At 45.4% G+C, this 121896-nt stretch overlaps 1 protein-coding gene and 1 non-coding gene across 3 annotated transcripts; both read right to left on the bottom strand.

Moving 5' to 3' along the window:
* Window positions 1-2608: 2608 nt before the first annotated feature.
* Window positions 2609-71095, bottom strand: SMOX (spermine oxidase). 2 transcript variants are annotated; one of them, XM_054990325.1, is made up of 7 exons: window positions 70952-71095; window positions 32407-32641; window positions 23435-23661; window positions 16774-16947; window positions 12099-12798; window positions 5406-5566; window positions 2609-3118 (listed from the first exon to the last, which is right to left on the bottom strand). In XM_054990325.1, the coding sequence occupies exons 2-7, from the start codon at window positions 32612-32614 to the stop codon at window positions 2981-2983; spliced, it is 1608 nt and encodes a 535-aa protein (XP_054846300.1). In that variant the 5' UTR covers window positions 32615-32641; window positions 70952-71095; the 3' UTR covers window positions 2609-2980. The 2 variants fall into 2 exon arrangements, with proteins under 2 accessions (XP_054846300.1, XP_054846301.1); XM_054990326.1 differs by lacking the exon at window positions 70952-71095 and adding an exon at window positions 48099-48118.
* TRNAA-UGC (transfer RNA alanine (anticodon UGC)) lies at window positions 47437-47508 on the bottom strand. The gene has a single exon. It is a non-coding gene; the product is annotated as a tRNA-Ala (tRNA).
* Window positions 71096-121896: the final 50801 nt, after the last annotated feature.

The raw sequence follows: 121896 nt of genomic DNA, 5'->3' as shown, positions 1-121896 counted from the left end.
AAGCAATGGCAAACTACCTCTGTTAGTCTCTTCCCATGAAAACCCCAGCAGGGGTCGGCACAAATCAGCTATGGCTTGAGGGCGCTCTTCACCACCACAGTCTCATAAAAACATGGACAAAAATCCTCTGGAAGTTATCCTAAACCCTAACTGAAATGCACATATTTCAACAGGTCTTATGCAGGGAAATTTCCTGATGGATAGAGCCCCATAGGTCAAACTGGTTTGCCTGTTCTAGAGCCCCTGAATGGGTGCTTAAAATCTACCACCTCAGCTTTCTTCACAGCAGAGCTGCCACTGGCTGGACATGGCATAAGAACACAAATATTTATATAAATGCAAGCTGATGATTCCCAAGCTTCTGTTTCATAAATCAGGAAGCAAAGGAAGGGCACAAGACATCACAAACCTTGGCTGAGATCTCCTAACTGGTGTTTAGTCTCTTTGCAGAACAGGAGCTGGGCAGACAAAGAAAGCTGCCAAGCAGACTCTGAAAGGGGAGTCGTGCTTCCCCGTCAGCAGGGGCCAAGCGAGTCAAAACAAGACCAGGTCAACAAAAGGTGTTACCCAGCTTTGTTGGAGGCAGCTGTTCGCTCACGCTCATCCGAGCCCAGCAGCGATAACTAAGATTTAAAGACCTCTTCGAAGTATAATTTATATAAAATACAAACACAAAAGAGCAGAGTTCTCAACCTTCTTTAGGGTGAAAGTATATTGGAATGTTGGCCAAGTTTTCTCTTTGATTCAGGTAAGGGAGATGAAGGGCCAGTTCAAACGTTTCATCTCCCAGCGTTCTCATTTCAGGTCTTTCATCAGCTTATGGAAAAGCTAATGCTCGTCTTCAAATGTAACCTATCAAAATACACACCGGCTTCTGGCTTATTGCTTGGGGAGATGCAGAAAGCAGCAAGTTCTTTTAAAAACAGGCGCACAAACAAATTAGCTCAAGCTGAAGAACAAGATTCCAGTCCAGTAGCCCCTTAAAGACCAACAAGATGTCCAGGATACTGTCTTTCAAGAATCAACGCTTCCTTCGTATCTGATGATGGGAGCTTTGACTCTCAAAAGCTTATACCCCAGAAATCTGGTTGGTCTTTAAGGTGCTACTGGACTCGAATCTTCCTCTTCTACAGCAGACCAATATGAAATTAACTCAGGCTCACTTTTCACAGGAACTGTAGTTCAATGCTTTTTGTGAAGCACGTGCGATTAACAAAAGGGCAAGCGCATGTGGTTTAGCAACATCGGAGAATTTATTTGCCGAGCCAGACTAGCCCAAAGAAATGGTTTATTAGGCCAGCGACATTGCTTTCCATTTCCATATGTAGGAGAAGAGTTATGATTGATATTGGACTCACCTGTTTGGTAAACAGCCCCTCAGGGTATTTTTTTTCTTTCTTTGTTGTTTCAGTCTTATAATGTTGGTTCTTTTGTTGGGTAAACGCTTTCGCTGCATTATCCTTTCCTTTAATCTGATTATTAAATAATCTGTTGATGTATTATGTACTGATGTGTGTTGCTTTAAAACTACGATGATGTGTGGGGAAAACAGAGGTTTTGGGATACATAGACTGCATCACCCCTGTACTAAAAGATGTCTACTCGCTTTCGAGCCCAATTCAAAGCGCTGGTTCTTATCTTTAAAGTATAAAGTAATTTACGGCCAGGGTACTTGAAGGATGGCCTCTTCCCACATTGTCCAGTTAAGATCTGCCTCACAGAGCCCTGCCCCCCAGACATGAAGTGAGCGGTGACCAGAAACCAGGTTTTTTCAATGGTGCTACCTCACCTGTAGAATGTCGTTCTTCTAGAGGCCCAACTGGCACCTACTCTACAGTTGTTTAGGTTCCAGGCCAAAACATTTCTATTTACACAGATTTTTAAATAAGGGACTTTTTAAAAAACATCATTTCATGTTCCGTTCTCAGAACAGTTCAACCTGCATCATGTTTTATGTTGCTTTATGCTCTGGATGCTTTTTTGAATGCTGGGTTTGAATGACAAATAAGTGAGTTCTAGATCAAATCATGCCTGAATTTCCCCTAGAAACTAAGGTGACAAGACTGAGGCTATTGTATTTTGGTCACATCATGAGAAGACAAGATTCTCTGCAAAAAGACAATAATTCTAGGGAAAGTTAAAGGCAGTAGGAAAAGAGGAAGACCTAAATTGAGATGACTTGACTCAATGAAAGAAGCCATGGCTTCCACTTTGCAAGATTAAGCAAGTCTATTAATGTATATTGTCGAAGGCTTTCACGGCCGGAGAACGATGGTTGTTGTGGATTTTCCGGGCTGTATAGCCGTGGTCTTGGCATTGTAGTTCCTGGCAACAGCTGCAGGTGAAACGTCAGGAACTACAATGCCAAGACCACGGCTATACAGCCCTGAAAATCCACAACAACCCAGTCTATTAACGATAGGATGTTTTGGAGGTCTTTCATTCATAGGGTCACCCTAACTCAGAAGTGATTTGATGGCACAGAACTCACACAAGCCACCGCAGGCCAGTTTCCTGGAGAAGAGGCATAGAAATTTTCTAAACAAACAAATAATTGGTTCTCATGGCCAGGCGCTCCATTCAAAATCACCACCAGTATGTTCTGAAGTACATGCTCAAACTCTGCGGTTATTACAACATTTATTGAAGTATAGAAGGCACTTACAATACAGGGGTCGGGGACAGAATACCTCCAAAAGAAGAACCAGAAGTGCAGTCAGAAATCAAATTACACCAAAAAGAAAAATAACAGTTTTCACCTGGAACAGGAAGAGCACCTTTCCCTGTTAACCATACAGTACATGAAAATAAGCTACAATCAGTCAACTATGGGTTAAAATAGATAAGACTTTTTTAATATAAAAAGATAAAAAAAATTCTATTCTTAGCAGTTAGAAAAAGGGGGAAAAAACAGAATTATTTTAACACACAACCGTAAAAGGAATCACGAGTTAGTGGTTCTTCTGAAACTTCTGGCCTCTCAGTTCCTGCACTGTAAGAGGTCTTGGTACATTTCGGCAAGGCGAATTGCCTCTCTCTGGCCAGAAAGCAAAGCACCATGGGTAGTGGAATAATACTTCCTGTGGGTGGCCTCACCCGAAAACATCACCTGCATAGGCTGAAGATCCAGGCAGAGGGAGAAAAGAGCAGGGGAACAAGGGAGGTGAGAATGTATTTTTAAAAATTCAGGAAGAAAATTTTTTAATTAATCGCACACCAGGGAAAGGTAGGACCAGAACAACAGTTAAACACACACACAAAGATCACTGTAAGTAGGGGTGCCACAATTCTCCTCTAGGCCAATCACGTAGCCAACGGGGCCACGTCAAAGAAAAGTTGCTTGCAGAAAGGTGAGCCGCGGTTAGTTTCAACTTTGGTTTTCCAAGATTCCAGCGTACATTTATTTATTACATTCTGCTTCTCTCCCAAGTTAGGGACTCAAAGTGGCTCAGAACATCAATCTTCCCTCCACTATTTTCTCACAACGATCCTGTGAGCTAGGCCAGGGTGAGAGTTTGCAAGGATCCCAATGTCACGCAGCGAGCTTCCACGGCAGAAGTAAGGATTCGAACCCAGGTCTCCCCAGATTCTAGATCGCTACTCAACCCATTACACTACATCGACTCTCATGAGTTATATCAAAGGGGTATCTCAAAACACGCCAAAATTCATGAAAAAAATTACATATGCTTTACACCATTTCTCTTCAGGGATATTTTCAAAATTGTAAATGCATCGGCTTGCATCTTAAGAATTCATTCTTGAGTATAAGGGGTCAGTAGCTGCCAAGAACTGAATTTCAGGGAGTTGCGGCAGGAAGGCAGTCATTGGAAAGATCCGTTTCATGAGCGGAATTTTATTAGGCTGGCCTTTGTCATTTCAAGTGCAACGCTATGCAAGAGCTATTGTTCCAAAACGAATTATGTGTGACTGTTGTAAAAATTATATGTAGCACAGAACAAAGTAGTTTCAAATTTATTTAGGGTTTTGCATGAGAAAGAACCTGTCCTAAGTAATTTTTTAAACAAACAAACAAACAAACAACAGTTTATTTAAAAAGTTTGGGACTCCCTTAAATAGATAATGGTCTGAGTCAATTTAAGGCATCTTTGTTCGTTTATTGGGGAGGAAAGGGGCCGTGGCTCAGTGATAAGAGCATTGCTGGGCAAGTAGAAGGTCCCAGGTTCAATCCCCAGAAGAAACAGCTGAAAGGATCAGGGGTAAGTTGATGTAAAAGATCTCCATCTGTATATATTGTATGTATATATATATCTATTATATATTGTATTGTATTGTATTGTATTGTATTGTATTGTATTGTATTGTATTGTATTGTATTGTATTGTATTGTATTGTATTGTATTGTATTGTATTGTATTGTATTGTATTGTATTGTGTGTGTGTGTGTGTGTGTGTACATACAGCATGTGTGTCTTGTCGAAGCCTGGAAGATGGCTTCTTACCTCAACATGGCCAACCTGGCTACCTGGATCTATGCTATGGTACATGGTCCCGGGCTTTCTCTGTGGTGGCCCCTATCCTGTGGAATGACCTGCCTGAGGAAGTCAGAAGAGCCCCCACTCTCCTGGCTTTCCACAAATGATGCAAAACTGAATGATTCAAAAAGGCTTTTTACTCAGGTAGGAGGGAAGTATTGTAGGGAGGGGGGTCTCAGATGTTTTGCTAATGAATTAGGGACTATAGACTTCACCACTATGTTGCCTTACATACTATCTGTTGCTTTAAGTATATGCTCCTATGTGCTACCATTGTTTATGGAAATGTCCTTGATATTGACTGTACTAATCTCACTGTGTAATCCACCTTGAGTCTCAGTGAGAAAGACAGACTATAAATGACATAAATAAATTAAATAAATAAATAAGTTGTAGCAATCAACCTGCAATTCTTAAGGAAACTTGAGAAACTGGCAAACTGGGGCCAGTCACCCTCCCTCAGCCTACTCTACATCACAGAGTTGCTTTGAGAACAAAACCGGGGCGGGGGGGGGGCAGGAGTCTTTGAAGGAAGGGTGAGATAAAAGTGGATAGAAATGTTTGTTTTCAGGACTGCCAAGAGGTGTACTAAGGGCCCCCTGGTCACCGTGGGAGGCTCATGGAGCTAAGAAAGTTACGTGATTAGTTATAATACAATCTGTGGGTTGGCTCTTGGGCTGATTCTGCACACGTTGGATAATGCACTTTCAATGCACTTTATTGTTTGAGGTGGATTTTTTGTTCCGCACACAAAAAAAATCCGTTCCAAATGATCTATAAAGAGGATTGGAAGTGCATTATCCAACGTGTGCGGAATCACTCTTGGTGGGCCCAGCAAAAATCACCGTCTGGGGACCCACGGCATGTCTCGGCAGTCCCGGTTCGGGTTCTTTTCCACAGCGTACTTACAACTGTCTTGGAGCTCTCGGTATAAGGCAGTGGCTTTGCCAGTTTCTCCACATCCACTCCACTCGACCCAACTTGGGTATAGGAATATGAGCCACGGAAATAAGGATTGCTGCCCCACGAGGATCGGAGGATCCGCCGAGGTTTTGGAATGTCGGGATTCCCTAAACCAAAAGCAATGAAGAGAAAGGAAGTGACTGAGAAGCCCCAAACCATGCCAAAGCAGGAGCCTAGAAATCCAGCTGTCAAAATAGGCATCTTATCATGGGGAACACTGACTGCCTTTGCTTTCGAAAGAGATGTTCTTATGAGTCCGGCCAAATGTTCCTTGCTAACCCTTTTGTTTCTTTGTTGGGCTGGCCTTCCACAGCAGTTGTCTTCTGGTGGTGCCCACAGCTCACAGTATTGCCTTTCAAGGATGCTGAGGCCAGAGCAGACAAGATCCTATCATCTGGGTAATCAATATTTATTGTGGCCATTTTCACGCAACTATTAACGCCTCCAGGAAATCGCACAAAACTCACGATAGCGTCTTCATAGCACAATTTCCCATTTAATGGCATGATGATGTCAGAAATCGCACCATTAAACGGGAAATCGCTGAGTTTTGTGCAATTTCCTGGAGGTTTTAGCCATGTGAAAACGGCGTCTATCTTGGGTCACCACTTGCTAAAGGGAGGTTATGCTACCTGATCTTTCAGAAGCTATTGTGAGAAGCAACCCCAAGCTAACCCAAGGTCTGTTTGCATAAGGACAAGGTGAAACTGGACTCTTCCCCATAAGCCAGGTTTTCTGTTACTCTTTTAAACAGAGGGGCACTGAAATACCTTCGAAGTATTTACCCTGGACAAGAGGAAAAGAAAGCAACATTGATAAATGTTATACTAAGGTCAGTTGTCAATAAGGTGAAGGTGACACTAAATGTCCTAAAGGTTCCTTTATGTCAGATGAGCAGGAGAATTTGGAATTACAGGTAAGGACACCTTCACCTGAGAAGTTTAAAACATTTCAGAGACGACATTGGGATATTTTCAATTGAATTTGAAGGGGAAAAAACGGTCAGAAAATTTCTCCCTGTTAAGTGAATGGGCACAACAGACATTAATTAGAAGAAGGTCAAGAGTCAAGATGGCGTACTGGTTGAGGGTCGGATGAGGACCGGGGAGATCTAGGCTCCAATCAAAACCCACAAAACTCACCAGGTGATCTAGGGCCAATCACCCCCTCACAGCTTATCCCCCAATCTCCCAAGATTGTTGTGAAGGTAGAACGAAGGAGGGGAGAACGACGTATGCCTCCCCTCAGTTGCTAAACAGAAAGGTGGGACTTTTGTGAGAAACATTTATTTCAATGGCCTCTCACTTCCCCATTGTTTACCCAAGGTAGTTTAACAATGTTATTAAGATCCAAGGAGAGTAAACCCTTTCACTCGATCCTTGGTATAAAAGGCAAAGAGCCTATCCAAGAGAAAATTTCCGGAACACGTTTCCCATCTGTTATCTGTCAGTTATTGCTGTCTCAGTTGATTGCCAAGCCAGGACAGTTAAACTGTGGAACTCACTGCCACAGGATGTGGTGATGGTCACTAAGGGCCAAGCTAGAAGTGACGAATTACACTTGAATGGCAAGTGAACAGACTCACGTGTATTCCTCCCTGTTCACTTGTGCTCCACTTGCATTCCAAAAATCACAGCGGACAGGACTATCAATGGCTACTAGTCACACAATGGATATCTACTCCCACCAATACAAGGGAGTATGACTCTTTAGATCCGTTGCTGGGGAACACTGGGGCGGGGGGGTGCTTGTGGGCTTCCTACAGGCAGTGCTGGAATGGATAGATCTTGGGTCTATCATGGCGTTTCTTACATTCAAGATAAAAGCTCATGCTGGAAATGCAAAAACCTATACACTGCCTTTCTCCAAGAAAAGCTGACAACAATTGCAGCTGGGGGAGAAACACAATTTAGAAGAGGGGTTAAACACCCCTCTGCGCACCACCTCTCCAATCAATCCCAGAGTTGCCTGCAGCTGTTTTCAAGTGCCACTTCCCCCCTCGCCCCTTGTAATTGGGAGATCCAACCTCTTGCATCCCGTGTGGCTACACACACAACATCCACCCACACAGTCTAGTGGTAAGTTAAGATTCTCCACTCTCGCTTCAGAATGAGCTAATTGGGGGCGTGATTTGAATTGGACCCAAACTACTTCATTTTGAACCAGCTCGTCCTGAGCCGTTTTCACACGTCTTTAAAATAGCACAAGACTTACTGAGCACGGGCGGCTTCGCCATGAGATTTCTGATGTCACCTGGATGCTGGCAGTTACAAGGACGCCACAAAAACGGCATCATGATGGGGGCGACATCAGAAATTGCGCAATAATTCTGCCAGCGTTTGGTGAGTCTTGCGCTATTTTAAAGACGTGTGAAAACAGCCCTGGTTCCAAGCAGTGCAAATGAGGTCATCTGGAACATGGGAAGCCACTACCTACTTTATTGTCCATTATATAGTGTACCCAGAGCTAAATTCTTGGCCAGAATCCTATCAGTCATAAACACATATTCTGAAATCGAGAAGATTGTGTTTTTGTTATTTGACACTGATAATCATGTGTCCTATAGTCTCTCTCAAGTTTGCACTCACAGCCAAAAAGATAAGATCTAAGGTGGTACCAAATGAGGCTGGTTCGTGATTCCTGGGATAGTTTGGCATACTGTGCTGTTTTAATTAATTTTAATTAACCTTTACAAACTGTGATAATGGATTGAACTGCTTATTAGTCGATGTTTGGTAAATTGTGACGGCCTATGACTATAGATAATAAACTCTCTCTCTTACTGACTAGTGATTTAAATCAATTTGATTTAAACAGGGGTCATTTCATAGAAAAAGAGCTGGAGGAACTCATTAGCATAACTCATTAGCATAACTCATTAGTATGTGGCACGGCCCTTGCCATCACTGGAAGTGTGTCATTAGTATGACTGATTTGCATATGCTACACCCCCTGACATCACTTGTTCTGGCTGTTTTGGACCCAATCCTGGCCATTCAGGGCCAAAATTGGGCCCAAAATGGCAAAAAGGGGCTGAAAATGGCTGAAAAGGGGCCCAAAATGGTCAGGATCTGGCCGCTGATGAGCAGAAGAGTGATCCACCACCCATCAGAGGTCCAATCTGGGCCGTTTTGGCCCCAATCCAGGCCAAAACGGGCCCCAAATGGCTGAAAGTTAGGTGGGCAGGGCCGCCTGACACGTGACCTCTTTGGGGAACTGCTGGAACTGCGTTCCTGTGCGTTCCCCCGCAAAATGAGCCCTGGATTTAAATCAAATCCATGCTGCCTGCTTGCAAACTCTCCACCCCTCTCTTTCCCCCAGACGTATATTCCAGCAGTACGGACGGGAGGAGACAAAACGAGGCAGGCTGCCTAATGAAAGCAGAGGAGCCTCCCCCCTTTACACACACCCCAAAGATCCTGCCCCCAAAGTCCTTTAGCACCCAGGGAGGATTCTGGGAGCACAGTCTGGTATCCTACGTGATGTCAAAAAGATTTTGAGTCCAACTAGCCCCTTCAAGGCCAACAAGATTTGCAGGCTATGAGCTTTTGAGAGTCAAGCTCCCTTCATCAGATACAAGTAGGAATGGAGATCCTTGAGCCCTCCTATTCCGGTCAGAAAGCTGCAAAGAAGGGAGTCAGGATGCCAAGGTACAGTGCAAAACATAATCAGCTTGATTAGAGCAGCGGAGGAAATGCAGAAAATTAGTATCATTTCTGCCCTGCCTCTAATCAAGCTGATTACATTTTGCATTGTAGCTTAACCCTTGGAAATCTTTTGATCTTTAAGTGGCTAGAATCTTGCTGTTCTACTGCACAGCAACATGGTTACCCACCTGAAACTGAAAGTCTTACTAAGTTCAAGTGCCTTTGAAGTTCAGTGTCTTGTCAAAGAGGAGACCCCCCCCCCTCCCCTCCAGTCTTCAAACGAAGACATCTTGCCCCTCATTTCAGCCAGTTCTCAATGGTCCTTGGAGCAATGAGCTTTCCTGGCTGCTTCCAAATGGCAGCAAAGCCCAAGTCAGAGTTGAAACCCCCTACCATCTCTCAACTCGTACCATAATAGGCAGTTTCCAGACTCAGATGCACAGTTCTCACAAGCACGTTGCCCACTGACAATACTATAATTTGGCAATGATCCCACCTCGAAAGCTTCCCCCACCTCGTTGACCTAAATGCTGAAGCCTTTGAGCAATATCATCAAGCACCAGTAACCAGAAGATCAAAGGACGGCTGGGACTTTTGGAGCAGCCAAAAATCACTCCCAGAGAAAGCAAAGTTGCATCGGTCAGATCCTGAGCTGCTATCTCACCCCTGTGAACTTGAAAGCCTCCGGTTCCCCCCAAAGCCCAGGCATCTAAAAACAGAGAACTTAAATCAACAAAGGCCTGTATACAAGACGTGGGATTGTTTGAACGAGGGCACCACTTTAATCAGCTTTACAGAGAGCCACGATTGTCAGTGGTCCATGGACTGGCTCCGACCTAGAGGGTTTTGACACACACACACACACACAAAATCCAAGTAAATCCACTATGCTAATCTGCGTGTGAAACTGAAGTCCCAGAAACAGACCGCTGCTGGATAGAAGTGGAGCGTGGAGGGAAAACCATCACAAGGATAAAAATCCAGAACACAGATCAGACTCAAAGTACATGTGAAGCTGATGGGTAATTTTCCAAAGAGCGGCACAGCAGGGGGTGATTTCCACCCTCCTTAGACAACCTTATAGAGAATCATTTTCAGAAGGCTGTTATTTTTGGTGGACACCTCTCCCAGGATGGCAGCCCCTCCAGGACGCACAGATCGCGCAAGGCATCGGTGAGGTTGAACACAGGGGGCCAGCATTCTGAGAGAATCTCTGTTTTGCAAACGACATGGGATCTGTAGCAGGCAAATGCATATGAGAAGTTTGAAAGCCACTGTTCTAGGAGAGTCCTTGAAAAGGAGTGCAACTCACAATAATGCCTCACATCCTAGCCAGGGCTACTAGTATTCTCTGAGTGCACCACAAAAGAGTAGAAACTGGCATTTCGTATTTCGAAAGAAAACACATTTTCCCGTTTACTGCTACGTCCTCCGGGAGAAGGGACTGGAGGGGAGCATCCTTTGTGCCCCTTGAAATGTACATCAACATAGTCTGATTGTAACTGAAGTGCCTGTTTCCACTTTTCCCCCTCCACATGAACCTGCGAATGTTTTTCCTATTTGTTTTTTAAACATAATGCCGGATCAGAGCAGCGGAGGGTCTGAGGGGATTCAGAAATCCTACCTCAAGCGGCTATATCTCAGCAGAACAGCGTCTGTTTTGCATGTAAAAGGCAGCAGGTTCAAACTCTGACACCTCCAGTCCAACAACCGCTAGACATGAGAAAGACTTCTCTCTGCCTGGCATCTCACAGAGCTGCTTCCAGTCAGTGCAGGCAATACTGATCGAAGGGGGTAACAGTTTGACTCAGTACGAAGCAGCTTCCTAAATTCAACCGGGTTGAGAAAATGTTTGGAGAGGGCGCCGAGGCAGACCCCCGTGCTTGACATGCAGGTAGCATGCAATAAGACAGACCCTCCTTGGACAGCTGCTGCCATGCCGAGCTAGATAGACCAACGATCTTTGAACACACGAACCTGCCTTTTACGGAACCAGACAACGGGTTCATCCGGGTCAGGACTGCCTACCCAGATGGGCAGCAGCTCTCCAGGGTCTCATTTGGAGGTCTTTCATATAATCTACCACCTAACCTTTTTAACGAGAGATGCTGGGGATTGAACCCGGGGACTTCTGCATGCAAAGCAGAGGCTCTCCCATTCAGCCGGAGCGCCTCCCCATGGCCTTGTACGGTCAACCCGCATTTCAAATATCCCTCGGTACAAAGTATTATTTCAAGCCCTGTATTGCCTATGAACGTACTGATGGCGACACCAATTTAAGGAAAGTTTCCTCTGCAAAGACTTTGCTGCGTTTAATAAGCGGCCTTTTTTACCGGGTCACGTGCATCACCACGGTTATCTTTTCAACAGATCTGTTAAGACTGGTTTGCGTGGAGAGAGGCTGTAGCCAAGTGGGAGACAGTCAGTCTCGAGCAGTCAACGAGCAGAACCAAGAAAGGACTCGCCTAAGAGCCCAAAGATCTGCTGCCGTGTCAGAAGGGGGGAAATTAGGCATGAGGGATTAAGTGTGTGAGGAGGCTTCAGATAGCCATTATCATCCTGCGTTTTTGACGGGAGGCTGAAAGCCAGGGGCTTGCTTGAAACCACCCACCGCGTTCACAGCAGAGACTTCCTGGCGCACCGCTGCTACGTTACCCTGGCTGTAGCCTTCCCGATTACAACAGACCCTTGTCATTTGCAGGGGATCCACTCTTGGGGTCACCTGAACGGAGATATTTGCAAATGCTGGGAAGCAGGAAGAAAGGAAACACATTTCTTGCAAAATTTTAATGATGTAACGGGTTAAGATGATGGTGCGGTAGGAGTAAAAATGGGGTGGAGATCACGACATGTGGCCAAATCGTGGACCGGACACAAGTGAAACCACGAGTTATGAATCTGCGAATGGCAGAGGGTCTACTGTATTTTACCACCGTCCCTTCTTCCTCCTCCTCTTCCCTGTCCAGAAAGGGAAGGTGGGAGCATCACACACCTGTAAATTTACGCAGCATCTCAGTGCAGGTCTCTGCCACAGTTTCGTCGTCGTACTTCTCCATGATCAAGGCCTCTTCCCCACAAATCCAGCCACTGAGGACGTAGCCATAGCGCTCTGGTGGGTAGAGGACGTCAAAGCTGCAGATCTTCTTGTACCACAGCTCCTCGGGGTAGGTCAGGCTCTCGCTCTCAGCTTCGTCTTCCCAGACAAACTGGATGCTGTTGCATTCTGGGCTCCAGAAGGGTTCCTCGAATTCCAGGAAGATCTTGTCTGTGGTGCTGATTCCCAGTTTCTGAATAGCCATCACCTTCTCTTCAGGCAGGCGTGGCTGGAACATGCTCTCGTGGCGCTTCTTCAGGACCCCCAGGGACACCGTCACGATGATGTGGTCGGCCGGGATGAACTCACAGTCCTCGCACTCCACGAAGACGTGGTAGTCCGCCTCCTCTTCCATGTGGTCACTGTTGTGGTCGGCCACGCACTCAATCTCCTTGCTGATGGACTGGTTCCAGTGGATGCACTTGACCGGCTTGTTCAACTGGATGACCGAGTCTGGGATGGAACTGGACAGGATCTCCACGATTTTCATAAAGCCGCAAGGGATGATGTGATGAGCCCCTGGGATTTCGGTCCACTCCCCAAATTCACTGAGCGAGACCTCGTCCATGCTGTGGGAGCTGCTCTCACAACTTTCCACCTACAGGAAAGCAAAGAATAACATTAACAAGGGGTGGCGGGGGGAGGTCTCCTTTGCCTGATAATGACCTAAACCACTTGGGGAAATCAGCACCAAAAGACATGATAGATAAATTCACAGAGGACATAGCGGCTAACAATAACTAAACAGAACTTCTATGTGCAGAGGAAGCAAAAAAGAGATATTGGGGACCAAACAAGAACAGGTGAAGGGCTGCACCCCCAGAGGCTCTTTGGAGCTGCCAAACGTAACTGGCCAGCTGCCATTCGGAACAGAACATTTCTAGATTAGGTTATCCTTGATGTGACTCAGCGTGGCAATCTTTGTTTTTGTAAAAAAGCATAAACCTGGAAACCTTGCTGGTCTTTACAGAGCCACTGGAACCAAATCTTGCTCGTCCAGATGGCTTATAGAATCAGACAAACATTTGGGAAACAAGCAGCAAGCAAATCAGATGAGAGGCAGTTTGGTGTAGTGGTTAAGAGCACGGGACTCTAATCTGGAGAACCAGGTTTGATTCCCAACTCCTCTGCTTGAAGCCAGCTAGGTGACCTTGGGTCGGTCACAGCTCTCTCGGAGCTCTCTCAGCCCACGGAGCTCTGAGAGCTCTCTCAGCTCTCGGAGCGCTCTCAGCCCACAGGGTGTTTTTGTTGTGGGGATAATAACAACATACTTTGTAAACTGCTCTGAGCGGGCATTAAGTTGTCCTGAAGGGCGGTATATAAATAGAATGTTGTTGTTGTTGTTGTTTCTAGTGGAAGCCATCCCAGTTATGTTTCTTCCCTTGGGCTCATCTACAGTCAGGACCCACCTTGGTGTTTGTTATGAGCATTCAGTGTCCTGGAAGGGGAGAGGATAGGCTGGAAGGTGAGGGTTTGAAATGAGTCTGCTTTTATTGGCAGACTCTGAATTGTTCTTACTCCGTTAGAAGGGCTGAATTGTACGGAAGTAGTCTCAAAGAGATGCATTTACTAGGATGTACTGTCTGTTGATCCTATTGGGTAGTTTCTCTGTTGATTAATATGTCAGTCTTAGAATTGCTTATACCCCGTTTCAACATTTCTTCAGCTGGCTTGGATTTCTGCAAACCTTTGCCAGTTTGCATTTACAGACCCTATTGCCTTGTTTCTTGAAATGTCTTTGAGATTGACTGAACCAGCTCACACTGTGTAATCCGCCTCGAGTCTCAATGAGAAAGGCAAACTGTAAACGATGTAAATAAAATAAATAAATGCATTTCTCTCTGCGGCCCTTGCAGTGGAGGAAGGGAAGGGATAAATTTGGGGAGCGAGAAGGCTAGATCGGGAAGGAAGGACAAGCAGGTGAAAGAAGCAAAGCAGGGTTCAGAAGAGGCAACGGGGTTTAAGCAGTTCCTTAGAGCGAAGGGGAAGGGTCCGGGCCAAAGGAGAGGGTCTCTGTCCAGTGATTTCAGCAGTAGAAGAGTAATCTTGGGGATCAAAATGAACCTTTACCCCACTAATCCTTGTCCTGTACTGATGGAGGAACAGTCTGGGATAGAGAACTGAAGCCAATTTGCCCTATGTTAAGATTCCACCTTTCGACTGTCTTACTTGGCCATTTGCAATTGGAGCCAAATTCTACGGGTGGCATTTTTGAATCCTCTCTGTCCCTGGGCCCAATCTTCTTAAATCTGCCCTTGACTGGGGAGAATTTGGGATGCTCTGTGAGTGGAGGAGGTCTGGGAACTGTGATCTCATTAGGGAAGAATTAATTATTGTTTTTACTGGCAGACTCTGAATTGTCCAAAAAAAAAAGATAAAGGGCAAAGAGTGCAGAATGGGGACCACGTGAGGCAATGGGAAAGTTGGGGGGACTGGATCTCCTGGGTAACACTCCTGATTAATGGCCATTAACAAAGGCCAACAGGCAGAAGGTGACGGCCCTAGATTTGCTTAGCATTAGGTTTCCAGAGAAGTCTGCATTGGAAGAAAGATTCGTGGATGGTCCCAGAAGGCTGATTATTGTACTACCACTCCGCTAAGTATTACAGCGAAGAGGACATTGATGGAAAGAAAACAGTCCAAATTCCTAAGAGCAGTACTTCAAACGCCTAAGAATGTGTCAAATGCAGCTGTAAGACTAGAAGTTGGCATGGTAACAGTGGAAGCTCGATTATGGATAGCAGTTATATTATACTGGCTAAAATTGGCTTCTACCGTAAATGGCCTGGCCTATTGAGTTTTGAGGGATAACTTTGTTCCTCCCTGGTTGAGCTTGCTGAGGAGCAAATTAGGTCAGTATGGTTTCTCCCAACAATATATATTGTCTATGAATATGGCACAGGCCGGGGTCCTGATTAAACAGAGAATCCTAGATGTGGAAAGGCAACATGATCTGATCAGAGTTGAGAACTATTTATTGGAAAGAAGTATTATGTATAGGGTTTCACCAATGCCCTATATAAATAGCTTGGAGAATCCTGATTATAGAAGAGCTCTTACCCTATTAAGATATGATGTGTTACCCTCTGCTGTCCTAGAAGGCAAATATAAGAAGACACCTTATGAAAAATGTTTGTGCCCATGTGGAGATGGGAGTGTCGAGTCCCTATTACATGTTTTCTTTGAGTGTAAAATATATGATCATATTAGGGAAAAATATATCAAACCTATAATTGATGGTCTTCTGGGTAAAGAGAGAAAAAATTATATTGCAATCATGTTAGCAGACAGGAATAGGGAAATGACGCTCCAAGTGGCAAAATATGGCTGGATGGTCATTAACAGGAGGAAATCCTGGCTTAGTGTGCAGAATCCTAGATAAGTATTGTTATAATTTGATAATATAAGGTAATTTGAATTTTAGGCATTTATATTATGTAAATTATAGTATGCTACAATTTTAATGATTGCCTGGATATTTTAAGTTTATATTGTTGCCAAATAATTATGCTTTTAGGACTGATCAATTGTATAAGTAAATTTTTAAAGGTGGTAATTTGTTGAAATGTGTACCTTTTAAGTATTTATTTTAAAATGGCGCGCGTCTCGCTGATGTGCAATCATGTAATTTTGAATTGATTTCAAGAATGTGATGGCCTCTGGCTAATAAACTTTGTTGTTGTTGTTGTTGTTGTTGTTGTTGTTGTTGTTGTATTGTACTACCAACTTCCATCATTAATCATGGTCAGAACTTTGAAGAATCTTCAGGAAGCCAAACACTGGAGCCATTGTCAAGGTATGCACAAGATCCCAGGCAAATCTGGCTACTCCCTCAAAGTCAGCTTCTTCTTGACTTATTTTTCAACTTTAATATCAAACATGGAATCTTTCCTGCAATCTGCAGACATGGCAAGGTCCGAGAAGTCACTGGAGGACAGGTGTCTCAAAATCTTGCTTCCTGACTCAGGGCTAAATAGTAGAGATTCCAGTAGCACCTTTAAGACTGACCAACTTTATTGTAGCATAAGCTTTTGAGAGCCACAGCTCTCTTCATCAGATGCATCTCATGAAGAAAGCTGTGGCTCTCGAAAGCTTATGCTACAATAAAGTTGGTCAGTCTTAAAGGCGTTACTGGACTCTTTACTATTTTGCTACTACAGACTAACACGGCTAATTCTTCTGGATCTATGACACAGGACTGTGTTTCAAGGTAAAAGATCCACTTCCACACTTTTTTGAGACTCACTTGCCAAGCATCTCCACGCTACTTTCCTCCACTTGCCAACATAAAATACAAGAATCTCCCATCAGTTGAACAAATTTTATTTTTATTTTTTAGTATTTAGAAATATATAGCATTACAGAGCAACAGAATGTATTTCATAGCCGTTTTGCACATGAGACAGAGGCAAACCCAAATCAGCTATCAAGCCTCCTCTGCCAGCGCCCTCAGAGTTGCAGGCCTCTTCTGGGTCATGAACCACACTTTGGCAACCACATACATTGTAAAAATACCTTCGTAACGCAACTTGTGCTCGGGAATTCAATCCAAAACTCCGCATCACTATCTTACCTTAAGGTATTGTTGGATCATGGCTAGCTTGAGCCTCTTGATCGCCTCCGAGTCGTCCGGATCGGCTTTGATGCGCTTGCGCACGACATCTCGCGTGAACACACCCACGCTGTTCTTGCTCTCGGCATTGACTGGTTTACCACTTTGGAAGAACTCCTGAGTCAGGTTATAGACCTGTCACAATACAAAACCGAAAAAGGCAGTTCCTACAGGAGCCACAGAACGGATGATAAATCTCCACGAAAGTCACGGGCTCATCCGTTTGCCCCTCCTCGCCGTGTTTTCTTTCCTCCCATTTCCCCCAAACCGTTCTATAGCTGAATTCTGATAGAGGGTGTTGAGATGGAACCCAGCAGGGAATGTAGACAGCTGGAAGCCCCTCAGACTGCAGCTCAGCCACCTTCACCTTAGGGAAAAACAAAAACGGGAATCTGATTCTTCCGGGGAACTCCGACAACGAGCTGGCTGAGCAAGGAGTTGGAAAGTATATGGTTCAAACCTCACCTTGACCACGCTAAAGGACCTTTAGCAAGCTTCTACATCTCAGAGAGTCCATCTGGGGATAATACGACAGACCCAATTTGCAAGAATTAAAAAAACGAACATTCGTGAAGGGCTCTAAACACTCAAAATAAACATGTTAAATGTTGCTTCCGGACATAAGATCAGCCAACTCAAATGTAACATTTCCTTTTCCATAGAGGCACTGGTAAGAGGGCAACACCCCCTCCAAAACAGCCCATCAGGTCCTTTCACCCAGCAGCTGTTGGCAGAGGATAGAAGCTAATTTATTTCTGCCAGCATCTTTGTTCTTGTGAATATCACTCTCTGCTTTCCGCAGTGGCTTCATCCTAACTACTCTGTTGTTCTTTTGATAGCGATGCCTTGACATTCATGTATTTCGTACTTTGCAATGGAATTTTTTAATGCTGTTTTTTTTGTGCCATTTTAGTTTGTGAGCTGCCTCTAGCAGGTCTTTGGAGAGGCAGCAAACACATTTTCCAAATAAACTTCCTAACAGAGCAGTGGTTTAAAAATTCCACACAGAAAACTTAACAAGCACGGGATGAAAACTCCTGCTAGAGGATATGCACTGGGAATCTACGATCATATTCTTTAATGTGGACTTTAACTGTAAAATGCAGCTGCCCCAAGGGTTCTGTATGTGTGTGATGGATATGGATCTGGGGAGTTTAAACCACTTTATCCCGTGCCACTGCTCTGAAAGAAAACCCACCGTTCCCCCACTTGAGTATCTGTTAGCTCCAAGATGGGGAGGGAAAACAATTCCTAGGCGCCTGTAATGCACTCTTCTTTCTTTCATGCTGGGGTTAACTTAAGATTTCTAGTGGGGTGATGGAGCAAGAGTTTAAATCCCCCCCACACACACACACACACAACTCCAGCACTGCAGCCCTGCAGAAAATTTGCTTTCTGGGGCTAAACTGCACGTCAGGAGATCCAAAGACCCCCCGCATAAAACTGACTCCTGAGCTGAGCTCTCATTAAGAACTCTGTGCCTGGGAGTCAGTTAAGGTTGCCAGCTCCAGGTTGGGGCAATTTCTAGAGATTAGGGAGTGAAACCTGGAGAGGGAACGTTTGGGGAGGGAGCTCAGTAAGGTAGAATTGTTATTTTTATTTTTATTATTATTATTATTAAAAACATGTGCATGCTGTCTTTCTACCCAAGCAGCATCCCCCAAGGAGGCAAACATTGAAAAATTTAAAACAACAATTTAAACCATTTAAATTTAAACCATTTAAATTTAAACCATTTAAAATAGCATAAAAATAATTCAATAAAAACCACATGCACGAACGCAGACACAACATCAGAACCAGGGCACCCAAAGCAGGGCCTCCGAAGATGACCGGAATGGACAGGTTGGTACATATGGGATTATGTTGTAACGCCAAAGACTCCCCCCTGCAAAGCAGCCTTTTTCTCCAGGGGGCTGATCTCTGCCATCTGGAGATCAGCTGCTATTCTGGGAGATCTCCAGGCCCCGTGTGGAAGTTGGCAACTCTAGGCTCAGATGGTGGTGGTGGAGAGTGCCTTCAAGTCATAGCTGACTTGTGGCGACCCCTGGTGGGGTTTTCATGGCAACAGACTAACAGAGGTGATTTGCCATTGCCTGCCTCCGCAACAAATCCACATTAGACACACAAATGAGGCATTCTCCTCCTTGGAGGTCTCCCATCCAATTACTAACCAAGGCCAACCCTGCTTAGCTTCTGAGATCTGATGAGATCGTGCTCTAAATCGTATCAATCAGTTGTCAATAAATGCTGTGTTTCAATAAAATTCTACCCTTTGGTGTTTATCTAATCCAGGGCTGACCCTGCTTAGCTTCTGAGATCTGACGAGATCAGGCTCATCGAGGTTATCCAGGTCAGGGTAGGCTCAGATGGTAGAATTTATTTATTTATTTATTTATTATATTATTTAAAACAGTTCTATGCCTCCTTTCCACCCAGATTGGGTCCCTCAACATCAAAACTTTCAAACACTTCAACATTTTAGAGCATTTAAAATCAAGTATATATAAAATAAACAATTCGATAAAAACCTATGAGCACACATAACAACATAAGGAATGAGGGCCAATAACAGTTATTGGAGATATACCAAACCAAACAAAAAGAAGTCTTCCTTTGTTGGCAGAAGACAGCAATTGAGAGGGACTCCCAAAATTGTGATCATCCATACAAAAAAAAAATCCTAAACCATCAGTGAGATCAAGAGTTCTAGGCTGGGCTTCTTCTGGCCATGCTAATTTTCTACAGGGGGGGTGGGGGAGATATGATGCGAAAGAGCATTCATGCATGTCAGTCCCACCATGATTATGAAGAAGTACAGCCAGAGAGTTTGCCTCCACAAGGAGACCTAAGCCCCAAATTCACAATTAAACATTTGTATAATCCAGGAAGGCAGTTTGGCATAGCTTGATATTGTCAGATTTTGGAAGCTAAGCAGGGTCAGTACTTGGATGGGCGACCACCAAGGAAGACTGCAGAGGAAGGCACTGGCAAACCACCTCTGCTTCTCATTTCCTCAACAGCCCCTTGCTGGGGTAGCTGTAAGACAAATGCAACTTGATGGCACATAACACACACACACATAATTCAAAAGAGTTTCCCTGCTTGTTTCGGGGCCGTTGTCTATGAACTATTTGCCTGAGATTCACCAAGATGGGGGGGGGGGATCTCTGACTAATCTAATCATACTACTAACATCGCTTAACGTTTGCACACAAGTGTTTTCTCGAACCTTCGAAGGACTTCATGTATGGGGATCTCATGTTGCCCTTGTGATATCAGAGAAGCTCATTCACCCAGTGTTGCAATCTATCAAGATGCCCACTGAGATTACACACTTGGGGTGCAAAAGGAACCTGAAAAAAAGCAGGCCCCAGTTCTGCACACCAGATTGGAGGCAGGCACATTTTAGTCTCAACTGGAGTTTTGATCCTCTTGAATCTTGATAAGATTTTCCATGGATCCATTTGTCCTCCTTAGAAGTCATACTGCATTAGCAACACTCTGTGCCCTCTGGCTTGTGAATTTCTAGTTTTTAAAACTCAAAGCCCTCGCCTGAACCTGCTGTTGAAGAATCCCAACCAGCAGGGAGGTGAACATTTTTTGCCTGGGAGTTTCTGATATCTTATCTGCAAGGTTGCATGATCCTATTTTGATCCTGCACTCAGACAAACATAGCAAGGGACAGCATTTCCCAACAAGACATCTCTCTCAAATCTTTCAAGAGCCTAGTCTCTTTCTGCTCCCGCTGCATTACAAAGCCACTGTGAGATTTCAACAGGTGGCATGCGCCACGCCTCCCAAACCTCTGGGGTCAGGAACTTCTAGCAAACACAGCTAAAATCTACCGTAAACCTAGCCCCAGCATAATGCTGCTCAGTTTTCATAAGCTGCTTGGACATTCTAAGCGGATCACGCATTCACAAGACAAGCAACGTTGCATTAACATCCCGTTAGTGGCTGGGTAGTGGGTCAATTATCCAGGGCTGTGTTTAGCACCCATTGTTTTCTCTTTGTGCCTAGCTGAGAAAAGGTCCTAATTCAAATCCCGTGTGAACCTGCTGTTGGAGAATCCCCTTGCGAAAGAAAGAGTGGGGCTGCGTGAACCTAAGTCTGCTGCGTGACCCCAATTCCCAGCATTTTAAGTGGCGTTAGGAATGTTCTAAGAGGATCCAACTAATACATCTCCAAAGCACTACCCCATATATGGCCCTTCACAGACAGGCACAATTGGAAAGATGATGTGGGGGGGAAATCTCTAAAACAGCCAACCCTAAGCATTCTAAGCCCCACTGAACTCAGTTTGGCTTCATTCTGAGTAAAGATACGTAAAAACCCTGAGTTCACATACCTGGTCCATCTCACAGTTCAGGGTGGATTCACAACTAAGACAACAGTACACCAATACGCTGCCACTGAGTCACACTACATCCGATCGGAAGACATCCAGTGTAAAGGAGAGCGCAACAGATCAGTACTGGCAAGGCACATCTGAATCTTGTTCTCTGTTGCAAAATAGTCAGGAGTCCAGTGGCACCTTTAAGACCAACTTTATTGTAGCATAAGCTTTCGAAAACCACAGCTCTCTTCGTCAGATGCATCTGAGCTGTGGTTCTCGAAAGCTTATACCTCAATAAAGTTGGTTAGTCTTAAAGATGCTACTGGACTCTTTTCTATTTTGCAACTTTAGACTAACACAGCTAACTCATCTGGATCTTGTTCTCTGTGCAGTTTGTCTCCTGTTCAAACTGCACACGAATAAGCAGCACACACCACCACTACAAAGCTTGTGGCTGAGCGAAGCATCTCTCCATATGTAACCTTAGACTAATCTCATTCTCTCTCTTGCTCTGCCTCCATACTTTCCTAGGATAAAAGGAGTTCAGGCACCACAACCAAGCCCACAATGAGTTGTAAAGGGCCCAGAGAGATGCCGGGTGTATGTTCCACCACAAGGGAAACCCACCAAACTGCAACCTCTTAAAAGGAATAGGGGAGGGGATGTGGCTCAGTGGCTGAGCATCTGATTGGCATGCAGAAGGCCACGGGTTCAGTCCCCAGCATCGCCGGCTAAGAAAAAAGATTGGGTAGTAAGTGATGTGAAAGACCTTATCTGAGACCCTGGAGAGCAGCTGCCAGTCTGAGCAGACAACAGTGACCTTGATGGACCAAGGCTCTAACTAGTATAAGGTGGAGTCATTGAATCATAGGGTTGGAAGGGACCTCCAGAGTCATCTAGTCCAACTCCCTGCACAATGCAGGAACTTCACAACTAACCCCCAACTGCCCAAGTGTCCCCTGCTCCATGCCCAGAAGATGAAAAACCGCTGCCAGGATCCCTAGCCAAAAAGTGGAGAGGAGGTCTTTTGGAACTGCCCGACCCCCTTGAAAGCTTCCAGGTCTGTGTGACTGCCAGGTCTAAGCAAAAAGGGAGACGCTGTGGCTGTCATGTCCTACATTAAACTTCTTTGCCTCCATATATTGACCCTACTCCACACACACACACACACACACACACACACACACACCAATCCTACTTGCAACCTGCCAGAAAATGGGGCTGACAACATGTTACTACATGACTACATGTTACATTCTTTTCCCCATTTTATTTAATTTTATTTGCAAACGCAACTGGCGAGCCCAGTTGTCAAGGTGAATGGAATCTACCTGTTCCTTCCCTGCCATTTTCTCACTGTGGCTCAGTGGTAGAGAAGGTCCCAGGTTGAATTCCCAGCATCTCCAGCTGAAAGGACCAGGTAGTACGCAAAGACCTCTACCAGAGACCTTGGAGAGCCACTGCCAGGGGGAATGGACGATCAAGGGACTGATTCAGTATAAGGCGGCTTCACGTGTGTGTTCGTGTGTGAAGTGGCCTTGAGCCAAGAAAAGATGATTTTAATTAATAAACTACACATACAACTTGCTTGCTCCTGTGCTGCAATATACAGAGATGTATACAAACCCACACATATATACACTTTGAGTAAGCCATATAAATATATACACACACACGTACACTTGTAAGTTTTTTTCCCCACTGGGGTGAAATCAGCTACGGGGTGGTGATAGAAGAGTGAAAGAAGACGCTGTTCTCCCAATCTGTTCCCCTCCTTGAAGAAGCAGCCCGTGAGCTGCATTTCCAAAAGGAAAACAAGTCTTTCATGTTTTTTTCCCCAGTCGTTTTAACATGTTGATTGACCCTGAGAAGAGCTATAAAAAAGGAATGCCCCTGGCAAAATGCAAAGAGCACAAAGGGCCATTATTCAGACCAATAAATAAATGAGCAACTACTACTTTCTACCAGCTGCAATGCAACTGAATAAATAAGAAGCATAAAGAGTCCCCTACTGCAGCAGCCCAGTGACTGTGTCGCATGCAGAAAATCCTAGGTACAATTCCCCTGCCCCAGCTGAACAAGCTCGGACAGCAGCGCCAGGGAAACCCTCAGCCTGTCTTGGCTTGGGAGAGCTGCTGCTAGCCGGAGTAAACAGGGCTAATTAGGACAATAATCCGACTTGGTATGAGGCGGCTTTGTACGTTCAAAGCCAGCAGGTTTTAAAAGATTAGAAAAAGTAAAGCTGGTGCTTCTAAACCACCTTCGGCGCCCGTAAACACAAACCTCGTTGTATAAATCACTGAATTCTTCAACCACATCTTTCGGGATCCTTTGACCATTATTGGTGAGGTGATAAGCCACCCCGTTCTTGGAGTAGAGGCTGATACGGCCAATGCTCCTCTCGCCATCTGTCGTCTCTTCGAGTAAACCATTATCTTCTGCTAGATGATAGACTGGATTCCCATTTGAACCATGAATCCACGTCGCTCCCAGTTCAAACGTCGCGTTTTCTGTCGGAGGAGGGAAGCCCAAGTATTAAACAGACAATCTTTAAAAAGTAGGAGGGGGTCTTGCTTTTCAGGGATGTGTTACTTTGGGGAATGAAACAGGAAACCGCTACAGGTCATGCTGTTTTATCTCTGCGTAAAACAACCTTTCCCCTAGAGCGGCATTCATTCACAAGGGAACAGCTGAGAGATGGAGCTATGCACAAGCAAAGCCCAGATTTAATTCTTTCCACCTCCCAAAAATGCTCTAAGCACCGTTAAGCAAGACAGCATCCTTCAATTCCCCGCCACCAATGGCCATATGAGAATGCTACTGGCCTACCTTACAGGAGTATGGCAAGAATTATAGAGACCATGTATATGAAGGGCTTGGGACATTATGTACAGTGTATAAATGAAACTGGGATGCCATCTTGCCCTAGTGGGGTGGGTGGCTGAGTTATTCTATTTTGGTAAAACAAAACAGAAGGCCAGTGGAACCGTGAAGACTGACATTTATTCCAGTACAAGCTTTTGCGAAACAGAGCTCACTTCTTCAGATACAAAGGGAAGAAAGAAAACCCTCTACCTCATTTGTGCAGAAAATTACAGAAGGAGGAGGGGGAAGTCCTAGAACTTTCCCAACAGACGGCTTAAAGATCTCCAGTGAGGGAGAGGGTTCCTTGATCCAGGTAACTGGTTCTATAGTTAACTTACTCTTACCTAGGAGTTTTTCCTAATGGTCAACCAAAATCTACCCTCCTGTAATTTAAACCCATTTGATCTTGTCTTGCGCTCTGGAGCAGTGGGGAACAAGTCTGCCCTGCGCTAATTGTGCAGAAACACTAAGGAAGTCAGTATGGCATAATGGTTATTAGTAATAATAATACTAATAACCATGTGCTTATATACCACCCTTCTGGACAGATTAGTGTCCCACTCAGAGCAGCGATCAAAGTCAATATTAATATCCCCCCAATACAGCTGGGGAGCTGAGGCTGAGAGGAGAGGCTGACCCAAGGCCACCGGCTGAGCTCTTGGCAGCAGTGGGATTTGAACCAGCAGAGTGCTGCTAACTGCCCAGCCACTTAACCACTATGCCACTGCAGTGTCAGGCTAGGACAAGGGAGATTTGGGTTTAAATATGCACTCTGCCATTCATGTCACCGAGCGTTCTTTGGCCAGTTCCACTCTCTCCAGTCTCACCTACCTCACAGGGTTGTTGTGAGAATGAGGAAGAACTGTATACATGGAAGGAAAGAAGTGCAGCATAAAAACACTCTACACAGCATGTAAGCCCTGTCTCCTGAGTAGGGGTGTGCAAGCCAAAAATTTTCGGCTATAGCCGAAAGTAGAAAGCCGAAAGAAAATTCTCTATCGTTAAAGCTGAAAGCCGAAACAAGAATCTCTTTCGGGATTCGGGATTCGGGATTCTTTCGGCATTATTTCGGCATTCTTTCGGCTTTTTTCTATGGGAAAATGCCTCCGTCTTCCAGGACGCCTGGAGGAGGCATTTTCCCACCGAATAAGCCCAAAATTGGTGGGGACCTTCCTCTAACCCTTCCCTAACAACCACCCAAGTTTCAGACAGATTGGACTTTGGGGGGCCATGTTATGGCCCCCCAAAGCAGGTCCCCCCATCCTCCCATAAAGGAGCATCTTCTTCATTATTTCCTATGGGGAAAAAATGAAGAAGCAGGCTTCCTTTGCCAGGGGTGGCATTTTGCATGCAAAATGCCCCCTTACCCTCAGGGGCCCTTCTCCCACCCCTCCTCCCACCCCCCACCAAGGCTCAGCCTGCTCCCACTTGGGGGGGCCATTTCATGGCCTCCCCAAGTAGGTGCTCTAATCTCTACCACTGACAGCTGGGGGAGGCTTGTGTTGCCAGGGGTGGCATTTTGCATGCAAAATGCCCCCCAACCCTCTGGGGCCCTTCTCCCACCCCTCCTCCCACCCCCCACCAAGGCTCAGCCTGCTCCCACTTGGGGGGGCCATTTCATGGCCTCCCCAAGTAGGTGCTCTAATCTCTACCACTGACAGCTGGGGGAGGCTTGTGTTGCCAGGGGTGGCATTTTGCATGCAAAATGCCCCCCAGCCCTCTGGGGCCCTTCTCCCACCCTTCCTCCCACCCCACACCAAGGCTCAGACTGCTCCCACTTGGGGGGGCCATTTCATGGCCTCCCCAAGTAGGTCCTCTCAGCCCCTAAAGTCCACCCCTTACAGCCCCACACAAACCCAATTCCCCCCCAGCTGCCGCACACAGACCCAAATCCCCACATTAGCCCCTCACAGACCCAAATCCACCCCCACCTGCCCCACACCCATAACCCCAGGAACAGGCTGGCAAAGGCCAGCCCTCTCCCTTTGTTCCCTATGCTGGGAACTTCTAAACTCTCTTTCCCTGGGCAATTCTGCACAGCCCAGGGGTGCCACAATGGTGGGCACACTTCTGAGTGCCAGCTGGTCCCTGTGAAAGAACACCTGAACCACAGACACCCTCCCTCAAATTCCCCCACCACCTACAGAGATAGCTGGCCAGCCAGCCCCATTGTTCCCTATGATGGGAACCAACTGCACAACAAAGAATAAAACAAGAACAACACAAAATAAAGTTTTTAAAAAATTATTTTCTCCCTTCCAAAGTACAAGTAGGCAAAGCATTATGACACATTACACCAGCAGTCCCCCACACAGAAAAATAACACAACTCACTTAACATCAGAGAATCACAAAGCACGATTCCTGTCAAAAACACTTTATTTCTTGAACAGCTTTAGGTTACACAGCAGGGGGGAACACCAAAGGGCTTGGCAGCAGTATCTTACACAAAAATAACACAACTCACTTAACATCAGAGAATCACAAAAGCACAATTCCTGTCAAAAACACTTTATTTCTTGAACAGCTTTAGGCTACACAGCAGGGGGGGGGGACACCAAAGGGCATGGAAGCAGTATCTTACACAAAAATAACACAACTCACTTCACATTAAAGAATCACCCCAAAAAATTGCTGTCAAAAGCACTTTATTTCTGTAACTGCTTTAGGTTACACAGTAGGAAGGCACCACAGAGCAGGAAAGCAGTGTACTACACAAAAATAACACAACTCACTTCACATCAGAGAATCACACAAACACAATTGCTGTCAAAAACGGTGAAGTGGGTTGTATTATTTTTTGTAGTACATTGCTATCATGCCCTTTTGTGCCCTCCTACTGTGTAACCTAAAGCTGTTCAAGAAATAAAGTGTTTTTGCCAGGAATTGTGTTTTTGTGATTCTCTGATGTTAAGTGAGTTGTGTTATTTTTGTGTAAGATACTGCTTCCATGCCCTTTGGTGTTCCCCCCCTGCTGTGTAGCCTAAAGCTGTTCAAGAAATAAAGTGTTTTTGCCAGGAATTGTGTTTTTGTGATTCTCTGATGTTAAGTGAGTTGTGTTATTTTTCTGTGTGGGGGACTGCTGGTGTTATGTGTCATAATGCTTTGCCTACTTGTACTTTGGAAGGGAGAAAATAATTTTTAAAAAACTTTATTTTGTGTTGTTCTTGTTTTATTCTTTGTTGTGCAGTTGGTTCCCATCATAGGGAACAATGGGGCTGGCTGGCCAGCCATCTCTGTAGGTGGTGGGGGAATTTGAGGGAGGGTGTCTGTGGTTCAGGTGCTCTTTCACAGGGACCAGCTGGCACTCAGAAGTGTGCCCACCATTGTGGCACCCCTGGGCTGTGCAGAATTGCCCAGGGAAAGAGAGTTTAGAAGTTCCCAGCATAGGGAACAAAGGGAGAGGGCTGGCCTTTGCCAGCCTGTTCCTGGGGTTATGGGTGTGGGGCAGGTGGGGGTGGATTTGGGTCTGTGAGGGGCTAATGTGGGGATTTGGGTCTGTGTGTGGCAGCTGGGGGGAATTGGGTTTGTGTGGAGCTGTAAGGGGTGGAATTTAGGGGCTGAGAGGACCTACTTGGGGAGGCCATGAAATGGCCCCCCCAAGTGGGAGCAGGCTGAGCCTTGGTGGGGGGTGGGAGGAGGGGTGGGAGAAGGGCCCCAGAGGGTTGGGGGGCATTTTGCATGCAAAATGCCACCCCTGGCAACACAAGCCTCCCCCAGCTGTCAGTGGTAGAGATTAGAGCACCTACTTGGGGAGGCCATGAAATGGCCCCCCCAAGTGGGAGCAGGCTGAGCCTTGGTGGGGGGTGGGAGGAGGGGTGGGAGAAGGGCCCCTGAGGGTAAGGGGGCATTTTGCATGCAAAATGCCACCCCTGGCAAAGGAAGCCTGCTTCTTCATTTTTTCCCCATAGGAAATAATGAAGAAGATGCTCCTTTATGGGAGGATGGGGGGACCTGCTTTGGGGGGCCATAACATGGCCCCCCAAAGTCCAATCTGTCTGAAACTTGGGTGGTTGTTAGAGAAGGGTTAGAGGAAGGTCCCCACCAATTTTGGGCTTATTCGGTGGGAAGATGCCTCCCCCAGACGTCCGGGAAGACGGAGGCATTTTCCCATTGAAAAGCCGAATGAAAGACGAAAGAATCCCGAAACGTTTCGGCTTTTTTCTTTCGGCTACCCGAAACGTTTCGGGATTCCCCGAAACGTTTCGGCATTCCCTGAAAGAAGCCGAAACACTTTTGTTTCGGCATTCTTTCGGCATTCTGAATGCCGAAACGCACATCCCTACTCCTGAGCGTCTGAATTCTTATACACACTCCCACAGGTCTTGAGCTTTTACCAGGCATAATCTCACCATCAAAGCCCTAAAACTAGAAACTTGGACTTCTTGTTTATTTCATGTAAAGCTCTCTAGCAGTTTCCTGCTTAGCTTCCCAGCTTCTCCTGCTACACAGTATCTCCAAAGATTTTTATTTATTTCTGTTTATATATGTCATTTATAGTCCACCTTTCTCAATGAGACACAAGGCGGATTACATGGTGTGAGTCAGTACAATCAATATCATGACAGTTCAATATACATGTAATGGATATATCCATGCAATTTGGATGGATGGATGGATGGAAGGAAGGTTTAACGATTTAACAGTGTTGAAACAGAGCATAGGCAAAATCCATGACTGATATATTAAACATAGGAACTATCCAATAGGATCATCTTTACAGCAATAGTAGTGAAGTCTGTGGTCCCTAACTGTTTTCAGCAATAGTAGTGAAGTCTGTGGTCCCTCCTTATCTCTTTAGGGATGTGTCCCCTGTCCTTTTACTGATGGATATCTTGAGGCCACTTTCTCAAGAGTACAGCCCTCCCATCTGAGCAAGAAAGCCCTCCTGAACAATTTGGTTTAGCATCGTTTACAGAACACCAGGAGAGTGGGAGCTTTCCTAACCTCCTTCGGTAGGCCATTCCATAAAGTGGAGGCCACCACAGAGATCAGGTGCCTGTCAATAAGGGGAAACTGAGGTGGCCTCCACAGGCCGAGTGGAAGAACAGGGGAAATGCACTGGCACAGCTCCCATTCTTTGCAATGAGGCTTGTGTGTGCCGTACCCCATGGGAATGGAAATGCCAGTTGGCCGCTGTGGGGATGCTGAATCCTGCCCACAATATTAACACAAGCTGGAATCACAGGACGCCATGGATCCCCAGCAGTTCTGCCTCCCAGTCCACGAAAAGGGTGCAGTCTCCGTGAGACATGCCGAGAACCGTACCCTTTGCAAGACTCCAAGTCCCTTGTGCATGCTCAGAGGTTCTATATATAGGACAGTAAAGAGGAAACCGTTTGCAGGTGTGTTGATCGCAACAAGGGCCCCCTAAGGGTTTAGATTATTAAGTGCTTCCTTTCTCTCCAATGGCGCACGCGGCCCAGGAGCTATTTTTGACACAGCCTACCGGCAGTGCACAGCCTGCTTCCCATTCGAAGACCGGTGCCAAGCCTCGACAATGTTTGCAATTCCCAGCTGAAAGACCGGATGCTGGACTTGTCGAGCAGCCTCTCTCATTGACTTCCCTCCCGAGGGAGCTCGAGACATTCAGGTTTAATTTACTGCTGTGTGTTTATCGACTGAGCGGCAGGGTCTGACGTCAGGGCTGGGCTAGTGAGGAGGAAAGGGCAATGGATCGAGACCCCCCCCCCATTAATAAGCCAGAATATAGCCAAAAATAAAAGCCGGCTAATTGCAACGAGGAAGGTTATTCAGTGCGGCAAAGGAAGTTGTTGACAGCGCAGTCAAGGGCAGGTTCTCCCCAAAGTTCAGCCAGAGCAAGCTCATTGTTACCGTTTTTTATGTCCGCCTAATACACACGGCTTGATGCAGAGTTCTGGAGAACTCACACGAAGCCGCCTTACAATGAATCAGACCATTGGTCCATGGTCTACTCCAGGGCAGTAGCTCTCCGGGGTTTCAGGCCGAGATCTTTCCCGTCACCTCCTATCTGATACTTTTAACTGGAGATGCCAGGAATGGAACCTTCTACGTGCCAAGCAGATGCTCCACCGCTGAGCTGCAGCCCAACCCCACACTGTCATTTTGCCTTTCCTCCAAGGAGTGCAGGCAGCTTACATGCTTCTTTCCTCCTCCATGTTATTCTCACAACAACCCTGCGAGGCTGACAGCATCCTGATCCGGGGAGCTTCATGGCCGAGTGGGGATTAATCCCAGCCCCCCTAGTTCTAGCCCATTCTGGTTCCCATGTGCCTTACGATTGCTTCTGATATATGCTGTTTTCATTTGACGCGGACTTTCCGTGAGCCATCTTCCAAGCTCTGTGTGGTACAAATTGTAAGCAAATAAATCCGTACAGTGCTTACTGGACAGCAAGAAATGGTGTGGCATGATTTTGCATTTGAAAACTCATGCCCTTCTCGTGGGTTAGCAGAGAAACTGTGGGGCACAGTTGTGTCAGAGGCATCCCTACAACGACAAAGTTCTTAAGAGAAAGCAAGTGGTTCTGCACCTAAGTGGGTCTGGCCATGCAGGCTGCCTGAAAACTACACATAAACCACCCAGGGATAATTAAGCTATATGTGACGGATGACTCAGCTAGCTTTAATAGCACTTTGTGGGCTTGCAAATGTGAATGGAGCACTGATGGAGGGGGAGCTTGCAGGGAGGGGGAGTATTTTCTGATCAAAATACACACACGCTCCCCAACGTGTTTTTTCACCTGCATAAAGAAGAAAATGAGAGATCCATGTATCTTTTCCTCTTTTTTTGCAGAAAAGCAAAGGGCAGAGGAGGTCGGTGTGCAGGCATTTGGGCACCCCATGTTTCTGTGCTGGTTTCTTCCTGGACACACCATTTTCAGCTGGGTGCCTCTGGTGCAGGGGAATGTTTGTCATTTCAAATCCTCGCTCGAGTCCTGAAGCTCACCAGAGGATCTTGAGCAATTCTGGCCGTGTTCAAAGTGAGGCTTATAAACCAAAGATCCAGAGGAGTTAGCCGTGTTAGTCTGTAGTAGCAAAATCAAAAAGTGTCCAGTAGCACCTTTAAGACTAACCAATTTTATTGTAGCATAAGCTTTCGAGAATCACAGTTCTCTTCGTCAGATGCATGGAGGGTTTCTTTCTGCCCTCCGTGCATCTGACGAAGAGAACTGTGATTCTCGAAAGCTTACGCTACAATAAAATTGGTTAGTCTTAAAGGTGCTACTGGACTCTTTTTGATAAACCAAAGAATTGCCCTGCAGGGATGGAGCAAGAGTCCAGCTCCTCCCACATTTTGAATCTGCAGCAGCCAAGCTCCAGAGAATGTAACACAGGCCTTCTTAATCTGAACTCAGCATTAGATACGGAGGGTATACTGCCTTGGTACATAGGGATCCCAAGTTGCTATAACTGTTGGTCCAGGAATTTGCCTAATCCTGAATAGCTCAGACTAGCCCAAGCTCATCAGAGCTCAGAGGATAAGCAGAGGAGGTAGTTGGACAGGAGACCATCAATGAAGTCCAGAGGCAGGGAATGGTAAACCACCTCTGCTTGTCTCTTGCCTTGAAAGCCCCATTAGGGGTCGCCATAAGTCAGTAGTGACTTGACAGCACTTAATTATTTTTAAAAATCCACCTACACAATCCTACATGTATAGATAGGCTGAAATCCCATTCAAGTCTCTTCTGTGTTAGACAGGAAACAACCAACTACAGTAAAAGCAAGAGAGGCGCGAGTAATGCGAACAAGCGTTATGGACAATGGAAATTTCTGATACGCATCACAAACCGGTTCAAGCAAGAACTGCTTTAAGCCTCACCCTTGGAAGCATAAACAAACCATCTCCCATCCGGTTTTGTAAAAGATAACAACGGTAAAGACCTCTGCATATTCAGGAGCGCTACATAATTTTTTAAAATATAAATTAAAAATACATAAGACCAAGGTAACTCTTAGGAGACTCTGTGGGGTAGGGGAAATGACTGAACGGACAGAACTGTGGATGGCACTGCAATCCTAAAGAGGGGTGCACCCTTCTAATTCCGCTGAAGTCAGTGAAGTTAGAAGGATGTAAACTCTGCTTAGGACTGCGCTCTACACAACTCCAATTAATTCTTCTAAAGGTGAGGGGTAGCCATTTTTGAAAAAGAAAGATAGGCCAACCAGCATCTATTACAAATGACAGTTAAATAGAGCTTCCATGTTCATATGCAGTGTTAACTCTGAATCCCTGATGCTGGGAACAAACAGCAAAGGGGGGCCTTCTTGTCCTGCTCATGTACTTGGTCTCATTTGGCTCCCCACTGACATCAACTGCATACAGGTCTGCATGGACGGGAGATCAAATCCGGCAACGTTTTTCTGCAAAGCTAGCTCAATACAGCTGAAGAACAGGCCACAAGCTTACCGAGCTTCACGCTTTGTACTCTGCCTCCGATTCGGTCAGACGCTTCGAGGACAGTCACATCCGTGAAACCCTTTTCCAGGAGAGTTTTGGTCACCGAGAGGCCCGCAAGCCCAGCACCGATAACTACTATTCGCGGCTGTCGTTTTTTCCGTAGGCCACTACTAAGAGGATCATCAGTGCTGTCTGCAGATATTTCACAACTTTGCATGCCGTCCAAGCTCTCTTTCTAAGGAACCTGCCGAAAAAGGAGAAAGAAATGGGCTCAAAGCATAAGGGGCTGGTAATTCTCTGCTTTCTTCCCCTCCTGTCACTCTCTAAATCCTTTTTCTTCCCCTGCTCCAACACAGCAATAAATTCTGGGTAAACGCCGAAGCTTTAGGACTGGCAGGACTGGCAAGAGCCAAACCATCTAAATGGGACACACTGGGAAAGACTGCAAGATTGGACTGGAATATAAATGTTTTTGACCCTGACAGATGAAAGGCTTTAAGGGTACCATGTCTCCACCCGGTGATCAGAGATGATATTTTCAGAAAAGTCACAGATTTTCTGATCTTTTTATAGATACGCCTACCCTTCCGAGGTGGCAATTTGGTGGAAAAGAAAAACCCAGACACCACACATGGGCACACACAGACATGCCACGCTCTGTGAAGACCTGCCGAATAAAAGAATGATTCAGCTACGCTTCTGCTTCTCTGGCAACCACAAAATACAGGCTTCGGGATCGGAAGATACGGGACGAGGCGACTAAGTCTGGTTTTCCAAAGCAGAGCATGAAAGGGCAACTTCACACGTCATGTTATTTTAAGTATCCTCTTTAAAATATTGGGTAAATGCAACAGACTCATTAATTGTACACTTGGCTAAGCTGGGATGCAGCAACCTGGAGATTCTTTGCTAATTGCACTGGTATTATCTTCCCTTTCTTTCCTGTTGGAACTTAAGGAGGCTTGTGTGGGGATCTTAGGAAGTCCCAGATCCAGACCCCAACCAGACCCAAGTCTGCTTAGCTTCAGAAAAACACTGTATCAAGCGCTCTCTGGAGCATACCACAGCCTCCATGCGGTACCTGGAGATCTCCTGGAATTACAACCAATCTCCTGACAACAGAGATCAGTTTCCCTGGAGAAAATAACTGCTTCGGAAGGTGGACATTATACCCTACTGAGGCCCCCCTCCCCTCTGGAAACCCCATCCCCTCCAGCTCCACCCCCAAATCTCCAAGAACTTCCCAACCCGAAGTTGGCAATCCTACCCAGGACTCAGGAGTACACCTGCTTTTCCTCCGTGCAATGTGTGAAATATCCCATAAGAGATGCAATCAAAGAGGAAGGGAAACAGAGATTAATGTCAATATTTACATACTCAATGCCTTAATTCTAGAATATGCGAAGGAAAATGTCGAGGTCGCTCGGAAACGGATCTGTGGTCCATTTCATAAATAGGCAAGAAGTTGTTAAAAATCCGGAGTTGCTGAAAAGGAGAACATTTTGCCCAGATTCAGTTCTGTGCTGGGTGTAGATCTAGACGATCAGGGTACAACGGCAGAGAGGAAAGCCCAGCACAGAACTGGCTCTCTGGGTGCAAATAGAGGAGGAAGACAGCAGCTCAACTGAGAAGCCCTCGCTTTACGTACAGAAGGACCCTGGCTCCATCTCTGAGCAGCATCTCCAGAGAAATGGTGTCTCAGCTACCAGGAGTTGAGGAAAGACCCTTCCATGACAGATACCCGAAAAGCTGCTGGCAGTCAGAGGAGAGGCAATTCAGAGCGAGTTGGCAAAAATAGTCTGATTTGGTATTGGCGATTTCATACATTCAGCTTTTCCAATTTTTCAAGAAATTTTGGGCAGCACTGGGGGAAAAAAAAAACTTCCAGTGAAATATTTTCTCTTTGGGAATGAAATGCTTTTTAAGACATTGTTTATTCACTCAAAAGGTTTATTAGGAAAATGGTCATGTTAGACAATCTACACCTTTAGAGAGTAACCCCGTATTCACGTGCAATGTATTTTCAAGTATATATTTTTAATTATGATCAATTTTGTCCACGATTAATATGCTTTTTCCTCCAAACATTTCTGGAAATTTTACTTCTATACCCCACAAAATATTCTGCCATTTTCTTGCCTGCTATAATCATGTAAAGTCAATTTTTATGTGTTACACTTTGGAAGATTTCTTAACCTTTTTCCCTGTCTTTCACTTAGGAAGACTCTTAAAAGGATTAGGAACCTGGGCAGACGTGAGGAAAATGTTATTTTACCATCAGTTCTTTGGGTTAGTTGCTACTCTTTTAGATCTAAACTCATGATGCAAATCTACAAAGGGCAGACAATTAAACACACGACACCAAAAAAAGAAAGGTTTAGACTTCTAAAACGAGATAAATGGTATGTAAGGAAGATGATGACAGTGCCCAATAGCCAGGAGTGTTTTAGGAGCAAATTATACAGCGGACCAAGCTTATAAAGAGTGCCGAAAGGCCTATTTTGTAATGGAGAATTCTCAGTTCCTCTGCTAGAGCCTGGAATAGAAAGCCAGTCTCAAACCTTCGCTAGCTCAGTTGGCTTCACCCTTTCTAGACCTGGCCACCACCTTTAACACACAGGCAGCAGCAGTACAGAACACACTTAGGTGAAAACAAAAGACAGGAAGTCAACTGACATTCAAGTCACATGGCAGGAAGAGGAGGGGTGGGGTTATGACCTCACCAGTGGGGAGACGACTGGTAGGCATGGGGAGTTATCAGGCCAAGCGAAGAGAGAGAAAGGAAGGGAGAATTGTGTGTGAAGTGGGCTCTCTCTGAAATAACCTGTGCGAAAAACGGATCTTTTCCACTAAGTGACCTTTCTTTGTCAGATGCACAGCAGGAGTTTTTCATCCGGCTCACAGGCAGCTCAACCAATTTGTAGTGAGCCCACTGGGCCAAGAGTCTCCAAAAACTGTTCCACAGCTGGAGGGCCAAGTGCAACTAAAAACAGCAAGAGTAGGGGTCAGGGCCAATCTCTGCATACTTTGGAGGGCCCCAAGTTAGACAGCATACCTTCCTATCTCCAGGATGGTCCGAGCTAGCCAGATCTCATCAGATCTCGGAAGCTAAGCAAGGTTGCCACTGGTTAATAGTTGGACCGTCGGGAGACCACCACGAAACCCCAGGGTCGCTACACATTGGCAGGCAATGACAAATCACCTCTGAACAGCTCTTTCCTTGAAAACCTTATGGGGTTGCCATAAGTTGGCTGTTATGTGACTGCACTTTCCATCATCCATCTTCCTATTTCCAGTTCGGATGTGCTGTCCCAGCAAGCAGGAAGAACTGGTGTCCAACTCGGAACCTCCAGAAGCAGTTAAAAGACCCACATGGTTGAAAACTTTCAGGTTGAAAACTTTGTCTACCCCTGTTCCAAGTTAAAGGGTGATGCAGAAAGGGAAGGAGCCAAGAATCTGGGGAGCTTTCTTTCCTCCTTTTTTCCCTGGTGCCCCCCACCATGTGTTTATGAAAACTGTATAATGGAAGGAAAACATGCAATGGTTGGCAGACATTTCTGTGCTGCCGCTCATGTTGTTTCCCCTATCAGCCAAATGCAACAGATTTGGGTTGTTTTGAAGACATTAATTCTAACGTGCTGCTTTGTTGGATCCGGCTTTCGCCAACAGCATCCAAAAGAATCAGAATGAGGCAATCGACGCAAAGATGTAATCAAACTACCGTGCGCCAGTTCTGTTTGCTAGACATACTCTGTTTGCCCAGAACACCCTACACGCGCCTCGGATCACAAAATGTTCTGACTTCACAGCTAAAAGAAAGGACTGTCAACGTATCAAAAGCAAATGAAGAATGCAAGCGAGCGAGTTTGGAAAGGCAAACTCTTCCAATCTCCGGTCACTCTGCAGAAGGAGCTACTCTGAAATGCTGCCATCGCAAATGCAGGGTTTTCATTAAAACCTCTTCATTCATTTTACAGCCTCAGAGTTTGAGAGAAATTCTGGGCTGTTCACCCAGTCAGTAAAAATGTATGGGGGTGTTTCCGTAAAGCAAACACATCTGCACAGGTGAGTCCCACATGCAGCCAGCTTTGAGCGTTAGAGTTAGATGGGATGGAAGAGGCAGGATAAGATCTTTTTAAAAATGGATGTGCAAATGGCTAGTAAACAGGTGGTGGCCTGGGGGAAGTAGGGATTGGCTCCAGATGATAAGACAGGGAGTCATCTGTAAACCAGAATAGAGTTCATTCTCCACAGGTGCTCCAGAACACCAGCTGCTAGAGAGGTAAGAGCCGAATGCTACTAAGGATGCAATAAAAGAGTGGGTAAAACAGGGCATTCAGCTGAGTGTGACTTAGCTATTGCATGGATTATGGCTGTGTTTTATCCCCTTTCTGGAACACCATGACTCTGGACTTGTTTGTTTGTGTGTGTGCACTTGTATTAGAATTTAAATTGTGCTTCTTTATATTGTGCACCTTGCCTTTGACCCACTTCTGTGGGCAAAGGCAATACAGAAATATTTAATGAATAAATGCAATTTTTGCTGTGCCACAAATGACACACTCAGGTCTGTGTAGGCAGGTGAGCTATTTAAAAAAAATCGTATGCACAACGTACAATCCAGCAAGCTAGCATTCCACTCCAATGGGTCAGAAAGAAAGCACCGTCAGCCACGTTGATGGCTTTTCGTGCCAAACAGATGTGCATAAGACTGCCACATAGAGGTGTGTTCAACCATGCAGACCTTTGGAAAATATGACCTAACAGCAGCTGACCCACAAGTCCCTCCTCTATCGGTTGCATGTGAAAGAATAAATCAGATTCATCCTATTCTCAATCATTGAGAAGAATTTGTCAGCCCTGCTACCCTCCCTTAAAGGGGTCTATCAGTCAGTCATCCAACGTAATGGGTTTGCTGTATGCACGCATTTTGAGGGAGGGAGCACGTGACAACGATTCAAAAGCTATCATCTTTTAATCCAACTAAAAATATATATATATATATAAAAGACCAGCAGGGGTTGAAGAGGCACTCAGGCCAGCCCTAGCAACTCCCTGGCACCTGACTCTAAATGCCTTGAAAATCACCAGGGCTCATTTCGAGGGGGAACGCTCCGGAACGCTCCGGACAGGTGGTGGATCATGCTCCTGTTCAGCACCGGCCCAATCCTGACCATTTTGGGCCCCTTTTTGCCATTTTGGGCCCAATTTCAGCCCTGAATGGCCAGGATTGGGTCCAAAGCAGCCAGGATAGGTGATGTCAGGGGGTGTGGCATATGCAAATCAGTTATGCTAATGACACCTCTCCAATGATGTCAAGAGGCATGACATATGCTAATGAGTTGTGCTAATATGTTATGCTAATGAGTTCCTCCAGCTCTTTTTCTACGAAATGACCCCTGAAAATCACATTGTCTATAAATGCACTGACACTCTAAATGCTTTCCTGAAATAAGAATGCTTCATACAACTTGTGCAATGATGGAATTCCAATTGATTTCCAGACTACAGAGCTCATTTCCCCTGGAAAAAAATGGCTGCTTCCAAGGCAATCTCTATGGTATATCATGCGTTCTAGGTGAATTCCCTCTCCCAAATTCTCCCCTCCACAGGCACCGCCCCCCAAAGTCCAAGAATCTCCCCAGCTGGAATTGGCAACCCTACTTGAGACCCATTCTAACAACGACACATCACACGGTGGCAGAATCCTAGACTCTCTCAATTCACATTGCGATTGGCAAGCAATACCGTTAATGTACTCCCTTGTGTTAAAAATGTATGGTTTCATGTAGCCCACTCCCTAATTTGCCACTTGATAATACTGAGGGCTTTTTTTTTAATGTGACAGCATTCAAAAAGCAGTTCCCCCTGGCATACTCGTTCTGATGTGGAACAGTCTTAATTCAACAACTTTAATCTACCATCTGATTCGGTAAAGTACACAGAATGGCTTTAACGCATCACTGAAAAGTGGATAGACTACAGAGCTGACGTTTGTACCCATTTCTTCAACTGGAGTGGGATCGGTAGATAGATTTTGGAAGGAAAGAACAACGAAGTAGAATAAATACATCTACAAAAAGAAACAAGTGGAGTTTTTAATCTGCAAAAAAAAAATTAAAGAAGGGTGGGAGAAAAATGTTATGATTCTACCCTCTGAGCTAGCTGACTTCACTTCCGGACAGGTTACAGCTGTCCAAACATAAAATTTGCTCACCCAAACCATGCAATGGCACACACATCCGGCTTTTGCTGGCATAACCTCATAACCTGGGAGCAGCAAACTTTACCCTGAAGGGAGTTCTCTTTGAAAACGCTATGAAAATGGTCCTGTTATGAACAAATCCCAACCCCATTGTACTGAAAAGTCAGGTTGCCTCTTTATGCAAACAGCGCTGCCCAGGACAGAACACAACGTGCTCTCGTGAATGACACAGAATGGCTGGAGCAGCGGGCAAACTGATGTTAAGCTGCCCACTCTTGGGAACAACAAACATACATCTTGCAAGCTCGGTTCCTGCCTGCCCCCACACTGGCTAATCAGCACTCCAAGCTGCAAGTCCACCGGTGGGCTTCCAGTTCTTTGAAACTACAGACTACAGCTGTCCCTGAATTGAACATGCCAAATAAAACAAATATAAGTCGATGATATGGCAAGCAAAATGTGAATTTGAGATGCATATTGCTAAAAACATTGGGACAAACAAAGAGGATTTCTTCAGAAACCAGCTACAGGGGCTGTTGAGCTACTGGAATGATGAAGCCATAAAAAGATTGCTGAAGGAAGACAGGGAGATTGCAAAGAAGCTGAATTAATTGTTTGAGTCTATGGAAGACATGGGGCTTTTCCTCACCCCAGAATTGCTGTTTTCTGAGAGGAAGACTGAAGGAGTCAAACAGAGATGATGAAGTTCTAGGGCTAGCAAATTACAAACTGACAAATCACCCAGTCCAGACTGCATAAACTTGAGGTTTCTTAAGAAATGCCAAACTGCTGTTTTCCTAACAATAATATACTACATGCTACTAAAAATCAGCCTTCCTACCAGAGAATTGAAAAGTAGCAAGTTAACACCAATTGTTAAAATAAGAAATCAAGGGAACAGCATGACATCTTCTCTGGGTAATTTAGCAAAAAACTTTTATTAAAGATGGAATTATTAAACATGCAGAGGAACAAGCCCCACTTTGGAAGAATAAGCACGGCTTTTGCAAAGAGACATACTCACTCAATGAACTTTAGGAAGATCTTCAAGAGTTATTAACTGACATGTAGATAAGGGTGGTCCAGTATACATTATACACTGTTCAGTGTATAATTATACATTATACACTGAACTTCCAGAAAGATATTGACAGAGTCCCTCACCAACAGCTTCTGAGTAAACATAACAGTAACAGAACATAACAGAAACGGATGAAACAACAAAAAGCATAGGACAGGATGAAATACACAGTTCTCACAATGGAGGAAAGAAAGCAGTGGGGTTCACCAGGGTTCAGGAGGACGAGTGCAGTTCAATTTGTTCATAACGAAGCTGGGTACGAGCAGCGAAGTGGTCAAACCTGTGATACATGCTAAATTATTCCGGATGGTGAAGTGAAAAAAGCAGATTATCATTAGAATGTCAGACTGGAAGCTTACCGGGTCAGTCCCACACTCTCCACCTAAACTATTTTACAGTGTTGCTGCTGTAAAGATAAAATGAAGGGGGGATGTTGTAAGCCACTCTTTCCCCACCAGTGAGAAAAGTGGGGTATAAATGAGGTAAGTAAATGAAAATTAAATTCTCTCCAAACTGGGTGCATGGTCTACAGCATAGCAAATAGTTTCAGGTGGGTAGCCGTGTTGGTCTGTAGTAGAATAAAGAGCAAGGTTCAGGTTCAGTAGCACCACAGAGACCAACTAGATTTCCAGGATAAACTGGCCAGTCCCTTCGACAAAGAATAAATGGACATAAGTCTGACATCAGGAACCAAAACATTCAAAAACTAGTGGAGGGACATTTTAACCTTCCAGGACATTCAGTTGCTGACCTAAAAGAAGCAGCTATCCTGCAGCGGAATTTCAAATGGAGATTAGAACGAGAGACTGCTGAATTGCAACTGATAATGAAGCTCAGGACAATGCATCCACCTGGACTGAATCGAGACCTTGGCTTCCTGTCTCATTACCAATGCTGATTTCTCCACACCCACCACCCCTCTGCATACCCCGCCCTATCCAATCACAGCTGCTATTGTCATTCACTAGCTAATATCATTCGGCTTCTGCAGTCACTCCACTCTCTAAGACATAAAGACAAATGGACTCACATTCTAGCTGTATCTGAAGAAGCTCCTACCCTACCACTAATTTTGTTAGTCTTATAGGTGCTACTGGACTCTTGCTAGATTTCCAAGGTGTGAGCTTTCAAAGGTCAAAGCTCCCCTTCATGCATGTGCTATTTAATGTTTATTGTTATTGTTACTTTTATATAACTAATAAAATCTTATTAAAAAAAAGTCAAAGCTCCCTTTGTCGGACAGCATAGCAAACGGAGTCCAATATAAGTAATGTTAAGTTGACGAACACTGGGGCAAAACATATTTTATTTATTTCACTTACATACTGATGCTACCACCAAACCCATATAGTGGGCCCATACTACTGTGGTTATGAAATATCTGATTTGCCCATGATTTCACCTTGAGTTGTATTGCCAGAGGGATCTGAAACCAGAGTCTCTCAGACCCACTTCGAGTATTAACTTAGCAACCCTGGAAAAAAGGACATGCTGACAACGGCAGAAACTCAAGAACAAAAGAAAGCTAAGCTTGAACATTTGCGCATATGGTCACATTGCGAAGGCATTCCCCAAGTGGGCTGTAAAATGCAAAGAACGTTACAGCAGCTTAGCTAGCAGGCTGGGCAGGTTAAAGCCACTGGGAACAAAGTGCCAAAAGGCACAAGGGGGAGGCTTCTGTGAACTAAAACCTTTCGCTCTCCGGAGCCAGAGACTTGCTCTTTTCCAACAGCCGGCCGATAGACTCAAAACAGGCCATTAACACAAAAATCCATCTGTAACCACCCACCCACACAAATCCTCATCTCTCTCCAGACTTAGAACCCATTCACTCACATCATGCCTTCTTCATTGTAAGTTATACAGATAAAGTGCAAGAAATTGGCTGAAAATGAAAGATACTGGGGAGGGGCTGTGCTGCCGGCATACTGGTACTGCTGGAAGAGGGGAAGGGGCTATGGCTCAGCAGTCCAGCAGCTGCTTGGCGTGCAAAATATCCCAGGTTCAACCCCAGCTGAAAAGACCAGGTAGTTTGTGATGGCAAAGACCTCGGCCTGAGACCCTAGAGAACTGCTGCCAATCTGAGTAGACAACACCGACCTTGATGGACCAATGATCTGACAGCAACTTCATGTCCATAAGAAACTTCTCAACAGTTTTGTGAAGAAGGCAAGACAAGGAACAAAGGACAATAGCCCCAAACAGCATTTCATTTCTCGGAGCACAGATCTTTCAACTACAGAGTAGGGTAACAGTCTCCACTCCCAAGTTAAATAGAAATCTGAAGGTGCAACGCATTTAAAAACTTCTTGTCCATACTCACAAAAACCCCGTGAGTAAAATTCTACCAAGCGACTACCTAACTAGAAGATTTTTGCCTTAGCCTTCCTCCACATCAACCAACGTGGTCTGCATGGGCCTCCCTTCCCCATCTTCACAACAATCTTGTAAGGTAGATTAGGTCAAGAGATCGGGATTGGCTTAAGGTTGCAGGAGCTTCGGGACTTTGTGAGGATTTGAAAGTGGGTCTCCCAGACCTTAGTCTCACACTCTCACAGGCAGGTCACAAAACCAGGAGAAAGGAAACGAAACAGGAGCGGGGAAGGGAAGCTCAACGGCAAATTGCTTAAAGTTGATCAATAATTCTCAGAACTGACCGTGGGGATTTGTGTTCCCCTCTGTCATTGCCTTCCACCAGCGGGTGAAGACTTTGTGTTTCGTTTGGTGTAACCCCCAGTAAACTCTTATTGGTCCTCCTTCCAGGTTGGGCTGTGTTTGTGTGTCTAAATTTTTAAGACATGCTTTAGATGCTTTTCTAATGTTTTAAATGTTTTAAGGCCTTGATGTTCACCACCTTTTGGACCCTATTTGAGTGGAAAGGCAGCAAAGACATGTTTCAAACAAGTAATGTTTAAAAATCTGTGTATTTACAAATAGAGGCTTAAAAAATAAAACAGAAGCTTATTCAGTGTTAAGTGATATGAGATTCCTACGGTTTATGTTGGGGAGGGGAAAAGTAGAGTGGAGTTAAATTCCTGTTCTATGACGTAATATGAAGGTACGCAGATCGGGAGAGGGAGGGGCAGGAAAGGATGAGACTGTACTAGGCTCTTGTGGCTCTTCCTTACATGCCCAGGGTAATGCCGATTGGTACTTTGGGATCAGGAAGGAATTTTTCTCCAGGCCAGATTGCCCTAAAGTTTTTTTTGCCTTCCTGTGGGCATAGAGCAGAGGTCACTGGGTGAGTGTGTGTGTGGGGGGGGGGGTAGCTGTGAATTCCCAGCATTGCGCAGGGGGTTCGACTAGACTCTTCCATTACGTCCCCTGCAGGGTGTTGCACTCTGCAGACAAGCAACTCCTGGGGTCCCCGGCCCGAAGGACATCCGTCTGGCCTCAACCAGGCCCAGGGTCTTTTCTGCCCTGGCCCCAGCCTGGTGGAACACTCTCCCGCTGGAGATCCGGGCCCTGCAGGACCTGTTACAGTTTCGCAGGGCCTGTAAAACGAAGATGTTCTGCCAGGCCTTTGGCTGAGTGCTAGTGGGTGTCCTCCTCCTTCCATCTAAGACTGCCACTTTTTCTGGGGCTGCTCTCGGCCATCTGTTACGGACTCCCAAATATTTGTTTAAATAGCCTGCGCCTGGACTATTTTAATGACTTTTTAAAGAAAAGATTATTACTGATTTTATGTTTTTGTGATTTTTAATGTATTTTATGAATGTTGTTAGCCGCCCTGAGCCCATTTGTGGGGAGGGCGGGGTATAAATCAAATCAAATAAATAATAATACATAAATAACCCTTGGGTTCTTCCAGCTCTATGTTTCTAAGTGGGTACCGAAAAATATTTAAAAGTTTAGAATGGTCACCTCGAGGTCCTCAGCATAGACCTTATTCAGTCGAGACTTTTCAGTGGATGGCATACATAGGTCAGATCTCTCTCCACGTGAACACATGAAGTTCCCTTATACTGAATCCTTCGAAGTCACTATTGTCTACTCAGACCGGCAGAACTCTCCAGGATCTCGGGTTAAGGTCTCAGCTGGGGGTTGAATCTGACAGTTCTGCATGCAAAGCAGAGGCTCTGACCCTGAGCCGTGGCCCCTCCCCTGCTGCCTAAAACAGTGCCCAAAATCGGCTGCCCAAGTCAGCCGCGTCATATTGCATCAGGGGAGCACCTGTGGCCACGAGGAATACAAACCACAACTCCACCAGAACAAGGCAAAGCGACCTGTAGTTGGAAGCATGTCAAGAGAAATCCGGCAAGCTACACCCAGTTATCACAAGCCATGCTTTCTTGCACAACGCTTTCCTAGCAGTCGCAGACAAATAAGCGAACAAACATGAGTAAGTGGCCGATAAGCAGCTGTCTGCTACCCAACAAAAAGAACAAGCAGCTGACAAAACCTTTCACAAAACAACCTGGGGCTACAAATGCTTTCAGACTGCAGTCAAGTTGCGTGGCCAAAAGCCTGACAGCCACAAAAACAAGTTGGGCCAAACGTGCTCGTGGAAATTCTGCCTGAGGTTCTCATCTGGGAATCCTGAAGTCAAATATGCTCGAGATGGACTGCGGATAATCAAACGGCTGCTGAATTTGACTTCCCGGATTTGATTTCAACCAGGGACATAGGAAGTAACTGAAACATGATGGTGTTACTGTTTGACGGCTGGCAGTGTCAGTTTTTTACTACCTGATGCCTAACAAAGGATCAAGAAGTGCTTTGCAAGTGTAGTGCTTGCAATGAGAAATGTAGAGTTGAAAATGTTCTGATGCTGTATTTTTTCCATGGAAAATTTTCTGCCCCGCATATGTAAATACCGTCTGTTTATCGACCGTGGTCGGAGCTGTTGTGCTACAAATCAATCAGGTTGTGTGTGTAAAGTGCTGCCAAGTCACAGCAGACTTATGGAGACCCCATTAGGTTTTCAAGGCAAAGAGACAAAAACATAGGTATTTTGCCGTTGCCTGCCTTGACATAACATAGCAATCTGAGACTTCCTTGGTGGTCTCCCAACCAAGAACTAACCAGGGCTGACCCAGCTTTGCTTCCGGGATCTGACAAGACTGGGTTCGCCTGGGCCATCCAGGAAGCCAGACTCAAATTGAGGGGTCTTGGGTTCAAATCCCCGCGTGGCCAAGAAGCTCACTGGGTGACCTTTATCCAGTCGCTTCGTAAACCTAACTGACCTCACAGGATCCTTGTGAGGATACACAGAGGACAGAAGAGAGGAAACGTATGCCACGCTGAGTGCCCTGGAAGAAGTATTTATTTTTATTTACGTCATTTATTCCCTACCTTTCTCCCCAATGGGCACTCAAAGAAGCTTACAACATTCTTCTCTATTTTATCCTTGCAACAACTCCAGGAGGTAAATTAGGCAGGGTGTGTGTGACAGGCCCAAGGTCATCCAGCGAGATACGTGGCACGGTAGGGATTCCAACATGGCTCTCCCAGATTCTGGTCCGACACTTTAAATATAAGATTAAAATGTAATAATCTAATACATAGGTAAGGGGTAGATCTGCTGCTACTTTGCATGGAGCTTGGCAAGATCAGAAACCAGATACCTGCAGTAGCACAGTGGTTAAGTGGTTCGGCTGCAAATCAGCACTCTACTGGTTCAAATCCCACTACTGCCATGAGCTTAGTAGGTGGCCTTGGGTAAACCGTTCCTCTCAGCCCCAGCTCCCCAGCTGTATTGTGGGGATAATAATAATACTTATTCACCGCTGTGGGTGAGGCACTAATCTGTCTAGAAGAGCGGTATATAAGCACAGTTATTATTATATTATTACCTTCGACTAAGCCAGGCCTAACAGTAGGAAACAAAGATGGTGGCACTTGCTCTTGGACTGACGCCCTTAACTGCTTCAGGTCCGTTCTGATCTTCTGAAGCACATGAGCTCATGAAGCTTCCTCATTCTGAATTAGTCCCTTAGTCCATCAAGGTCAGTACTGTCTACTCGACTAGCAGGGGCTCTCCAACATCTCAGGTGGAGGTCTTTCACATCATCTGTTGTCTCATTTTTTAACTGGAGATGCCGGGGACTGAACCTGGGTCCTTCTGCATGCCAAGCAGATGCTCTTCCACTGAGCTACAGTCACTCCCTGAGCCAGGCAACCAGCTGTCCCCATCAGCCCTTTACTATTTTTTGAAAGCAGTCTGGACTATAAAGCCTAAAGCGTTTGATGAAAGATCCACAAATCGACCACTGTTTTGTATCTGGTTTTTACTGTAAGTCATGCCCCTGGGATGCAATGAACTTGTTTTTATCTGATTCACAACAGTTTAATTTTTTTAAAAAAAAAATAAACTCAATAAACTTGTTGACAAGCAGAAGATTATTTAACAAGCCACCAAGTGAGTTGGCATACAGTCTGAACACTTCCTCCTACAAGGGCAAGATTTATTGCAACCATATGGGCAGAGTGTATTAACCTGCCAAGGGGCACTTCCGACGCACCAATTCGAACAAGCACAGGCAGCCAAATGCTCAAACCAAAGCATGTTCTGCCAGGTGAGATGCATGAATCACGTCCTTAGACAACTCAGATAAACACCATGTCATTAAGTTTACTGTGCAAGGCTCTCTGATCTCAGAAAATAACAACTAAGCAGCACGGAAAGGCCCCTCCAGCAATGGAGTACTTGCAAACACATATGAAGCTGCCTTATACTGAGTCAAACAACTGGTCGATCCAGGAAAGTATTGCCTGCTCTGACTGGCAGCTGCTCTCCAGGGTCACATCACCTACTATCAGAATAAATTCTAATAACAACAACAACAACAACAACATTCGATTTATATACCGCCCTCAGGACAACTTAATATTCACTCAGAGCAGTTTACAAAGTATGTTACTATTATCCCAACAACAATCACCCTGTGAGGTGAGTAAGAACCTTTCTAGTGGTAGACGAAACAGCAACAGCTTCAAAATGGAAATCACATGCACCATCGGCATTAGCAAATTGGTACACAATTTGCACAGAGTGGCAAGCTGCAGTACTGCAGCCCAAGCTCTGCTCACGACCTGAGTTCGATCCCGGCAGAAGCCGGGTTCAGGTAGCCGGCTCAAGGTTGACTCAGCCTTCCATCCTTCCAGGGTCGGTAAAGTGAGTACCCAGTTTCCTGGGGCTAAAGTGTAGATGACACCTAACAAAAGTCTGCCAAGAAAATGTCGTGATGCTACATCCCCCCATGGGTCAGTAATGACTCTGTGCTTGCACAGGGGACTACCTTTACCTTTACCTACACAAAGGTATGGGACCACTACATCATAGAAAAAAATCTCAGAAGGCCTTCTCCAAGCTGATATCTACCCCAGATCAACTGACTTCACTGAAAAATGGATCCCCTTCTTTGAACATATAAACAAGAACGACATTCAAGCACAAAACCAATCATACCAGATGCTTGTCCTATACTTACAAAACTTTGTTCAATGAGATATCTATACAGTAATGGAAGTGCACATTATCCATTTGGAGAATACATGATATTGATCATGAAAATAGGGGCATAATTTAGCTTTTCAACTTCTTGAAAACTTATCAGATACCCCAAAGCTCCCTGACTTAAGAGAGTTATCACCAAACCTGCACAACCCTCGGAACACAATGAACATCAAAAGATCCATATAAAGTTACTAAAACTATTAATGTCTTTTGAAACAGCTGATTTTACTCCTATATTTATATACGACAAAAGCTGAAAAGAATAAGTTTTTTTTAAAAAAAGAATACATTAAGTGGAGATGCCAGGGATTGAACCTGGGACCTTCTACATGCAAAAAAGACGCTCTACCACTGAGCCACAGCCCCTCCCCGTATCATGATTAGGCCTATCATCTTTCATTCATAGGGTCACCATAGGTCAGAGGTGACTTGATGGCACATAACACACGCACACATCATCAGGTAATCCTTCAGATGGAGAGCACGTGTCCTGGCTGCCCAGCAGTTAAAGTACTATCGAGATTGCTTGGTTCTGGTGAAGTGCAAGCCACATCACCAGCCACAAGCTGCAGTCGGAAGAATCAGCCCTCATTACGAAAAGGAGACTCCCTGAAGAAAAAAGAGAGCCAAGGAGTTTTTCAATCAAGAACAGCAAAGTATTTTCCTTGCTGCCTGTGATTTGCCAATAAAACACACAGTATCTAGACCTGCCCTGACCCAGAAAGAGCAAAACTCTTCAGCCACTGGGAAGCCAAACTCCAAATGAAGACCTGGAATGTCTCGCAAGGGCTCTTCCAGGTTGCCCAACTGCCCATGGCCTCCAGAGCTAGAGAACCTGGTTTCATTACCACCATAAGAAGGTGCCTTATATTGAGTCAGATCCATGCCAGATCATGTGGGCTTACGGAAAGAAGGAAAACAGTTATCAAATCTTCGCCTGCACCTTTTTCACTTACCCTCCAGCAGAGAGAATGGAAGCCAAAGAAACTACTGTGCAGTGGAGAGGCGAGACAGTTAATGGGAAGCACAAAAAGAAGAGTGGACCGCAAGACGGCTCTCTGCATGAAAGCAGCCCATGTTACTGATCTGCGATGAAAGATACTGCCACATTCCTCCTCCGGCCAAACCAAACATACAGCTGAAATTCTACCTTCAGGCTCCAGTAACAGCAGCAGACTACAAGTGTGATACTTTTTGTGTGAGGTCATGTGATGGGTGGAGGGAAAACACACCAGCCACATGCACAGTGAGACGGACAAAGTGAAGCAGACACAGTGGGGATGGATGGAAATAGGGCTGCCAACTTCAGGTTAAGAAACTTTTGGAGATTGGGAGGGGGGAGCTTGAGGAAGATGGACTCCGGGAGGGGGGGAGTCCTCAACAGCACATAAAGCCATAGGGTCTACCCTCCAAAGCAGCCATTTCCTCCAGGGGAACTGATCTCTTCAGTCTGTACATTAGTTGTAATTCTGGGAGCTCTCCAGGCACCACCTGGAGGCTGGCTTTTCTACTCAGGCAATAGAGCTGTGCTGTAAGGAAATGGTTCAAAGATGCTTCGGTAAAGGGACAGGGGCTGTAGACAATACTACTGGATATCATCTGTTGCTGCAAGTATGCTCCTACCGGGCAGTTTCTGCATCATTTAACATGTCATGTTGAATTGCTTTATGTTTTGTTCCAGTATTGCTTCAGCCCTGCTGCGCCATATTTCTGCTTGTTTCTAAATTTATGCACTCCATACCCCATTGTACTGTTTGTTGAATGTTCCAGCTTTTGATCATATTGACATACACTGTGTAATCTGCCTTGAGTCTCAGTGAGGAAAGGCAGACTATAACTACATAAATAAATAATAAATGTTGGGATTGCACGTCTTTGTGTGCAAAGCCACTTCATCCCCCTGGCCACGGCTAAATTAGAACAATGGGCCTCCCTGCCAATTTCTATCTGAAATGGAGGGAACTTTTATTTCTACTCAAGCGTCTTGAATAAACTGTACCCCAATCTAATTTTTAGAATTGAACAATAAGATATATTGATGGAGGGGGGGGGGAGAAAAGAAATGACAAGGCATAAAGCAAAAGAGATTGTTTGCAGTCAAAGTGTAGTCAGAGATGCGATCTTACTCACCAATGAAACTTATTGCATATGGAGCAGTGGACACAGTTGACACAATACAGAATACGCAGGACGGGCCTGGAGTTGTAAGCCACTCTGAGTGGGCATTGTCGCCCTGAAGGGTGGTATATAAATTGAATGTTATCATCATCATCACACTGTCAATTGCCACTTTGGGGGTAGGAAGGAATTTTCCTCCAGGCCAGATTGGCCATGGATCTTGGAGATTTTTTGCCTTCCTCTAGGCATAAAGCAGGGGTCACTGGGAGAGTAGCAAGGGGCAGGTGTGAATCTCCTGCATTTTGGACTAAATGACACTCTGGGTACCTTCGAGCTCTATGTGTATATTAGTTACACGTAAGTTGCAGGTCCTCAGTTCCTGCACACCTGGTGCCCGACACAGATTGTGACTGTGGGGCATGCGGAGAAACAGCTTCAGCCTCTCCCTCCCTCTCCTTTACCAGCATCACTTTCCCAACCTGAAACGGTCCTGGGTGGAGCTCTGTTTGGCCAGCTGGGGAAACCCACAAACATGAATTGCAAGTTCCTGGTTCAAATGTCACCTCTGCCATGAACTTGGTAAGTGATAACAGACAAGCCATTCTGTCTCACCGTTAGTTTTCTCCTCACTGGCTTCCCATACAGGGGCATTGCAAGTATTACTAAGATAACAAAATATTTCAAATCTTCGTATGCCAAGCAATTATTCGGACGAGAATCAAAATTACTTGGCTTCATGTTTTTAACCTGGTTCGGCTTCCACTTTCCTCTTCAGTCGGAAAGAAAAATCAGCTGCCGAGTTCTTTAACACTGCTGCTGTCAATGACATAGCAATGTTTCACATGTGCCAAATATTCTGAATTCTTTTCATTGTGCTGGCTCTCACAACCAACCTGTGAGGTAGGTCATTATTTTTTCGCATTCTGCAGTCAAGGACTGAAGCAAGTAGTAATTGCATCACTCGCCAAATAGAAAACTACCCCGGTGAAAGATGGCTACGCACACATTCCCAGAATGAACCAGTGCCACGGGGCCTACTTGGGAAAAGGGGGGGGTTGCACCCATAAGCAGAGTAGCAGGTGAGCAACTGCCATCCCAATCGTCATTTGCAAGACTGCTTTATTGAAGTTTACATTTTGATTTTTGCTGGAATCTTCTATATGGAAGAGCAAGGCCTGAGTCCAGAAGCACCCTGAAGACCAACAAGATTTCCAGGGTATAAGCTTTCGAGAGTCAAAGCTCCCTTCAGATACAAAGCCCTTCTATCCCAGTCAAAAGGTGGGAGGGGTGATGCAAATGAGAGACTTGGGGTGCAGCATTCAGTAGGGCGGGCAGACAAAAACCTCTCACTGTCTCGACTCAAGAGCAGCTCCCCTTTTTGCCAGCTATCCGAGAATTTATATGCGCAAACCTACACATAAGAACCCCGATTCCTCACCACCTGATCAACGTGTTTACTTAGAGGCCGACACAAAAAACACCACCTACAACCGGATCTTTTTAAACTGGAGAAGCCAAGGACTGAACCTGAAACCTTTTGCCTGCCAAGCAGAAGCCCTGCCACTGAACCACAGCCCCTGCCCCAAAGCTTTATCTATTCCCGCCTTCTACCATTTGGAGAGTTTAAAAAATCTTTTGTAAGGCTTTAAGAAATCTTTAGAGGCTGGGATCTTCCAAGCTATACCGCTCCAGCAAGCAATCCACCCACCCCCTCCCACCCCCTTTTCTTTGCAGTTCTTGCTGCTACTGCTGCTGCTTTGAGGTCCCTTGGCCCTGGATTATGAATCAGATGCTTGAATACAAGTTCAGCTACGTGTCAAGGCGTGTGTATCCATCTATTAAACAGGGGATGGGAATCAGGATATGGCTCTGCTGGCAGTAGATCAAACCTGGCTCACATGTGCACTAAGGAAGACGACCAGGAATTTTTAATCATCTGGAAAAGCCCTATAAAAAGAGGGGGGGGGGGGGGAGGAATCAAAAAGACACCACCAAAATGCCACGTCGATGGGAGAGGCTTTTTGGTTACTGCATGACAGCTCTCAAAGATCAAGAGGAAACAAATGTGATGCTTTTATGGGCCTCAAACGAAATTAAACCATTACACAAATCCGATCTTCAAAGCCGCCTTTGAACAGAGATCCAGATGCTCTCTCTGCCAAGGAGGGGAGGGGACGGGAGGGGGAGAAGGAACCGGTCTTCTGATCGGGATGCAAATCCTGGGGCTACGTGCCGTTGCCCACAACTCGCCCTCTCTGAGTAACTCAGAGGTGGCTAGCCTGTGACCCACATGGTGAAAGTGACACACCATCGCGGGAGAAGCAGGAAGATCCGCAGGCACGGCTGTGTGACATCGAACCGGGGCTTCACCCTTCCTTATCTCTCCTGTGCAGCCACATCCTCACCCCAGGGGCACTGACTCCATGGGAGAAGCAAAATCACTCCGAGCCAAACGGGAAGATCCCTTCCATAGTGTGCATGAGGGTAGCTCTCTCTCATACGCTGCAAACTAGCTAAAAAGGCTGGCCGTTACAGGTCTAAAACTCCATGAACACATTACATTCAAAGATGCAACTGCCAGCCCGGGTGGCTAAGTGGGACCTCCCGATGCAAAAGTCATCTCCTTGAATCTGTGAAAATCATGCCACTGTATGGTCTTTTCTCATGGGCATCTTTGCCATGCCTTGCTCGGCACCTGCTAACTCAGACGATTTTAATGGGAGATAACAGGGGTTGGACTGGGGGCCTCTGGCATGCAAAACAGGTCGTGTTCTCCCATGCAGTCAGTGCCCCTTCCTAGGTGCCCTGCCTGTGAGCTTCTCAGAGGCATCTGGATCTTAGGTTCAACCTATAGCAATAAAAATGCCACAAAACACAGTTCTGCTGTCCATGCGTCCTTTCTTCTGCCACAGGCACTTCCAAGCAGGATGTATGCATGTACACAGCACGGTGCTGAATCAGCAGAAGGCTGGATCAAAGAGTACGTACCTTGGCTTTCAATTAAGCACTCAGCTATAAAACTTCCGACAGCCAGAAGCGTGCGTAATACCCTCGGCCACATCATTACAATACAACCGGTCTCAATGGCCCACAATCCCCCCAGTCTTTTAACACTTCCAGGTCCAAACTGCTTGTTATACAGTAGGGAGGTGGAGGTGTTGAAAGGCTCTTGTGGTTTCGCGTTAAGATGCATTGCACAGGAAACCCTGAGAAAGTCTCTCAGCCACACAGTTCCTTGCGCTGGATCACGGGCATTAATTTCAAAATCGGAGGCTTTTTTACAAGCCTGGTTTTCCTACTCCACTTCCAAGAAATATGTTCAGCATCAGAGAGGGATATGTGTGTGTGTTAATCCCAAAAGATATCAAAGATATTCCTGTTGCAAGAAAGCACATAACTATTCAGGTTTTTCCTTCTATCATCCTGTAGGTCGGTGGTTTGAAAACTGTGGGTTGAGTTGAGTAGTCGGGCCAAAAGGGAGGAGATAAAACAGAGTGGACAACTTTGGGAGACTTGAGGACAAATTTAGGTTTGTCTCTGCCTTAGATTCTCTGGAAAAGTCAGTAATGCTAGGAAAAGTGGAAGGCAGCAGGAAAAGAGGAAGACCTAAAACGAGACGGCTTGACTCAATCAAAGAAGCTACGTCCTCCAGTTTGCAGGATCTGAGAAAGTCTGTTAATGATTGGATGTTTTGGAGGTCTTTCATTCATAGGGTCACCATAGGTCAGAGGCGACTTGACAGCACGTAACACACACGTGTGTGTGTGAAATGGCTGTGAAATATCCTGTTGCTCAGTAATTCTATATATTTACGAATACTAAAAACAAATTTAAAAAATAAACGTGATTCTTGCATTTTATACTGGAAGGGGCAGAGTAGCACAGAGATACTTTGCAAGCTTAGAAGTAGATCCCACTTCAAAATGTTGGAGAATCACGACTCTAAAAGATACGTGTGACGCAGGGCTGATGTAAAAGCCAAGCCCTGCGCCTAAAATGCTGTATTTTAATATTTATATCCGCCAACTGAGAAATTTTTATTGTATATGGAATAGTGTTTTAATGTTTATTTATAATGTTTTTATTGTTTTTAAACTGTATGTTATTAATTGTATGTTGTCACACCGCCCTGAGCCCGTCTGATGGGGAGAGCGGTCTAGAAATAATAATAATAAGCTATACGTACATACCACACACAAATCTGCCTTGTGGACGTGAGATGCTAAGATCGTGCACTGATAAATCAATCTGAATAGCTATTACCAGCTTTTTAGTGGGAGCAGCCACATCTTTCCTTGCAGAGATGTTCTAAAAAGATTCCAAAATGCTACACTTTGAGCAAGGTTTGCAGGTGTGAAGGAAGCTGTCTTCTCCCCACGCTGTTCTCCCCAGAAAAATACTGATTGTTATGAAGACACCTAGTTTATATGCTGGATCTCAGCATCCTTTATACCTTCCAAAGCAGTTCCTCAGGTAAAATGTACTGGAGATGTGTCACAGGATTATGCAATTGTGTCATATCAAAATCCTGCTAACTGCCTGGCTGCTACAACCACCTTCTTTGGCAATGAATTTTCTAAATGATAATTATGTTATTTCCTTTTGACAGTACTACGCTCACCAGACTATTGTGTTTTAAAGCCAAATTTCATTGTGCTCAGAAGAACTCAAATATTTTTTGGCTGGGTTGTCTCTTATTTCCTTCTTTCTAAACAAACCAGGTTCACCACCTCTTCCTTTATCTACCTTCTGTATTCTTTGAAAGATAAGTTCAAAGTTTATGCAGCATTTCCAAAAAGCAGTTGTTTCTAGAATAATCCTGTATTTTCAAGCTGTTTCCTTTATGCCGCCACCACTGCTTTTAGATACCTTTCCCGAACCCATCTCAAGAAGTGACACTAAAGACTTATCAGTCATGGAAAGTGTACGCCACAATAGCATGAGTTCGTCTTTAAGGTGCCACAAAACCCTTTGTTGCCTTGGGTGCAACTGACTTACACAGCCACCTCTCTGGCATTTGGCCCCAATGGGCACAAACAAGTTTACAGCTTGGCATGTCTTCTAAGTAATTTAAAACTGCCCTTTCCTATATTTGCAAATACAGAATTTGAACTACTTGACCAACTAGTTTATCATATTAACTATTTCTGCATTATGCAGAAGCACCACCATGCCCTTCCCTTTTACCATGGACTCTACCAAGAACAGAAAAATATGACATCTGCCTTACACTTCTAGACCAGAGTTTCATGCCACCTCATCTACCACGCCGACATCAGCGCATGAAGTGTGCTTTGGGGTGCATGTGTCTTCATACGGAACTAGGGCCCAGGCCCACTGTACATCACCGGTGCCTGCAAAGGCTGAGAGCAGGCGCCAAAAAGCACCTGAAGCTCTTACTGCCGCTGCTCACTGGAGGGAGAAATCGCTCTAGAGAGGGTGGGGCCATGACACTTAATTTTTGTAGGGTGCCAGTTATAACTTTAGAGTGGTTAGGGCATGGGGCTAGGACTGATAAATTATGGGTCCAAATCTTCATTCTGCCATGAAGCTTATTGGACAATCTTGGGCCAGCTGTTCTCTCTCAGCCTAATTTCCATCTCTGGGTTGCTATGAGGATTAAAAGGGGAGGGGAACCCTATGCACCTTACAGTAAAGGAAGGATAGCAATGTTAAAAATTAAAAATATCCCTTGGTTGCCAGCTCAGGATTGAGAAATTCCTGAAGATTCTGGGGGTGAAGCATTAAAAAGGCAGTGTTTGAGGGTGAGAGATCTCAGCGGTGTATAATGCCACGGAGTCCGCTTACCAAAACAGCCATTTTCTCCAGGGGAATTGACCTCTGTGGCCTGGAGATCAGTTGTAATCCCAGGAGATCTCTGGACACCACTTGATGGTTGGCAACCCTACCTGGTAACCAGTCAAACATCATGTTCATCAATGACGCTTCCCCAAACTGGAGACAAACAGGGCCTAGCATCAAATGCCATGCTGAGAGGTACTTGACAGAGTTGCCGGGCAGCAGATTTCAGGACGGACAAAAGGAAGTACGTTTTCACTCAACAAGTAATTAAATTCACTGCCAGCAGATTCCCTGTAGCCACTTCCAATGCTGTGAACATTAAGAGGGACGGGGGTTATCAGGGGTTTTATTATATTCTGCATGCTTTCACTTGTGACTTGTAAGCCACCTTGAGCCGCAACAAGCTGAGATGTAAAAATTTTAATAAATAAATAACTTGAGGAGAAGGGGTGGAGGAAGCAGAGGTGAACTATGTTGCCTGTCCTTTCCAAACTTCTCTGGATTGTCTGAAGATGAACTCATCATCTGTCACATGCTCTGTGAAGAGATGCACGTTGTGCAGTTGTGAACCACCACGTGATCTCTCCTCCAGGAAAAGACGTCTGGACTCGGCACTGGATGTTCTCATCAAGTATAAGAAGAGGAAGTGAAACCTCACTTGGACTTCCTCTCCTGCTGTTATGTCACATTCTACATTTAGGGGTCATTTTGATTCACTCCTTTAACTTTCTAGCCCTGCTTTATTTTCTGGTTTGGGGCAACTCTGTGAGAGCTAAACTATACGAGACAAATTACACGAGGACACTCAAGTGAAGGAAGATGCAACGTTAGTCGAGAAGCATAGTTTGAATTTCACCTCTCTCTACAGAGCCAGCACAGATCGCTCCTCAGAGGGTTGGTTAATAATAGACAGAGCCTTTGGGGAGGCAAAGAGGAAATTAACAAACCCTCTGAGGAGAGATCTTTGCTGGCTCTGTAGAGGGAGGTAAAATTCAAACTGCGTTTCCCGGCTAACATTGCATCTCCCTTCACTTGAGCATCCTCGTGTAATTCATCTCGTATAGTTTAGCTCTGAGCCTCCATTTTGCCCACAGGTCTCATTCAAAAAGAGTAATTCCACTCCCTGTTCTCAGTAAATGCTTGACTTTCTTACAGGAAACGTTTCTATTTATTAGCAGAATTGTTTAATTTACTACTTCCGCGCATTCTTCTCACCATGCTCTGCAGTAGCTGTCTTGTTCAAAAGAATCCGGGGTCCTTAAAAGAGTCACAGAAGGCTACACTCATTTATGTTTAACCTGGTTTATAAGATGCTCTGCTAAATAAACTACATTATGTACAAAACTGACCTTATGGTTTGGAGGGAAATGACCTATCATTGTGGTTGGTATCAAGGACAGACAGTCAACAGGGTCAGCGCTTTGAAAAACGTAAGCATTCCCGAGATCTGTTAGCAATCTCCTGTACAGCAGACAAGTTTCCACAACTTCTAGAATATAAATAGCTCCAGTTGTAACAAAACCATGAATCAGTAACCAGGCATTGCTACTGTGGGGAATGCCCATTCAAACCTGAGCTTCGGCCTTCATACCCAATAAACAGATGTTCTTTTAAGGATTAACAGAGAAAAAACCCTTTCCAAAGCAATTTTTGTCAAGTGTTCACAGCATCCTCTCTCTGAAACCTGGGGAAAAGGATAAAGGGACAGACTACAAAGCACTGTATACAACTACAACAGCAAACATATCAACTAGTCCGTCTTGATTGATTAAGATATTAATTGCATTTAAAGCCAACTCTCTGAGCCAGGCCAGGGCTGTGGACTATATACAAGTCAGACCTCCAAAATAGGGTCAGATGCAGACGCTGAAGTTCAGCAGGCAGAAATTCCTACCCTGAAAGACAAAAAGGCCAGGCTACTGGTATTTATATTGAGCCTAGCCAACCCAGAAGTTTCATACTGCCTCCCAATAGCAAGGATTAATGTTTCACATCTGTTTCCTGGTTTGTTTAACTGACTGCACCCCAAATGCATAAAATGCCCTGACCTGGCTAGTCCAGGTGAGCCTGATTTCATCCGATCTCAGAAGCTCAGCCGGGTCGGCCTTGGTTAGTAATTGGATGGTAGACCTCCAACAGAGACCAGGGTTGCAGAGGCAGGCAATGGCAAACCACCACTGTTAGTCTCTTGCCATGAAAACCACCACTGTTAGTCTCTTGCCATGAAAACCCCACCAGGGGTCACCATAAATCAGCTATGACTTGAGGGCACTCTCCACTACCACCAAATGCACAAAATATCAGGTCACTCACAAACCAAGGCCCTCCTGATTCCCACCCCAAAGTCCCGGATGCCAGCCTAATGATAAAAGTAGACTTCCTCCTTTCATCAAGTATCAGCATCACATCGCCTTTGAACAGCTAAATTACTAACATGTTGCTAACACACTGTGTGAGTAAGGTTAGCTAATTATAGAAGCACATCTTCAAAATCAAAATGCTGCCACTCAGCAAAGCAAACTAAGGAAATATGAGGAACAGAAAAGCAACATTCAGCTCTCGGATAGATAAATATCACTGGAGGAAGGGAGATAAAAACTGGATGTTCCCCAGGCCCTGAGGAGTACTGGTTTCTACCGGTTCCTCTCTTTTCATGTTACTTTAATGCAGAAGAGATTTAAATGACATTTAGAACTTTGATACAGGAGGCCAATTTTTAATCTGAAACTGCATACATCTTTTGGTTGAAAGAGCATCATGTGACAGTATGCTCACAGAAAAACTCATCGCTCTATCTATAATGATTATCTCATTTTAAGACATATGTTGGAAAGCAACCAGAAAACGGTAGGAAATAGCCCTTATCAAGCAAAAAGTCTGACACAAGTTTGAAAGATGCATTTGCCAAACCGCCTGAAAGTTAGTCCACAAGTCTCACAGCCATAGCTCTTTGTAGACTGCAAGCTGCTATGATGAGAAGGAATAAAATCCTTTCAAAGAAGATTTCATTCCCTGTTCACAGAATATTAGCGCTCTAAGCTAGTCTAAAGCTTCTCCTCCAGACATGCTAATTTTATATGCACTAGGAATTTGGGGGGGGGGGGGCTCACACAGGCAATCTTTCATGAGCAGTCTGCAATCATCACACAAGACCAAGGGATTCTACGACATGAGTAGACTGATTACCAGATTCACACTTGACTGATACATGCTACAGCGATGTGACTCTAGACATGCTGCATTTCTACACCTGTGGCAACGGTCTCTAAAAGAGTTCTCAGGATTTGCGGATTAGCAGCAGTCACCAGACTGACAATATGTCAGAGCTTTAGCTGCGGAGCCAATGAGCGCACAGACTTAGTACCACTACTCTACACACTCTCAACGAAGGTCGCCAGTACTGCATGAGATAAGGTTAGATCAACACTGAATTACGTACAGCAGACACATGAAGCCTGCAGGTGACTGTGGCAGCTGCTACAGCTTACCCAGGGACCATCCTTCTTACCCTCTCAATAGCACTACTGCCTGCCCCCTCCCTACCCCTACAGCAGCTGCTAGCAGCAGAAATCAACCAGGAAGAAGTCACAAGGGACTAGTTCCTTATTTTCTTGAGAGACAAACAAAAGACAGGCAGTCTTGACCTACCAGAGAGTGAGAGCAGGCAGGTGGCAGTGCTGCTGCTGAAAAGAGAGGAAAGGCGCTGCCCACAGGTGCTTGTGGCTACTACAGGCCCTTGGAGGCTTCTGACCAAGAGGAAGTTTGTTCATCAGGCCCTGACTGCAGATCACACAGGGCATACCCTGATGCCAAACACGGGCTGTGTAACAGAAGCAAATTAAGCAAGGGCGGGCTTTGTAGAAGAGATGGACTTTGCAGAGGGATGAATGTCACACACACAAAACAGGGCACTGTTTACGGCTGACCGCTTGCCTTGTGCAGCACACCACTAAAGCTATGCCAGTAGAAGGCCAGGGCTGCTTCCACCCAGCAATGATTCGCTGCTTAGTTGCTATTGCCACAGTAGCACAGAAGCATACACACTCAAGTACTCTCCGCGATTTCCTCGTCTCCCTCCCTCCCATGGCCACCCCCCTCCCCCCCGCCCACATACACACACGACCTGAGGTCGAAGGGGGATTTTTTGGGTAGAAATTGCTATAACGTTACGACGATTCATCTACTAGCTCCTAAGAATTCTCAGAATTTTTTTTAACATAAGTCTTTTTGTTGCAGAGATATGGCATTCCCTCTATATAGTACCTAACTGTTTTGAAAAAACTGAAAGTTGCCAAATTCCGAGGAGCTAGTAGACAGGACAGTATAATGCTGTAACAATATACCAATTGTCCTTTTTTTTAAAAAAAAAAGCTGTCATGTGGTGACAGAGGGAAAATGGCAACTGCAGGAGGGCCGAGGCAAGGGAAATGGTGCCGATGTGGGCAGGACCTGCGAAAATGCACACCCTCCCATCCACATGGCACATAAACACCCCTTGACTGTGATCTTTCCCAAAAGACCACTCCAAGCCAGGTTTGAGAAAGACCACAGCAACATGGCGGACAACGAAGAAAGTGGACAAGAGTGGACAATAAAACAAGTCTACTGGCCCCTTGAACACACATGAAGCTGTCTTATACTGAATCAGACCATGGGTCCATCAAGGTCCGTACTGTCTACTCAGAGCCAAGCTACAAGTGACGTCTGACACAAGCTGGACACGTGTCAGTTTCCCTCAAGTTTTGATGGGAAGTGTAGCATCACTTGTAGCTGCTCGCCCGGCATCTGCCTTGCCCCCTGCCCTCTCCTAGAGCCGTGCAGTGACGGGCCGTGGTCCAGTCAGCAGGGTGAGCTCACCCGGTGTTTGCCTCACCCTGCTGAGCCGAGAGGAGCCGGGAGTGGCCACCTTGGCTCTGTCCATGACACCGCATGGCTCTGGGAGAAGATGGGGGAGGCGAGGCAGATGCCAGGCAACACGTGTCCAACTCATATCAGGCGTCCCTTGTAGCTTGGCTTTCAGACTGGTAACAGCCCTCCGGGGTTTCAAACACAGGTCTTTCACATCACCTACTGCCTGGAGACGCCACTGACTGGACTTTGATCTTTCTGAATGCTGAGCAGATGCTCTATAGCAGAGCCACGGCCCCTCCCCTGATATCACTTCAGATATCTGAAGAAGTGAGCACTGACACACACAGAAATCCATATTGAAACCACTGTTGTTAGTTGTTAAGCTGCCCCTGGACTTTTGTTTTATTTTGCTATATCAGACTCTGCAAGTGGAGAACAACATTGTACGTTTGCTCGAAAAATACCAAACCAGAACAAAATCTCTGTGGAAGCAGTCCTTTGCTACCACGATGCATGCTGCAGCAGTTGTCTAAGGCAACAGATGTGTGGCTCTATTAAAGGGCAGCAAAATATATTCTCTATTGCTGGGTAGTGGCACCACTTGGATTTTCAGCCGAAGGCAAGTCTTGCGTCAGCCGTTCTCTACAGCTGCATGCTGAGCAGCAGGTTCAGATGCCTGAACACATTTGAGTCCGATTAATTAGAAGGAAGTTTTGCTGATATTAGTTGGACTTTTTCCCAATTAGGCGGCTTTAACTTTTTTCTTCAAAGTGGCCTGCAAATGCTTGAAATACGCATACGAAAATCCAGTTCGGGCTCCAAGACACTAAACCGTTTTCAATCTGTTATATATGATTTTTATTTGTAAGCCGCTAGCTGTGCTATGGAAATTATATGCCACTCATTCTCAGTGGCATTTGTCACAAGGTCACGGAAACACAATTTAAATGGCTTTAAAATGCAGGCTTTCTGTAGAGCATTAGAGAAATTCAAAATGCTAAAACTCCTGGCTAACTATACACAGAGATAATCTTGAGAACATTTCACATCGTACAAGGTACAGAAGCAAGGTGCATCTCCCTCATGAGTAACTCTTTTTTTTAATGCGTAAGCAGAACCTGGAGAGTAGAGCTCTCTACTAATTGTCTTGCTTCTTTCTAGCAACATATACCTGAGCAAAGGAAATTAATTTAAAACCCGGAAACCTCTTCGCCTGGGGCCAAAACGAGCAAAGGTAATGTTATTAAGATCCTCCGAACAGGTCTTAAGTTAAAATACATCCACCTTAAATACCCATAAAAGATGTTAATCTTTTAAAGTTAAGAGAAACTTCACAGCAGGAATCTAAAAAGGCTCAATTAAATTCTACTTTTAAAAAAAAAATCTCGTTTTTGAAACTAGGATTTTATCACTCGACATTATAACACACTACCCAGATCAGAAAATGTAATCAATATTGGGCTGGAAACAGGGCTGAAAAAAAGCTTTCGAATCCTAGGCACTGGTATAAATATCTTTAGCAGCCTGCAGTACCTTGCAATTTCTCATTTATTTACAAGCAGGGAACCTGCAAGGACTTGCAGGGGGAACATTTTCTTCCTTCCGTTATTGTCTCTTTCCCTCCTAAGCCAGTTTGGTGTAGTGGTTAAGAGCGTGGGACTCTAATCTGGAGAGCCGGGTTTGATTCCCCACTCCTCCACTTGAAGCCAGCTGGGCGACCTTGGATCAGTCACTTAAGAGCGGCAAGACTCTAATCTGGAGAGCCAGGTTTGATTCCCCACTCTTCTGCTTGAAGCCAGCTGGGCGACCTTGGGTCAGTCACTTAAGAGCGGCAGGACTCTAATCTGAAGAGCCGGGTTTGATTCCCCACTCCTCCACTTGAAGCCAGCTGGGCGACCTTGGATCAGTCACTTAAGAGCGGCAGGACTCTAATCTGAAGAGCCGGGTTTGATTCCCCACTCCTCCACTTGAAGCCAGCTGGGCGACCTTGGGCTAGTCACAGTTCTCTGGAGCTCTCTCAGCCCCACCCCACCTCACAGGGTGTTTTGTTGTGGGGATAATAATAGCATACTTTGTAAACCGCTCTGGGTGGGTGTTAAGTCATCCTGAAGGGCGGTATATAAAATGGTGGTGGTGGTTGTGACAGCCCCCATATCCTGTTCCATTTCCTTGCTTCCTCCTTGCCACCCACCTCCCTTTTATCTGACCTCTCCAGCTTTATTGCAATTTATTTACTTCCTTTATACCCCACCTTTCTTCCAACAGGAGTCCCTCACAGCAACCTGATGAGGTAGATTAGTGCGAGAGAGTGTGACTGGCCCAACGTCACCCAACAAGATTTCATGGTAGAGTGCGAGTTCGAAATCTGGCTCTCCCAGTTCCTACTGTGACACTCTAACCACTACATCATGCTCGGCTCAGCTTCTCCTCCTTCCCTTCCCCAGACAGACTCTTCCTGGGAAAAGGCTTGCAAAGTTATAAAAATTATGCAACAGCAAGATGTTCAGATGAGTTGTGTGGCCGCCACCACCGGGCCCGGTCAAGTCATACGAGTTGTGCAGTGGCTGCCGCTGGGTCACAGCGAGTTGTATGGCATGAAGCTGTCCTGTAACCAACACCGGACGAGTGAGAGTTGTGCAAATCATACAGCAGGAAGTCACTCAGGTGAGTTGTGAGGTGGCTGTTGCCGCATAGTAATGAGTTGCCAGGTGGTCACCCAGAGGCCCTGGGTGAGTCACATGGTAGTGAGTTGCCTGGTGCTTGCTGCCAGTCCTAGCCCTGATGAGCCCTCACTCCACAGCAGCGGGGAAGGGGAACAATTGTAAACTGGGGAACTGAAACAGCACTGGAAAAAGTCCTGCCCCTCCCCCTGCTTTTTACTAACAGAAGGCAAGTCTTGAAGAGTGGCAATATTGTTGTGGTTGCCTAGCAACCTCCAAAATGACCTCTGAGATCTCGGAAGGCATCTATTTCTTAAAGGTACAGGCATCGTTTTTTTTTTTAATCTGGGGGATTTTTAACTCCCTTCCCTTAATGTATTTGTTATTAAAGATTTCAGATTTTTCTGCAAACCCAGGACTTTTCTCAGAGTTGCAGAAAAATCTATCTTGTCTATTCATGGCTCCAGTCTCTGGATTTAAATATCCACAGATGGGGCCATGTTTTGCATTAGATAAATAGATGTAGTGCGTTTTTCATCCCACCCTTCCTCTAAGAAACACAGGGCAGCATACATGGCTCTCCCTCTATTTTATCCTCACTAAAACCCTGTGATGTATATTAGACTAATAGAGAATGACTGGCCCACGGGCAAGGTGAGCAGGGATCTGAACGTGGATCTTCAAGAACTTATGGTCAAACTAAACATTACAATGAGCTTGTGGTTACCACGGGTTCAGCATTGCCACTTTAAAGAGATTTTAAAATGCCGTGAGGGTCTAACTGTGGTTGGGCCTGCAACATGAAGCTTTCCCCCAACCCCAACCCATGTCTTGTCACACGCTGAAACATCAACAGGAGACCTACAAACACACATCCCACCATTTTTTTGGCACTTGAAAAGACATAAAGTGGGGTGGGGAGAGCTCTGTGCCGTTATAACTTAAATGGCGATGGCGAAACCTTGAAGGCCACGAGTTTGCCGTCACAATTAGTTTGATTCTTGATCCAATGTTCTAACCGTAATACAACCCTGGCTTTCACTTCTACCTAAAGTCTAAACCGGCAGTTGCCGAACTAATCTATGCACCTCTAAAGCATTTGGGATAATTCAAAAATAACGTATTTATGTGAAGCGGTTTACTGAAATTAACCGGTACAGATTTTACAATATTTTAAATAGCTAATTTGAACAAACAAGGTAATCGTTGGGCCGCAATACAAGATAAAAAAGTGATTCTTTAAAAAAGCTGCACGTACACCCCTGGGCAGAGGGGGGATCTACAAGACTTGGAAGGGGGACAAATAGGGGGACAGTCTAGGTTTTAGGCAGCTCCTTTCCCCTACTTACAATGCTTTTGTCAGCTAGGGGAAGCAAATTGTTTTATACTGCTCATCCCATGAGGATTAAATCCCAGAGGCTAGATTTCTCCTTCTGGACCTTAAAAAAGCAACAAACTGCAAATGGGAATCAAATGGGCGAAAAAACCCACGAACAAAAATATTGCTTTATCCGTCAGTCTAAGTACGTGTGACGGAAACAAAAGAAAACAAAACGGAGGGGCTGTAATGACAACAAACACAAGGTTGAAGTCAGTTACTCAAAAAATAATAACTAGGCTAAAAGGAAAATTGTTACACTTCAGACAACGCAATTCTCTCGTCTACATATATTAACAATATGCCGGTACCAATAGTTGTATTGTTTGGAATACTGCTTTTCTGTCTTAGTTTTCTATTGGGCACAGGCGTGTACAGGAGTAGTGGATTCAATTAAGGGTTTTATCTTACCAGTTTTGAATGCTCTGCTTCTATTTTACGGATATTTAAGATTTCTGTCCAATGGCTTGTTGTTATATTGTGACATTGTTTTAACTGTAAGTCTACTTAGAATCATAGAGCTGGAAGGGATCTCCAGGGTCATCTAGTCCAACCCCCTGCACAATACAGAAAATTCACAACTACCTCCCCCCGCCACACACCCCGTGACCCCTGCTCCATGCCCAGAAGATGGCAAAACATTGTTAGGATCCCTAGCCAAACTGGCCTGGGGAAAATTGCTACCTGACTCCAAGGTGGCGATCGGCATTACCCTGGGTATGTAAGAAGGAGCCACAAGAACTAAGCACTGATGTGATTCTTCCTGCCCTCCTTCTCATGATCTGCCTCGGTTCACAGAATCAGCATTGCTGTCAGATGGCCACCTAGCCCCTGCTTAAAAACCTCCAAAGAAGGAGAGCCCACCACCTCCTGAGGAAGCCTCAGTAGGACTTTGAAGAGGTGGCACAGATATATCCCTGTAAATAAATAAATAAAATAAGATTAAGAACCACTGAGGTAAAGTTCCACAATTCTAATTTAGCCATGGAGCTAGCCGGCCAAGCATCGGACCTTCAGTCCCAGTTTCCCACCTGTAAACTACATCAAAGGCAAAGAAAAATAAAGGAAAGTAAGTGGACCACAGGAGAAAAACAAGTGCGAGAAAGAAACATTGGCATCCATTTGAGACAGGGACCAGTGGCCTCATGGCAGAGCATCTGCTTAGTGTACAAAAGGTACCAGGTTCAATCCTCGGCATCTCCAATTAAATTGGTCAAGTAGTCGGTGATGTGAAATACCTCCACCTGAGACCCTGGAGAGAGACCCTGAGTAGACAAGATTGATCTTGATGGACTGATGGCGCGATTCAGTTCAAGGCAGTTACATGTGTTCACCTCTGACAGTTAGGAATATAGCTAAAAACGCTCTGTACCTTTTCCATTTACGCTGCCAGCGAACTGTATGTTTAAACAGCTTGATAATGAAAAGGTTCAAGAACTGTCAATACATCAAGGCAGTAAAAGGTTTAAGATAAGCATTGTTCCTACAACATATGAGAGTCACTAGGTCCCACCATGACCGTAACTTGCCCTCATCTGCACGTTAGATATAATATTACTTTATTGGCAAACTCTAAGAAAATGTGAGATTAACAAGGTGAGAAAAGGACACCAGTTTCAGCTAAATGTTGACCTTAACAGCAGATCAAAAGGTCAAAACAGTGTACGCAGAGAACAGTGCCCTTAGGTGCACCTTACAAACAAACATATATAACACAGCCCCGGCGCCAGTTTTTAAGAAGAAACTTGGAAGGATGGCGATTGAGCTTGGAGAAATGGGATGGGTGGATAAACCTTCTCTTACCTGCTGCTTCTTTGATCCAAAACACACACGCCAGTTACTTTCCTTTCCGCGAGACCTCAAATGTGCATGCACCTGATACTAATGGTGCTTGTGTGTTAAAAGACTAAGGCTGAAATCCTGAACTCACTGACTTACTTCCAGGTAAACACACCTAGGTTCGCAGTTTATATCCTATTTGCTTGTTTTACAGAGATACGCTTTACATTTTCTCATTGGCAAACAGCTCTAGCGTCCACAACTGCAACAGAAAGACAGTTTACAAAATTCCTGTGCATTTATTTACTTATTCTAGGAAATCAAAGGTTATCAAAACCTTTCCCTGGAAGTTTGCCGGGTGACTTTGGGCCAGTCACACGTTCAGCCTAACCTACCGCACGGGGTTGTTGTGGAGATAAAATGGAGGTGGATGTAAGCCACTTTGGGTCCCTATCGGAAAGAAAGGCAAAACTTACTTCACTGATTAGAGAAAAGACATCAGTTACATTTTTGACTGAATGGAAACCGTTTATAGACATTTTACATGAAATAGATTTTAAGGACTTGACGACATCTAGATTTATAGATTAAGAATTATGAGCAATAGAAAAAAGAGGGCTCTTATGTTTGACTCAGAATAAGCGAGACTTTGAAAATGATGTATATTTATTGCAGAGAAAATCAGAACTCAATTTAGTTTTAGGGTTTTTTTCCCTTTTCTTCCTTCCTTGTTTATGTATTGTTAGTGCGTCCTTTTTTTCTTTTAAAATGTTGTGGGTTTTTATTTTCTATGTTTATCGTCTATAGCTTTTATAGTTTAAATAAAGAAAAAATCTTCTTGGAAAGAAAGGCAGAGTATCAAAGAAGTAAATAAATTAATTTAATGAAACTGCTGGTATTCTGTATCTATCAACAGCACGCCAACCTCTCACAGGAAAAGCAACCGAATCTTTTGCTACGGTGCAAGGAGAAGGGAGGTGTGATACATCCCGAAAACATCGCAGCCGACAACATGCACTCATCTTGTTTCTTCTATAGAAATCCCCTGCCTGCTCTTCAGCTTTGGACACTTTTGCTCTTATTTTCATTTCATTTTTTGTCAGCAATATTAGCTGATTTATTGTCATGAACTAGACACTGAGATTACTAAATAAATATGTGAATTGCTTTGAACATACAGAACAAGGCAACAAGATGTGGAGACGTCTATTCAGTTAGTGCTTTACCTCCCAGGCAGATACGTGAATGAGAACCACCAAGCCTTTTTTCACTGATAACACACAGCTGAACAACCATGTAACAACATTACTGAGATGGGTTTTCCTCATTCCTTCGCTTACTTATGCAAATGCTGTTGGGGAAGACAAAGAAACACAGGAAGGTCCAACCTTTGGCATTCAAAAATAATGGGCTCCATCAAAGGCTGTTAGCTCTGATATCTAAACTGAACTTCAAACATTCGATATGCATTGTTTTAAAGAATTCAGTCTGAGTCTGGACAAAAGAGAATACTTTTCTAGCAGTGCATAGGGGTTTTTTTATCGGTGATCTCAATGTAATTTATACTTACTGTTTTAAAGTTTAATTGCTTTTAGCTTCATTGTAGCATACAGTTTTATCATATCAAAAAGAGTCCAGTAGCACCTTTAAGACTAACCAATTTTATTGTAGCATAAGCTTTCGAGAATCACAGTTCTCTTCGTCATCTGACAAAGAGAACTGTGATTCTCGAAAGCTTATGCTACAATAAAATTGGTTAGTCTTAAAGGTGCTACTGGACTCTTTGATTTTTGCTACTACAGACTAACACAGCTAACTCCTCTAGATCTATGACCATGGAAAGCAGTTTTATCATATATTACTGTTTTTAACCAACTTGGGTCCCGTGTTGGCCAGGAAGAAGACAAACATGAACAACAATGTGATATGGTGGTTGGAATGCTAGACTCGAACCCGAGAATACCAAATTAAATTCTCACAAAGCTTGCTATTAGCCTTGGGGCAATCACTCACTCTCAGCCTAGCCTACCTCACAGGGCTGTTGTGAAAACAAAATGGGGAAGCCAGAACTTCCATGAGGTTTAAAAATGTAATTGATAGACAGATATATATATGGAGTCAGTTTAACACGGAATACTAGCAAGATTCAAGATCAGTAGCACCCCTAAAGACCAAAAAATCTCCAGGGTATAAGCTTTCGAGAGACAAGCGCCCTTCTGACGAACGGACGTGTGAACCTTATTATCATCACACAACTAAACATTTATTCCAAGAGCATGAACCCATCTTGACACTATTCCTTTAAGCTGCTTACCCCCACTGCTGTTTTGATGCACAGCAGCGATCTGAGCTGGCGCAACTCTCTCGTATATGAAGCATTCGTTGGAATGTTTCCATCTGAGCATGAGACGGTACATATTCCAGGCTAGCACATTATCTCTGTACAAAGCACGCCAGCCCAATGCAGCTGAAACCAGTGACAAAACCCCCACTTCGCAGCGCTATTGGGGGAAGGGAGAGAGGCTTTGTTTGTAGCTTTCGCCCTTCCTCCTTCCATTCACTCACACACCCACCCAGAGCAAACTGCAGAAAGCAAAGCCCTTCTACGAAGATTTCTCATTTGTTCTTCCTGATCTTCAGATAATGAGTAAATAGGATGCATATTACTATTTAGGGTGTAAAAGAGCATGATGCAGATCGATAGCACCTTCAAGACCAGATTTCCGGGGTACGAGCTCTGACTCTCAAAAGCTCATACCATGAAAATCTAGTTGCTCTTTAAGGTGCCACTCATCTAGAATCTTGCTTTTCTACTGCAGACCACATGGTTGCCCACCCGAAACTATCATCATGGCTTTAAAGGAGAGATCAAAAGATTGCAAGGGCAATTTTACATCCCCCTCCCAATAAAGCAATGCGCCTTACTCTGAAAGCGTTTTCAGCCTTGACAAAGACAACATAATTGCTAGAGAGCAACACAAAACGTAATTTTTGTTTGCTTCACCTTAGTTGCCAACCGGTTTTAAAATTGCTTCTTGTCATTTTGATGCTTTCATGGCTACCTCTTTCAGCACACCCAGCTGACCCAGAAATTTTATTTAAAAGAGAAACAAATGTTTCCGCCTTGACGGTTTTATTTCTCTCATATTTCAGTCTTAATTTCAGAGGAACAATTGCGTACATTTTAGGACGGGAGGGGGGGATCTAACGAGAGAGCAATTCACACAGCAACACTGGCAAGGATAAAGCATGCTTTATTCTCTGGGATAAATGTGTGTTTGTTGTCATTCCTGTTACTAGAAATCTCACACACTCTCTCACAGACACACACAGAGAGGAAATAATCCTGCAATGTGATGAGCTGTTATGGCAGGGAGAGTGCATTGCTATGGATAAGGGTGAAAATCTTGGTCATCTGGGGACGCGACAGTCCAGTAAGCAAAGCACACACACCAATATGTTCTCAGCAGCTGCACCCCTAAGGTTTCTGCTTCCCCACCCCTCATCTGAAGGAAGCAGGGAAGGTACTTTGTGGGTCTGCATTACCTACAACAGCCAATACAAGCTCTACCCCCCCACCCACCCCACACACACCAATGCACCTCCATTTAAAAGCCTGGAGTAATTTGGGAGGGGGAGGTCTAAGTCCAAGAATAAGAGGAGCACACTGCACTATACGAAGGGGGGGGGCAGACAACAAGGACTTTAACCCCAAAATGATCACAGGAACACGATTCCCCCAAAATTAAAGTGGGGCAGGGGAGGGGGGGGACACACCTTCAGGTTCCAATGATGACATCTCCTGTCATTACAAATGAGACTGAGAAAATGCTGGGTGGGGGGGCTTAATAAGCTTAAATGATAGCGGGAAGACATTATTTCCATCATCCTTAATTGCTATGAGCCTGAGGAGATACTGAGTGTGTCACCCCCTCCCTTTAAAAATCTCAAACACTCCCCCAGCAACCCTTAATATTAATAAGTGAAATAAGGGAATGGTGGGAGAGCTTTTATAATCATTCTAATTCTAATAATAATAATAATAACAACAAAAATCAGCGCTACTTGGAACATGCCATTAACTCAGGTGATGCTTAAGTGGCTCCTAGATTCCTGGGTCAAATTTGAGTCGGGGAGGGACCAAAAATCCCAGCCCAAACATTTGGTTGGCTGTGGAAAGTACAGTAATAATAACAATAACAATAATAACAACAATGAGGGAACATGCTAAGGCAATACGTCACTAACTCCTAGATTCTTGGATCAAATCCGAGTTGGTGAGGGTACCAAAAATCTCAGCCCAAACGTCTGGTGGTCTATGGAAAGTTCAGGCAATAACGACAAAAATAACAACAATAACAATAGAACCTGCCACATACTGAGGTCATATGTCACTAAGGTGATATCTGAGTGGCTCCTAGATTCCTGGACCAAATTTGAGTTGGTGAGGGATGAAAAATTCCAGCCCCAATATCTGGTGGGCAATGGAAAGTACTGGTAGTAGCGGTAGTAGTAATAGTAGTAGTAGTAGTAATAGTAATAGCAACAAAATGAGGGAACACGCCACATACTAAGACGATACCTCACTAACTCCTAGATCCTCGGATCAAATCTGAATCAGCGAGGGAAGAAAAATTCTGGTCCCAGCATCTGGTGGGCTATGGAAAGTACAGGTAATAATAATAACAATAATAACAATAAGGGAACATGCCACATCTAATGCAGTCCCTCACTAACTCCTCGATTCCTGGATCAAATCTGAGTTGGTGAGGGTACCAACAATCCCAGTCCCAACCCCTGGCAAGCTACGGAGACTCCAGGTAACAACAACAGTAACAATAACCGCGGAGCAAGCCCCATACTGAGGCGGCACCTCAGGGGCTTTCAGATTCCCGGATCAAAGCGGAGTCGGCGAGGGAGGAAAGCCCCCAGCCCCAACCTCTGGCGGGCTGCGGAGGGTCGAGCGCGCCGGACTCGTAGTAGCGCCCGGAGTAGCGGGAGAGTAGGCGAGAAGAACCGCCTCGTCGTGAGGGGGGCGCCGGAGCGGGGCAGAGGGGCGCCGCCGAGGGCAGGGGGCGGCTCAGCGGAGGGGGGCGGGGGCGGCTCTCGCCGTCCAGGGCCAAGCGGCGCCCCCTCCCCTCCCCTCCCCTCCCCTCCCGCCGAAGGGCCCGGGGGCTCCTGTCCGCGCCCCCGAAAAGGGCGGGCCGGCCGGCGGGCCTACCTCTCTCCCTCCCTCCTCTCCTTCCTCCGGGGCGGCGGCGGCGCGGGCGGGAGCGACCTGGGGGCCTCGGAGCCGGCGGCGGCGGTGCTGGCTCTGCGGCGAAGCGGCCTGCTCCTCGGCAGCCCGTCCTTCCTCCGCCCTCCGCCGCCGCCCGCCGGCTCCTCCTCGCGGGCCCGCCTCGCCCGCCACGCCTCGCCCGCCGGCCGGGCGGAGGGGAGGCGCCGGCAGGGCCGCGCGGCCGCGGTGCCAACTCCAGGCGGGAGGTCTCCCGGAAGGGCGGCCGCTCTCTAAGCCACGGGGGTCGGCTGCTTCGAGGGGAAGGGAGTCGGAGGCGTTATTATTAGGTCCCCAGGAGCCACCCCTTCACGTCTGCACGAATTTCCCTGGCCGGAGCTGGCAAGGGTGCCTCTGGGCATGGGCAAAGGGCTTCTCCTATGGCAGAAAATAAAGAAAAGGTACGTGAAGGCCAGACCGTGAGGGCCCAATGTAATCTCCCCTCAAGAAATAGGGGGAGAAGAGAACGAAGGGGGGGGCTCCATGGCATCATTCCCTGCTGAGGCCCCTCCCCAGGTTCCACCCCCAAATCTCCAGGAATTTCCCTTACCAGAGCTGGCAACCCTACGAAACGAGTACCTCTGGGCACGTGCAAAGGGCTTCTCCTGGAATAAGCTTGCCAACTCCAGATTGGGAAATTCCTGGAGATTTGGGGGGTGGAGCCTGAAGAGGGGGGTTGGGGGGCAGTGACCTCAGTGGGGTAAAAATGCCTTAGAGTCCACTTAAAGCAACAGACATTATGCAATCAGATCAACAGATACAAGAGGGTGTGGTAGGAGATAATTTGAAAACTAGGATAAAATCAAACACGGGGATGAATCCTTTCTTTAAAAAACATGGTTAATTTGCATGACTTCTTTAGCAACATCAAACAACCCAGTAGGAACATATCTACAACAGCAGACAGTATCCGATAGGCTAGTCCCCATCCCTTACCTCATTGAGCTAAGTTTTCAGAAAGGAAATTCAAACAGCCTGAATGACATTACCTTGGCTGTCTTAGGGTTGACAGGCCTGGGTTGGGAAATTCCTGGAAATTTTTGGGGTAGAGCTTGGAGAGGGTGGGGTTTGAGGAAGGCAGGAACCTCAGTGGGGTGAAAATGCCTTAGAGTCCACCCTCCAAAGCACCTGTTTTTTCTCCAGGAAGATCAGTTGCAATTTGGGGAGATCTCCAGGTGCCACCTGGAGGTTGGCAAGCCTAGGGAGAGAGGTGCTGCTCCCCAGAGAAAGGACACGGTGCCTCTGAGCATGTGCAAAAAAGGCCTTTTTGCTGAATGAGGGTGGGATTTTCCCCTCCTAGGGTTGCCAACTTCCAGAGATCAGAGCAGAGAAAATGGCTGCTTTGGAGGTTGGGCTTTGTGGTATTTTAGCCTGAGGTCCTCCCTTCCCCAAACACCACCTCCCCCAGGCTCCACCCTTAAATCTCCATGAATTTCCCAACCTGGAGTTGGCAGCCCTATCCCCTCCTCTTGACAAAGGATCTCTGTACACACCTCTGGGTACATGCAGAGTATCTTTTCTCTAAAGAGGAGGACAAGGAGGATGAGTGGGGGTCCCTCCTTCAATAAAGGTTGGACGAGGAAGAGAAAGGATTTTCCCCATTCAGAAAATGACCTTAAGAAAACATGCCAAATCTTTACCTGAATGTTGTTTTCCAACAGAACAAGGCTAAGGGTACAGTGTACATAGTTTCATTTCCCCAAAACTAATCTTTCTAAAAGGTGACTGTCCCCTTAAAAAAGTCACCCAGTGAGTTTCATGGCAGAGCAGGGATTTGAACCTGGCTCTCCCAGATCCTAGTTGAACACTCTAACGACAACACCACGTTTAAACACTGCACCAAGGTTAAGAACACACCTAACCGTTTCCCCAGAGAAGAGTAAAATAATAATAATAATATTCAATTTATATACCACCCTTCAGGACAACTTAATGCCCACTCAGAGCAGTTTACCAAGTATGTCATTATTATCCCCACAACAATAATCACCCTGTGAGGTGGGTGGGGCTGAGAGAGCTCTGAGAGAGCTGTGACTGACCCAAGGTCACCCAGCTGGCTTCCAGTGGAGGAGCGGGGAATCAAACTGCCTCTCCAAATTAGAGTCCTGCTGCTCTTAAGTGACTGACCCAAGGCCACCCAGCTGGCTTCAGGCAGAGGAGTGGAGAATCAAACCCGGTTCTCCAGATTAGAGAGTGGCTCTTAACCACTACACCAAAAACAAGTTGCAGGCTACAATTCTCAGCAGGAAAGTGGTGCAAAAGTCACACAGCATCCTACCACTGCTGATTTTCTTCTTTAACTGAAGACTCCATTGGCTGCATTGCATAATGTCTAAGTTTTTTTAAGGATCACAATTACACACAACATGTATTTTCATGCTTAAAATGGCACTGTAACTCGGCACAAGCATTCAAGGAAAGTTAGGTCGAAATGGTGATTCATCCAAGGGCCCCCGGTGAGTTTCATAGCCAAACGGAGACCCAATTAACATTGCCACATCCAAACACACCACAGTCTAGTTAGTGGCTACATTGCACAAAATATGCATTCCCCCCCCCCCAAAAAAAAACAAATCTCACAACCGTCCCCATAGCATGTCCTGAGTGTTTTTTCCTTGCAGGGCACAGGCTGCATTCAGATACAATTGCAAAAATGAAATTAAACTGCAGTTGGGCATGAATGCAACCGTGTGCCATGCTTGCATGCTCTCCAAGCTTCTCCTCTCCCTTTACATGTGGAATCTTGACTGTAAACTTCCCAGTTTGCTCAAACTCCAGTGGATAGTGGAAAGTTCAGGGTGACCATGCATGATTCTCCCTTCTCCATGCTACAACAATCCTGTGAGGTAGGTTAGAATGAGAGAATGTGACTAGTTTGAACTTGATAGGAGTTTGAACTGGATCCTGGCCCAACGCTCTAACCATTTTACCACGTAAGTTCTTGTTAAGGATGGGGGGGAATAAGCTCCACTTTGCAGGGGCACGTGTCTTCAGACATCACAGCGAACACTGGGAAACGTTCTGCCATGCTCCGTGCATGGGAGGAAAAATGAAAAGAGTGTAAGTGCAGCCTGCAATTTATGCCTGTTCGCTTAACAACTTGTGACATCTGAATGCACCCACTATTTCCTTAGGTCAGTCTGTGAAAATGCCGTTTTCCTTCAATGTGCAGTACATTCTAAACAAAGCCACACTAAACAGGTCAGTGTACATGAGTGCTGTATGTGTTTGCAATTATAATAATAACTGTGCTTATATACTGCTCTTCTAGACAGATTAGTGCCCCACTCAGAACAGTGAACAAAGTCAGTGTTGTTGTTATCCCCACAATTTAGCTGGGGAGCTGGGCTGAGAGGTGTGGCTGACCCAAGGCCATCTGCTGAGCTCATAGCAGGATTCGAACCAGCAGAGTGCAGATTCACAGCCCAACTACTTAATCACTATGCTAACAAATCATAATTGTTATAAGCAGTGATAACAAAAACACATGTTTGAGACGCCTGGAATAATATTTTCAAAGGGGACAGAATGGTTATATCAAGTCGTTTTACATAAACATGATACAAGGGAGTTTTGCTAGGAAAAATCAGGATGGGGTGATACACATCTTCATAGTCCACTATTCAGCCTTCCCTGTGCCTACAGCACCACAGTTCTACCAAAACCCAACTTCATCACACTCCACAGCATAATTTAATTAGCAGGATTTGGGTCCAGTGGCACCTTAGAGACCAACAACATTTTCAGTGTAAGCTTCTGAAAGACAGAGGTCCTATCTTCAGAGCTCTGAGAGTCTATACGAGATGCCTTGGCGCATATTCATCAAGTGTAGGGAGAAGCCATGTTAGCCAGGAAGTGTAGTTTTAAAAGATAGAGGCCACAGAGATCGCTCCTTAGAGGGTTTGTCAATTTCATCTTCACCTCCCCAAAGGCTCTGTCAATTTCATCTCTCCAGTCTAAAACAGTGTGGGATCGCAACCAGAGGGCAGCCAGGAATGTAAATGGGCTGGAGCTGCCTTCCAAAGCTGGGCTTGGACCTGGAGAGGTTATAATGGGCTGGTTTCCCTTCTGGCATTTCACAGCCCCTTCACACAGCTCCAGTGTATAGCAAAGCCTTTGCCCTGCCACCGGCTCTGTTTTTAAAAACTACCCTTCCTAGCTAACATTGCATCTCGCAACACGTGTTCTTCACATGTCACATGTCTCGTGTAGAGAGACACTGACTTTCAAAAACTTGCACTCTGAAAATCTTGTTGGTCTCTAAAGTGCCACTTGACCCAAATCCACCTGTTCTACTGCAGACCAACACAGCTACCCATCTAATATAATTAGAGTACCTTTCAGATTTTTATCTAACTCAACAACATACATGAGTACCCGAATTGTAAATGGCATATGTTTGGCTTTATGTTCATTGTTTTAAAAAGAGTTTAGCGCAAAACCCCTTTAACACAGCATGGAAACATGCCAGAACTGGCTCCTTTCTCTTAACAACTGCACTAATTATAGAAGATCTTTCCACGAGAAACAGATTTCCAAGGTTTTTGAAAATGGAGCATTTCACAGCTTGGAAAGTATGGGGAACTTGGAAGAGACAGACAAGGTTCTTGCATCTCTCCTTGTTCAAAGCCATCAGATTAACGTTTGGCATGTTTCAAACATTCAAAACACTTTGCACACAGATCCAGAGGGGTTAGCTGTGTTAGTCTGCAGTAGCAAAATAGCAAAGAGTCCAGTCGCACCTTTAAGTCTAACCAACTTTATTGTAGCATAAGTTTTCGAGAGCCACGGCTCTCTTTGTCAGATGCATCGTCAGCTTTCAAGAGCCACAGCTCTCTTTGTCAGATGCACCTTGCACACAGTAATCCTTGTAAAATAAAGCTCTTTTTATGATCTGCATGTTACAAAGAGGCTTAAAACAACAATCGCCTGCCTAAGTGATTCGCTTGCTGGGACAGTGAACCAAACTCACAGTTCATCATCCGCTCTTACTGCACAACTCATTCCTACTTGCTTGAAATTAAGTCCCCCTGAGGTTCGTAGACAGAACTGCAGCCGCAGCCACTACTATACACTCATTCTCAATGTATATCGACCAAGGTTAGGTTTGCACCTCCCTATTAAAAGGCAGCAGTGGTTAACTTCAGCCATAACTTCAGCAGTAAAGTTTTGAACTTCTGTACGGTCTTTGCTTTAGGAGAAATGCTGTGCTAGGCTGAGAAGAAGATGTAATGCTAAACTCCAGCATTACAGATCTCCAGCTGCTAGCATTATACCCTAAAAAAAATCCCGCAGGATCCAAGAATCCTCGCCCGATCCTCGCTAAGTAGGTCCAATGCACTGCAGAGAAAGATGAGTGATACGAACACTGCAGAGATCGTCTCTTCTGTACTGTAATCTTATACAGAGTTTTACAAATGGTATGTTACCTCCTCTTCACTGATCCGGCCAGAATTTTAAACAGGCACCGATTCCCCTTTGGAAAAGCAGGTGATGTTTTTAAAGAAGTATTTTTCCTTCCCTGTCTGGAACCTTAATACAAGAAGCGCTGCTGTATCTTAGCACTTGCTGTGTCTAAAGGAAACCTCCGACAGCCTCTGATGCTTTCTTCCTTATTACCCATCTGTTTGATTCACAATTATCTCTAGCCCTGCCAAGAATGATGTCACAAACAGCTGAGACAGGAGAGAGAGAATTAGGCAGATGTAATATTTCAAGAGAGGCAGTGTACGGCTATCGTGCCACATGTACACTTAAATATTTGTGTTCACATCTTTAAAATATGATTATATGAACCCCAGAGGACTCTTCGCTCGAGCGATAAACATCTATTAAAGATCCCTGGCCCTAGGGAGGCCCGCCTGGCATCGACCAGAGCCAGGGCTTTCTTGGTCCTGGCCCCAGCCTGGTGGAACACTCTGTCTTATGAGACTAGGGCACGGCGAGACTTGTTAGCGTTTCGCTAGGCCTGTAAGACGGAGCTGTTCCGCCAGGCATACGGTTGATGCTAGGCAGTGCCCCCCCACCCCTAGCCGGGGGGAATAAAGTATATGCCCTCCCTTCCAGTGGCACCTTCCATCCCCCATATATCTTCCTGGTAAAAACGCTTTGGAGATGGCGAAAAAGGTAGTCGTCCAGATTATGTGCTGCTATGTTTTTTGTTTTTATATTTATATAGGTATGATATTTTAAACTACGGCATGTTAAGTATTTTATGCTTTTAATGGTCTTAATGGCCTAAACTGTGACATGTGTTTTTAAGTTTTAAAGAGCCCCTGGGGATGGGCGGTATATAAATTGAAATATAAATAAATATAAAATAAAAGTTCTGTTGTGAACCACCCTGAGCCTGCAGGGCCATTTTCACAACGCTTACCTTCCCTTACAATGACCTGGAACATCGCGCAAAAACCGTGGAAGATCGCGTTTTCTCGTGCGAGATTTGCTCGACGTCACGCAAATCTCGCGCGAGAAAACGCGATCTTCCACGTTTTTTGCGCGATGTTCCGAGTCGTTGCGAGGGAAGGTAAGCGGTGTGAAAACGGCCCTGGTATGGGGAGGGCGGAGTATAAATTGAATATAAATAAATACAAATAAATATAAATAAAATGGCTGCAAAACTGATTCAGGGGCTCGAGCGAGGTGTCAGGGTGTCGTTACAGGTGTCAGCCAAACGGTGCTTACCTGTGGCCAGATTTTGCTGCAAACATTTCCAAAAAACAAGATTGCCCCACACACCTGTGCCGCTGCACGGTGAATCTGTCTTCACTCATATCAACAAGAGCAGAGGTCTGCTAAAAGGAACCAGTCCTGCGTCTGGTTACTATTAAGCTGTGTCCGGAGCAACCTTCAGGTAATATGTACTTTTTTGTTGCACGTGGGAAGCCATGTTCGTCTGCAGTAAAACAACAAGATTCGAGTCTAGTAGCACGTTAAAGACCAACAAAGATTTCCCAGGGTATAAGCTTTCGAGAGTCACTCAAAGCTCCCTCAGAATCTGACAAAGACAGCTTTGATTATCAGAAGTTTATACCCTGAAAATTGTTTTGGTTTTTAAAGGACCGTCTCTCCCCATATATTCCCCAGAGGACACTCCAATCAGGGAACAAACAGCTGTTGGAGGTCGCTGGCCCCAAGGAGGCCCACCTTGCCTCGACTAGAGACAGGGCCTTTTCGGTCCTGGCTCCCTCCTGGTGGAACACTCTGGCTGCTGAAACCAGAGCCTGGCAGGACCTATTATCCTTTCGTCGGGCCTGCAAGACAGAGTTGCTCTGCCAGGCATATGGCTGAGGCTGGGCCTCCGCCGGCCTGGAAAAAGGGGTGTATAAATCTTAACCCTCCCTGTGAAGGCTGTCCACCATCCTGTTTTAAATGTGTTGTTTTTAGTGTTCATGAATTTTTTAACTGTATTTTTAATATGTTGTTATCCGCCCTGAGCCCGCTCGCGGGGAGGGCGGAATACAAATCTGAAATAAATAAATAAAATAAATAAATAAGGTGTTACCGGATTCAAATCTTGGTCTTTTACTTTTGGCTTCTCAGTCTTCAGTCATATATCCTTCCCTCTGGAAATTGTTGGCTCTTTTCCTACCCTACTTCCTTTTTCACACTATCAATTGGGATAAAGCAACTTTTCAAGACTGGTGATGGTGCTTAGAAACTGCTTTCCTGATTTTGAAAAACACATTCTCCCCACCTCGAATACCAGAATCAGGTTTTCTCTGCATTTTTGTTGCAGGGGACACCATTCAGGTGGAGATGGAATGCATGCATGTTTTACAATATATGTCTCTTTTTAAAGGAGGAGGAAGGTTCTACCGCCTAATGCACAAGACTGTGTTCAGCTTGTTTGTGAGTATGCTTGATGGAGGCGGGAGAAAGAGTCAGAGAATCATAGGGTTGGAAAGGACATCCAGGGTCATCTAGTCCAACCCCTGCACAATGCAATAAATTCACAACTTCCTCCCTCCCCACACACCCCCAGTGACTTCTGCTCCATGCCCAGAAGATGGCAGAACACCATCAGGATCCCAAGCCAAACTGGCCTGGGGAAAATTGCTTCCTGACCCCCATAGTGGCAATGAGCAAGGGACCTCGAGAAACAAGCACTGATGTAACCCTTCCTGCCCTCCCTCTCATGATCTGTCCAGGTTCACAGACTCAGCATTGCTGTCAGATGGCCATTGAGCCTCTGCTTAAAAACCTCCAAAGAAGGATGCCCACCACCTCCCGAGGAAGCCCGTTCCACTGAGGAACCGCTCTATCAGAAAGTTTTTCCTAACATTCCGCCGAAAACACTTTTGATTTAGTTTCAGCCCATTGGTTCTGGTCTGACCTTCTGGACCAGAGTCATTGGGAGAGCTGTGCAGATTCTTAGAAGGCAAAAGATTTTGCCTGTAAACCACAGGTTGGCGCCTCTCAGCCAATCCCAACAAGAACGGAAAGGAAGCCACTGCAGTGCAGAGACAAAGCTGGGTGGAGTGCCAAAAGGGCCAGACAGACAGAACAGCTGGAGGGACAGAAAGTAGACTGGGAATGAGACGTTTGAAGCTCTATGATTTCCAAAGTTTCCAGCCGGGAAGGGATACCTGATGCTTAATGCAGTGTCACTATTCACTGATAGCATATCCTTGGGCTAAGTTACTCCTTGATCACACAGATCCATGTCGCTACGACTGGCATACGTAAGTGGGTTTTGCTGACGCCGGGAACAGCGGCGGCTTCAGAAAGGCAAGTGGAACAGGTCCGTCCAGACAGCTGAAATCCCATTAGAGCCAGCTGATACAATCTCTCAGGGTGTAGGGTTGCACCGTTGTAGCTGGTTCGGAGTGAACCCGCTCACCTTGATCTGGCACTCTACCAACCAAATAGGCCTAAGAAACTCGATTAAACTTCAAAGCAGCCAATTGGGAGGTTTCCAAGCTGTATTAACACAGCTGAGGTACAAGGCAGTAACTACATGGGTATAGTGGGAACCACAAATACTGGATGGAGGATACACTTCTGGGCAGTAGAATTTGTGAAAGGGATCTTGGGGTAAGAGTGGACTGTAAACTAAATATGAGCAGTCAGTGTGATGCGGTGGCAAAAAAGGCTAATTCAATCTTGGGTTGTATCAAAGGGGCCATGCATCGAAATCGCAGGAGGTCATAGCCCCTCTCTATACTGCCTTGGTCAGGCTGCACCTGGAGTACTGTGTGCAGTTCTGGAGGCCTCACTTCAAAAAGGATGTGGACAAAATCGAGAGGGTACAAAGTAGAGCGACGAGGATGATCGGGGGCTGGAGACTGAGCCCTACGAGGAAAGGCTGAGGGCCTTGGGAATGTTTAGTTTGGAGAAGAGGAGGTTGAGGGGAGACATGATTGCTCTCTTTAAATATTTGAAAGGCTGTCATTTGGAGGAGGGCAAGGAGCTGTTCCAGTTGGCAGCAGATAGGACCCAAAGCAACAGGCTTAAATTACATGCAGAAAGGTACCAGCTGGATATTAGGAAAAACTTTTTCACAGTCAGAGTAGTTCAAAAGTGGAATCAGCTGCCTAGGGAGGTGGTGAGCTCCCCCTCACTGGCAGTTTTCAAGAAGAGGATGGATGAATATTTATCAGAGATGCTCTAGGCTGATCCTGCATTGGGCAGGGGGTTGGACTAGAAGGTCTCTGTGGCCCCTACCAACTCTGTGATTCTGTGATTCTATAGTGGTTGCATTACAAAGCATGCAGGTTGAGTCGGGAGGGGGGGCACCACGAGTGCAATGTAGCAGTCACAAGTGCATTGTGAATTCTCAATTCCCAAGGCTCCTGATTTGAGCTGCAGTAGTGGCATGTTTGCCAACGGGGCCTTGGTCTCCCTACTACGCACATCTTTTCCTATACATGCAACAGCTCCGGAAGGTATGATCTTTGGACCATGTACACTTGTGACTTTCGCCAGCAGGCCGGATAGAATCTCTCCAAGACCCCTGCAGATTAGGAAAATGGTGCAAGAGGTGGGGGCTGAAGTCCCTTTATGCACACACCCATTGCAATCCAAACTGGACTCCAGATGCACAGGAACTGAGGATACTCCACGATGTATGTGTGTTCTACGAGATACAGGGTAGGGACCCAGATTCAGCCTATGTATTATGTAATGCATAACTCTTAGCACAACCCATGCTTGGATTCAAGTTAAGGGTTTTACTGACATACTGAGAGATCTCACCAATAGATGAGAGATCTCACCAATACCTCACACAAGCCCCCCCCCCCAATCCCATCACACCCTCTATGGTAAAGCACGCACATTGTTTGTAGCAGGCTGCAATCCCTGGGCCAAATCTAGTATATAGATAGCACCAGGGCTTTTTTTCTGGGAAAAGAGGTGGTGGAACTCAGGACCGCACAATGACGTCACTTTGGGTCAGCTGGAACAAGGGGGGGAGTTTTTTAAAGTTTAAATCGCCCTCAACGAAAATGGTCACATGGCCGGTGGCCCCGCCCCCTGATCTCCAGACAGAGGGGAGTTTAGATTGCCCTCTGGGCCATATGGAGGGTGATCTAAACTCCCCTCTGTCTAGACATTGGGGGTGGGGCCACCGGCCATGTGACCGTTTTCAAGAGGTGCCGGAACTCAGTTCCACCGCGTTCCAGCTGAAAAAAGTTCTGGATAGCACTGTCCCCACCCCACCAAGACAGAAGATGAACATGGGTGAGCAGCGACTGTGATAAGAAGACTGTGATAAGAACTGTGATAAGAACTGTGATAAGAAGACTGGGAAGCTCCTCCATGCTACCTTGCTAGAAAGGGCCCCAGCAGAATTAGTTGTACGTTCAGTCCCTAGGGGGAACCTCTGTCAGTCATTATTCATTAACATGACCCAAGAATCCAACTGAGGCCTAAGCAACACATGACAAAGATGATGAAACATTGGAGGAGATTATGGGATAGCGCTGTCCGGGCATGCCCTTAGAGTTACATAACACTTGAACACTTGAACTCTCTTGTGGCAGAATTAGATGCAATAAGAAACACAGGGTGTGTACCTGCAGCCAGTGACGTGGAGAGGAAATGTACAGTATAATCACATCAGGATATGGGGCATGTTATGCTGTGCGTTACAAGGCAGGGTGGAGATCAACTCAGGGCTGCGCTTTTTAGTAGAAGCCCTGCATTTCTAACAACATAAAGTTCAGCTTTCAGAGTTGGGCATTGAGATGTAGCAATGCCCGTCCTTCAAGGAAAATGTTCCTTTAAAGAGTTTTAGCCGACATCTCCCCAGCCTGTAGAGAAAACATTTTCTGTTGCCGTCAGTCGGGTTTATTTTTAAACTCCCTCTTTTGGCATTACGCTGATCCGTCCAGGTCCTTTCTTGAATACTTTTCATTGTTCCCTTTTTGTGCGAGACCAAAGCCTGTTTCGATTATAAAGCCGCAGGTTTGCCAAGCCGTGCGCCTGGAGATTATGAACAGTTCAAGGGCAGCCACGTGTCAGAGAGAACAGACAGGAAGTGCCTCACACTTGACCTTTGTTCAGGGTAGCAAAAAGGAGCTGGTTTCATGCCATATCATATCACTAAGTGATCATATCTTTATGGCTTCTTTGGAGAAATCCAAATCCATTGTGTCTGTGGGTTTGTTTCCCTCTGATTGCAAATAAGCCACGTTTGATTTAGGTTTTTTAAAAAAACAGTGCTAGAAAATCCTTTTGATGCCTCTTATTCTGATATAATCCAAAGGGATATTTTGGGGGGATCAAAAGTGGAGTTTTAGCACTGTTTGGACTTTCTAGGATCCTAGAAAAACATGTATTGTCAAAGGCTTTCACGGCCGGAGAACGATGGTTGTTGTGGGTTTTCCGGGCTGTATGGCCGTGATCTTGGCATTGTAGTTCCTGACGTTTCGCCAGCAGCTGTGGCTGGCTTCTTCAGAGGTGTAGCACCGAAAGACAGAGATCTCTCAGTGTCACAGTGTGGAAAAGGATGACTCAGCCCAACCCCACCTTCCTGAGTAGATATAAATTACCTGCCAACATCTTTTCCACACTGTGACGCTGAGAGATCTCTGTCTTTTGGTGCTACACCTCTGAAGAAGCCAGCCACAGCTGCTGGCGAAACGTCAGGAACTACAACGCCAAGACCACGGCCATACAGCCCGGAAAACCCACAACAACCTCCTAGAAAAACAGTTGGACTTGATCTGAATATCTAGAGGTAAGCTGGGGCAGGTGAAAGAAAGCGCTTCCAAACTGAATCAAGATATTTTGTTACCTGATGTCGGATAACTTTATTCCATCTGTTCTGGAGTATTATCCTGTACTAGACAGTGAGTTACCTGTTTACAGCTGAGGGTGAGACCACTCCAAATACATGGCCAGGGAGAGGTCTCTTCAACTGCTACCCCTCGACTGCAGAAGTCCCCTCCTCAGCAGATATAACAATAGAATTGGCGTCCAGTGGCACCTTAGAGACTGACAAGATTTGAGAGTCAGAACTCTGACTCTCAAAAGCTCATACCCTGACATTTTGTCGGTCTCTAAGGTGCCACTGGACGCCAGTCCTTCTGTTCTACTGCAGACCAACACAGTTACATACCTAAAACTATCAAAAGATATGAGCGGCTGCATCTTTGATGGCCTTCTGGGCTGGTTTGGAGAACTTCCTTTTCGAGAAAGGCCAACCCTTGTTGGGGAAAGGCCGTGGCTGTTTTCACACTACTCACCTTCATCTGGAACTCTGCGCAATGTCGCAAAAAAACCGCGGAAGATAGCGTCTTCTCGAGCGAGTTTTGAGCGATGTCGCGCAAAACTCGCGCGAGAAGACGCTATCTTCCGCTTTTTTTTCCCGCAACGTTGCACAGCGTTCCGGATGAAGGTGAGTAGTGTGGAAACGGCCCAGGTCCCCACTGGAGAGAAAGGCAAGGTATAAACTAAATAAACAAAAATAAGATGGCATCTGGAATACTTTCTTCTGGTGGCACTGAAGAGTATTGGATAGCAGTGAGTTAACCGTTTCCTGATAACCGTTTCCTGTTCCAGTGAGGTGCTGCAACAACAGAGCAACTAAGATCTTGGATTTGAGAGACGTATTACACAGTGCATTTTACCACTCTTACTCACTTTGGTGTAGACTTGACAACTAAGGTTGGGAAATTCCTGGAGATTTGGGGTGGTACCTAGGGAAGGCAGAGTCTGAGGAGAGGAGGGAACTCAGCAAGGATATTTTGCCATAAAGTCCACTCTCCAAAGCTGCTGTTTTCTCCAGAGGAACTGATTTCCATCATCTGGAGATCAGTTGTAATGCTAGGAGATCTCCAGGCCCAACCTGTAGGTTGGCAGCCCTACGTTGGTGACCTTCCCAGCATCCAGGTCTCTCTCATCTTTACCAGCACTTTATCCAATATAAGTAATTCCATTATCTTGCCGTATTATTCTGATGGTCCTATGAGGAAAGTCTGAAATTAACTCCAGGCAGTTGGACACGGGACTGATAAGGATGCTGCCAGGCCTGGTAGTTAAGGTTACGCTAACTTGAATCCTTCAAAACACTACACATGTTACTTACCCCCATCATTCCAAGCCTCCGGTGGTCAGACAGTCGTGCCCTAGCTGGTTGCCTCATCAGTTCTGGGAGCAGGAAAAAGCATCGCTTTGTGGTTGCTTAGCAACAACCACGTTGGTACTGCCCAGTCTCTTCTCTGATAGGTGGAGGAGGAAGAATCTGTTGTTGCTTAGCTCAAGGTATGTACTGCCCAGCGATTATGTAAAATACATGGAAGATTAATTCCTTCACATGTAGTTGATGTACACCAGGAAGAGATGGACGCATGATTCCTCCCCTGCACATTCTATAAGGAAGTGGTCTCAAAAAGATGCATCAGTAAAGAGATAGGAACTATAGACTTTATTACTATGTACAGTCTGTTGCTGTAAGTATGATGTGGCTGGGTAGTTTCGGTCTAAGAATTGCTGGTGCTCCATTTCAACATTTCTTCAACTCTACTTTGAATTTCTGCCAGCTTAAAATCTTTGCAAATTTGTCCCATTACATTGTTTATTGATGTTTCTTTGAAATCGACTGTACTGACTCACACTGTGTAATCCACCTTGTGTCTCAGTGAGAAAGCAGGAATATAAAAGACATAAATAAATAAATATGTCGAGGAATGAATGTGCATCTTCCTTCACACTGTCCATGTTTGTTTGTTACCAGCAGAACTGAACTTCCAGAAACTCTGAAATAGCTCCTGGTCATGTGGCTTAGACACAATCCCTGTGCAGCGTTTCTGTCATCATCATCATCATCGTCAACAACAACAACAACAACATTTGATTTATATCCCGCCTGTCAGGACAACTTAACACCCACTCAAAGCAGTTTACAAAGTATGTTGTTATTATCCCCACAACAATCACCCTGTGAGGTGGGAGGACTGAGAGAGCTCCAGAGGGCTGTGACTGACCCAGAGTTACCCAGCTGGCTTCAAGCGGAGGAGTGGGAAATCAAATCTGGTTCTCCATATTAGAGTCCCGCTGTTCTTAACTACTACTAGAGGCGGGCACTAACCAAAATACGAACCAAAGTTTGACACAAACTGGGCCGTTTTTTGTTCATGAACCGGCAGTTCGTCAGAGGGTGATGATTTTTAGGTCGGTTCGTTTGGTTCATTTTTTGGTTCATCACTGCAGACAGCCTGGCGCCGATCAATCAATTTCCTAGGCAATGGGGGGATGGGCTTTCTGCAGACCTGCTGCCCCAGAAGTGACATATTCATGAACCAGTTCATGAACCAGACAATTTCATGCCGGTTCATGATTCGTGGTTTGTAAAACGTGATGAACCATGAACCACAACGAACTACCGTTTTCCCAGTTTGTGCCCATCTCTAACCACTACACTAAACGGACTCTCATACAGAGAAAAGCTCAAACCCAATGAAGGCACACATAAAGTCTCCCTCACTACTGCCCACTCCCATCCATTCATTGTGCTCACAAGCCACTGCTTGCTTATCCTCCAATGAATCTGTTACTTCTTTCCTTCTAGAAACTTTAGTGGCTCAGAAACATTGGGGGGGAAAGAATGTTTCAGAGGAAAACCTGATGCGAGAACCAAGTCAGACACTATTTTCACACTGGGATAGGGAATTCCAAAGAATTTATCCCAGCAGGAGGCTTAATCACTCTTGGGGCCCTAGCTAAAAAGAGTTCAGAACATATGATTAATCCCACTTCTATTGGTTCGCCACCAAGACCACCTCTTGCAATCTGACATTTGCCAGGCTAACAAGAAGCATGCTGTTTTTCCTAACAAGGGAGTAAACGTTCCAGTTAGTCCATTTTAGACTTCAATATGCTCCATTATTTTAACCAAGAATCCATTTTTTCTAGCTCTACAGATGTTTTTTTTCCTGTACTTCTCACCCTTGCTCTGTCAAAATAATTGCATGAGAGCCAATGTGCCATCAAGTCACAACCAACATGGCGACCCCAGCAAGGGGCTTGCAAGGCAAGTGAAAAGCAGAGATGGTTTGTCATTGCCTTCCTCTGCAGAGTCTTCCTTGGTGATCACTAGAGGTGGGCAAATGGCAGTTCATTGCGGTTCGTGGACCGTCACGTTTGACAAACTGCGAACCGGCATGAAATTACCCAGTTCACGAACTGGTTCATTTGGGTTTTGAGTATGTCACTTCTGGGGCAAAGAAGGTCTGCAGGGTTTCCATTGCCTGGGGCAAAGAAGGTTTCCATTGCCTAGGAAACTTATTGATCGGAGCCAGGCTATACGCAATGACGAACCGAAAAATTAACCAAATGAACCAGCCTAAAAATCATTGCGGTTTGTCGTAGTTCGTTAGAAATGTCCTCTGACGAACCGCCAGTTTGCGAACCAAAAAACAGCCCAGTTTGAGATGAACTTTGGTTTGTATTTCAGTTCGTGCCCGCCTCTAGTGATCACCTGTCTAAGTACTGTCCCTGCTTAGCTCCAAGTACTAACTGAGCTGTCTTTCTTCTCCGTTAAGCTAATTACAACATGTACTATAGCTAGCTTCCTGACACTCTAATTTGCAAAACCCCTCCCACCCTCTGCCTGGATTATAAAGACTCCTATTGCCTCTCCTTGTATTTGACAAAGAGAGTGTTGACTTTCAAAAGCTCATATCCCAGAAATCTTATTGGTCTCTCAAGCGTCCCTGGTCTTGAATCTTGCTCTTCTACTGCAGACCAACACAGCTACCCACCTGAAACTATCTTCAGAAATCCATTGACTCCCATAATTGCATATGTGATGTGCCAACATCACGTTTAAATAGCTAATGTGCATCGCTGTTGCTTTAAGAGTCCTCTACTTGGCAGTCTAGCCAAAGGCACAGATTGTGTATTCCTAGCAGATCTGTATAAATTCAGGGATGGGTGTGTTTTGTGGGAATTACAGCCAAAACGCATTTGGTCTACCTGCTTAATTGTGATGGCCTTTGGCCACATGCAATAAACATTTTTATGACATTTGGTCCCCCAAGTTCTTCTGGTACTCTGGAGACTGCATGGTCTCCAGAGATTCTTGCATGTGTGGAATGTTTTTAATAACTGCATCTGACATCCAATGATAATCAGTTTCAGGATTTTTTTTGTTATTTTGCAGGATTTGATGACATGCAATGGTGTTTAGTAACTGATGGTACTTATGTATTTATTTATTTATTTTTGATTTTTATTCCACCCTCCCCACATTTTCAGCAGGCTCAGGGCGGATTACAGATACATAGAGGTTAAAATATATAAAACAGTTATTATAAATTAACAACCATAAAAACATTCAAATTTACACAGTTTAAAATACATATATAAACGTCAACATAGCAGCACAAAGTTCCACTGACCAAACTTAGATCATCTTCAGAGCATCTTCACAGTAAAAAGATGATTTAAATGGGGGGTATTTGTGGTGGGGAGGGCCCAATCCACCATCAACCAGCCAGGGGGCCTCCACCTAGCACCACCCATATGCCTGGCGGAACAGCTCCATCTTACAGGCCCAGTGATAAGATGATAAATCCCACCGGGCCCTGGTCTCATCGGACAGAGTGTTCCACCAGGCTAGGGCCAGGACCAAAAAGGCCCTGGCCCTGGTCGATGCCAGATGGGCCTCCCTGGGGCCAGGGACCTTTAGCAGATGTTTCTCACTGGAATGAAGAGTCCTCTGGGGTTCATATGGGGAGAGGCAGTCCCGCAGATACTCCAGTCCCAGTCCGCATCGGGCTTTATAGGTTAATACCAAAACCTTAAAACTGATTCAGTACTCCACCAGTAGCCAGTGCAGCTGATGCAGTGCCAGCATTATAAGCTCACACATTGGCAATCCCATGATGACCCATGCTACCGCATTCTGCACCAGCTATACCGTCAGATCAGGTTCAAGGGAAGCCCTGCGTAGAGCGTGTTACAGTAGTCTAACCTAGAGGTGTCCATTGCCTGGACCACTGTAGTCAAGTCGTGGGATGAAAGATAGGGAGCAAGCTGCCTGGCCTGTCGAAGATAGAAAAACGAGGACCTGGCAACCGCCGTGATCTGAGCCCATTGTCTGGGGTCCCATTGTCAAGGAGACATCCAAGATCTCCCCCAGGCTCCTGACTCTCGGGGCCAGCGTAAGCACCGCCCCATCGAGTATAGGAAGCCAGGGTCCCGAATCTACGTTTCCACGACTCAAGTACAGGATCTTCACAGGGTTTAACTTCAGCCAACTTTGTCTCAACCATCCAGCCATGGCTTCAAAAGCATGCTCCAGGACATCTGGGGCAGATCCATGCTGGCCGTCCATCAACAGATATAGCTGGGTGTCATCCGCATATTGGTAGCACCCAAGCCTGAAATGCCGCACCAACTAGGCAAGGGGGTGCATATAGATGTTAAACAGTAGTGGGGAAAGTATCACCCCCTGCGGCACACCACATACTAGTGGCCGACGGTACAATAACTTATCCCCTAGCGCCACCCTCCATCCCCGACCCTGAAGAAAGAAGACAAGCCACTGTAGTGCTGTCCCCTGAATTCCCACATTGGCAAGGTGGTGGGTCAAAAGATCATAACCGACCAACCGTATCGAATGCCGTTGAAAGGTCTAATCAAATCAGCAGCGCCGATCCACCTCAATCTAGGTGTCTGCGGAAATCGTCTGTGAGGGCAACCAGTAGTGGCGTTAGTATCCGGCAGCATTTAAAAACTTACGAAGCTTCATATTCAATGCTTTTGAGAAACCAGAACAGCACATAATGCAGTCCACAATTGTACTCAGCATTTCAAATGAGGCAGCACCAAAGACCTATACAAAGCAATTACAGAGAGCCAGTTTGGTGTAGTGGTTAAGAGCGCAGGACTCTAATCTGGAGAACTGGGTTTGATTCCCCACTCCTCCGCTTGAAGCCTGCTGGGTGACCTTGGGTCAGTCACTTAAGAACGGCAGGACTCTAATCTGGAGAGCCGGGTTTGATTCCCCACTCCTCCACTTGAAGCCTGCTGGGTGACCTTGGGTCAGTCACTTAAGAACGGCAGGACTCTAATCTGGAGAGCCGGGTTTGATTCCCCACTCCTCCACTTGAAGCCAGCTGGGCGACCTTGGGTCAGTCACTTAAGAGCAGCAGGACTCTAATCTGGTCAACCAGGTTTGATTCCCCACTCCTCCACTTGAAGCCAGCTGGGTGACCTTGGGTCAGTCACAGTTTCTAGGAGCTCTCTCAGCCCCACCCACCTCACAGGGTGATTGTTGTTGTGGAGATAATAATGACATGCTTTGTAAACCGCTCTGAGTAGGTATTAAGTCGTCCTGAAGGGCGGTATATAAATGGAATGTTGTTATTATATTATCATTACAATGTCAGATATCCCAGTTCCTAAAAATCCCAAGCATAGGAAGATCATCTTAGGCAACAGCAAGGCTTATGATTGCTGTTGTTTGGACAAAACAATGTCCTTCATGCCTTTCTCCTGCCAAAATAGATCATTTTTTCCTCCCCTTTCTTGGAATTCAGTTGCTTTTGCTGCATTTTTTTTAAAAAAAAGTGTTGGATTTTTAAAAAATCTTTCAAACTCTCCCTTGTGCAGAGCCAACTGCTTAAAAAAAGTTCAATTTGTGCTTCTCTAGTCTGGTTTTATTCCTTGAGGTTAGAAAATCCTTTGCTCCCACCTGTCGTACGCTCTCACCTTAATCAACACACCCACACACGAACCTCCTCTCCTCTCGCATAAGATCCATCACAGTCATCAACCATGACCGCGTTCCTTTCCAGGGTGACATGCTCATTCTCACGGCACCCTGACGTTCCGTTGCTGTGGAAACCATCCCTTGACATCATTATCCCTTGCAACTTGTCAGGCTGCAGATACAAAAGGTTGTTAAAAAGGGGGGGCCGCCCAACATTCAGCAGGAAATTAGGACATGTGGCAGACCAGAGGAGAAGACATTCCCGTGATGAATCAAAGTTGGTGGCAGGGAGCAAGAAACACTCCCATCACCAGAAAAAAACAATGTCAAGGAGGAATCTAATCTCTGCTGGTGGGTTTGATAACCATGCGGCTGTTGCAACTGCAGCTAAGGGTTAATCGGGAGCAGCGTGCTGGAGTATCACAGAGCTCTGCCAAGTTAGATTTCAGGGGTGGGCCTTTTTAGCTACTCAGACCTCAATGCCGTCAAGCCCTGCTCTCCACGCCCTCGTCTTCAGAGTAGCATTGCCAGCCTCCAGGTGGTAGCTGGAGATCTCCTGGAATTACAGCTGATCTCCAGGCAACAGCGACCAGTTGCACTGAGCAGTTGCACTGGTACAACAATATTCAATTTCCGGTTTTTAAAAAAGCCCCCTCTCTGATAGTGGGCAGGAAACCAGCCACCATAGGGTCATGGAAAATGGCTGCCATATGAGTCAGAAAATCCAAAATTTCTCAGTGATACGGCAGCCATCCGGACTTTACTGTGATTTTTCCCAAAACGGCAGCAAAACTGGTTTGAGAAAGAATGAAGAGACAGGGAAACCCCGGGCAGGTGGAGAAAATGGCTGCTCTGAAGGGTGGACTCTATGGCATTATACCCCACTGAGGCCTCTCCCCTCCCCAAACCCTGTCCTCTCTAAGCTCCACCCCAAAATCTCCAGAAATTTCCCAACCTGGACCCCAACCCTGTTTCAGAGGTAAGGTGGGTCCCCCAACTAGAGACAGGGCATTTTCTGTGGTGGCACCACACCTCTGGAATGCCCTCTACCTTGATGCTCGCTTGGTGCCTATGTTACTTTCTTTTGCCCTCCACTTGAAGCCAGCTGGGTGACCTTGGGCTAATCACAGCTCTCTCGAGCTCTTTCAGCCCCACCCACGTCACAGGGTGTTTTGTTGTGGGGATAATAATGACATACTTTGTAAACCACTCTGAGTGGGCACTAAGTTGTCCTGAAGGGCGATATATAAATCCAATGTTGTTGTTGTTGTTGTTGTTGTTTTAGGTGCCAGGTCAAAACACATCTTTTTACCAAGGCTTTTAATTAGAGTTTTTATCTTACCAGCTTTTTAGTGGTCTGCTTCTGTTTTATGGATAGTGATTTTTATGCTGCTTATGTCTAGCGGTTTGTCTTTCAATGGCTTGTGCTTTATTATTGTGGGTTTTAATTATAAGTAGCCTTGAGCTGGACTCTGAAGAGGCAACGTAGAAATATTCTAAATAAATAAATAAATATACCCCTACCTGCCTCTTCCTGCCCCCACCCAAGAACTGAAGCCACTAATACTTTCCTTCCATGTCCCCGTGGCATCTGGAAACACCGCACAGCAAACCACACGTGCATCTCATGTCTAGTGTGGGTTTGAGAAGCTCTATCGATCATACAGAGTTCATTCATTCATGCGTTCTTTTATTATTTATTTATTTTATACCTCGCTTTTTCTTCCCGATGGGGATCCAAAGCAGGTTACATCCTTCTCCTCTCTTCCATCAGCTTCCATTTTATCTTCACAACAATCCTGCAAGATAGGTTAATCTGAGACTGTGTGATAGAACTGGGTATGTGAAAGTTTTTGTGATGTTTGAAAAGAATTGTGCTTTGTAAGTGTCTTCATGAAACTGTCAGTTCTAGGGACAGCAGTCCATGGCAGATAGACCCCCAAAGCCCTCACAGCAAGCACTCCAGCGCATTGGTTGAAAAGGGCCATTTCCACACTGATTACCTTCCCTCGGAACGACCTGGAACATCACGCAAAAAACACAGAAGATCTCGTTTTCTCATGCGAGATTTGCGCGACTTCGTGCAAATCTCGCATGAGAAAATGAGATCTTCCATGTTTTTTGCCGTTCCGAGAGAAGGTAAGCAGTATGGAAATGGCCAAGGTTTTTATTTAGAGATCCATTAAGTTCATGGGTACATCCATAGATGAGTAAGTTGGCAGGAATGGTTATACAAGCATATGCACTATTGATATATGGAGCACAATTCCCCCTCCCTCTGAGCAATTAGCCTTTAGGCGCAAAAATCCTAAAAAGTTTCACGAGAACATAATAGCTTTGTCTGGACAAAGAAATAACAGAAGATTACAAGGAATCAAAATCCCTCTTTCCCCTGTGAAGAGTTACGGTACAGCTGCAAGGTCAACAAGCATACTTGGAGAGATAACAGGCTGGCTACTTTCTCTCAGCATTAGTACTTTCGTTTTTAGGCAGGCCAAGGATGGCATGAGAATAATGGTTACACTGCATGAGCATGACATGAAAACACACAGGTACACAGTGTGATCAGATCAATACAGAGAGCAGAGAATACGAGAATGGCATGGATGAATGGCATGCAGACATGACAGAAACACTAGAAACAGTAAAGTGATTTTTTTTAGAATCCTATAGTTGGAAGGGACTCTTAGAGCCTATTTAGTCAACCTTCATGGGAACTCCATGTTTAATGCAGAAAATCCAAAACTAAACCATCCCAATAGATGGCTGCTCAGCCTCTGCTTGGGAATTCTCCAGGGAGAAGAGCCATCCCCATAGTAGTTGGTTCCAATAGGAGGTTTCTCCTGGGCCATTTCCACACAGGTTATTTACCCTGGGTTCAATGCTGTTGGGAAGTGGGTTTTTCCCCTGCTTCCCCACAGCATTGTCTAGCATATGTGCACCTCCCAGGGTTTCTCTGACTCTTCTCCATTCTTTCTCAAACCAGCTTCGCTGCAGTTTTGGGAAAGATCACAGTAAAATCCAGATGGCTTCCATATCACTGGGAAAGTTTGGGTTTTCTAACTTATATGGCAGCCATTTTCCATGACCCTGTGGTGGCTGGTCTCCCAGCCACTACTGGGGAGGGGGCTTTTTTTAAAACCAGAAATTGAATGTTGTTCTATCAGTGCAACTTGATAACAATTTTGGTACCAGGATCTCTGAATTCCCAGCTTTAATTTTTGTAAAAAGCAAGTAGCTCCTTTTGTTGCAGAGATATAAAGGGAAAGGCATATCTCTGCAATGAAAGGGGCTATTGACTAAACCTTTTTAAAAGCTAGGGATTCAGGGAATCTGATACACAGAGAACATATATCAATATAACAATGGCCGTTTTTACATGTCTTTACTCTCGCACAATACTCACAGAAGGAGGGCATCTTCATGGCGCCATTTCTCACCATGAAACAGAATCATGACAGGATGACGTCAGAAATCATGCCATGAAAACGCCCTCATTCTGTGAGTTTGCGTGATTTTGTGCGAGGGTAAAGATGTGTGAAAACAGCCAATATGTAACTGCCAATTTTAAGAAGAGAATAGAAAAGCCCCAGTGACCTGTGAAAGGGATTATAGTTGTCGTTGGGGGACTGGCTGAGGCAGGAAAACTACTCAGCAACCTGCCATATGGAAACCCCATATCAGCAGCTGCAGCGACAAATGAGAAACCACAAAGGCCTGTCCCTGTGTGGAAACTGCCCTAAATTCAATCCTTAAGCCAGTTAGATCTGGTTTTATCCTCTGGAGCAGCCTCTCCCATGTGATAGTCCTTCAGATATTTGAAAAGCGTGATCGTTTGTCACTCTTAAAAAATGTAATCTTGAATATTCTGTTCCAGCCGGAAATTACACACCTGCACCAAAGGCAAGTTAGACTTGCCCAAAGCTGAAGTTTCACGAGGGACAGTGGGAAGGCAAAGGACTATAAGTCAACAATATTTCAAATCCAGACTACTGCAGTTTCTCTTTTGCTGAGCAGTCTAAAGCAAGACCGGGCTGCGTGCCAGGGCTATTGTTCTTGCCAACCAAGCACCTCGGGGCTTTGGGGCGGAAATGCTCCTCAGTACAAGACTCTCCCATAGTGTTATGCGTCGGTCAGCAGTAACCAAAATGGCTCATTTAAACTTTGGTGAATGTGATGCACGACCTATGGCAGATACCAAGTTGGATGATTCTGGGACTTGTGGAGAGATGGACTGGAAGACGAGGATCCAGCGCTGTCCCTCTTCTCAGGTTTCAGAGGGGGACAAACCCAAGAGTTTGAAAGATGGAGAGGTCAGGGCACTCTGTTTACTTTACTGCTCTGACAGTCCTTTAATATGCAGATTGCTATTCTCAGGATTTCCTCCTCCTGACTTTCTCTCTTTCTCCTTCTCTTCCTGGCTTTGTTCCAGGCAACACCTCTCTCCTTCTCTTCCCTCCCTCTTGGCAGCATGGATGCAGGCCTTGCCCTAGCATCCATGTCATCCTTAGACCAGATGGGTAGTTAGGATCTGTCTCTCCTCCTTTCTTATCAGAGTATGGAGTTCCTGCAATAAAGAACTCTTATTTCTTTTCTAAATATAAACCAAGTGTATGCTTTTGTTATTTTCATTTCTGCACACACACCAGCCAGCAGAACCAGCTCACAACCACCTATAATCACACTTCCTATGCCACACGATAGACTCTGCTAACAGCCCAAACATGGAATCCTTTAATTATTTTTCTGGGGCCTATATAACGATGTATTCATCAAGATGAAGGATCCATGCTCTTGGACCACATGGTAATGAGCATAGAAGCACTTAGTAAACTGGCCATCTCTATTGTAAGGGAAATTGATTTTCCAACCAATTGGAAATCCAGGGCAACAGCAGGGATTGCGAAGATTCTCGCTTGTTAACATGAAAGTACACACATTGGGACAACCCATTGATTACATTAACACACAGTGAGAAATCACTACCTGAGGAATGATTGTGGGAGATCTTTATGATCCTTAATCCATGATATTCAAATATCTTATTTTTCTGCGGTACCCAAAAAGGTGCCAACGAAACGGAAGCCAAACAGCCTGCCACCATTTTGAAATTGGAGACGTGTGGAGTGAAGGGGGAAGATGGGAGGGTTTGGTGAGTGGGACATCCCGTTAAGGACATATGAAAATGGCCATTATACATGCCCTGGACCCTATGCCAGTTGAAGGCCAGTTAAGAGCCAGTTTGGTGCAGTGGTTAAGAGTGGCAGGACTCTAATCTGGAGAACAAGGTTTGATTCCTCACTTCTCCACTTGACACCAGCAGGGTGACCTTAGGTCAGTCACAGCTGTCTCACCCACCCACCTCACAGGGTGTTTTGTTGTGGGAATAATAATAACATACTTTGTAAACTGCCCTCAGTGGGTGTTTTGTCCTGAAGGGCGGTATATAAATCGAATTTGTTGTTATTGTTACGACAATAATAATCTTGTATGGTTGAACACAGAAGCATTCATTGTGCTGTTCTGAAAACACCCTTTTTTTTAGTCAAAGCAATGATGTAGCCTAGCCACTAGCACAGGGGTCCCCATATTTTTTGAGCCTGAGGGGACGTTTGGAATACTGACAAAATACACTGGAGTAGACCATAATCCCGCTTCCTAAAAAAATAAGCATAATTCTGGACCATTTCATTGTACTTAGGAGGGCCAGATCTCCCGACCTGTGCCCTGTTCCCCGCTACCTCTTGACAGGCTGATGGGGGGAGAACTCTTCAGCATCACGCTGGCACACAACATCCCTTCCAGCACAAAAACGGAAGAGATGTCATCATGTGAGGTGACAGTCTTGGATTCACCCAAAAGTCTATGGTTTAACCATAGACTGTGCTTTCTTTATATCCTAGGGAGCATAGTGTCTATAGGATGTGTTGGATGTGAAAGACTGTATGAACCTCTGTCTGTTGTACAGAGTACACCAATACTTCAGAGGAGGTCAATAAAACTAGCAAGACTAGACAGGTCAGTTCTGGTATCCTCCTTTTTGTCGGCTCTGCTACCATCTCTTTGTTTACTCAGAGTGCTACTCTTAGGAACTTTCATCCTTGAAACCAGAGCTCTTTTTCTGGGAAAAGAGGTGGTGGAACTCAGGACCACACAATGATATCACTTTGGGTCAGCTGGAACAAGGGAGAAGTTTTTAAAAGTTTAAATCGCCCTCGGCGAAAATGGTCACATGGCCGGTGGCCCCGCCCCCTGATCTCCAGACAGAGGGGAGTTTAGATTGCCCTTCGCACTGCATGGCACAGAGGGCAATCTAAACTCCCCTCTGCCTGGAGGTCAAGGGGCGGGGCCACCGGCCATGTGACCATTTTCAAGAGGTGCTGGAACTCCGTTCCCCCGCTTTCCAGCTGAACAAAAGCCTTGCTTCGAATTAACTCCTCCTCTCCTTGCTTCTCTTTCTAACTGCCATGAGGGCAAACTGCAATCTCTTTCCATTGTAGCCTAGATAAATAGCTAGAATACCTGTTCTTTCTTTCCTATCAAAGTTCCTTTCCAGACTTCTATTTCTTTCCTAACATAACAAGATTCACGTGGACTTCATTCCAAAAGGCAACCTCCTCCATCCTGCATCGCCAACCAAACTCCAAATTCTGATAGAATGGATAAGCCTTAGAAAACCCACAGTGTCGGAAAGATTTTAGATGGCTTAGGGCTTATATTTATGCGGCTCCCCTAGCTAGCTCTACAGAAATGGCCAATAAGGAGGTAATAGTTCAAAGGCACCTGTATCTTTCTTTGGGGTCACTGATGTGTTCCAACACATTCTTCTTGCAAGCCCACCCCTCTTAGCAGAACTTGGCTAAGCATGCTGATTGACTTTCCTCCTGGGAAAAGTGAAGCAAGGTCACGGATACTCACTGCTGATTGATAACAACTCTTCAAGATCTCTCTGTCTTTCTCCACCCTTTCCTGTTTGGGATCCTTGGCGCGATCTGCCAGTTGTCTGCCTTGACCTTCTCTTTCCATCCCTTTCGCTTCCTATTGTTTCTGGCTGATGTGCCTTCTCCCACCGCCACGCCTCTCTCCTTCTAGAGCACCGTAACATCTGCTTTGCAAGGCACTTCTGCCCTCCTTGATTCAGTTTCTCTTGTCCTTGACACAACTTAATTCCGGCAGTTTGAACAACCCGGTTTCCTTCCAACCTTCAGTCTGTGTACATTTGTTCTTCCTTTGTAGTGTTAGCTATTTAGAATGCTAACCGATGACTTCTCACCTAGACATTACTAACTCTCAGGAGCTCTATTTAGGCAGGGCAGAATGGGACACCCCCGCCCCACAACTACATGTTCGAGATTTCCCTCCTCACGTACCATGAGCAGCTTGTATCATTCATCTCTCCTCCATTTTATTCTAGGGTTGCCAGATCCCCTTACCATCCCGGCGGGAGGCGGGGAACCTGGCACTTACCTTTTTTGTGGCCTCAGCATGCTTTATTTGTGCGTGTGGCCCCGCACCTGTGTGATGACATTACTTCCGGGTGACAGGAGCCGATCTATAGACATCACTTCCTTGCAGGAGCACGCGCACACTTTGCAAAGGGCCGGTTTGGGCCTCAAATAGGCCGAATTTGGCCTGTTAAGGGCCTAAATTGGCCTGCTGCAAAGCGCGCATGAGCTCTTGGGGCAGCGCAATGACATCACTCCTGGGAGTGACATGAACACGCCATCCTGGAAGCACACCTGGGAGGCCCAGCAGCGTAGCATGGGTTAGCTGTGTCTGGGACAGGAGGTGGTGCCCTTGCCTCCGGGCCCTGCACAATGACATCATTTCCATGATGTCATCACACACGGGTGCACCCCACCCCCCGAGCACTCCCACAGTTCAGGCGGATCGCTTTACTGCCCATTACCTCTTCGCTGCAGCTGCCCGCACCACCGCTGGATGCTGAGCTGGCGGCAGCAGTGCAGCCAGCTGAGGTGAAGGAGGAGGGAGGTGGGCCACAGGGGCGTGCCCCCCCAGAGCACTCCCGTGGTTCAGGACACTCGCCTCACCGCCCCTTACCTCTTTGCTGCAGCTGCCCATGCCATGCTGGGTGCTGAGCTGATGGCAGCGGCGCAGGTGGCTGCAGTGAAGAGGTAAGGGGTGGGGAAACACAAGTGGCCCAAATCATGGGAGCAGAGAGGGTCAGGAGACAAGTGGGGAGGTGGGCCACCTGCCGCACCTCCTGCCATGCCGCCTGGGTGCCCGGCTTGCTGGTGCTGAGCTGGCGGCAGCAGCAGTGCAGGCGGCTACAGCAAAGGGGTGAAGAGGGGAGGGGAGGTGCCCCTCAAAATATTGTGCTCAGGATCACCCCCCCTGCCCCCCCCATGCTACACCACTAGGGAGGCCTATTCCCATGCCTTTCTCCCCCACCAGCCAGGTGAGTGGTGGCAGAGGGGTGGAGGGTGAAAGCAGATGATCCCCACTGGGGGAAGGGGATTCCTACAACAACCCTGTAATGTAGGTTAGGCTGAGATTGGCCCAAGGCCACCCAGCAAGCTTCCACGACAGAGCAGGGAATCAAAACCTGGGGTTTCTAGTTCCTAGTCAAGCACTCTGACCACTGCACCATACCGGCTCTCAATAAGCCTGACATCTATTCATCCATCTGCCTGTCCATCTAGAACAGTTTCATGCTGCCTCTGCAGGAAACCTGGTCGTCCAGTGAGCTTCATGGCAGAGTGGAGATTTTTATTCATCTCTTTGTACATATGAGTGTAATAAAGTGAGTGGTGGTGGGTGGTTGTGCCTATTCCACAATAACTGCCCCAAGACTAGAGATGGGCACGAACAGTAATACGAACTAAAAAAAGCCACGAACAGCCCAATCAGCTGTTCGCAAACAAGCTGTTCGTGAGGCTCCATTCTAAATGAACAGATGGTCATTGCAAGCCTCGTTCGTTGCTGTTCGTCAAGCCAGACAGTCTGGCACTTGCAATCAATTCTCTTGGCAACTGGAGGCAGGGACTGCCTGAACTCTGAACTCCTGCTGTTGCCCTGGAAGCCCCAATCTAAGCCCAATTTAGCTTGATAGGCAGGACCCTTTCAAGTGTGGAGCTCCAAATTTGTTACAAGGAAGCAAAAAGCAGGGGGAAGGGGGGCTCCCAGCTCTGGTTTTGCAGACAGTGAAGGAGAGACAGTTGCTGTTGGCGTTTTGAGAGACGGAGCATTGGAGCTTGAATGTTCTTTGTGTGTGGTGGGATAGGGATCTACCTCTTCAAGTTCCAGGGCTACTGCCAGGTTCTGGGCCAAGCTATTATTTATTACTGGTACCTTTCTTGCTGCCTGCTCAGGTAAAGTTTCTGGGAGTGATGTGGTAGGGATCTTGATAGCTGGAGGAGAGCCTGCTGGCCCCCACGAACAACAAACAATGAAAATGTTCGTGAACAGGTCATGTTCATCAATGTTCGTTGTTCGTTGTTCGTGGATGGCAACGAACAACGAACACCATGTTCGTTTTTTTCTGTTCGTGCCCATGTCTACCCAAGACACAGGTTTTTTTGATAGCTTCAGAGTGACATGGCTACCTCTCAGCAATCCGCTCATATGAAAAGTCAGAATTCAAAAGTACTGGAATAAGAACTGTCACTTGACCCTGATTCATAGGAACATATTTATTTTTTCCCTCTCTCCCCACAAGAGGGCTCGGAGCAGATCACAACATTTTAAAATGTACAATAAAATAGAAATTTGGCAGCAATATAAATATCAATAACAACATAAATTTTATAAACAGTCATGCAGATATTGCACCGCCCACTTAGCCTAAATAACCCATGGCAACAAAGGAAAACCTGATGGAGGTCAAACGCAATAAACTCTATTACTTACATTTAATGAATAATTTAATTTATTTTTATCTATTTTAAAAAAATTAAAAATTTTAAGGTGCAAAGTGCTGAATGGTGCAAAGTGCTGAAAATTTTAAGGTGTAATATACATAAAGACTAATAAATATATTAAATGTATGCATGTTTGGTATTGTTCTTACATTTAATATATTTATTAGTCTTTATATATATTGCACTTTCAGCACTTTGCACCTTAATTTTTTTTTAAATTTTAAAAAATAGATAAAAATAAATTAAATTATTCATTAAATGTAAGTAAAGGAGTTTATTGGGTTTTACCTCCGGCATGTTTTCCTTTGTTAACAGTTGTTCCATTCCTGGAGAAGCCCCTTTGTTGGTATTGTAAATAACCCATGGGGCAGGGTGGCCAGTTATAGATGGTTACAGAATCGGGGGGGCATGCACTCCCCTCATCGCAGGAGGCCGACACGAATACCTTGGGTGTCCCACCTGCCTCAGTCACCATATGCTTAGCAGAACATCTTCTTGCAGGCCTTGCAGAAGGATAACAAATCTAAACAAGCCCGAGTTGATGTGGACAGAGTTCCACCAGGTTTCAGCAAGGTGAACCTCCTTGGGGCCGGGGAGAAGTAAAATTGTAATATATTTTAGTATTGGGAGAAGAGAAATCCCAAATGCCTTCTGTCTCTCACAATCTTTTCTTATTGAGCTCAATTTTCAGAGTGTAAGCTATCAAGAGTCAAAGTTCCCTTTTTCAGACTTTGAAGAAGAGAGTCAAGAAGAGAGTCTAAAGAAGGGAGCTTGGACTCAAAAACTTATGCCCTGAAAATCTTTCTTTTAAAAAATAACTTTTTTAAAAAAATTCTGAATAAAGAGGGGTACAGAAAAAGAAGGGGGGATAATAGGGTCAAAGGAACAGTAAGATTTTTCACTACACGTGTTATTAAATACAGAGTACACAAAACATATCTTAATCAGAGTTCATCAATGTTAAAGTGAAGATTACATCTACTGTTCCAGCTACTGTGTATTTTCACATTTACCTTCACAAACAAAATATGTTCTTTTCCCTACTCACTATTCAATTTTGTATCAACTAAAGGTCAAAACGAGCAGTCTCCGTCTTAATATGGGCCGTTTTCACACTACTAACCTGCTTCCGTAATGTTGCAAAACCGTGCAAAAAACACGGAAGATAGCATCTTCTCGTGAGAGTTTTGCGCGACATCACGCAAAACTGTCAAGAGAAGACACTATCTTTCGCATTTTTGCACGACATTTCACAACATTACGGAAGCAGGTTAGTGGTGTGAAAACAGCTATGGTCTAATGCTTCTATACAGATCATTTCTATTTATCTTAACTTTATGCCAAATTTCCATATCATGCAATCTACCTCATCATTAATATTTGACCATTTTCCATCTTATCATAGTCTTATATTCATTATATAACGATATATCAATATTCAGGCTTATTCAGATTTCTAAAACTAAAACATTTAATGCATTTTATCCTTTGTAAGTAAAATAATTCCCCGATTTCTCTTCAAATTCTCTCCTTGGTCTTCTGTTTAAGTAGCTTGTCAGTTTTGCCATCACTGCGTATTCTGCCATCTTATCTTTCCAGGTTTCTCTAGTTGGGCATTCTTCTTCCTTCCATCTGGTTATAAATACCACCCTTGGCGCCGTCAGTAAATATCTAAATAGTTCATGTAATTTTCTGTCAAGTTTTTCTGGTAGTTTTCCCAACAGCATAGTTTGTGGTTTCATGGCGAAATCAAGTTTTAAAAACTTTTGCATCTCAGCATGTATTTCTTTCTAGAAATTTTTGCTTTTGTGGCATGTCCACCACATGTGATAAAAGGAACCATCTGCTTCTTTACATTTCCAACATAACCCCACATATTTCTTGTCCATTTTCTCGATGTCTTTTGGTGTAATGTACCATCTGAAGAACATCTTGTACCAGTTCTCCCTCAATGTTTGGCTTGCCGTAAATTTTATACCCTTTGTCCAAAGGTTCTCCCACTATTGAAATGTTATTTCTTCTCTGAAATTTTGCATCCACTTTATCATGCACACTTTAACTTGCTCTGTTTCAGTATCATGTTGGAGTAAAAGTTTATATATTAGACCCAAGATGTATTCCTTTTTTTGCATGATTATATTCTCAATATCGGTAAGATTCCTTAACTGTCCTCTGAGTTCCTTCCGGGCTTCTTGTATTCTGGAAACTGCCTGAAAATATATCAGCCATTGTGTTTCCCCCCCCCCTTTCATCTTGAATTTCTTGCCATGATTTTATCTTTCCTTGAGGGTTTATCATATCTTGGTGCGTTATGAAGTCATTATCTTTTCTCTGATTCTTGTCACAAAAAGCATCAATTGGTGAAAATCGTGGCGATGTGCCCTGAAAATCTTGTTTGTCTTTAAGGTGCCACTGGACTCAAATCCTGCTGTTCGACTGCAGACCAACACCACTATTCACCTTGACTTGTTCTCAATATTGCACTGCAAAGTGGTTATTTGGTGTTGCAAAGAAACACCCAAGCCATGGGAATTAAAAAAACAACAACCCGGCGGGTTTAGTGCTGGGAAATGCCCTCAAGTCACAGCCAACTTGTGGAGACCCCTGCTGGAGTTTTCAAGGCAAGAGACTAACAGAGGTGGTTTGCCATTGCCTGCCTTTTCATAGCAACCTTGGAGTTTTTTAGACATCTCCCTTCCAATTACTAACCAAGGTCAAACCTGCTTAGCAGCCCAAACCGGACAAGATTGGGCTAGCCTGGGTTATCCGTGTTGGGCCGTGTAGTGTTTAGCTTGCAATAAATTTTTTAAAATTGCCGTTACTGCTGCTGCTGCTGTTGGACTTTGTCCTTTTCAACTGAACTGTGCCTCAGTCTGAGGCACATACATGATATTGCTGTTGCTGTTGTTAATAATAATAAATCTATAGACTGAAAAGAAATTTTTCAGTCTTTCTGTATTGCTGCTACCATAATGCAACAAAGTCCACCAACTCATAACACAAACTCATAACACGTAACACTCTTCAGCCAAGAAAGCAAACCAGACAATCGCTCTGATTTTCCACTGTAATTAGTTTCATGCTTTCATCGAAAGGCGTTAACACCTCCTCCCGCCGAGCCCCGTTCCAGCCAGCCACAACAAACCCAGAGCTCCATCACTCCTGTCAACAGGAGACTTGGCATTACAAATTGCTCAAGAAAATCTGAGGAATTTCCTGGTCTTGCCAACTGTCCTAGAAGCAGCCACGCTGGGAAGACATTCAGGAAAGATGCCAGCATTGTTCCAGTGGGAATTGAATTCCCAAAAGAATTGCCTTTCCCACTTAAGGCCATGGCACCAATTAACCACCGTCCTAAAGGAAAGGGCTTGAGCCGTCTTTCTTCTGAAACAACAAAAAGGAACTGCTTTCATCTCTCTTTGTAAAGAAGGTGTGCCAATCCTTTCATGGCTCACCTGTACCTTTTTCAACTTCATGATGTCCTTCTTGGAGATGAAAAGACCAAATGGTATACTGTATTCTAAACGTGCGTACACCCAAGGTTTGCATAATAACACATTGATATTTTCTGGGTTTCTTTCCTAATAATTCCCCCAAAGTTCTTTGCTCTTTTTGCTGCTGTGGCACACAGGAACTGTTTTTCCGGATGGCTGTGGATGATTCTCATTCCATCAGCATCTATGTGATTAGGATTTGTTCTCCTAATATGCCTCCCTTTGCAGTTACATGGAATTTCATCTGCCCTTCCAAGAGCTGATGCAATATAGCGACTACAAGTAGGCCATTTCCACATGCTCTTAAAGGGTTGGCCCACTCAACGAACACCGGCAGGTTTTCCCCAGGAGTCTACACAGCTCCATTTGCAAAACGGCTGTGGGCTGTTTGGCTTCCCTTTCTTCTGCGCCTTTTTTGGGAACACACTTCCCACGTTCTCAAAACAAAAAAAAGGAAGCCAAACAGCCCGCAGCCATTTTGCAAATGGAGCCATGTTGATTCTGGAGGGGAAGCTGCCAGCGTTCGCTGCGTGGGCTGTCCCTTTAAGAGCGTGTGGAAACAGCTGGCCATAGTCTACATTGGGGGGGAAATCCCAACTTCAAGTATATGCCAATGGATCTGAACTTGCTGGAACTGAAAGGGAAAGAGGACTTGGGGTCACTGTAGATATTATAGTGTCCTTGTAAAGATCTAGGGTGCAGTCTCATTTATCTGGTCGACATATCTCAAAAAGGACATTGCAGAACTGGGAAAAGTATAGAATACGGCAACCAAGATGATCAGGGGGTTGGAGCAACTTTATTAGGAGGAAAAGCTGAAGAGTCTGGGACTTTTCAGTTTGGAAAAGAGATGACTAAGAGGGGACTAAGCGTTTGATAAAATTTTGCATCGGGTAGAGAGAGTAGGGGAGAGAAGGTAGTGTGGTATAGCCCAATCTCATCAGATCTCAGGGTCGGTACTTGGATGGGAGACCACCAAGGAAGACTCTGCAGAGGAAGGCAATGGCAAACCACCTCTGCTTCTCACTTGCTTTGAAAGCCCCAGCAGGGGTCTCCATACGTCGGTTGTGACTTGACAGCACTTTATACAGAGAGCGAGAGAGTAGACAGAGATAACTTCTCCCCCAAATACTAGAACTCAAGGGCCTCCAGTGAAGTCAGCAGATTCAGGATGGGTAAAAGGAAGTATTCAATGAGTGATTAAAATGCGACATTCGCTGCCAGAGTATGTCATGATAGGAGCAAGCATAGATGGCTTAAAAGGGGGATTACACAGTTTAATAGAGAATAGGTCTACCAGTGGCTACTTGCCATGGTGGAACCTCCACATTCAGAGGCAGTTTACCTCTGAATAACCAGTGCCAAGAGGCAACATCAGGGAGGGTCTTCTCAAAGTCCTATAGTTGGCCCTCCAAAGTATAGGTTTTGGAGGTTTTGACCTATAAAGCCCTAAACGGATTGGGACCAGCATATCTAAGGGACCGCCTTTCCCCGTATATGCCCCGGAGAACGCTCCAATCAGCTAGAAAATATCTGCTGGTGGTCCCTGGCCCCAGGGAGGCTCGGTTGGCCTCAACCAGGGCCAGGGTCTGTGTGCAGTTCTGGAGGCCTCACTTCAAAAAGGATGTAGACAAAATCGAGAGGGTGCAGAGGAGAGCGACGAGGATGATCAGGGGTCTGGAGACTGAGCCCTACGAGGAAAGGCTGAGGGCCTTGGGAATGTTTAGTTTGGAGAAGAGGAGGTTGAGGGGGGACATGATTGCTCTCTTTAAATATTTGAAAGGCTGTCACTTGGAGGAGGGCAAGGAGCTGTTCCAGTTGGCAGCACAGGGTAGGACCCGAAGCAATGGGCTTAAATTACATGCACAAAGGTACCGGCTGGATATTAGGAAAAACTTTTTTACGGTCAGAGTAGTTCAAAGGTGGAATCTGCTGCCTAGGGAGGTTGTGAACTCCCCTTCACTGGCAGTTTTCAAGAAGAGGCTGGATGAATATTTGTCAGGGAGGCTTTAGGCTCATCCTGCATTGGGCAAGGGGGTTGGAGTAGAAGATCTCTATGGCCCCTTTCCACTCTGTGATTCTGTAGTTGTCACCTTAAGTCCTCTCTCTGGCAGCTCTGCAAAAGAAAGAGAGAGAAAAATCTTCTTAATTGCTGAATTACATTGTGGAAGACTGGCCATGTCTACATATAGATGAACATGAGTTTATATTTGTAATAGAGCTATTTTTGAAACTGATTGAAGGTTATCACTGTTGGAATTATTGGAATATCTTTTGCTATGATTAGATGGGTATGATTGTCTTTTGTATAGTGTTGTAAGAAGATTGTGTGAGATTATGTATAACTTATCTATTTAAGCACATGTTGCACTTGTCACTTTAAATATAATTATATAAGGCGAACGCTGTGATTTATTGCATTTTCCTCCAGTTCACGGAGGGCCCTGTTCCTTTGCTGCTTTTGCATCCTGGAGGAGCCTCTGTTGTGTGTACGTGGGGAGAATAATAGCACACTTTGTAAAGCGCTCTGAGTGGCTGTTAAGTTGTCCTGAAGGGCGGTATATAAATTGAATGTTGTTGTTTTTGTTGTTGCACTGAAAGATGCTCCTTCTGAAACAAGAAAGAGAGAGTCAGACTGGGGGATTCACTGATGGAAGAACCAGGTGTTTTGGCTGGGAGCTTTCAGAAACTCAGCGACAGGGAGTGATTCCGCACACGTTGGATAATGCACTTCCAATCCTCTTTATAGATCATTTGGAATGGATTTTTTTGTGTGCGGAACAAAAATGGGTTTAAACTACAGGAGGGAAGATACCGGCTGGACATTAGGAAAAACTTCTTCATGTTAAGAGTAATCCAGGGGTGGAATCAGTTGCCTGGGGATGTGGTGGGCACCCCTCATTGGCAGTCTTCAAAGATCGGTGGGACGAATACTCGTCGGGGATGCTTTAGGCTGTTCCTGCACTGGGCAAGGGGTTGGACTACATGGTCTTTAAGACCCCTTCCAACTCTAGGATTCTATGATCCCATAATTCTATGATTCGAATCCTTACAACAACCATATATCACAGAGCAGGGGGACTAAGAAAGCAACTTACCAAAGACTTTTGGCAGAGGTTAGATTTGAACCGGCGGCCTCCCAGGTCACAGCTTGGTCTCATAGCTACGAGGCCAGACCTGCCCATAAACATAATTGCCTGATGCCAACTCAGCTGTTTTTCACCTAGCCAGATGTTTGACTGGGGAAAGCCAGGGATTTCCTGCCATCCTACCTTGGCAGGACAATATGGTCTTTTTTCATGCCAGTTGCCATCTTAATGAGCCTGGTTACTGCCCATCCATCAACAGAAGAGAGCAACCTTCGCTTCAGGCAGAATGGATATTAGGGATTTATGAGTGCATAATTGCTTTTATGTATTTCAAAGGATGAGTCACTTCGCTTCTTTCATGTTGTACCACAAAAGATCTGAGAGTTCCCACCCATTTCAGCTTATGTACATTTGTCTCCTTAATTGTTTCCTTTAACTTTGAATTAAGTTCTGGAAAGGGAGTAGAAGATTCTGAAATGCTCAAGAAATGAACCAGCGTTCCAGCCACGGACAGTCTAGTATCATGTCTTCTAGTGAAGAACGTATTTTTTTAGTACATTCAAGTGGCTCTCAGAAACTAATCAGGGTCAATTTTTGGTTGGGAAGGCACTGTGGAAGAATGGAGCTGCTCTGCAAAGGAAGGCAATGGCAAATTACCTTTGCTCCTCACTTGCCTTGAAAACTCCTCAGTGGGGTCACTGTAAGTCAGTTGCGATGTTACCTGAAGTGGTCTCCTTGCATAAATATGATTTATGGGGGAATTAGCTAGCAAAGAAGATGGCTATATGAGAGGCGGTAACTGGAATCTATCACCTTTGTATACCAGGTCCTTTTCTACTGTAAGACAAGCAAGTCTAGTGCTTAATATAAAATCATAACTTTTATTGAACACAAGAACTTCCAACGCATACGTACCAATTACTGGGGGGAAATAATCATACACACACACACACAGTCCTAGGAAATATAGCCAGAATATTTGGGAATAGAACTAGAGGGAGTAATTATATCTACCTATCCTGGAAAAGGGGTCCAGTCCGCGGTGAGGAGAGAGAGAGAGAAGAGCTTCAAACGGCCAGCGTCTTCGGCAAGGCAAGAGACTTAGAGCAAACCTCAAGGGAACAGCGCTTGTGGATCCCGAAACGTGCTCAAACGTGTTCAAAGGAAGAGAGACTTAGGGAAGTGACCCTAAGGGAGAAGCCAGGAAGCTTGCACGATTTGAATGGGGCCAGGACCCTACCTTTATTGGTAAGATGTGCCCTGAGGTGGAGGAGAGTCCTCCTAGCAGTTGGGACAAAGACTCCAATGGTTAGTTCCTGGGCTGGACAAAAGGTTTGGGTACTTTGATTGATAGCTGCTGGGGTGTATGAATCTGCACAAAAGGGACAGTTTTCCTGATGAAGTACACTGGAGCTAGGTTCAATATTTTTAGGGAGGGGATAAATTGTGCCAGGAACGACTGTCTATACTTATGAATGTCATTTGATCAGCTCCTCAATCACAGATAGGAGATCTCATCATGGAAGGAGGGAGAAGAATGTGCTAAGTGGGACTGACGCTGCGAGTCCTTTGTTGTGCTGGTCACGGGCAAGGCCAGGAAGACAGCAAGTCCAATCGCCGCTTAATCATCCCGCATTCCTGTGTGGCATTCCATTCATGCCATGTCTCCTGGGCGGGATTCAGCAACTGTTTCTCTGGCCAAACCGTAGCCATTTTAAACTCCAGAGGCTTGTATACTTTTAATATTACACGCAGCTGTTTAAAAACTGCCGTACAACTGGCGGAGGCCGGGCTGACTGCTTACAGCGACTAGTCAGCAAGAAGACAATTTGTAACCTCTGAGCCCATACAGAGTGCAAACCCGATTATGATATCTTGATACACATTGTGGGAGGGGGGTGTAGTTTCTGGGATGTAAGCCAATTCATCACATTGTCACTGGAAAAAAAACGACTATAAAAAGTTCAAGTTATATGACTACCAGATTTCAGTTAATTCTTCCTCATGTCTGAAGAAAAGAGCTCTGAATCTCAACAGCTTGCACTCTGAAATTCTGATCGGTCTCTAAGGTGCCACTGGACTCAAATCCTGCCGACTTGTCAGAGGACATATGTATGCAGTATGCTCTTAGCTCAAAGTGCAATAATCCCCAAGATGCAACAAGTGAGTAGAGAGATCAGCTAGTTGCTGATGGGCTGTGCCCCCTCCCCATTCCTCAAGAAAAGGTCCTCCCTCCCAGGAAATGAAAGGCATCCCATAACAGCATCTATAATCAAGAGCCGTGTAATCTGCAACAAAGCTGAAGGCCAGAAAAGCAGGTTGCTAAGACAGAGGGCCAGGGCTGTGTCCTCGGCTAACCTCACACATGCCTTCCTGACTGCATGGGGCCTTGTGTTTGCTTACTAAGCAGGCTTTTTTCCTAGGGACAAAGGAGAAGTTTGTCCTGCTGGCATTTGGAGATTCGGGTCAACACTTGAACAGAGAAAAAGGCAGCCAAGCTCGGGACACGGACTCTCTCTACAAGAGCTTTGAGACCCGGTTCGGTGTCGTGGTTAAGAGCGGCAGGACTCTAATCTGGAGAGTCGGGTTTGATTCCTCACCCCTCCACTTGAAGCCAGCTGGCTCGGAGCTCTCTCATCCCCACCCACCTCACCGGGTGATTGTTGCGGGAATAATAACAACATACTTTGCAAATTGCTCTGAGTGGGTGTTCAAGTTGTCCTGAAGGGCGGTATATAAATCAAAATGTTGTTGTTGAGGCCAGGGCTGCCAGCTTCAAGTTGGGAAATTCCTGGAGATTTTGGGGGTGGAGCCTGGGGAAAGGGAGAGGGGAGGGTCTTTGGCAAGGATTACTGCCGTAGAGTCCACCCTCCAAAGCTGTCATTTTCTCAAGAAGGACTGATCACTGATGTTTGGAGATCAGTTGTAATTGCAGATCTCCAGGCCCTACCTTGAGGTTGGCAACCCCGGTCTGTAGCCAAGCTGAGGGCAGTGATTAGGGTCACCCAGCCTCCAGGTGGGGGTTGGAGATCTCTGTGAATTACTCCAGCTTTACTGACAGCTTTGGAGGGTCTACTCTGCTGAGGTTCTTTGCCACTCAAAACTCCACCATCCCCAGGGGGCTCCACCCCCAAAATCCGAGTCCCAATGCAGAACTGGAGACCCCAGTTCTAATGAGCTCTTTGCTAGCCAGTCAGCTGGTAGGGACCAACTTGAAACTGACTGCCGCCGTGCCCCCCCCCCCATTCAAGACCTTTTTGGCTTTTATCCCCATGCCACAAGAAGCAAGCAGATGCCAGGAAACATAACAGTGGGCACACTTTGGGGATTGCTGCCCCACTGCATGAACAGCTGTGCAAGCCATGTAGCAGGTTCCCTTTTATTATACTCGCTCTCCTTGTGAAAGCTAAAACAAAAGCAAATGGGAATAAGACACTACTGGCCATGGGGAGAGAGAGCTCTTTTAAAGCCACCCTTGCTGCCCACACTGGCTCAGACAGTGGGCTAAATAGCCATTTGCCCTCGTCCGTAATTGGGCAGGGATGGGGCAAGTGTTGCAATGCCTTGCAGGTGTGTGCACCGAAGCCCGGACTTCTCCTTTGCAAAGCGGCCTCGGAAAGGGGTGGTTTGCAATGGGAAGCGGGGTTGTTCTTAACCCTTCCCAAGATCTGAGGGGGATTTGTAAGAAATCGGTGCAACCATATATATGAGTACTGGTAAATTAACAACAACAACAACAACTGTTTATATGCCAATCTTCTGAACAGATTAGTGCCCCATTCAGAGCGGTGAACAAGGTCAGTGTTATTATTATCCTGACAACAGAGCTGGGCAGGGGTCATTTCGTAGAAAAAGAGCTGGAGGAACTCATTCTCATAACTCATTAGCATAACTGATTTGCATATGGCACGCCCCTTGACATCACCAGAAGTGTGTCATTAGCATAACTGATTGGCACATGCCACACCCACTGATATCACCTATCCTGGCTGTTTTGGACCCAATCCTGGCCATTCAGGGCTGAAATTGGGCCCAAAATGGCAAAAGGGGGCTGAAAATGGCCAAAAAGAGGCCCAAAATGGTCAGGATCCAGCCACTGCTGAGTGGGAGAGTGATCCACCACCCGTCAGAGGCCCGATCCGGGCCGTTTCAGCCCCTATCCAGGCTGAAACGGGCTCAAAATGGCTGAGAGTCAGGTGGGTGGGGCCACCTGACATGTGACCTCTTTGGGGAACTGCCGGAACTGTGTTCCGGTGCATTCCCCCTCAAAATGAGCCCTGGAGCTGGGGCTTGCCAAAGCCTACCTGCTGAGCTCATGGCAGGAGTGGGAGTCGAACCAACCACTTAACCACTATGCTACAGCTGTCCCCTTTTTATAAACAAAAAGCACTGCTTTTACCTTTGTGGAGTTCTTTGATGTATCCTTATTGAGAAGGCAAGGATCCTTGAGTGGCAGGTGGCTGCTCCGGGAGGAAATGAGTCAGCCTTTTGCATATTTTTCCTGCTGAGTTTCATTAGTTTGCAGATGAATCATCCTTGTGATTACAATTTATGAATGGGTCTTGTTACACTTCTGTTATGCAATTCTTAGCAGAGCAGACCTAGTGTCAGCAAGACAGTATGGTGTCCTGGTTAGAGTCTCAGAGCCAAACTAGACATGACGGTTTCCTCGCGGCTACCTCAGGGACACAGCTGCCTTTTAAAAGAGATTTAAAGATGTCACAAGCGCCCAAAGTGTGGCCAGCTGAGGCGCTCTTGTTCCCCTCCACACACGCACCTTTTCACATGCCAAAACAGCCAAGTTTAAACTACTTGGCTGTGACGCTCACCTGGTCCTCTTGCACCAATCTCTGGCCTTAGACTAACCTAGCTCAAAGTTAGTTTCAGGTGGGTAGCCATGTTGGTCTGTAGTAGAGGTGCAAGATCTGGGTCCAGTAGCACCTTGAAGACCAACTAGATTTCCAGGAGATGAAATTATCCAGGTATTTCCAAGTATGTCCAGCTCATACCCTGGAAATCTAGTTGGACTTTAAGGCGCTACTCAACCTGAATCTTGCTCTTCAAGCTCAAAGTGTTTCTGTGAGGATAAAATAGGTGTCAGGTATCCCCATATGATGCTCAGAGCTCCTTGGAGCAAAGGAGGGATCAATAAAGCAGCAATGTCCTTATTTATGTCTCCAATGTTTTTACACTTTTACATTTTTCAGTTTAGGGGATGCTTTAGGGTTGTAACGCAGAAGCAAGCAATTGTAGACCACCTCTTTTCTCACCTTTTGTCTTGAAAACCCCATGAGGGATTGCCATAAGTCGGCTGCAACTTAACAGCACTTAACTAATTAATTTTTCACGTGCTAGTGTGCAAGCCACTTGGCCCAACACCTTTCCCTGAAGTAGTGGTTAGAGTGCCACACTAGACTCTGGGAAGCCCAGGTTTGAATCCTGACTCTGCCACGGAAGCTTGTTGGGTGACCTTGGGCCAGCCTCATCCTCTCAACCTAACCTACCTTACAGGGTTGTTTGGGGGGTAAAGTGGAGGAGAGGGGGACGATGTATGCCTCTTTGTGTCCCCATCGAGGAGAAAGATGGGGAATAAATGGAGTAACATAAATAGATATCCTTGCTAAGATCAAAATATCTGGTGAAGAACACTTACTAGGATTGTAGAAACTGGAATGGAGGCATGAATACAGGTGAGGTAAATAGGCAAGAGGCAGGCAGTGTTTGCTGCCCTAGAAGCTTATCCCTCCTATGGAATGCTTCTGTTTAGCATAGGTGTAAACTACGGGGGGGGGCTGAGGGGCTCAAGCCCCCACGGATGTAGTTGGGGGGGCAACCAGTGACAAACTCACATGCATGACTCAGTTACAAAGACAGCTGAAACACAGGAGTGTCCATTGTTCCTTTTGTAACATATTACAATTTCCATGATTCTTTGGGACTTTGCTCCTGTTTTTTGCTCCTGTGTATTTGTGTGTTTATTAAGAACTGATAATTTTAAAATGGAATTGCAGTTTATATAAACAATCTACAAATAAATGTTACAGAAGAATGAAGAGATTTTGATGGAATTTATTATTTTATTTATATCATTTGTAGTCCGCCTTTCTCACTGAGTCTCAAGGCGGATTACATAGTGTGAGATCAGTACAATCAGTAGCAAGGACATTTCCATAAACAATGCCATAGGACTTTACAAAGACAGGATTAGCAAGGATTAGCAATAGAGAGCTGAAGAATTGCTGATACAGAACATAATCAGTTCTAGGACTGATATTAGATAACATGAAACACAATCGTATATAGGAGTACATATTCAAAGCAACAGATAATATGCAAGGCAACATAGTGGTGAAGTCTACGGTCCCTAACTCATTAGCAAAGCATCTGAGACCCCCTCCCTACAATATTTCCCTCCTATCTGAGTAAAAAGCCATTTTGAATAATTCGGTTTTGCATCGTTTGTGGAAAGCCAGGAGGGTGGGGGCTCTGCTGACCTCCTCAGGCAGGCCGTTCCACAGGGTAGGGGCCACCACAGAGAAAGCCCTTGTGTGGGCTGCTGTTGATTTCGCCCATGTGCAGCCTGGCACCTGCAGGAGACCCTGTTCAGATGAGCGAAGCTGCTGTGGAGGGACGTAGGGAGAGAGGTGGTCCCATAGGTATGCTGGGCCAAGACCATCAAGAGCTTTGTATGTAACCAATACCTTGAATTGATTTTGAAAATCAGGATCCTGAAAGTCAAGATTTACACAGCAGAAACAATATATGCACCAAACAATGCAAGAGAAATTTTTTATGAAAATGTTTTCCAATCTCTTTTAGATTTTCAAGAAGATAATGGTCTTTGAAGACAGGAATGGGGTAAAAAAAAGGTAAAGGTAGTCCCCTGCGCAAGCACCGAGTCATTACTGACCCATGGCGGGGGGACGTCACATCATGACGAATGGGGTAAAGGATCTAAACAAAAAGACAGGTGGAAAAAAACAAAGAAGGCAAACTTCCCAAAAATGTGTTTAATTATATGGAAATGTTACAACTGGAAGATGCTTGGAGGATCAAAAATCTGAAAACTGGAGACTATACTTTCTTTTCTGACAGACCAAACACATTCAAGGATTGATATGTGCTGGATATAAAACCCCTGAGTTATTTATATTGTTTACTGTATTATATGTTTACTCTTTCTTTTCTTTTTCTTTCGATGAGTGCTGTCTCCCTGAAGCAATGAGAAAGCCCATCTGCATGAACAAGACTTGGGGGGGGGGATGCAGATCATAGGCCTTTTTAAAATTTCCTTTTCCCTTTGTGCAGCCTGGAGAGAACATTGGAAGGAATGTGCACTTAATTGCATGATTTTGTTAATAATGTGTTCTGAATGTCTGTGTTTTTAAGGTGGAGTTTTTAAGCAGTGTGCTAAGAAAGCAAGGTATATGAAATCCTAGGTAGTGTAACTTTGAGTTTTCTTTGGGGCACTGTTCTGAGTTGCCTCAAAATGTGCTTATACTCACTTATAGGATATGAGTTTGAATTGAGAAGAAGGAGATTGCTACTACTCGGAACTCTGTACGTTGCTCAGCAATCGAGTGCACAGCAACTGTTTTGTACTCTGCCGTGGTTCAGACTTCAACTATGCATTTACCAAATGAAGGCATCTGTGATGCCATAATTTAGTAAATTTCAGTACTAAGTCACCCTTATGAATAAGGTAGAATCAAGATGACTGTAGATGAACGTCCAGGAAAACTTTAAAAATGTTCCCCTACAGGTTTTTCTGTGTTGCTTTTCTTAGTGTCAAATTTGTGACCGTTAGTTTGTCCTATACACATGGTATGCATATTTGTAGCTCTTAAAGTGACTATTCTAAAAGTGAATTTCAAAAACAGGACACAGCAGGTCACTGAGACAGCAGTATAACCACTGGCCAACTTCCATCTTTTCATAGGTTTGGCCCTGCCCGGGAGCATTATTAGGGGGGTCCCCAAGGGTGCCTGGGTCCCCCTAAATTTAAGGGAAGCCCCTCCCTAAATCCCTCATGGCCCCGCCTCCATAGATGGTGGCAATGGAAGTCCCTCCCTATGATGTCACTGGGCCCCGGTTCTTTTAAGGATCTGGCATAGCAAAGTCTCTGGCCCAGTCCCAGCTCCCCCCACCCCGGGCAATTGGAAAGTCTGCGCCCCTGCTGTTTAGGTCCCTAGTTCAGCAGGTATGGTTGCTGGATGAACTTCTAGGTATTTCTACCTTTCACCGCCCAACCTACGTTACAAATGTGTTATCGAAATAAAACAAGATTGAAATCAGTTGCAACTTTCCCTAAGTTTCTGAAAACAAGAGAAGGAAGGAAGCTGGTGCAGATATGTAAATAAACAGATCTTGCATAAGCTAGAAAGCTTTCAGGAGTGTGAAATTTCATTAATCCTGTCCCGTGCTTCACATTTTGACAGCTGCATTTCTAGGTTGTGGAAACAGAAAATGCAATTCTTTTCTGAAGGCAGGGGTCGCAGTAACAAGAATGAGTCAAGCACAGCAACACTAGACGTTTCACAATGTATTGAAGCTTTTGCAAAAATTCGGTTTGAGTTCAGTTCAGCACGAACACCCCAGCGTGCAGAGACTGGGTCCCTTTCAGAACTGTGTTTCCACAAAGCAATAAACCAGTCCTTTTTGCATTCTCCGAATCTATTTATGATCCCCTTCCCCTACAAAAGGCCCCCCTGACTTGAATAGCCCTGGCAAGCCTGATCTCATCAGATCTCAGACACTAAGCAGGGTCGGCAATTGGATGGGAGACCTCCAACGAAGACCTCCACTATTGAATGCCCTGACCTGGATAGCCCAGGTGAGCCTGACATCCATTATTGAATGCCCTGCCTTGGATAGCCCAGGTGAGCCTGATTTCATCAGATCTCAGAAGCTAAGCAGGGTTGGCCTTGGTTAGTAATTGGATGGGAGACCTCCAAGGAAGACCTCCACTGTTGAATGCCCTGACTTGGATAGCCCAGGCAAGCACGATCTCATCAGATCTCAGAAGCTAAGCAGGGTCGGCCTTGGTTAGTAATTGGATGGGAGACCTCCAACGAAGACCAGGGTTGCAGAGGCAGGCGATGGCAAACCACCTTTGTTAGTCTCTTGCCATGAAAACCCCACCAGGGGTTGCCATAAGTCAGCTATGACTTGAGGGCACTCTCTGCCACCACAAAAGGCCCAGAAACTCAGGTACGGGTTTAAAAGTCTGACCCAAAAAATCCATCCAGCCCAGAAATCTGCCTCTGATTGTGATCAACATCAGATGCAATAGTAGAAGTATCAATTAGCAAGTAGCAAAAAAGGACTCTTCTCATTCCAGCTCATCAGAGCTTGAATTACAGCAGGGTGGGGGCAGCTCCCCTTCCTTTTTATTCTGTGAAGTGCCTGAGGACTTCCCACCCTCCGTAGAATGTGAAGCACAAACTGCAGGTATCTTGTATGGTTGCCAGACTCCAGGTGGAGTCTGGAGATCTCTCAGAATTACAACCGATCTTCAGGCTATAGAAATCAGTTCCCCTGGAGAAAATGGCTGCTTTGGAAGCTGGACTCTATGGCATTATATCCCACTGAGACCCCTCCCCAGGCTTCACCCCCAAATCTCTAGGAATTTCCCCACTTTGCAGCTCTTTGTTGAGAATGTAGGCGCTTCTGGGATTTTGACAACATTGAGTGGCCTCCCCCACAAAATGGCTGCTATGTGTATGCAAGAAAATATCTTTGGATGCAAGAAAATGAACATTTTTAATATGTTCATTTTAAAAGGCATGACGTTACTCCTTGAGATTTTGTGGTTGCATGGCAGCCATTTTGTGGTTGTGCCTGTCAGATCTGTGGCTAAATAATAATTGTAATCCAGACTACCTTCTGCAATCAGACAAGAGTCCGTTGTTTTCAAAAGATTTACTGAAAAAAGCAATCATTATAGTCCACTGGCCCAGATGCAATATCTGGGCTGGTACACGTGTATTGTTACGAATGACAGGCAAAGAACAAGGTACAGAGTATCAAACCCCAGCAGGCCCAGCCTCCCCCCATAGTTCTCAAAACAAGCCGCTTGAAGCTGAGAAAGTGAAAGTTTCCCAAGGCTGGAAAAGCTGTAGTCAAAACATTCCTCTTCTGTGAGATAGCTGCTAGGGAACGTCTTGGCACCTGTGAATTAAGCACTCAGAATACTAAAAGAATTAAAATGGAGTCTCTTTGGTTATAACATAAAAGAAAGCATTCTGAACCTGACAGTGCCCAGCATCCAGTATCAGAATTTCCAAGGTACCCACAGGCTGAAAAAGGATATGGATGCTTGAGATAGAAGATCCTGCTTTTTAAATCATTTTATGCATTTAAGGTATTTTTGATGAACCCCCGTGGCTGTGTGTAGAGCTCCTATTTCATGCAAGCAGCATCTGTTACATCTTACTGCATTTTTACAGCAAAGTGCTTTATGGCAACTTTACAGCACTTCCACCGCAATGCCAAGACAACACTGCTTTCAGTTGCTGCTTTTTCAGGGGTCAGCTCAGCCCAGAGAGGAAGCTAAGATCCACATGTCCATAGCGCTAAACTGTCGTAACAATAGCGTCTTCCTGGCATGATTTCTGACGTCATCACTGATAAATAAATCGTTATGTAGGCCCCAGAAACCTAATTAAAGGATTCCATGTTTGGGCTGTTAGCAGAGTCTATCGTGTGGCATAGGAAGCGTGATTATAGGTGGTTGTGAGCTGGTTCTGCTGGCTGGTGTGTGTGCAGGAATGAAAATAACAAAAGCATACACTTGGTTTATATTTAGAAAAGAAATAAGAGTTCTTTATTGCAGGAACTCCATACTCTGATAGGAAAAGAGGAGAGACAGATCCTAACTACCTATCTAGTCTAAGGATGGACAGGGATGCTAGGGCAAGGCCTGTATCCATGCTGCCAAGATGGAGGGAAGAGAAGGAGTGAGGTGTTGCCTGGAACAAATCCAGGAAGAGGAGAAGGGAGAGGGAGGAAGTCAGGAGGAGGAGAATAGCAATCTGCATATTAAAGGATTGTCAGAGCAGTAAACAGAGTGCCCTGACCTCTCCATCTTTCTAACTCTTTGGTTTATCCGCCTCTGACACCTGAGGAAAGGGACAGCATTAAATCCTCCTCTTCCAACAATCATGCCATGAGAGCAGAATCATGGCGCGATGACATCAGAAATCGCGCCAGGAAGACGCTATCGTTCCAATAGTTTAGCACTATGCCAGGACGTGTGGATTCAGCCCGGGTGTTTTGCTACTTGATTGCATCAGACTTTTAGTTTTGCCCAAGACCATTCCAGTTCGTTTTTGTAATTAAGTCAGTTTCTTGTTACACCCAGAGGCACCTTAGGTTGTGAGCCTGCCTTAGCCGCAAGCAAAACACTCAGAGGCAAGCGTGCTGTGTGGCTGCCAAGTTTCTGCGTCGGGCCTATAAATTGCCTATGAATGGGTTTCAATAGCAGGATGGAAAAGGAGCCAACTTCCAACCTGTTGGAACAATGGCTGCCAATTTTGGACAGCTCACGTAAATCAATGCCCCTTCCTTCACATGCGGGAAGTGACACACAGGCTTTCCCAGTGGTACATCCAGGAGCGCACAAAACTTTGCTTTTGATTTATTTTTTTGTCAAATTATTTCCTCTGGAAAATTCACACAAAGTGCTTATTTTAGACGGCACGGTTGAAAAGGTTCCAGCCGCTGCTTGGGAAAAGGAAGGACGGTTTCTTTGTTCGGGTACGCACAGGTAGGGTTGGGAAGGGCCTCTTAGGAAACTGGGTCATCTAGGTCAACCATTTGCTCAAATCAACTGTGAGCCAGCTGCCTGTCCCCTGACCTGCACACGGCAACTGCCACCTGTCGTACAGCTGTTCCTTGCAGCGGTTGTCGATGCACCCGTTTTGTCTACATTTTGGAAGAATGAGCTTGCTGGATCAGGCCAAAGACTGTCTAGCCCCCAAACCCTTCAAAGCCATATGCCTCTAAATTATTTACTTCATTTATACCCAGTTGGGATCCAAAGTGGTTTAAATGATTCTCGTCTCCTCCATTTTACCCCCACAACAACCCTGTAGGGCAGTTTAGGCTAAGACTGTGACTGGCCCGAGGTCACCCAGTGAGCTTCCATGGCAGAGGGAGGATTTGAACCTGGATCCCCCAGATCCTAGCCCGACACTGTAACCACAACACCACGCTGGCTGTCTACGGACCCACCATTTTTTCCTGCTGCATTTTGAAGGGCCTGCTATTCATGCACGTGCATAGAGATCAGGGTGCGATGCCTTCTGCCTCTCCTTGCATGCACCAGGGAAGCAAGAGGAGGGGGAAATGAACAGGATTCCACTTTAGTCCGGGCAGTTTCATAGATCCCCTCACCCATCACAAAAGCTCTCCCCCCTCTCTCCGTTCTTCTAACCCTCACCCTCTTCTCCCCCACCTTGTCTGATTTGGGTATCCCAACCCCTACTAGTCAAACATCCAATATGAAGCATGTGCTCACGAAGGGGGGCAACATTGCACCAGGAAGCTGGATCCTGCTCATCCTGTCACATGACTTTGATATCACGTAACTTCTAGGCCTCCCATTTACCTCCCCAGAGCAGAGAATTACCCACCCACAGCCCCAATTTCCCACCCCTGAGGAACTGAGGAGCGGAAGAAAAAAATGGCCTCTACATAGTGACACTCTAGGAATTCCCCGCGGCTCTATGGTAAAGAATAGACTAAGAGAATGCAGCCTAGAGTGTCACTCATAGAGATTAGGGTAGACAGCTCAGAGCACCACTTGGAAGTGATATTGCATCCTTCCCAAACTCTGCCTTCCCCAGGCTGAGGCAATGTCAGGAGTCTTTGTCACATGCTGCTCAGTGGGTCCTGTTATGTATTGCTTGAGTAGGAACAAAGGCTCCTGAGACCTACAAGACTCTTGGCCTTTTGCACTGCTAACGGCCAATCATAACTGTTGCCTTATAGGCCAATTGCGGTGCTGCAAATAGTTACTTTGAATATAGTTCATGCAAATGAAGGATTCTAGCTGCTTACTTTGTATTGGTTGTTGTTGAAAGTGGGTGTGGTTTCTATGAGTATAAATTAGTTACTGTTGAGCCTGTCTTCTGTCTGTCTGTTTCCAGCTTCCAATAAAGATTTTACTATAATAAGGAGCTGTTAATCGCAATATATAATAGGTCCCATGCTGTCCCCTAGTCATTAAAAATGGATTGTGCAAATGGACTGTTCTAACCTAGTATCCTGTTTCTGGTAGTGGTTAGTCAAATGGACCTTCATCTCCCAACACTTGAACTCAGCATTTGATTCTCTTTGTTGCCACACTAGATCCTCCGAAACTGCAATTCTAGACATGCAACTTTGGGAAGAAGTTCCATTCAAATCTGTGGTACTTTCTTTCCAAGAAATATGGTTTAAATTAGATGGTTAATATCAAGATCAAAAAAGGTTGCATTGATTTTAATAATAATAACATTCAATTTATATTTCGCCCTTCAGGACAACTTAACATCCACTCAGAGAGGTTTACAAAGTGTGTTATTATTATATTGTTGAAGGCTTTCACGGCCAGAGAACGATGGTTGTTGTGGATTTTCCGGGCTGTATTGCCGTAGTCTTGGCCCGTGGTCTGAGATCTCTGTCTTTCGGTGCTACACCTCTGAAGATGCCAGTCACAACTGCTGGCAAAACGTCAGAAACTACAATGCCAAGACCACGGCAATACAGCCCGGAAAATCCACAACAACCATGAGTTATTATTATCCTCACAACAATCACCCTGTGAAGTGGGTGGGGCTGAGAGAGCTCTGAGAAGCTATGACTGACCCAAGGTCACCCAGCTGGCTTCAAGCGGAGGAGTGCGGAATCAAACCTGGCTCTCCATATTAGAGTCCTGCCGCTCTTAACCACTCCACCAAACTGGTGTATAAAAACTCTTTGTGTTCAATCAGGCAGAAAAGATTGAAACCACTGAAAAGCTTCCCCCACCCCCGGCCAAAAGCCAACAATAAATTACAACTGATAGATAAAAATGGAGCTGTCTCACTAGTAGCCTCTCTCCAAGGTTTCTAGCACAGAAAAGTATTGCACACCTGCAATACTTTAGCCAGAGTTAGGAAGGATTGAGTTCTCTCCCAGCCCCCATTCCCTGCTAACTGGTTCCAGTAGTCAATGCCATGTTGGAAGCCAGAACCCATGCAGTAGTGTCTGCTGGGCCCTAATGCCCTCTCATTTCTTCTGTCCTCCGCCATGATATTCCCACGCAGTGAAGAGATGGCATCATCAGATTCCGTCCCTTGGTCATTGACTCTGCACCTTCCACTGCTCTTTGAAGTGCCTGACAGCGAACCCAGAAACATCCTAGAACTATCTGGTTAGTAGTGTGGTGTAGAGACCACAAAGCTGGAGCAGAATTCTGGAACTCGAGTTCCGCGTTGTTGTGAAGATAAAATGAAGGATAGGAGAACCACATTCCTTACAGGAAAGATGGGATAAAGAACAGTCTGGCAACCTGAATGCTGCAGATCTTTAGTCAAAATTTGGTTCTCCGTACTGAGTGCGGACTTGCAAGATTTGACGATTTCTCAGTATATATATATGAATTTAACTGTGTTATTTCCCCAGCCACTAATTCGCACACCGAGAGAGGCAGAGGCCCAAAGAGAGAGCGAGAATGGTACATAGAGAGGTTGGCAAAGCAGATCAAAAACTGAATTTTGTGCAAATACGCCTGGAATGAGTAATTTCCTGTCTTGTGAGGCTTAATTAGTTTGCGTTCACAAGTCATTAGGTAGGTCAGGCATCCAGGAGTTCAGTGCTGTATTAATTAGAAGATGGGCGTCCCTGCTTCCCTAATCGGGCTTCCCCCTTCCACGATCTTCCAACCTCATGCCAAAGGTACTTACAGTTATCTTCAGAGTTCTTTTCTCTCATCTGTCTGCCTGAAAAACACATGCGGCAGAATAACATGGTACAGTCCTGAAGTGATAGCATGGACCGTACCACTTCAGACTACAGAGGACAGTTTGAAGCCAGTGCTCTCCTAAACTTTTTTTCCCCCAAACTTCTCTTGAGTAAACAAAAATAAACAAACTAATGCACCCTCTTTCTGTATGGGTTCTATTGGGATAAATTAGGAATCAAACTTGCAAGACATAAGTTAATACATTTCTTTAAATCAAAAACTTTTCAGTAGACAGAACAATGCAACTAGATTTGTATAACCAAACACAGGTAA

The sequence above is a fragment of the Eublepharis macularius genome, chromosome 10 (assembly GCF_028583425.1).
Source record: "Eublepharis macularius isolate TG4126 chromosome 10, MPM_Emac_v1.0, whole genome shotgun sequence".
Taxonomy (NCBI): Eukaryota; Metazoa; Chordata; class Lepidosauria; order Squamata; family Eublepharidae; genus Eublepharis; species Eublepharis macularius.
This window is presented reverse-complemented; position numbering and strand designations above follow the sequence as displayed.

Coding starts and splice junctions, on each gene's coding strand:
- SMOX (XM_054990325.1), bottom strand. CDS start 32,614: ATGCAAAGTTGTGAAATATCTGCAGACAGCACTGATGATCCTCTTAGT. Junction 12,799..16,773: donor TGATCCAACAATACCTTAAG/GTAAGATAGTGA, acceptor GCTTTCCTGTAG/GTGGAAAGTTGTGAGAGCAG. Junction 5,567..12,098: donor GATGCTGCGTAAATTTACAG/GTGTGTGATGCT, acceptor CTTTTGGTTTAG/GGAATCCCGACATTCCAAAA.